Raw genomic sequence first — 140,439 nt, forward strand, 5'->3', positions numbered from 1 at the left:
AAATAAATAAACAGACTTACACGCAAATCTCCATTAACAGCACAACACAGAGAAGGGGGGATTCAAGAGAAATACAGGAGAGATATAATTGTTAAGAGATATAAAAATATCAATTTAACTTTAGATTTATTTCCACGACGCAGCCAGCCAGGTAACATGTGCAAAACTAATCCAGAAATGTCATTTTAAAGAAGGATAAACCTCTGCTGCACTACACTGGGTGTGTTTAGCAGCAGAGAGGAGGAGGAGGAGGAGGAGGAGGAGGAGGAATTCACACAGATGTGAATAACGATGCAGACATTTGATGCCTAATTTGGTTCGCTGGGCGGGGAGCTGCTCCCCTGAGCTGCTAGTAAATTCAGTCAGGGAGCTGAGGAGGTGCAAACTACGACTCCCTTCTCTCTCTGGACCGACCTGGAGAACAGAGAACAGCAGCAGAAGAGCTCACGAGGTAATAACCAACTTTCAGATTAAACCGATGTGATGCGGTGATTTCACGGTAAGGGAAAGTGTCCTACTGCAAGCTTGGGCAGAGGAAAGGGTTTCTTCAGCTGCAACTTGTTGCCCCTTTTTTTTGCCTTTTGGGAAAAGTATGATAACCTTCTGTCAGCAGCTATAGAGTGCTTTTATTTGATTTGATTTGATTTGATTTGATTTCTGTACAGTTCTTCACAGATTAAAGAAAGAGCCTTTCCTCTGACATCGTTGAGTTCACACTTGGAAAGGTGCCTATTTAAAAAAAAAAACCCAGTTGAGAGTTTAGTTGAGAACTAAATTAAGTTTTAAAGGACTTTAATTTGCTTTTTATTGAGTTTATAGCAACTTTATTTTATAAAATTTTTAGGAATTTCTATTGTAATATTTTTAGGGTGTGTAACTTTGTTTTCACAAGTTGATTTTCTTGACAGTATCTTTGACAAAATGTATTGCCCAGTCATATGTCTGTTTGTTTTTGTGTCAGTTTGTGTTTTGGGCTGTAGTGTAGTGTGGTGGGAGCAGGGTGCGGCAGGCGGCACACCCACCCTGACTGTCAATGAATGAACCTTTGCATTAACCTAAAACACAACTAGTAGTTTATGGAGGACTTTTACTCTCCTTTTTGGGCCTTGTGGCTATTGTGATTCACTTGCCTGAATTATCAAGATACTGATTGTACTTCATTTAAATGAGCAACTGTTGCCAAGTTCCCCTCTCCCTCGAGAAGATGTGGTGAGTCAATCTGCCTTGCAAAAAGGGCGATGACCCTTTAAGAAATGATCAGTGTGTGTTTCATCATAGACATTTAGTATCTCATGGTGGTGTCAAAGTTGTTTCACATTGTTCTCTGGGCCGACAAGAATGGTATTCTGTGGGAAAATCCTGAATATTTGAGATTTTTTCGGTTTGAAAAGGTTAAAAAAATGGGTGATAATGGTGTCTTTTTCCTCACCCTCCGAAAACCCACAATGGTTGCACCTTAATAAACTAATATACTTCTATTAAGCTGTTACTTACACATACATACATACACAAACGTTGGGATGGTTTGCCAACAGAGCTCGTCTTGTTGTCTTGTGCTGTGACCCACGGATTCCCTGTAAGTGGATTATGGCTGAAATTGAGTTTGTGATGTTGTGTCATGACAACCAAACAAGCAGCGCTCATGACCTCTCAGCCTGAGACAAACACTTGTTTCCTGAACGTCTGTCCTTATGATGCATACGTGTGTGTGTGTGTGTGTGTGTGTGTGTGTGTGTTTGTGTGTGTGTGCGCGTGTGTGTGTAGAAACACACTCCCCTGCTGTTTGAGTGACTGTGTGGAGGAGCGTAATGGTATCACATCCTGTTTGCTGTCCTGTTGCAAGCCTGATGGGTGAACCTATTTTCAGCACCTCTTCCATTTGGGGAAGTGCCCCTGTTTGCATGATCCTGTCGTGTTTTCCATGCTGTGCTGCGTAAAGACACTTTTTTCCACACGGAGCTCTTGTTTCTTTTTCTTTTCTTTTTTTTTCTCTCATTTGCCATTTTCCTCTCCCATTTCTTTCCTGACTTGATTCCATAAGCAGCAAAGTTATGGCGGCAGGAGTGGCCCGATTGATTTTTCCATTACGACCCTCTGTATACGTTTATTTTGAGTGGTTTACACGAGGTATAATTGGTACCTTGACTTTAAAGCTGGAGTGGGGGTATTGAGCTGAGAGGGACAACTGATGGAAAAAAGAGGGCGTAGCCACCGAATGAGACTATGAGGAGCGAAGGAAGGAAAGGAAAAGAGAGGAGAGGAAAGGAAAGGACCTGGCAAATATGACAAAGTTACCAGTTGTTCAGCAGCAGCCAGACTGTAGCACATCTGGAACACATCAGTAAGTTGGAAAATCTTACAAGAAGGGGGGGGGGGGGGGGGGGGGGGGGTGAAAGAGAGGGGCCCGGCGGTGACTCATTCTTTTGCTATTCCACTCCATCACTGTGTTTAAACTATGTGTTCTTCTGTGGCCGAGGCACAGGGCTTCCCCCGTGTCCCTCCCTCTTTTCACCCCCACCCCACCCCTCCCACTCACCAACTTTCACCTACCCTCCCTCTTGGCTTCAAGTGAGTCATCCTGCAGGATTTCTTTTTCCATTTCTGTCTCTTTTTGCCTCTTTCTTTTACATTCATAACTCGCCACTGTTCAGCTTTTCCCTCTGCCCAGCCCCAACTGTTTCATAGGTGTTTAATGGGACTAATGTAAACATGCCTTTTCTCCTTGTTTATAATTGCCTCTCTGTGTAAACTGGGAACATGCAGTGCAGCACTTGTGAAACCAAGTGCCAAGTGGGCGATGGGTGTCAGAGGGGACAGAAGGGAGGACGACCAATGGGGTCAGAGTGTTTCTTCACTGTAAAAACTTCTCTCTTGACTCGTTGCTTTGCTGAGAGACTCCACAACATATCAGCTGGCTTCAAGACAGGAGTAGTAGTCTATATAAGAGTATACTTATGTAGACGCCATTATACTCCAACATACAAAACAAATCCTTCATAGAGGAGCAAGAGTAAATGTTGTACTGTGTTAATGAAAGAAGCATCATTACATCACAGAGTTGTCAGTGCAGCTGCGGAAAGGGTTGCGGTTTGAGTATCTTTTTTTCTAAACTGGAAATACCCTTCACTGCCTTGCTTTGGGCAGCTGAGTGTAACCATTCACACCTGATTGCTCACCTCCGGGGCTTGTTGAAAACATGACGTTATCTATAATTTTCAGAAAGGGTGTTATGTGGTCTGAAGTTGAGTTAGGCACCATTTTGTCAGATTTTTAGCAGCCACAAAAAAAAAAAACCCAACTTTGAGAGAGGAGTGAATTAAATCGAGCAACTAACAACAAAGTGTTTCATCCTGATCGACATTTGTCAGTCAAGCAAAGACAGAGCCAACCAAAGCTAGCGGTAAAATATAATATAATATTTTGATAATGCACTAATCATTTAAGTAATTTAGGTGTTTGGTTTCATCTTCACAAGTGTGAGGATTTGATGTCGAGGCCTAGCTAAAACATGTCCCCACGTGAGCTTTAAACTGAGACTGTGTGACTGTTGGAAGAAGAAATTGCTCATTCATTCGCTTGCAAAATGAAAAGTTGTATTCATGGGTAATAAAACAAACCATTGCTCTATGCAATATATTCAAGGGTTTTATTGCTACACCCTTGTGACCAGTAGCTTATCTGACTATTGTTGGCAAACTTAAGTTAATTTAATTTAAAATACTGCTGTATAACTCTATAACACTTCTATACTTGTGCTATTGTTACACCATGTCTAAGCGTTTACCATTGTCCTGAAATTGTCAATTGTGGCTATTGTGGTCACTTTTTATACTGAAACAACCATTTTCAAAATTGTAAGTAAGTCTACTCCAATAAATCAATGTACAATCTAAATGTAAAAAAAAAATTGCAAAAGAATACATCACATATACATTAATACATAATTTTGTTGTAAGTGCAAACCCTAACCCAGACCTAATGGCACCGTAGAAGTATTCTTTCTTTAAAGTCAATGAAAATGTGGTTTCAAACCTTAAGTATTTCTCTATAACCTTAAATATTCATGACTAAATAAGCAATAATTGAACCACTGGAATAAGACATTCAAAGTATTGAGTAGTAATTCATTGATTGGTGTTATGAAGTACATACCATCACTTTCCTCTTATGTGAAATAAAAAAAAAAAACTGCTTTAACTTTGGTAGAAAAAATTCTGTTCTCATAGAATCGCATCACTTACAGGAAGAAGCCGAATGAGAAAACACGTTGTCAGGGCCTTTAAGACGCAGTTTCCATTAGCAAAGTCCAGAATTCACATTCAGAGGCCTTTTTAAGATTTCAGATCTTCTCGCAGTGTAGATGAGTTGGAACAAGTGAGGAGGGTCATGTTTGGAGCGCGATGACAGACACGATGTGGGGTCGGTGGAGGTTGCGGCGCCACGCCCGTCACCGAGGACATGGCCATGTAGGAATGTCAGGGTGAAACAGGCTGCACTAAGCGCAGGAATGCTGTTGAGAAAGCAGTCTGGAGTTTGATGGGACCCGAAAGGACCAGAGAAAAAAGACAGAGTGTTTACCAGATGATTTGACCAGATGTAAATGTGCTGTGACGCGTGTGACCACAGTGCAGTCATTATTTGTGGTTTGAAATTGTGTTTTCATGGTTTCGCTTGTATCAACCATTCATAAAACTACAATAACAGCATTGTGTGTCTAAGCAAGTGGTATGTAGGAGTGTACTGCCTGTTTAAGGAGAATTGAAAGCTGTTGCCCTCATGTGGTCGTATCTCGTACTTCATCTAAAGGTCAGAAAAGATTACATAAAACCCTGCTAATACTTTTTATTGTCTTTTCTTCTTGCAGTTCTGTCTGTCTGAGCGGCTGATGGTAAAAATCTGAGGAAGTGACTCCCAAAAGAAAATAAAGAAAAGAGCCATCACCCTTCTCTCATCGCCCACTACATCTCCCACCATGGCTATAGTCCTCCACTCCAGCCCTCTCCTATGGACACGGTTGGCAGCCCTGGTCTTCTCCTGTGTGGCCTTCTCCGTGGCCGTGCATGGTGGCAGATTGTACCATGGCACCGGAGACTGGTGCATCTTCTGCTGGGCCTTCAGCTTCGCCGGAACTGTGCTCATCCTCCTGGTGGAGCTGTTCGGCCTTCAGACCAGAGCCCCCGTCTCGTGGAAGAACTTCCCTATCACGTTCGCCTGCTATGCTGCCCTGCTCTGCCTGTCCGCCTCCATCATCTTCCCCCTCTACTTCCTCAAGGGGTCCACAGGCCCGAGTGAGGTCCGTAACTACCGCATCGTGTCAACTGTCTTCTCCTGCCTGGCCACCATCGCCTACATAAGCGAGGTGAGCATCAGTAAGGCGCGTCCAGGCGAGGTGGCCGGCTACATGGCCACAGCCCCAGGCCTGCTGAAAGTCTGCGAGACCTTTGTGGCCTGCATCATCTTTGTCTTCATCAGCGACCCCGTGCTCTACGACCGTCACGATGCACTCAAGTACTGCATGTCCGTCTACTGCATCTGCTTCATCCTGTCAGCGGCCATCATCCTGCTCTGCATAGGCGAGTGCACCGGCTGCCTCCCTTTCCCGTTTGCCCGCTTCCTGTCTGCCTATGCCCTGCTGGCTGTGGTCCTCTATCTGTCGGCGACCATCATCTGGCCCATCTTCAACTTTGACCCCAAGCACGGCGGAACAAAACAAAGGCCGTCCGGTTGCAGCAGCACCCAGGGGCTGTGTGTGTGGGATAAGCTCATGGCGGTGGCCGTGCTCACCGCTCTGAACTTCCTCCTCTACCTGGCCGACCTGATCTACTCCACACGCCTGGTGTTTGTCAGTGCTTGAGGGAAGAGGACGGATGTTAGGCCAGCAGTATGCTCCAAATAAAATTCAATATGGCATGTTTTTAAAGGCTGTCAAACTGGTGCCAAATACGTTGTTGTGAGCAGATGCGGGTGTACTCACTGTGTCTGTTTGTGTAATGGTTTCCACACCGGTTCGAGGAGCTTGTCTGTCGTGATCACGGTCACTCTGTTTGAAATTTCCTCTGAAAATAAGATTGTAATTTTTTTTTATTTTTGTTTTAATTTTGCTATAGTTCTGGTAGAACAAAATAGTAAGAATACAATAAGAGGCCATTTTCAGGCCTTTTCAAAGTCCATCCAGCCAACCTGAATCATCAAATCCAACTTATGCTTTTTTTGGTCCCAAACCTGCCAGATTTGATTTTGTGTGAAGTATACTGCCAGCCTTAGGACCTTAGAGAGAGAGAATGGGGAGAGAAGAGGAAGAGGTTGAGGTCAATGGCTATGTTTACACGTACAACAATATTCCCCTTTAATTAGTGAGGCCCCACGTGTTGGAGCATGTAAATGTCAAACATTGCTTCCAGTGACCTGTATAGACTCTTATCTTGATTATGAGAGACCTGAATGTGATTGCTGGAACATGCTGATATAAGCCAAAAATGTCAAAGTCCTGTGCCCATCATAAGACTTAAAATACGCAATTATTTCATGTATACAGGGATGTTTGGGATGTCTGGATATGAGTAAGCTTTTAACAGAATCTCCCGAACATGACTCTGACAAAGATACAAGCTAACAGCCAGAATACAGTGTGCATGTAAACATAGTCCGTGATGACACATGATGAAAAACCAAAGTAAATGGCGGCTTATTATAATGTTTTTGTATGATTTTTTTTTTTGCATAATGTATATGTCAATGCTCTGCCTTAAGTTTGTTTTAAATTTGAGTCCACTTATAAAAAAAACTGCCGAGCAGCATTTCTCATCTAAACTGCTAATGGATGAAATATAGAAAAAAAGAAAAATTCAATACTAGCAAGCCAAGAAAATATTTAGACAATTGGAAATCCAAGAGTTCAAAGAAAGGTGTTTTTTTTGATGGTTTCATTTTCCCGGAACCGGTTCGCAATGCAGCTGTTTGGGTTGTGTCCTTCATCTGCTCCAGTGTTTTGAGACTTGAAGTAGTGCAAAAATTGTTTATGTGATATTAAGATGAATGCTATAGGCTAGCTTTCTGCTCCTGTTATGAGATATTTGTATCTGTATCTGCAAGCTACAATCATATAGCAAGAATATATATGTGGAAAGAACATAAGCAAGATGGTGGATGTAAAAAACAAGTATGGTTAAAGTGCACTTAATATTAGTATTTCCTGTGTGTTTAAAGTCTTGGTGTCCCTGGATATCAAAGCATCCATTAACACAAAACTCACACCACTAAATTTACACACTTTGTTGATTGGGTCTATTGGTTTTGTACTGCTGTAAAAAAAGGAAAAAAAAAGAAAAAAAAAGAAAAGAAAGATCTGAGAAAGAGACCAAAGAAGATGGGTCTCTCTCTCTCTAGATGTTGTTATATTCTCTAACTTTTTTATATTTCACTGTTCATGTTTTAAGTGTGCTTACCACATCAGTGTTTTAGGAAAGGATAACCCAGGGTTTCAATAAAACCACATGGTAAACAGATGTGTGTATGTGTGTCATTGCATTATTTTAAATGTGTCACATGATCAACTTTAATAAACTTTCTTTTTAGTTTTTAACCACAGTTGGGGTGTGGCTGGAGGTATGCTGGTCCGTCCACCACTTTGGTATGGACTCAAATACCTCAACAACTATTGAATGGATTTTAATTTGTCAAATACTTTAGTTCATGACCAAATATGGACATTGACTTTCCCATCACGAATATTAGCATGCTACCAAGCTAAACTAAGACAGTGATCATGCTAAAGATTACCTGCTGAACATTAGCATGTTAGCATTATCATTGTTGGCATGCTGGACACCTTGAGAGCTGAAAATGAATATAAAACATCATTGATTTAAAAAAAACAAAAACACACACACTATAGTCTGAGTCACTGACACTGTGGAGGCAGTTAGTCTCGAACACCTGCTGCCCATGAGCCTGCTTTGTGGCTCTCAGCTCATTGGCTAATGCCCCTGCATGGTCCTAGAGTCCCGCTTTCCGCAAAATGATGCAAAGATGCTGTATTTTAAATATATATACTGAAGTAAACTATTGATGGTTATATAAAAAAAAGCTTGTGGTTGCTGATACCTCTGAGGATCAACACCATTTGGCAGCTTTGTGGAGCTTTCAGCCACTTTAACTCGCTGTTTTGGTTCTCAAGAGACGCAAAACTGAAACAGAACCTCTTTGTCAAAACCACCAGCTGCCAACACAACGCTAACTGTACACTACTACCTGCTCAGCACCACTGAGCCTATCTGACAATAGAGATTTGAAAACTGTCAAACAAAATAGAGCAAGCTGATTGTTTGAAAGTAACCTGACTGTAAATCAGCATCTCCTCAGTGCATCCCTATTTATACTCCACCGATTACTTTATCTCTCGTCACATTTTTTACTTTCCTCACCTCCTCCTCCCTGCCCATTTCAGTCACTTATAAATCTATGGCCAGGAAAAACGACGCCCAGTTCTGACACAATGACATGTCATGAAGTTTATTTTGTTTAAGGAAGGGTTGTCCCTTTCAGGCTTGGGAATGTGGCCACTACAATAGCTGCTGGCAAGTTAGGAGTTAGTGTCCCTGGAAAACATGGCAGGAACATCATAACTCAACTTCATAAGTATCCATGTGCAAAGAGTGGCGGAGGAAGTATTCAGGTCTGTTACTTCAGTAAAAGCAATAATACCACACAAATTAATATAAGCACGCAAATATATTCAGGAATATTTATTGATACTTAAAGTGTCAAAAGTACTAGTTGGTTGAGACTGAGATCATTTGAACTGTTTTCTATGAGATTGCAACTAATGATCATTTGTAATATGGATTAACCTGCTGATAATTTTTCAATTAACTGATTGTTTGTTTGGTTTGTAAAAATTCAGAAAATAGTCAGAAGTGCCCAGATCCCAAAGTGACCCCTTCATAATGCCTGTTTTGTTTCCAAACCTCAAAATTACAAAAAAAAAAAAAAAAAACCTAAATTATTGAAACAATTAAAAAGAAAAGCAACAAATCCTCTCATTTGAAAGATGATTTCAGATCTACTTGTATTCACTGTTTGGTATCATTTAGTGTCATATTTTATAATCTAACCCACTTTTTGAATGTAAAAATCTTAATCTGATAATGAGAAAATTGTGCTCAAGTAGTTCCACAGTGGGATTTGAGGTTGAGAATTAAAGTTATTTATACTCTGGCATAGATCTTTTCATTATCTTCAATTTTCTTTTTTTTCCAAAATGTGTGTTGGAAATCCATCTTTTTGATCTGACAGGTGCATGTAGATTATACATAGAAAGTGACTTTAATTAAAAGTTTATCATAAACGTATGTCTGTAGGTTTGTCAGTTTTTAATCACGCTATGCTGGGGTGCTGCAGGCTCAGCCTCAAGACTTTTATTGTGAAAGCAGTACGGCCCAAATGATTCTTAATTGTCCCGATCACTTCATAAGGAGTTCGACGTCCTTTCTTCAGCAAAATGTTATTTAAATGTCTATGGTGGCTCATCTGTGTGCATTTTAACTTATGCATTACTTAAAACATGTGATATAATATAATATAAAGCCCTGGATCTAAAATGCTACAGCTGATTTAAGATCGACTCCCAGCTTTTTCCCTTAACCATCCTCCTTCTTTCTTATCTCCTTGGCCACTTAAACTTTGGCGAGATTCAATCTCTGCTGGCATGAGGTTCGCCTGACTGTTTTTGTTTTTTTTACACCATCTCCCATAAGCGTCGCTGCTGTCATGTTCATGCAGTGAAAAGTGCTGTGGGGAGAGGTCTTCCTACTCTCCTTAAGTAACTAAATTAATTCTTGGCCTTCCCACTCTGACCCATAAAAAGAACAAAGAGTTTAAGTCATCAGCACTACAATAGCTTGATACAATCTCAAATGAAAGAGGCCACAGAAAGAGCTCTGTCTCGAACACAGTATCGTGTTTCCACTCTTAAAGCGGATGTGTTGTTCTCAACGCAGCCAAGAGTAAAATCTGGAACAACAAGCCCTTGAATGACAATACAAAACATACAACTAATGAAAATAGACACACAGATGTGCCGAGCGCCTGACAAGGTCAAACAGTCATGTCTCCGCCAGGCTCATGTGTCCTCACCTTCCTACGGAAACAGCCTGAAGCTGTCTGCTTGGCCTGAGTCTGATTTCTAACCTCATCTCTTTCCAAACCGTGAGTCTCAATGGCAAACAGCTGTGCAAGCTGTTTGTGAGTAACAAGTGAAGTAGTTTCGTTGGGGTGTTCCCTAATATTCTCATCTTATTTCAACACATTTGTGTCCTTTCAACCTCACATTCACCCTTGACTGTGTTGCAAATTTGCTGCTTCCAGTAGAATATACCAATGCATACGTGTTTTAAAGAGGAACTCCGCCACTTCTACACGTAAAGGCCAGTTTATTCATCATGGGGAGAACTGATGAGTTTGTAAGGTATCAAGTTGTGGTTTTGCTGGAGGGTCATGTGCTGGACTATTTCTTGTCTGGGTTCAGTGACATTCAGGAGTTTCTGCTTGTTGTCTGCCCACCCCACCCCACCACGATGACTACTCCCGGCTAAGAAATAGTCCCACACATGACCCCTGATAAAACCATAACTCACATTTTGGTTTTTACATATTAAACAAACAAGATATAATGTGGTATCTAGGGAGTTTGAGAGGTACTGGAAAATGGATTTTGCTTCCTTTAGTCAGAGCCAGGCTAGTTATTTCCCTCTGTTTTCAGTGTTTATATTAAGCATGGGAGTGCTATCAATCATCTCTAGCTACTGATTTAACGCTCAGCAAGAGAAAATGTTGTACTGTTGCTTTAAACCTGTCTCTAGTGAAATAATCAGGTAGGCGTGAATATAAAATTGGCTGTTTAATGTCCATAAACACTTAAGATTGTCTCTACGGCCGTCCTACACTATAACCATGCTTTAAACTGCTCTAATGTGTGCTCAGCTAGCACAAGCAGTGACTATGAGAATAAAATTAATTTTAGCATATTATGATGTTAAAAGTATATTAGTAATTCAAGTGGGAATATTAGGCGCATTATTATTAACTAGGTCATTAATAGCACTTGTGTTTGACAGTATCACTATGTTAGCTCAAGAAAATTAGCATAATATGCAACATGATATTTTCATAAAGTGTTTTATATAATGTTAAATGTAACATTAAGGTTAAGATTAAAATTCTTATACGAACAGATGTAAACTTTTAAAAGTCTTTTATCACAGATAATAATTTGAATAGGCCGATAGGACAAACTTGCAATGTGTGTGAAATGACCCTCGAATAATTGGTGTTATACTAAAAATGTGTAGTGTTATTACACAATTGATATTCCTGCTGGTAATAGAATTAGTGTTTACATCATTTATTAGCATTTTTGGTATGGGTTAGCATATCAGTGTCAATATTAGAGTTAGTGCCAATTCCAAATTGGGCAGCAGTAGTAGCAGTAACATATTATCAGTATTCAGTAACAGTCTGTGCACTGTATTAAGTGTCCTGCTTCCACATAGCTCAGTGATCCTATAGTTAGCTTGTCTTTTGGGACTGAGGCTGGGTTTAGATGTAGTGGTCTTTAAGCTCTTTATCTAATGAAGGCTTTTCCATTAAGGGTCTGTTTGTCAGCTGTTGTATGAACCTGTACGTGTCAGTCAGGATGACTCAGGGAACTCCCTGTCTGATCTTTGAGATTATACCTCCCCCTGGTGAAAGTCTGAGTGATTTCATGTTACAAGACGTTCCCAAATACTAGTGTAAGAAATTATGATGTAAGAAACAATACGACATCTTCAGGCAGGATAAAGCCTCTGTTTCATTACGGTATCAGATTCTCGAATCTACGTGTGAAAAAACATTTTAAGCAGTATTTCCTTGTGCAGTAATTGAAGTCTAACAGGTCACGTATCACAGTTTCAAGTCAGGGTGACCTTGCTTTTTTTTTTCTATTCATAAGCTGGGAAACTATGCCATACGGAAAATCAAATGACAAATAAAAGCTCTAAAGTCTAAGAGAGTCACTCAATTCTTTCCAAACATTAATAAGTAGCATATGAGAGAAGATCATGGCTCCAAACGACACTACAGTAAATGACCAAAAGTATGTGGACACGTCTGTCCACATACTTTCATGTACTACTAGTTGTTTGGGGCTATTTATTTCTCTACATAATGTTACACGAATGGGCAACACTTTCACTACTAGCCAGTGTATGGTCAGAGAAAATAGAAACCAGGAAGAGCCAAGATGGAAAGAAACTATGATTAGATTACACTATACTATTGAAAAGACTGAACATGAAGCAAGATTATGAGTTCCAGCGTGTCATACATAAGGAGACCAAAAGAGAAAAAAAAAAGACTTTAAATAAATTTATGCAATGATAATGATCATATCTGAGTTTTATAATCAATTTATCACCATAATATTTAACATTTTTATTTATTTATTTATTTATCAAGTGAACCACACATCTGGGATTCATTATCACAAGGGCCCTTAGTTTCAATTAGGGGAAAACTTTACAACATACACTAATATTTTTGAAAACAGCGGTTTCCAACTTTGAAGCAACAATGTGTGGGACATCTTTTCCTGTTGGACAGGGCCCATGCACTCAGAGACAGGTTCCATACAGCCCCCGAACTTGACCCAACCCAACACCTTTGGGATGAACTGAAATGCAGAATGTGTAAGACCTTCCCAGAGGAGTAGACGCTGGTAGAGCAGTAGATAAATGACCCCAGTTTTGGAAAGACACGTGCAACACAAGACACACAGATGTGATGTTCTGGTGTCCACATACATTCGGCCGTGTGCTCCAAATATGATCATATTAATTAAACTGTTATTTTACAGTGGTGTGGGGGTATTTTGGTCTGTATTTTGTAAAGGAGCGTTTCCATTGCATTATTTTCACGCCACATTCACCTCTCATGAACTTTCCACGTGTAACCACCTTTCCTGAGCCGCAGCCAGAGACAAAAAGTAGGAGCTGGAACTGGAAAAGTCGGTGTCATGAAGGAGTTACGGCTTCAGATTCCAACGTTAAGTTCATCTTAAAAAGATGTTCAGAGCTTTACACCAACTTTATCTATCTCTTACCATTAAGGCTTTTTTTTGGTCTCAAGCTCCGAACATGTCCATTTATGGTTGTGCTGAACCATATAGACCCATAAAACTGTCAAGAAAACATATAATGCTATTCTAGCGTCTTTTTGTTAGGTCGGTGCATTTTTATTGCCCTCTCTGTTTTTGTAACAATGAAAAACTTTTGTCTATCTTTCTTGCAGCTACACACTTTTGAGTGGAGAAAGTACAAACAGAAGAAAATCAGACCTGTGAAGTTTTACAACAGAATGAGTAATATCTCCAACAACCGCTGATTTAGGACAGTTCAGGCGTTCTGGTCCTGACTCCCCCCAGGTGGCACTATTCCTCAAGGCAAACCTGCTCTGCTTAGAGAGGATCTAACAAACTATTCCTCATGCAAACCTGTCAAACAGCTTCGACAGTCACAGCCCGGTCACATCATCCTTCCATGGGGTCAGATTTACAGAATTGTCCTTTGGTCTCAACACCTAAACTTTACATCAGTCACGGTACATCTACCGATACAAGATAGGCTTGGGGGCAACATCGGGTCTTTCTTAACAGCAGCCATTTGTGGTTGTTTTTTTGACATTCAGAAATTCTGAAATAATTGCCACTGTTTGGAAACACAGGATCTTAAATCCTGTCGCCTTTACTTAGAAAGTTTCCATCACATTCAGGAACTGCGTAGAGAAACGTCTACTTACTGCAGGATGGATGACGTTTCTGCTTCTTAAAATAAAGACACTTTCAGGAAAAAGAAATAATTGTGTCGCCTTAAACAAAAAAAAAAAACATTTGTATAGTTACATGGGATTGAAGAAAATACCGTACATTATTAAACCATTTAGTTTTCCATTGGGTTTAAGCCTTTTTCCCTCAGTCCCGAGATTCATTTTGTATGAATGTTAATTATGTTTTTTTCCCCACAAAAGAAAAAACACATGATCCAAGCAGCTTCTTGTATAATTTATATTGAAAACATGTTAAAAACATTAGTTTCCCTTTATAAAACCATAACAATTACCTGTGATCATAATTACAACAGTGTCCTGGCAATCAAATTCCCCCAGTCAATATCACATGTAACTGAAGCGACGCATCTTTATACAAAGTGCACAAGGGATTTAAAATGATGCTGAATATCAAACTGGGGGGGGGGGGGGTTAATCAGCTGCTCTGAGCTCAGTTTGGCTGGTTGTCCATCTGTGAGCCTGACTGGTAAGACTGGATGTCCTCTCCAATGAACTCTGACACTGTGGTGGAGAAGAGAAGAGAGAAAATCACTGTTTCATCCATCTATCCACATCATACATGTCAAGGTGCAGTTTAAGCTTATGCATTGCTCTTCAACCAGGAAGTGCTGACCCAGGTAAGAACACTGTAATTCTAACATCTGAATGACGTGTGTCCTTCGACAGAAATCTCTCAGCTATTATGTCCCCATACAAATAATAAAGCCACATTTTTGTATTTGTAAATGTGACAAGGAAAAAGTTCAGTGATGCTAAACACACTTTTTAAAAAAATTTTGCAGCTGAAATGTTTTGCATTGTCGGCTGGCTCATGTCACAATTCTTCATGGCTGAGCAGCACAAAACGCTTGGGAAATAACGAAGCCAGCAGGGGTGAAAGTTTTAGAGAATGCCTGAGGAATTCATGGTTTTATCAGCATATATATTGGCTGATATTAGCTCATCATCAAATATCCACATCACTGTAAATGTCTGCCGAAAAGAAACAAGAAATTGCACTCTAGAGATGTCAAAGGTACGTTCGAGGTAGCTTCAATAATGGTGTCTCCATTACATAGTTTGCTTATCAAAAATATTTGTTATGCTATGTGTTAATAAAACATTTTTTTTTAAAAGAACTTAGGCAGACTAAACTCTCAAAAATCAATATTGGTATTCACTTAAACATAAAATTAAAATTGAAGTTAAGATTGTCAAATGTCTTTGCTTGTAGTCACTGAGCGACAGCCACATCCATTAAGAACCTTTAAGAGGAGTCTGTTTTGGGGCATATTTGATTGACACTTGACTTCTCAGACTCTCATCACTTTCAGTCACAGTGTTTGCCACGTACTCGCCCCACTTCTGCTCCACTCAGGCTTCACAACATTATCCAAATTTGTATTTTCTGATTCCTGTAACTGGCAAAGATGGTGGAGAGTGTTGCCCAATTTACAGGATTAAAATGTGCCATCTGGTAAATTTCTGCACATTCAAGCTTTAACAGACTTTAAACTTTTACTGAAGTTGTTTCTTATCATGCGGTTAAACTGTAACTGACCGTGTAGGTAACATGAACCTCATCATTTCCGATGTGATAAAGTTTGATGGAGCTGGTTTCACCACAGTGACAAGTATAACATGGCCTAACATTTCTCAACAGAAGAGTAAGGAGAGTGTCTCTACATGGTTAACCCACCAATGAATGGAAAAATGATAATTCAATATCCACAAAAAAAACAACAAAACAAAACAAAATCATAAAGTATATCCTAGTTTTAAAATGTGGCTTCACATATATAAAGACACTTAACTCTGATATTACTGTACTCAACTATTCAAAAGCTCTGCAGACAGGGCATCCAGGCTGGTTACCAGGTAACTGCAATGTCTACGGTTTGATTCCCAGCTCCACCTTTTCTAGATTATAAAAATACTATAACATAAAGGTGAAATACTGAAAAGCTCTGCACATACAGTAACTATTTATTCAGCCATTTTCCATTCACTATCTATTTACAATCTCACCCATGTACTTCATTTGTCTGCAAAGCAGCCACCTAATTCAACGTTTCCACATATTTACCCTCCTCAACATGAGGATCAATACATGTAACTCACCTTCTTCAAAGGTAATTTGGTGCATAGACACTGAGTTGTTAAACTCCAGGGGGCACTCCTGGATCTTGGCATCCCTCTCTCCCCCATGTCCCATCCCCAGCACCCTTCCCTGGGGGTCCCAGCCCTCATAATGGGAGTAGGGTGCAGGGCAGATGTCCTGATAGTGGCTGGGGTTGGAGGGAGGGGAGGGACACGCCTCCTGAGGATAAGCAGAGTACTGGGGGTAAGGGGAGGTGGGGATGGGAGGCAGAGGGGAGGTCGAGATAGGACTGCCAGCGGGGAACGGGCTGAGAGAGGAGGAGTGAGAGGGAGAGGGTGAGGAGGAGAGGTAGGGTGAGTCCAGCCACGGAGAAGGGGAAGGGGAGGGAGGCTGCGGGCCGCGGGGGTACAGAGGGGGAAGGAGCTCGGTGAAGCCCAGTTCCAGGTTCTCGAAGCTGGGGTGACGCTCGGACAGGGCTGCTCTGGACCCGCCGGGCTCCTCCACCGCTGCATCGGGTTTAGAGCAGTACTCCTCGTGGTAGCTCATGGTGGCGCAGGGAGGAGAATAGGTGGAGGGGTAAGGGGGCAGCTGGAAGCCCAGGCCTCGATCATCAGCCACTGGATCACCTCTCACATGGAACCCCCTGTCCATCCTGGGTTGACCCCCCACAGGACACACGGTCCCCCTGTCCAGGGGCAGCACAGAGGGCCGGGACAGCAGAGGGTCCTCTTCTTTAAACATAACTTCAGGGAGAAACGTTGCACATGCAAAATACATTTCTGTTAATATTAACACACTATCCTCCTAATATGATTTTGAATACCCATTGAATATCGCTTATATTGTGGCTCAGAAAGGTGACACCACATGACGTGAATGCTGGTTTTAGGAAGATGAGATATACATCCACAGATGCAATCAAGATGTCATTTTTTAAAAATAACTGTCAATGCATTTCCTTAGTTTTGATAATTACATGAAAAACTTACTGTTTTGTCGATACCTTTGATTTGGGAATATGAACGTACATTTTTTTTTTTTTTCAGTTTTACAAAATATGCTATAGATCTGTAAATTTAGATCAGGAAATATCTGATCAAAGAAATATCATACACAATGATCACATGTGACAGAGCGGGACTTGATTAGTTTGTTCAGGAAGTACATTTATGTGAAATAAACTTATATGTATAGACAACGTTTACTTAAATTTATGGAGAGAAATAAATATCTATGTGATCATGCATATATCTATATACTGATATGTATTTGATTTATGAAGGGAATATTAAAAAAATAAATGTAGTTTCAATTGTTCGCATATATATTCTGTACACACCCACTGCAGCGATGTAGAAAATGTAAATCTAAAAAGCAGGGATGGTTTTAACACGTCTGACCTCCAATTCGAAACACACAAACTGAACAAAATCAACCATGAATCATAGAGTCAGAGGGGAATAAGGTGGGAATGGACACTCACTGGGCAGATACTTGAAGCAGTGAGTGCTGCTTCTTTTCCTCTTCCCGTTGGAGACATAAAGACTGACCGACACCGGCCGACTGACGGACAGGTCGCTGTAGGCGGGAACTCTCACACACAACAAACACTACCAGGAGAGAGAGAGAGGTGTGGACATAACATATCACAGACATGGAAGAGATTCATCGGATCATATGATTGTATCTGCTGATTTAAATTACAGCTTGATCAGTGATGAAAAGTTCATCCGTTCAGAATCAGTTACGTTTTTTCAGACTGACATCACACGTGCTAAATTACCTCATTGCTGTTGTCACGGTCGACATGAGCCTCCTCCTCCCACTGTAATTTACCATCTGATAGATAAGAACATAAGGCAGAATTAAGGACAAGTGTGACGCACGCATACACACACACGCACGCACGCACACACAGAAAGTACAGAAAAACTAACAGGAGGTTAGCATGTGATTCTATAAGAAGCTGCTGATTTTTAACCCCAGAAATAAGTATGAAGCTCATTACGTCTCCTATTATTCACCAGAATAAATAATGATGGGTTTGTCTGTTCCTGACTAATTCAATGTATTTAACCATCTTATTTCATAAAAATCTACCAACATTTGATCTAAAAATCATGGTGCTGTGTATCCAGCATCCTGAAATGCCTTTACTATCCTCCTGAGGAACATTAATCCTGTTTCACAACTTTAAAAAAAAATCTGACACCAATAAATAAAAACTATTTATTCATGACTGTGACTGAGGGAAAGCTCCCTGATTTACTTCAAGGGCAGTGTGATTTCCATCTGTACAACATCTGAATCACTGACTGTTGTTAAACAGCCTTTATAGAAAGATCAAAACCAGCACACACTGTACTGAGTTGTATTGATTAATATTGAGCTACTATATATGTATATATATATACCCTCAAAGATTGAATTTGTGGAACACTGTTCTGCGATTGTCTGAACTACTTTCTTATTACTCTAACTGTTAAAGAAATTAATTCAAATATACGTTCAGACTCAGTGATCATATCTGAACTTTTATCTCCAATTGTAAAGCAAATCCTTACTCACCCTTACACTCCTGTTTTCTGTTAACTAGCTCACATTTCTGATCAGAAATCACATTATTAGCATTTGGCCTCCTCTGTGAACACTCACCTGTCCCTCTCTCCATGAAAACGACTCTGGAGATAGGCAGGAAGTTGGTGCCGCTCAGCAGAAGTTCCTCTCCGCCCTCCACAGAGCAGGACGTGAGACTGACGGACTCGATGACAGGCAGCTCCTGGGCCGAACGCTGGGCTGAGGTAGGGCGGAAAGAGGCAAATGAAACAAGACCAGTAAATACGCTCCCCTCACATGTCTTTAAACTGGGATAACTGATAATCACTTAACCTGTGACCAGACACCCATAACCCTGCTCTCCCTTTGAAAGGTAACTATTTCAAATTTACAACTAAAAAAGTCAGAATGAGAATAAACATGAACATAAAAACAAAACAAAAATGTAACAAATTTTTTGGTCTGCTTATTTTTTTTTGAATCTTCTGCAGACCAACACACACCTGAAGTAGTTCTACCGAGGCCAGCGCACCCCCACTCACATCTACAGTCATTTCCTTAAAACTACACGTGACCGGCAACTCACAGCATTCGATGGGCATGGAGGCAACCTGCAGAGCCAGGACCCGGCCGGGCGGGGCCACAGGGGGCGCTAGAGGGAGGTGGGTACGAAACACCAGACGAACACGCGTGTTCTTCCTGCCAACGTCCGTTTCTCCTTTTCTCAGCTCGATGTCCGAGTTCCTCAGCTTCAGGATCCCTGCGCAGTCAATGCTGCAGCACAAAAGATTTTTTTTCAAACTGTAAATTTAGGTGCACAGACTGTCGGCAAGTGAAATGCTGAACTGGTTGGTAGGGGCTCAGCACTTTTCTTACTGGCACTAAGCGGACTCAGATCTTAAGTATGGCATAATTATCAGGAAATGTACTTACAGTTTCCCTTTAATATATTATCATATAAAAATAATACTTATACATCAGTGTGTGAGCAGCATTTTACTGTTGCAGCTGCTTGAAGTGGAACTAATTTTAACTATCGGGTCCCTCCAAAGAGTCGGAGGTTATAAATCTGAGACAATTAAAGTAGCTTAAATGGAAATACTCAATTAAAGGACAAGTACCTTAAACTTCTTGTTGTTGTTTAGTCACATTGTTCAACAGTGGTCCAGTAAAAGGAATCTAAATGATTTGCCTCCCTCTCAAGTTTACAGTGTAAACTTATAAATGAGCTTGACACTGGAGCATAAGGCTGAATGACATGCAAAAACAACAACGACTTGTTCTGTCCGGACGTCTCTCTTCTACTCACAGTGCAGTCATGTTGTTCTCGGGGTTGAGGGGGATGTCCAGCAGTTTGGTCCCCGCCTGAACGCTCTCATGACTGGCAGTACCCACCATCTTCCCTGTCACCCTGAAGAGGGACAAACAACGACATTTAACAGTCCTCCAGTTACAGTGTTTAGGCTGAATCCCAGCCCTGAGGTAGATCTGGTAAACCCTGTGTGCACGCTCCAGCTCCTGTCAACTCTGCACGGTATAACAGGGGCTCCATTATAAACAATTCTGATAACTGATTAACCACTGAAGGGATTTATTAAGCAAAAAATATATTGGCTCAACATTTTTATAATATTTTCTTCATTAAATCATTCTTTTTTTCTTGAAAAATATATCTGATACATTAATCGATAATGAAAATAATCAACAGTTGCAGCCCTAAACTTGGCTATGTGTATCTTACATTAATTATTTTTATCTACTTTTATTTACTATGTCACATTTGCTGTGATGGTTACGCTCGCTTGCATATAGTCTGTATCCTGAAAAGCACATCCGTCTATCTATCCATGAAAGGAACAACTACATGCAGTTTGGTAAGGAAACTGTCAAATCAGTTAAATATTTTCAAATAAAGACAAATCATAAACTGTTGATGTCCCAGAATATCCCACAGATGCCCCAAGATACAAGGAGTTGAGAAAAATAATAGCAAAGTCAGACATACAGCGTCTTTCCTCTTGATGCACCTTTTCCTCTCTGGACTTTTATTTTGCAAGAACATTTGTTCACTCATTTACTGATTTAAAACCTCGGACGCACTGTTTGTGAATCCTCCTTTTAAATGGGGCAGAGGTTCAGAAACACACGACTAAAATCAAATAGCAGTAAAAAAGAAGAATACGTTGCTACGTCAATTATAACGACATAGTGAAAAGTAACGATGATAAAAGTGAAAGTGTAGGCTTGACTTGACAATGAGACAAATAAATAAATTAAACAAGAATAAAAACAATTAAAAATTAAAAGCAATGACAATTAGAATCAATAAAATTAACAATTAAACCTTTGTCTCAGCTGCATTAATGAGGTCAACTTTAAGTTTTGTTGAAGCATTTTCAAAGTGTGTGGGACACCGTAAAAAGAAAGCAGGTCTTCCTCACAGGCAGGCCAGTTTTATTTGGTATATGAAGTAATGTTGTGTCCCGTAACCATCTCCAGTGATGAATCTTAATGCAGAGTGATACGCTGCATCTGAAGGTTTGAGTTTGAGAACTGGCCGCCAACCAAAAAACAACATCCCTGTAAGCCATGTTCAAATAATATTCCTACATTTTCTACTTTAAGCTGATGCTCTCATCATAGAACAAGCCACACTGACGATGACCAGCGCAAAAAACATCTCCTAGACCAACACAACAAGCAGCTGGTGGCAGATTACGCAATGACTAAAGCCACAGTGATCGCACGACGAGCCCTGTGAATACACAGTATGTCGTGTCCCTCAAATATCTATGTGCTCGGCAATAAGTTTGATTTGAAATGGAAAGTTCAGTCCAGTTCAGTACCTGTGTATCTGATAGAAAGGATGTGGCCTGATGGATCTGTCGTCAGCTGTTCCAACGAAAACCTGAAGAGACAGCGGTTTCCTCTCTGTGTATCCACACAGCTGTGAAGAGAGACCCAGTGTGAGGGATGACATCAAACTGTGATGAGGCCAGCAGCAGTGAGCCACGACATGGGTCCTCAGACTTTGTTCCACTATTACAAACACAAAACTTTTCACACTAATTTTCTACCTCAGCTGGATTAGAAATTACATTAAATGTAACATCAGTCAGAGTTTATTCTGACAAATCTGTATCGGCACTAAAAATGTAAATACATCTTTCAGAAGCTGTATGTATGTAAATCTGCAGGTCTGTGCTTCACCTTGACGACGGGATGTCCTGTCGGCGCAGCCTTGACGGCTCCCCTGCTGCCCTCCGTCTCGTAGTGGGCTCTGTGGTGCGGACGGGGCTGCACCTCGATACGCAGCTCGTACTGGTCAAACTGGGACGGCAGCGGCCAGTCGAGTGGCGGCAGAGCATTAGACCTAGCATTGGATCAGAAAATCATTATGGTTTTACTCGGGAACAGAGAACACAGTCGGGGCGGAGACGCGCCACAGGTGCAGATGAACTATTTAGTGGAGCAACTAATGAGATTTACATATAATTTACACATGCAAACATGACAGGTGCAAAACAGCCAACACAGTAAGCACCAAACCTTAGTGATTATTAATACTGTTAAAATTGTACTTTCAATTAATGTAAATGAATTTAGGTTTTGTTGAAAGTGATGATCACGTCTCATCCACATCTACTCTAATTGTATTGCAATAAAAACTTCGTTAGCTCTTTATCTTGGTAACTGATAACTCTGATAATTGTGTGTGAGTGTGTGTCCGTGCCTGAACAGAGGGCTGTGGGCGCTGGCTCGGGCCCTGCCCCAGGCCAGAGCAGGGGGCACAGAGAGGTAGTCCATGCCCAGAGAGGGGGGCTCTCTCCTGGTCTGCTGGGTCTCTGGCAGCGGGCAGGGGGAGATGTGGCCTGGAGCCTGCTCCTGATCCACCTCCCTGGGAGACAACTGGAGGACAGAAAGTGAGGGTCACCACTGCGGGGCAATCTAAATTCTATAAAATGTCATATTTTACCACAAAACCAAAACCAGCCTCTTCACCTGCTCCAATGACGTCTTCCTGGTTTTCTGTGGGATGCTGAGCTCACAGCTGCTGGGTGGAGCTTGCGACTGAGGGGTGGAGTCTCCACCGTCTAGGTTGCACCCGTGCAGCTCCTCTGAGTAACTGCTCCTGCGTGAGGTACAGGGGGAAGCCAGGGGGGAGTTCCTGCGTTTTTTGCCCCCGGGGGAGGTGGGCCTCGATGACGGCGAGAGCCCAAAATTGATGGTGGCCTCGTTGAGCTCCTCTTCCTCCACCAGCAGGGAGTCGCAGCTGGAGGCGGGGCTCAGCCAGCCGCGGGAGGAGGGGCTGGAAGCCGGGCTGGGGCTGAGGGAGCCGGGGCATCTATCACGGTAGGTAAAGGGGTCCAGCAGGGGGAGGTAGAGGCGCTCTCGGTCCCACCCACCTCCGCCGCCCATGTCCCAGTAGCTGGAAATGGTGGGCGCTGGGTCGTCTTCAGGGGAGATGGTGGTTATCTGGATGCTGGGACACTCGACCACACGAGACTCTGAAACCTGGACAGAAGATGATTCATCGTCTTAATTCTATCTCTCAGTGCATAGACAGAAAATGATGAATTTTTAATGATCAACTAATTGTCCAAGTTATTTAATGAGCAAAACCGCCAAATATTTTTCCACGATTTTTTGTTTTTCTCTGTTTTTCATCACTGGAAACTTTTAGACTTGGACTGTTGGTTGGACAAAACATATAACGTGAAGTCACGTTAAAGGGATATTCTGAATTTTTGGATTGATTACCTACATTCGAGACAGTAATCAATTTCAAATGATTTACAAAATCTATCACAGTCACCATTTAGCTTCCTTAACAGTTAGTTACATTGTGACCATGAAGTAATGCAGCTGAGAGCAGGAACTGTTTCCAAACTACTATCACTTCTGCTGAAGAAAGCCACTGAACAGCTACTTTGTGATGCAAAAATTAATTCACTTAACCAACATCCATGTTTGCTTATCGTGTTTGTCTGCAAAATTTCACACCACATAACCTCAGATGGTGAAGGAGATAAATGCAACAAGAAAGAATAGATCTCCCTGCTTGTAAATAATGTGACATTGACTAAACTGAAATAAATCAGCAAAATGTTCAGATTAATGGAAGCTTAAATTAATGCTGCTTGGACCACATGAGAACATTGGCTGTCTGCCTTTGATATGGTTTTGAAAGAGGTCGTTACTGATAAAGTGTCCCTGGATTTCGCATCAACAAAAATGGGAAGAGCCAGACATTGCTGTTTTTGGATTGAGACTTCGACAGCTCCCTCAGTTTGAGAAGTGATGTCTGTTCTAAGCCTCAGTTTACCTTCACAGAAATGTGCAGTAGATTTAGCTTAGCTCTAAATTAGGCAATTTCCAGTTGTGAGTTATGACCACTACATGAATGCAGGGTAGCTGTAGTAATTTATACGTGATGACAGAGATAAAGTTTGTGATTGTATTGAGAAAGACCACATGTCATGGTGAGTGCGGGACCCACAGCTCAGCTCACCTTATTAATGGGGGAAAATATGCAAAAGGTGCAGAATGACTCATAAACCTTTTTGAGGTTCAAACTGTCTGAGGATACAGAGGTTGTCTCACCTGTACAGAACGCGCTGGCAGGCTCTCATAGGTCCCGCTGAACTCTCTGACCGGGGCCCTTCGCGGAGGCGGGGAATGCATCCCAGCCCGCTGACTGGCTGAGGGCGGCGGACTGGGGATGCTGATTGAGTGTCCTGCATGAGTGGCAGCCAAGTGGTTGTCCGTAACTGAAAAAGTGAATAATCTTCGGTTTGAGAGTGAGGAAACACGGCAAACACAGGCAACAGAGCACACACTGAAAAAACACTTGAGAGCATCCTCTGGACAAAAGTGCTGATAACCAACTGCTGCTAATGAAGAGTTTGAAGCGTTTTCTTTCCCCAAATATTCACCTTTACTTCCACATGGCAACAATTTATAAAACAATTTATTTTCTGGCTTGCTTTTTTTTTCTCCACACACTTTCTTTTCATATCACATGTTGTGGGTTTTTCGGGGTCATGTGACCTCGAATCGATCCTTCTTCAGAACCGCATGATGACAGTTAACTCTGGAGACCTGCTGTTCTTTTACATCTGGCACGAGAAAGACTCATTAGATGTCAATCAAAATATTGTAAACACAATTTGTGGTAAGTAAAGATTCTTTTTTTTATATCATCAACATGCCTGCATCATTCATTACACATCAGTTTTCCTTGATTTACTGCACTGTAATTGTTGCCATATGGACGATGCGTGCAACTGGAACGTTTTCTCAGGAAGTGCACAGTTAGCGTCTTTCACAAAAGTGCTGCATTTTTGTCACTTTTAATATAAAGGAATAGTTTGACCTTTTTGGGAAATATATATAATAATTTACTGCTTTCTTGCTGAGCGTTAGATACGACGATTTATACTGCTCTCATGTCTGTACTGTAAATATGAAGCTGGAGCCAGGAGACAGTTAGCTTAGCTTAGCACAAAGGCTGGAAACGGGGGAAAACAGTTAGTCTGGCCCTGGGCAAAGGTAATAATTATAATTAATTTATAACACTGAAAAGGTTCACCATTCACACATGATTTCTTTCTTTTATATATATATATATTTTTTTTTTCTGACAGGACATTTTATTGAATTATTACAAATGATAGAATATGCTCAGAAATGATCATCAGAGGAATAAAACTAAAGGCATCTGCAGGAACCAAGTGACAACGTAGCTTCATGTCATACATCTCAAGGAGTTCATCCTTATATATATATATGTAGTAAACTTGATTAATATTAGAGTGGAGTTTAGTCTTATATTCCATAATCTCCCAGTCATATGGCAACAATTTACTAAATGCCCCCCCCCAGCACTTTTTTTTAAACTCTACTTTGCGTGAGAAGAACTATTTTTGATTCTAACCAAATCATGAAGTTTAGTTTTTGTCTCACTGATCCAAATCTTACACTTTTTAAGAATCACAAACCCGACTCTGCTGCTAATCCTGACAGTTATGAAGATGATTTGGAGCTTTCTCAGAAAACATGCTCAACAGAACTGTGCCAAACAACCGTCCTCATGAGGACACGACCCCTCAAAACCACAGTCCTCACCACAACATTTCCCCAGCGTGGTGCGGTCGGCCTCCACACGGAGCCAAACAGTAGTTACTCTGTAATTAGCGAGACTCCAATTGATCACTGGTGCACTGCAGTGGCGGCAGGCCATACCGGCAATTTTTGGGCATCGGGGACGCACAACAGCAACTGCCAGCAAATTAAGACTCGGGGTGAAAAATCTCCTCAAATGTTTCCTGGCAACAAAAATATTTCCAAGTGATTAAAGCTGCAGTGCTGAGGCAACTCTTCTGCTGGAGGATTTTTCACATGAAATAAAGATTTAGATGTTTGTGTATGGACCAGCGGAGGAGTTTATGAGCCAAGAAAACTTACCCAACACTTATTGAGCACAATAAAGCTAATCTAAAGTCTAACAGATCAAGTATACGGTAATATTTTACGATGTATCCTGAGTTGAACCTCAAAAAAGTGATCAGGGGCACAATCTGATAATCTATACCCCTACCCAATCCCCATATGGCACAACTGGGCACTATAATGAAATTAAGAAGTGTATACATGTCCCTAACACTGGTGGTGGCTGAGGGCACCTGAGTATTAATCCTGCTACTGGCTATGACTAATTCACCATCCAGTCTCCAGAGTGACACATCTACGGTTGTCAAATGAAGCTGTGGTCAGACCTGGAACAGCAAATAAATACATTTACCTCTTGAGATTCTCTTCTCTTAAAACTATTGATGACACAGTCATTTATATGTTGTTGGAGAGAGCGGCAGGATTTAGTCACATAATATTGGGAAGCCTCATCTTACATGATTAAGATAATGTAATACTTCATCCTACGGTAATTAGATCTTCTTATGAATGATAAATCAGAGGAGTTGTGAGATGATAAACAGGTAAGAAAAATTATGAACAAAATGATGCTTATTTTTCAGGCTCTTCTCTAATGCATGTTTTTCTTTTCTTTTCTTTTCTTTTCTTTTCTTTTCTGACTTCTTAGATAATTGCACCTCTTCATCTCCTCTTCAACCTGCCCTCGCATTACAATCTCTGAAATGATCGTGTAGATGTTCAGGTGCAGACCAGCAGAGGAGTCGACGCTTTGCGAAAACACATCACGTCACTTCCTCCTCACTTTCTCTCCAGTCAAACGTACTGTTATACAGTACATACATTAAGTGGAAGACAAAGGGGGCTTCACCACTGCAGGACATGCAAAATTACTATCAAAGAGTTACTGAACACAGTGTGCTACTTTCGCTAAAGTCTAACCATCTAACTTTTTTGATGAGTGGTTCAGCAACCGGACAAGGGGCCACAAGATAAATCTGAGGGAACATAAGATTATGCATTTCTGCGACACAAAATAATCTTTATTTGCTGGGATCCTCCTGTTATCTGCCTCTTTTTTTGTGAATTTATGCTTCATTTTTCCATGTGAAATACATATTTTTGTCAATGTTGTTTTAAAATTCGGCGTTTCTGTTATAAATTATGTTCATTAAGTGATGGCCCGCTGCCAACTGGGATTTTAGAGCCACAACAATCTCTGGCCTCATCGTCTTACTTTAGATAAAAATGATTCCAACGATGCAGCGAGATGAACAGACTTCAAACCAGGCAGAAATAGAGCACTGGTTTCGGATCAATGATCAGTATTGGCAGATACACTGATTTCAGATTTAGGTATCATGAAACAAAGTAGGGGCGGCACATTACATTATAGTCTACCTCTACCTCATCTAAAAGTTATTCAAATAAGTAGTAATTAAATCACGGTTTGGTTTAACTGGGCACACATGCTGCCAGCGACCAGGGTTGGTAAGTCAACATTGATTTGTTTTATGTGTCACGAGCCACAAGAAGTTGTGTCCCACTGCTTTGTATATTGCTGGGGACATAAGATCGGAATATCAGGAGAGACAGGAGAGCTGAAACAAGACTCGAACCAACTTGTGTGAAGGTTTTTACTCTGAAAAGTAAAAAACTAATCACCTAAAGTGAAGATTTGCCCTCTTGTTTCTCCTGCAGTTCACTTTCATGCCTTGGGTGTGGTAAAACAACTGTATGCCAGTGTGGGAGGGAAACAAGTGAGAGAGTGGATGTGAGGATATGAGGTGTGTGTGCTCCTGAGTGTGTGTGTGTGCGTGTGTGTGTGTGAGTGTGTGTGTGTAGTGAAAAATGGGGGGAGGTGGAAGTGAACGAGGGAGGGAGGGAGGTGTGTATGTGGTGCTCGTTCAGTACACAGAGGTTGAGGTTCCTTCCCAGATGGCAGCTGTTAACTCTACTCACACGCACAGCTGATTGGAAACACATTGAGTCTGGGGCTGCACGCACACAAACACACAAATGAGCACACGCAAATGCACTGTGCAGGAATACAGAATATGCAACACACTCAGATGCATACCGCACACAAAACAAACACACAATAAAAATATACTCGTGCTCACATGCTTACAGAAGCGGGCACGCACACATCACACGCAAGCTCAAACACACGTACACACGAACTTCGCATGCAGATGAAGGCCCGTGTTAGAACACGTTCACACGCGCGCACGCACGCACGTACGCACACACACACACACACACACACACACACACACACACGCACACACACACACACACACACAAGTTCCCATGCATTAGAAGCCCGCCTGGCCACTCAGACCATCTCTATCCAGTGTGCGCCTTTTACTTCAACACATTCAACAACCCCAGAAAAGACTCTGACCCTGGTTGCTGCTGCTGCTGCTGGAGGACTCCAGGTGCAGCAGGGTGCCCTCACTTCCCTCCCCGAGACCGGAGCTCTCCGGCTCGGCCGTGCGCACCGGGGACGGTCCCTGGCTCTGCCGCGGCGGCGGGTCCTCCTCAAACACCAGCTTGAACTCGAACTCGCCCTCCTCCCAGCCCGAGCCCGGCGCGGCCCCCATCGCCCTCCGGCAGCAAGGACAGGATACAGATACAGCGATACAGTCTTATCTCCTTGGGTCAAACACAGCGACTTTGACGCCTTCGGCGCGCCTCGAAAATAGGATATTCCCAAAACCTTCTCCTATGTGCGTGTCATTGCGCCAATGTCCCTGCTCTTGGAAAAGTTTTGGTGTAACTTGAGCAACTTTTCCACGCTGTTTCCACACGATGAGAGCTGCTTCTTTTGCTCGGATCGTTGCAGCTTTTTGCGGTCCAAATCAAATCCTCCTCGCTCGGGATATCTCACAGTCTTTTCCGGAACATATTTCCCAGATAGAGTCGGGTCTTTCATTCTAGCTCCATCGCCATCCCCGGAGCTTCTCCCTCTTCTTCCCCGTTCAAGACAGAGAGAGAGAGAGAGAGAGCGAGAGAGAGCGAGAGGGAAAAAAAGTTTATCAAATATTTTTGTCGTCCTTTACCCTTAATTGCCTTTGGGAGGGTTTCCCAGCTCCAGTTGGTCCGTTACTCATTCCCCATAGGATCTCATGCCTGTCAGTCATGAATCCCCCCGGCTCAACCTCCAGCCCCCCCCCCCTTCCTCCCTCGCTCACTCACTCACTCAGGAGGTTTCTCTTTTAGTCAAACTCACTTAACATTTACACCAGTATCCTGCAAAAGTATCTCTACAATTTATACATCTAATTTTGCATCATCCAAACATAATTTTTCCCGGCGTTTCCCCTCTAGATTTAGGTTTGTCTTCACATCATAACCCAGTGTCATTAACAGTGTTTCACACATTTAAGCTCTTAACAATATGATTATTATTCCAATCATGAGCAGGACTCATGGCAAGCAGCTCACTGTCTCCAAAACTTGCCATTGAAGGCCGGCTGCACGGCCACCAGGGCTGTGATGTTAACTGTCAGTTACTGCACATAAGAGGGCCTATTTCCTGTGGCGACGAACACGACAGCCCCCCTTTTTGGCTGTCACTCTTCCCCTCTCCTCCCCCTTGCTTCTTCTTCTTTCTTTTCTTTTTTCTTTTTCTTTCTTACCCCACTCCTCGTTCCTCTCTTCTCCCCACCAACCCCTCCTCGTCCCTCCTTCTCTTGCGTCTCCCCTCCCTCCTTCCTCTCCACCACAGATCTGTTTCTCATTATCCTCTGTAGTCTGCTCTCTGTCTGAGTCAGGAGACGAAAAACTTAAATAAACACACTCTCTCAGGCTCTCTCCGCCTCGGTCCAGCTCCTTACCCCCCCCCTCCTCTCAGTCTCTCCCCTCTGTCCTCTTTCCTCGCCCTCCTCTGGTTCTCACAATCATCAGGCGTATGTTATACTGGAGTGTAACTGGGGGCTTGTTTCACTCTCCCTGTCATCCTCTTGGGGTTGTGTGGGCAGGCCTTGGATCCTGGACTGATCTCAAGATGTTACAGTCTGGTTGGGGAGAGGAAAAAGTGCTACCAGCAGGGCTGACGCAAGACTTTCTGAGGCCCTAAACAAGACTTTGACAAACCCTTCACCACCACCATCACTAAATCCCAAAATGGCACCAGGCCATCGGACTACAACATAATCCCGGAGTGAATGTTTGAATTATTAGTGGTAAAAAAAAAAGAAGAATTTTCAGATTTTTGGGGCCGGCTCCCTCTTGGCTAAATGTTCCTACCCAGCCATTTAGTTTGCTATTGACCATGACTGTTAGTTTTGATATAAATTTATAGGCCAGAATGTCCAAACTGAAGGGATCAGAAAGCTTCAAACAAAGTTTCAGGTCATCAAACTCCCCCAACAAACTTTCCAATCACAGAACCGGGGTTACTGCATCCGACAAACTGTGCGAGTTTTCTGAGACCAACAACCTGACAGCAGGTGTGTAGAGGTGAGAAAGTGTGCAGGGTTTGACCTTTATGAAACTTCCACTGTCACCTCTTGTGTGCAAACAGTTGCAACACTATGAACACTACTTTCAGTAGAATAAACAGTTTACACTTATTTGATTGATTCTCGCCCCCTTCATGATTTAATTTATTTCAGGGATGCTGCATTCACAGAGGGGGGGTGTGACATGAAATAGGATCCAGGAAGGCTGGTTCCAGTGGCAGATGGATAAGTATCAAGGCTTCTCAGACACTAAAACGAGACAAAAAGTTTATAATACCATGAGATCGTACAACTCTGGAAAAATTATCGTGACTTTTTCATGCATCTTTTCAACTGCAAGGAAAACCGTACAAGTGCAACATTGATGCTACAAAGTAATCTACAGGCAATATGCTCTTGCATGTGTTTGATTGGCGACGCCGGTAAATACGGCTGGATTACATCGCATTGTGTTGCATAACTTACAGCTTCCGTTCAGCATGTTCAAGTAATTTTGTGGGAAAAAAAATCTGTCCAGACCAAAGCACAAAACAATGGGGAAACTAAATCTAAAAGCAAAATTGTTTTCTCCTTCTTTTTTTGATTGGCAATTAACAAAAATGTACAGTCTCAGCTGGCTCAGCTCATCTTTGCTTTGTCCCTTCCTGCCCTTTATCATCACCTAGGTTAAATTGTGTTTCAGGAGAGCTGACCTCACAATTTATTATCACTGACGTATTGTTCTGTTTCTGTTGTCAGACAACTAATTACAAATTGTGTTTTTAAATGCTACCTGTTAACCGGGTGAACAGTAATTTTTCAAGTCACAAAAGCCGTTTGACAAGTAACATCTGTTCATCACAACATCTGTGTTATGCGTCAAAATGAGTGATCGAATGAGAGTTGAAGCACATGCTGGTACTGTATTCACATTCTCAGTGGTTGTTCAAATACAGAGCGTTTCTAGAAACGGAAAGTTTTGGGGTGGGCGGGGGGTTGTGAAACTGTAGCGTTGAATGGCTAGTAAATTGTTTAAAGGACTGCTGCAATGTGATGGATGAGTGCAACACACAGGAGGAACTGCTGAGTGTCAAGTTTATGAGAGAAGGAGAAAACGAAAGGTATTGTTCTCGTGGATGTGTTGCCCTCATGTGGTGAAAGAGAGGAAAGTTTTACTGGAACTTTCCTCAAAAGTCAGTTCTGCCTTCATAGCCCGAGGACACGGATTATTGTTATCAGTGGAAAATCTTTTGTAACTTGATCCCTGACAGACTGATGTTCTCAGTCAGAGAGAATTATTTAACTCAAGTACATTTTGTGGTGGTATGATTCAACAGACACATAAAAAAAACCTACATTCTCCATAAAAAGTCATGCAAGTACTGACATGAATATATAAATTCACACTATTCCAAAACACATAATGCTTGGAAAAATTATTAAATATATAAGTATTTGATACAAAGTAAACAAAATCATGGAAAATAATAATAATATTTTTTTCCATATATGTTTCGTATTAAGTAAAACTTATTTGCTATTTATAAGTGTGAATTCTAAAAGAGAGGGTTGTTTGCTGTTAAATAGTTTACATACAGGCCAAGCTACTAAGTAACTAATTCATATTTACTCACTTGTAGAATGTGAGACTAAAACTATTTCTCTTTGCAACTAATAATAGATTATACCTGCTATTTTTGGTGGAAAATAGTCTGTCAGGAACTAAAGCCAGGGCTGATGGGAATATCATTAGTTTTGAATGTATTTGTATTTGACAAGTTCATATTTGGTCAAATGATGGCGCTATTGAGGCACATCATGAAAACCACAAATGTGAACCTCCTGGTGGTGCTGAAGAAAAAGGCAGAAACATTAGGATTCATCATCTGGGGACTGTGGACATCATGAATGTGTAGTAGATTTGGGGATATTTGACAGGATACGTGATAGTTTTGATCTGTTGGAGGTGATACAGGAAAAAAAAAAAAAAATCAAAGATTACCAAAGTCACTAGGGCTCACCTTCTGAGCACCATGAATGTGCGCAGCAAATTTCATGCCAACCCATACAACACTCGCTGGTATATCTCGGTAAACGCAAAAAGTGTGAACCTGCTACACGAAAAAAGTCAGGAGATCACCAAAGTCTGTATGATTCACTCTCTGGAGACCATGAATGCCTTTGAAAAAAATTTCATCTGAATCTGTCCAAAAGCTGTTGGTATAGATATTTCAATCTGGACCAAAGTGGTTTGGGGGGATTGATGCCAGGAAAGTAAACCGCACCCTTCCTTTTCTCCCACTAGACAATGTGGCAAGAAGTGATAAAGTCTTGGATAAGTACAGAGCGTTTTCTATAAACTACCTCAAAGAGTAATATTACTAACAGTACCGGGTGTATGTCTCTGGAAAACAAGCTACGTTAGTAATGCCCCAAAGGTAGTAGCCAAAGTCTGTGACTAAATATAATATTCATGTCACTATATCAATCTATATCTATATCTTGTCCTTTGCTTTTTTTTTTTTTAAATCACTTGGAAGATGTTGACTTCCACTGCTAGTTCTGATGTCTTCATGTAGCACAACCAAACATACACAACACAACGGTTGGATTATTATATTTTTAACCACTTTGTCCACTAAATAATCTTTGTAACTGTATAACATAGTTGTATTAATTTACCAACTTACAACATGTCCGGGACTGAGATGTCCGGGATTTATATTTTTAGCCACACTACTTCTGAGGCACTATGTAGGTCAATGTCGGCCTGTCAGTCAGTCCACCGCTTTGGTCCAGACTGAAATATGCCTAAAACCATAGGACAGACTGACACAAAATTGTTTACAGACATTCGTGGTCTCCTGAAGATGAATCCCAATAACTTTGATGAACCATTTTAGTGTCATATTATTTGTAGTATGTGTTGAAAGTAGAAACTATTCCCTGGTATTTGATCAAACCGCAATAATGTGAGCAAGAAACCAAGAAGACATCAGACTAAAAAGAGGCATATTTGGGAATTACCCTCAAGTGTAATCTTAAACATTTCCTCAGAAGGTACAAATTCAAGTTCCATTTAAGCTTCTCTATGGCCAGATAAAGTTGTTTGCCCCTTTCCTGTGTGTAAGCGTGAAGCTACAATAATGTGAATGATGTCACTGAACAAGGGTGTGCATGTTTAGCAAACTTTAATTGGAAGGATGGAAGTCCTGGAGCTTCTTCTTGTGGAAACCAACATTCCTGTAAGTGTTAGACTTGTATGAACTAGTGAGCGTGAGTTTTTATGTGTGTGTGTGTGTGTGCGCGCTCTGTGTATGTGTGTCCACATGCATGACACAGCTTTGAATCAACTTACTGTTCCTTCACATTATGCAAGAATTATTGACTCACAGAAAATGAAAAGTGCCTCTGGACACAGAAGATATAGATTTTAATACGTGACGCTGGGACATGTTTTCAAGAAGAATGCATTTTTGTTTACAAAAAAGTCCATTATGTATACAGTGATATAGCACAGATTCTTTCCACAAGATGCTCATATATAGAGAAGAATACCGAGCACTGAAGTCAGTGAGCGTTTTAAGGAAGGACACACCTCTGTGCCTCCTTGTCTTGAACCACAGCATGTTGCAGCCTGTGAGGGAGGATGTGATTCAGTTTATAATGGGCTGAGCTAACAGAGACAAGGGAGAAGAGAAACACTGTAAGAGCCGGACAGAGCAGAGAGCGGCAGTGGGATATTTGAATCTGACACACATCACAGAGAGAGACATCAAGTCCGGGAAAGGTCAGTCACTCTTGAACTTCTCAATACCTTGATTTTCAACTTCTTACTGACGTTTTGCTTCAGTCGCTCAGATTTTTCTCCATTTCCATTTTCTATCTTAAAATTATGATTTACTTTTCTTGACCTGATTATTTACACATAGCAGAGTTATTACAAATCTGTGACTCATTATTTTAATACTTGTGGACTAAAGGCTAATCCATCATTCTTACTTCACTGGCAAACAGAGTTTTGGGCAGGAACAAGTGGTTTTGCGGAGTCGTGTTAATTTTCAGTCTTTTTTAAAAAATGTCTCGAGTTTTGTTTTGTTGACTTTGCTGTACTTTACAGTAAAAGTACCATGACTTTATCCCATTTATCAGTTTCTCTTGCACATACTTTTACAGTCCTTTTTCCAACTTTTTTTTGTTCTTCCTGCACTTTGTCCATTACAACAGTATGTTTATCTGGTATATCCATTGAAATATTAGGTCATAAATTGCAGATTCTTGTGTATTTTCCTGATCTGACAGTTAGCACGGTCGCCTCTGGGTTGGAAAAGATTTAGGACACCTGGTTTTATGAAAAACTTCAGTTTTCTTGTAAAGCTGTAATTCCTGAGACACAGTGCTTTCACCTGACAGCATCATTGTGTTGCTTAGACTGGGCTTTCTGTTGCATTTCTCTCCAGTGATGTAAGCCTGGCATTGATTCACGATGTTTACTCGTTCACTCTCATATAAAGCTATAAGGGGAAAATAAACAGTTGGCTTTAGCAGAACCAGAGCAAAAGGAATTATGACTTAAACAGGAAATAAAAACTTGATGTTGTTGTTTTCACATGGGTTAAACACGGTTTTGGGTTTATCATACTGTGATATGACCACTTTCTGAACCAATGACTGTCTCTCTGTATCAATCACGTCTAATATTTCTATTATGATCGGCATATACAAGTCAAGGATACATACAGGGATGTGTTTTTCATTAAAGGTCCCCTTCTGTGACCCCTGCACTCTGTGGGACAAGTTTCCATGTGAAAGGACAGTGAGAAAGACTCCAAAGAAGAGAGAGAAATTAGGACAAGAAACAACAACAACAAAAAAAATAAATAAATAAAAAACGGAAGTGAATCAAAGATGCTATGGTTTGACGCAGTACTGCAAATGTTTGGCATGTCATAGCATGCTGCCTCTACATTCGAGCTACACTGTCGGCTGCATGGTCTGTTGTGAATACTTTAGAGGCTGCGTCAGGGTGGCAGCTAAAATTAGTGGGTAAATGTTTCTTCAGTTACTGTCTCACTCTATTTCCTAGAATATAGCAATCTTTGACAAGTAAGCATGCTCAGACATCTGACAATTAAGATTCGATCAGATTAAATTACAAAGTCTATATTGTCCTCGAGGGGCAATTTGGTTTTCAACAGTAGTCTGTTTTTTTTTAATATCTCTTTTACCACATCTTTACATCATTCACAGTTAGAAATCATTTCCTTCAAGAGGAAATAGATTTTGTACTGAATGTTCCTGTTAACTTTAAAGAAGGGTGATGCAATGTCAATCCTCATCACACACACACACACACACACACGTATCAGAGATATGTGAGGACAGTGAGAACAAAAGAGCTGAGAGGTCAGATTATCAGTCTCAACCTGCCTTTCTTTTTTTTTTTAAAAAACACTTTTTTTTTATATTGGTTGTGTGGTTTGTGTCTATACTTCATCATAGATATGATCAGTGTTGAAATCAGGTCCGTGCATCTGTTTGCATACACAGCAAAATCACTAGTGAATGTGAGGTTAGATAGTTATGTTTGCGAGACAAGAAAGTGTGGGTGATATACTATCATGCCTACCAGCATCTGTCTGTTTATCTCTGCCCCAGTAATACAGTGATAAACAGGTTATTAACAGAGGGAAGTAAAACTGGTTCCATGCAGAAGCCCATTTCTTCCACTTGTAAAAATAATCCACCATGTTTGTGTGTTTTTTTTTACCTATTACCTAATTAGATAGTAAATCATAATTATAAGACAGTATGTCATAATTTTGCAAAGAATCTTTGGTATTTCAAGATTACAAGAACTCATAATTCTGAAATACAGATCTTATGATTCTGAGATAAAGTAAGAAATAAATATTAGAGCTTCCTTCTGTTAGCCTTCATGCCAGGCTAAGCTAATCACCTCCTCACTAAAACTCTGTACTTCACACACAGATATTGGAGTGATATGAATCTTCTCATCTCACTCTATTTAAGAAAGCAGATAAATGTATTTTCTGCAAAGCTGACCAACTCTTACAGGACAGAAAGTGGTAAATTTGAGGGTGATGCTCAGCTCAGCTAAACTCACGACTAAATGCACTTAAAAACTGCACTTGGACTAGTCATGAGAGGGGCAACCACGAGTTTGTCAAATTCTGGATATTGAGAGAATATAGAAGAGTGCAATTGAAACCGAATTTTAATGCAAGACATAGTTGCAAGCTTTTGTGGTTATAAATAGTAGTAAACCATTAATAAAGGGTCAATTACTAATAGGTAAATGGATTCTGGTCCAGATGTCCTGCAGAACATTTCCAGGGGGCAGGCAGTCAAACAGTCCATTGGAGAGCTCAGGATTTTCCACAACCTGGCAACCCAAAAGTTGTTTTATTAATTACTTATCATTGATCTATAAAAGCATGAGTAAATAATTAATAAAGCCATTAATTACAGCTCATGAATCTTTTATAAATGGTGCCTTATCAGAAAGTGATATTAATGTAATGTAAAACGATTATGGTCTAATACAACAGTAGCCTACTGCAATAAATCCTATCCTCATATCACCTTCAGTTTTTGATGAAAAGTGTGAGAGGTGTTGATTCGACTGTATCAACACCTCTCACAGACTGTGTAGATTAGCATCCTGTGTTAGGTTCTAACTTTGTCTCTCGTCCTCAAAGTGATCATTCCCCCATTATGACACCATCCACTTTTATCAACGTGACTAACGGAACAACTACCAAAGAACCTGAGGACGACAGTGTTGTGAGCAATGACTTCTCCACGAGCATGGGTGCCCTCATCCTCGGCTTGGTCTTCCTCCTGGGCGTCCCTGGCAACTTCTTCATCGTCTGGAGCATCCTGGCACGCATCCGACGACGCTCAGTCACCACCATCCTCATCCTCAACCTGGCGTGCGCTGATGGCTTCCTCATGATCCTCACCATCTTCTTCATTATATACTTGGCCATGCAGACATGGGTCTTTGGTAACGAAATGTGTAAAGGCATGTTCTACCTGTGCAACGCCAACATGTACGCGTCCATCTTTCTGATCACACTGATGAGTGTGCACAGGCTGGTGGCTGTGGTGTTTCCAAGGAGACTGTCCTCCTTAGCCAGCAAGAAGATTGTGAGGAGGGTGATTGTAGCCATGTGGATACTGGTCGGGGTCATTGCTATTCCGTCACTGGTGTTTCGGGACGTGAGAAACGACATCGACGAGCGGGGTAAAATAAGACTGGTGTGTGCGCCCAATCACACCCTTCCTACACATGTAAGTAGACGATAGAGCTAACAACTATCATGTTATTAACCTAATTGTTTTCTTGACTAATCAATTAAATGCATGTGCAAAACTAGAACGTCTGAAGCTCTTTTATGCCAGCATGGACAAGGAGTTCAGTTAAGAACTTCTTAAATCCTGATTTGAACTGTTACAATTCAATGACAAGTCCATCTGCTGATGATGATCATGAGATGTAATCAAAAGCTCCAGAAGGGGTAGTAAATTGACCTTGTGTTGAGACTGTTGGCCACTGCTGGCCACATCAAAGCAGCAGAAACAAGTTGTGAACACACTGACAAATCATCACCCTTAAGTTGATATTTTGCACATCTATTTACTTAGACATCCCGGAAGTTACAGAGCAACATTAGCCTTTTTTCCACATTGTCATTTTCCACAATTAATTTGTATCATTACAACATTATCATATAGGGCTGAAAGATATGAAAAAAAGAGTCTCAGCTCACTGTTAAACTGTCTGGTCCGTAAGAGAAAAAGCTAAAAACCCAGTGTACCTTACCTGCTCAGCACCAAACAGCAGACAGACACACTTAACAACTAGCTGCTGAACATAGTGGAGCTAGACATTTCCCTCAGGATGGTAGAGACCAAACCAGAGCTGAAACATACAGGTGTAATTAATCATTTTAATAAAGGCTGCATTTCAGTTATGTGTTCCAGTTCGAGGCTCCTGGTATTGTGCAGGCAGGGCCACTGGCATCACTTACACTTACTAATCCAATTATTAATGCTATCTGTTACACCTGTGCTTTTCTGCCATGAGGTGTCAAAATGTTTGCAGAAAAAAAATATCTGTTGGACTTAAAGGTTCTGGAAACGATCACTAGGTGTCGCACTAGATCACCAGCATTTCAGACCAAAAACAAATGCTCCGTCGACTACTTCGGCCCAACCCCCCCCAGCCCTAGCATTGCCGTGATATACTCCATCCGTGGCAATGCTGACAGTTAGCCACCTACCGATAGCAACATTCACCGAACACATTCATAATATCAGTAACAGCAAGTTAGCTAACTTTATCATGGCTACTGTAGCCGGACACGAATGAAAACACACATAACAGTATGTAGCCAACAAGTTACTTACATACTGCAAAGAAAATCCAGTTCTGAGTGAAGTTGGAGCCCGTTAGCAGCTTGTGAGATTCAGCCACAGGAATTGACTGTTGTGACGGTCCACCGACCTACAGGGATTAGTCCCCATGGTCAGGCCATCAGTTCCTTGCCAGAGGACTTTTTGGACACAAATGTGGTTTCTTCAGTGAAGGAAGCTTTTACCTGAGGGCTGTGGACTGCACTGGTTATCGTGCTTGGGGGTGGTCCCTGTGTGTTTATAAATGAGGGGAGGGCCAACAGTTGGAATAGGAGCCAGTCACATGCACTTACATGAACGCGCCGCCGTCCTGGGGACTAAAACAAAAAGAACAAAGAACTTCTCTGCTCAAGACAACAAACTCCATATTTTTGCATAGAAAATAGTTGTTTATTGATATTTAACCTTTGCCATCAGAATAACTGAAAAAAAAATACTACTGTAGAACAATGCTACATATATTAACTTTGTTTCTTTGCTTGTGCTACTTTGTTTAATCTTTGTTTCATGAATGAACACATAAAGATGTGTTAAAGTGTGCTTTTCATGCTTCTGTATGGGTGGAACAAACAAGTATTTCCATTGTTCAGTCATCCACTGATTTAAAAAAAATAATAATAATGTAAGCAATTTTTCACTTGGTTTTATGAAATGACCAAAAAATAGTGGAAAAAAATGGAAATCACAATTTTTTTGTTGTTTAAGGTGAAATCTTCAAATGTCTTGTTCGGTCTGACCAACAGTTCAATGGTTTTCAGCTTGCTATGATATACGACAAGGAGAAGCAGCCGATTTTAAACTAACTACAACTACTCATTTCAACTCTTCTGACGTCTTGTTCTCTCTTGTTTTGACAGATCCATTCATGTCTACTGAAACACACGTTATCATTTTTGTGAGCACATCTGTTTTTTTATCCTCCCGTGTGCAGGTACGTTTTCAGTATGCCTTTGAGACAGTGACAGGATTCATCCTTCCTTACGCAATCATCATAACCAGCTACGTCCTCATCCTGAGACGCCTGAGGCAGACCAAGTTCCAGCGAAGGGTCCGCAGCGAGAAACTCATCCTGGCTATTGTGGTGATGTTTGGCGCTTTCTGGCTGCCGTACCACGTTGTCAACATGATACAGGTGTGTGAGGGCATGTTCCCGGTATCGTTTATCACATGAAATCTCTTCACATTTCTGCATTTCTCAACAGTGTGACCCTTCGAATGAACACCATGTTTTTGTTTTGTGTAAGGTTGCGGCCGAGTGGTACGAAATTGGTTCGAGCACAAGAGAAGTGTGAGTAACAAAAGATTTTCGCTGACAGTTGGTATTTTTAATTTACTAGAGATTCACAAAACCAAGACTCTAAAATGTTATACATTATGTTTTGCCCAATGTCACACGTTTAGCTTTTGCACAATTATTCTTTGCAACATTCTTACAAGCACAAATGCAAACAACTCATCCTGTTTGGTTATGTATCTCTTAAACTAAATGCCTGTTGATCATTTTTTCATGGTTGATATGAAGATCAGTTGTTTTACTGAGAGAATTTCATGACTTTTAATATATTAAAAACTGTCTGGATATTCTTATGAGGAATAAATTTTACTTTGTTGCCAACATTGTGAAAACTAAAGCTTTTTATATTTGGCAAATTCAACAGTATTTGTAGTCATTTTGTGTTTCTTTGTAGTTTGTGCTTATTTCATGTCCCTTGTTTTAGTTTTGTGTCTCTCTGTAGCCTTTTCGCTTCTGATTGTACTTGTTTTGTGTGTTTATAGTCGTGAGGTTAGTTTGTGCCTCTTTGTGATCATTTTGTGTCTTTTTGGCCCCTTTGCAACTGTTTAGTGTTTCATTCAGTGATATTTTTTTAGGTGAAAGCCCTTTAACGAGCCTGTTCAGTAATCAATCCGTGGATATACTGTATTTACACAGTATTTATTCATAATTTGAGAGGAAGATGTTTAAAGTTAAGCTCCCAACAACACAGCCAAACTTCAACATCATTTTTCTCAATCCCTAAATATAGCTTTTGTTTTAGTTGATGCTGTGGTCTGAAACGTCTCTGTTTATCTGCAGATTGGAACATATCTCGAAGTCCAGTCGTGCGGTGACCTCAGCTTTGGCCTTCATCAGCAGCTGCGCCAATCCCGTCCTCTACACCTTCGCTGGGAAGTCCTATATAAAGCAGAATGGCTTCGCCTTCATGGCTAAGCTCTTTGAGGGCATATCGGAACAAACAGGAACCAAAAAGAGTCGGTCCATGGGTAAAGACACTGTGGGAACCAGTATTCTTGATTCCAGCACAGGGTGTAACTCTGTACAAAATGGGAGATGAGGTTTGAATGAAAGATGCCAAACTGCATGTGGAGTGTGCAGATTTAGGTTAAAGCAAGATTTGAGCCTGATTTTGCTGTGCTTAAATACAGACAAACCCAAAGCACCAGCTCAGAGCTGAACATTCAAATTTTGTTTTGCGGATAGTTTGACTGGAAATCGGTGCTCCAGCCACAAGAAATGATACTGTATGTACCTGACCTGTATATCAGAACTGTCTTTTTTTTTTTTTTACATTTGTATTTTATTCCATTTTGTGGCAGTTACAGAGAATAACACTTGGAAAATGAAAACAATTTAAAATAACTAATAACTACAACATACAGTACCTTGGGAAGCAATTGCAAACTTTACTTTAAATCCTGCTATTCAGCATTTATATTCAGTATGTAAATGTTTCATAAATGGTTTACAACACAGAATAATGTCATTTTACACAGCTATAAATGACATTTTCAGGTATTTAGAATTAGCCTACAGTATTTGCCCACAATTATAACTATGGGCACATACATGTACTATATTGTAAGTTTGTACAGCAGCCTCCACTCTTGTGTGTCCACAGGAGTTAGTTGACAAATGAATGATTATATCTGCTTACTACATTATAGTGTCACACACTATTACGTGTTTTTTTTTTTGTTGTTTTTTTACTGCCTAAAAATGCTAGCTAGGGGAACTTTTGTTCTGTTGTTTCCGGACCTTCAGATAAATGACATGCATTTGCAACTTATCTATACAGTCTTGTTTTAGGCCAAAGAGATTCCTCAACCACTTATTTTCTTTTAGCCAATCAGTACTACGAATTTCATCACAACACGAATGACACATTCACTCTTGAAATACTTGTCTTGGAGGGTAGATCACTTTTTCCTCTTTGAAATGTCAATACCTGAACTAGGACATGTTGCAAAAGCTCTGAACCAACTTTTTGGGCAAACTGCCACCCAGTTTTCCACTAGATTGGGCAATAAGATCGTAAATGAAATCTTGGAGCCACAAACTCTGTCTCCATTTGAATTTATTTACTGTATGTCAGTTTGTCAATGAGAATTTAAGTTTTATCATTTCATATTTTGATTCAATTTCATAATGCAGTAATGACAATTGTTACCAGTTGTCCACTGATGTATTGCTTTTAAAAAAAAAAAAAAAAAAAAAAAAAAAAATCACTGTACTACACTTTTTTTTAATGCTTTAAGATTTTCTTTTTATGCCTGATTTAGTGTTTTATTGCGCAAGTCAGACCTTTAAATGGTACCTCTGATTATGATTTTACTATTCTATACACAAGCAGAAGTTGCATTAATCGCATCTAAAAAATAATCAGCCAGCCTCACGATCCTTGAATGTAGATTGCACTAGATACCCAGCTTTGCACATAAAAGGTTAAAAATGTTAACTGCTTAAAGATTTGATACGTTTGCTCAGCTATGTTTTCATTGATGCCTAAAGCAGCTAGATTTTTTTTCTACCATGACTGTCAATAAAATGTTACTGTGCCACTTTTCAGACTTAGTTACCAATATCCAACCAAACACCACACCCACACATTTCTCCACTTTACCAGCTCTGATTTTCAAATGAATTCAATACACAGTTTAACACTTTCAGCTTTATTTAGCAATGAATTTCACAGTCCATACATTGTCACAAGATTACACTCAGTGGCCACTTTACTTCATTGTAGAGTCTAATTCAATTCATACAATATCTGCCATATTTTTTAACATTTATGAAATTCCTAAATGGACAGATTGATATCCCTGAAGTTTAACTGACCTGGTGTTACACTGTGATGATTAAGTGTTACCTTAATGTTTTGAGCAGTGTATATCCAGGACCGGCTCTGAAATCCAAAAAGAAAACACAACAGGTTAGTCTCAACTTGCAATATGATGAGCACCATACTACTATCTGTACTGTCAAACCCATCAGTGCAGTGAAAGAATAATCATGAGGTTCAGGTGAAACACGGACTCACATGCAACTCATCATCAAGGTTTGACTGTATAAAAGTGGCTTTGAGGTGCAGATCAGAAGTCCCCACAATACCCCCCCCCCCCCCAGTGTAAATGATGCCTGGCAATATTACTCTCAAGTCCTGCACAGCAGAACCAATTATCCCAAATTCGATCATTTCTGATTATTGACTAATGAATTAATTCTGAAACAGGCCACATTCTGCATAATGAGTACTACTCCCCTAAATATAAAAGGAAAACATTGTACTATTTACACATTAGTCTGCAGATTCAAATACAATGTACTGTTAAAGATTAAACAAGTGGTTTCCATCCCGTTTGCCTTGCAACCCCCTTTTGAACAAACAGTATGGAGTTGGGGCCCTTTGTCACATGCTTCAGATTTGATTGATCATTTCCGCTATAGATACATTTCCTGCAGATTCTCAGCAAAGAGAATCATCTAAATGATTGTTTAAGGCCCAAAGTGGAGCTAAAACTAGCTCACATTTCACAATAAGTTTAACAGAGTACCTTTAAAATTGTACTTAAGTACAACACATGAGAAAATGTTCGTATTTTCTAACCGTGAAAGTAATTCATAAAATAGGCATTTAAACCCAGCACACCTGATGGTTCATTAAGATACTAATTTAGTCATTTTAACCCAAAGGCACCGTTTACTCGGATTCATCCTTCTATCTCCAGCTGTAAATTTCAGCTAATTAGTAACAGAAAAAAACCCCACGAGGTCGGAGGAAGCAGCAAGCTAACAATGATAATCTGTGCGGAAAACAACCGCAACAAACAGCCACCGGCGGACACATAAATTCACCAGCTGCAATGCTATCAAAGTAATTAGATACAAATCGCCAACAAGTACCGTGGATGAAGCTTAACACGTGCTGGTTTCCATCTCTCCGTCGACACACGACCGACCTCCACCACCGCAACAAGGAAGAGAGGCCGCTAATGAGGCTGAGGCTCAATTTATCTCTTTATCAAAACCACGTGTTTGCTGTCCTTCGTCACAAAACAGCTTCCAGAAAACTTCCGGGTCTGCTGCAGAATAAAATAATTAAACTAATACTTATAATCTTTTGATCAAAAATGCATTATAATTACTGCATTTCATTCTCAGAGCAGTTTTATTCTAGTGACTGTGTCGGTATTAGTGAATTATAAAACTTATATCAACAAACATACGGATATCATTCAGCAGCTGGAGGGTCACTGCTATGCACACAAACGTTTCTAAACTAATAAAATATATACATAATTGATCAAATATACAAATAATGGTTAGAAATGTATCAAATAAAACATACACGATTGTTCTTCATAATATTGTGAGACATTAGCTTTTGTGTTGTTGTACCTTATATTCCCCCCCTTTTGATTTATTGTGTATTTTGTTTGTAGCGTTTTGTTTGGTCTGTGATTATACTGGCAACTGAATTTCATTTATGTTATAGCTGTTTTTATCATGCTGTGAACCATTAACCAAACTGGACAAAAATATATCAATTAAAATGATTTACAATAAAACAGATAAATAATAAAGATTTATTTATACTTATTAAATATATACACAATGAAGTAAAAATTCAACTTAATTAAGTAGATTACAGTTGTCGTTAGTTTTACATCTCTGCTCCCTGAGTTCAAGGATGAATCACTGAATGGGCCGATCGAGCACAGGCCCAGGCCCCCCGAGGAGACTGGGGGCCCTTGGATCAGAGCTTCATATGAAGTGACATTAACATTTCTTGTTGGAAAGTCATTTAAGAATAAGAGACACAAAAATTAGTTTTAAAAAATCATGCAAAACAACTACAAAGAGATGTAAAATAGGCACAATGAGCACAAAATGAGTATGCCTTGACAAAAAATTATGATATAGAAATGCAAAATAACCCCATAAAGAGACAGAAAGAGAGTTTAATAGATGCAAAATGACCACACAGAGACAGTTAACGACCAAAAAGGTACACAAAAAGAGTATCAACAGACACAAAACAACTAAAAGTATTTACAAAAGAACCACAAGGGAAAACAAAACGACATAGATTCCCTAAATGAATACACATGACTTCAGTAAGTAAATATTAAGAGACAACTGACTGCTGTTTAAATAAACCCGTGATTGAATGTCATCTGTTATTTTAAAGCACATTCCCATATAAAGCTCCTTTTAAACTACAAAGTGACGTAACTGGTAGCAGAAGTTACGGAACTCCTCTTGGTCCAAAAGGGCTAAAACGCAACTCACTGATATAACAGAGCGGTGCAGCCATAAAGATACGGTGTAACGTGCAACGACGTTGTTATTTAATTACGATTGGACTGTAATTCGGTGACCATGAGAGTCTTAATAGGTATGTACGATTTCTAAAGAATTACATCTTTTTTATTTTTTATAAAGTGGTTCGGAAAGGTCAATGTGACATAACGCTACCTGCTAGCTTTTAGCATTGCAATCGTAAAGGCATAAAGTGAGACTTGTGCATCTAAGTTCCGTGTGCATTTTGTTTACCCAGAAGATAACAGTAAAAATATGCCAGCTATGTGATTAAACCTAGAAAACTGCCACCTCGTGGGTTAACTGTTACACAAAGCTAAGATTGATAAAGTAATGCACAAGTCCTGTTTTGTAAGCATGTATAGTGCGCATGCGCACTGCTCTGGCTATCAGGCGCTTTCAATGTGACAATAGAAAGGATATTTACATTTAAAAATATACTGACAAGTGTTTCTATTATTTTCTGCGTCTCATTTATCAGTGGGAGTAGACTTAGCACCACAAACCACATCCTCTAAATCTGACCATTACTTTCATGAAGGTAGCATTTATCACAGGAGTGTGTGTTGTATTAGACGGCATTAGTTTTAGCTAGGTATACCTAAAGATTGATTTCAAGGTCCTCATATACAAAGGCCTTAATGGGCAAGGACCAAGCTACATTGCTAACGCCCTGATTAACTATGTACCCTTGAGAACACTGAGGTCATCCACTGCTGATTCATTGAAGGTTCCCAGCAACAGCCATAGGAAAATTGGGGATGCAGACTTTGGCAGTTACAGCTGTTCATTATTTTATCTCATTTTACATCAATGTTTTCGATGTTTTTCATTTTAGATTAATGCTTTTAACAATGTTCAGTTCTTTTTATGTCTTTTCTTTTCATGTGAAGCACTTGGTGCATGTCGTTTCTTTATTATAAAGTACTTTGTGCTACATTTCTTGCATGAAAGGTGCTAAACAAATAAAGTTTAATATTATCATTATTATTATTATTATTATTAATAATGGAAACTGGTGTGTATAATATTTACTAATATTAGTAAGAAATATAACTTAATTTTCTCTCAGATATATTGTAACTGATAACTATTGGATTCTATGTGCATCTTGTCTTCCTTGCAGGAGGGGGATCTGGCTTTGTGGGCCGTGAGCTGACTCGTCTGCTCAGAGATAAAGGTCACGAGGTCACAGTGATATCTCGCCAGCCTGGTCCAGGGAAAATAACATGGGTGTGATCTTTGTTTAATTCAGAGTAATGGTAAAACAGCAGGGAATGGGGTTGGTTTATGAGCTCCTGACTCACCTCTGCGACTAATGAGATACCATTAACTGTACTCATCTGTGCTCCTGCAGGGCGAATTGGAGTCCAGCGGCCTCCCACCTTGTGAAGGCGCCGTCAACTTGGCTGGAGAGAATCTCATGAACCCGCTGCGATGGTGAACAAATACAGATTTTCATTTCTCAGATCCTAAGCTGACCCATTCAAGTTGGTTGGTTTCATGTGACTAACAGTTAAAAACCCCATACATATAGTTACTATCAAAATGCATATGATGAGGAAAAGTATAAATTCCTGAAATCTGAAAAGCTGGAACCAGCAAATGTACAGCACTTCAAAAAATTGACTAAAACATTAGTAGACTATCAACATAGTTGGCGATCAGTTTTTTTTGTTAATGCACGTATCAATTAATCAACTAATTGTTAAGCTCTAAAAATAAGCAGAGCCTGAGTGACAACCACATACAGCTGCACTGTTTAACATGTAGTGTTAATCACAGCTTGGATTTTCTCAGTAACTAACACAAATAGATGTTTATTGTAGCTGGATCTCAATCTGCTGATCTGTTGTTACTTTTGCCTCCAGGTGGAACGAAAGCTATAAAAAAGATTTGTTCTCCAGTCGCATTGATACTACAAAAGCTCTGGCTCAAGCCATTGCTGCCTCCCCCAGCCCCCCTCACTCCTGGGTGCTGGTATCAGGTGTAGGTGAGTGTTTGCCTAATGACAAAAACTCAAAAGTTCTCATATGCTGCTCGGAGCAAAGCTGTTGTATATTTCCCTCTTTGCTTTTTATGTCCACAGCTTGTTACCAACCCAGTCTGACAGCTAAGTACACAGAAGACAGTCAGTGGACACCATTTGACCTCCTCTCCAAACTCGTCAAAGAGTGGGAGGCCTCAGCACTTCTGCCTGAGACTGTGGCACAAAACACCAAGCAAGTCGTCATCAGACCTGGTAAGTAGAAACTGCATTTTTACAGACTAAAAATTCTGAAAGTGAACATTAATGCCCATAAAGGGTTGTTGCAGCTTCAGAAAGTTTTACATTGTTTTCATGTTTTATCAAAAACAGGCTGGTTTGTGACATGAGATTGGAAGGAAAAGGTGTATTCGGTGATTTCACCTTCTCTGGAAGGAGTTCTTGCTCACTGTTGTTTGAGAGTAGTTGATATATTGGTTCTTATATTTAAAAGTCTAATTTCTTTTATGTCCACAATTTTGATTTGGTGTACCTGCAGGGTCTTGAGTGATTACACTCTCCTGTTTGATATCATGGGTTTGACATTACAATAATCTACACAACCACATATTGGATGATTTCTGTTCTGATCTAATGTGCCACAGTTGTCTAGAATGAGAAAAACTAAACACAAAACATCAAAATAATGATCCAAAAACCTACAACCCTCCCTTGTGCTCTATCATCCTATCTACCACCACCCCTCCTCCTTTCTTTGCAATTTCCCCCAAGGTTACCCATCAGATGACAAACACAATAACATTACATGTAGTTTAATATTTTAATTAATTTAATTATTTCAGTCAACATAACTTTCAATTAAAGTAATTAAAAACCATACTGAGTATCTACATCCAAAAACTGTTATTAATATTTCCTGTAAGATGATAACTGTACATCAGAAATATCAATAACTTCGGTGTATCTTAGAAAAACAAGGAATCAAAAATTAAAAGTACTAAAAGGCGGTTTTGTATCGCTAATTTAAATACATTGCCTTGTTGTTCTTCCTCCCTCCCTCCACCAGGGGCAGTGCTGGGTCGCGATGGTGGCGCTATGAAGCAAATGCTGCTGCCCTTCTGGCTCGGCCTCGGGGGCACTCTGGGGTCAGGGAGCCAGCCGTTCCCATGGATCCACGTCTCTGACCTGGCAGGAATCATCGCCCACGCCCTGGAGCCCCCCACCGACACTCCCTCCCCTTCACAGCAGGTGTTTAATGGAGTCGCACCCGCGCTGAACACCAACTACGAGTTCACTAAAGAACTGGGCCGGGTTCTGAGGCGGCCCACCATTTTTCCCGTGCCAGGCTTCGTCATGAACGCCCTGATGGGCTCCGAGAGGGCGGTCGTCCTCACGCAGGGACAGAAAGTCGTACCACAGAGGACTTTAGAGGCTGGGTTTCAGTACAAGTACCCGGACTTGAGCTCAGCCCTGAAGGAGATTGTTGGGAGTTAACAGATTTTGGAGGAACGTGTGCTGACTTAATAAATTCTGTAAAGATGCCTTCATACTTACTGTATCATATATAAACAAAAGAAACAAGGATCACAAATGGGTAGACGACACATTTCTGTAAATCTCACATTCTTCAGATCTAAGGACTGCTCGGAAGATGTTTATGTGAGGATGCAATTGTTCAAGCTAAAATCTGTCTGACAGAGCAGGACGTCTTCGGCAAACCACTGAAACACACCTTCATTGATCAATGCCCAAACCTCAGTGTAATCATTTAAGCAATAGAAAGTAATGAAGATCAGTGGCTCTTGGCTTTTGGGATTCTTTCAATAAAGTGATGATATTTATCCAGATGGAGGAGAATACAGGTGAATGTCATGATGTCCTTTTTCTCCATTTTGAGACATTTTACACTTCAAATTGAGGTCCAAGATGATGGTCTGTTAAAGGTGGCGCACAATAAGCTGGGTAAAGTACAGCAAGACAAAACATTGACTTTTTATTGAAATAATCTTGATTACCACACAATATCTGTTCAGTGAGTCAGTATTTTAGCAGTTCCTGTAAGGAGGTGCAGTTGTTATGTTTAACTATCAGCTGATGATTCATTGGAGGTCAGTCTTATCTCAGTTTTACGGTGTATTCCATTATTTCAGCAGTGTAAAAAAAAAAATCACTTCCTCCCTGAATCATTACTCTGAATCACTCTGGACGTCTTCCTGGAAGTTCTGAGTGACTGGCAGCCGATCTCCCCAGTCACTGCTGCGGGCACAGCGGTACATATCTCTGATCAAAGAAAATGAAAATGCAATTTTCAGGCAAATCTAGAGAACCCATAATCAGAACAAAAAAGCAAGACAACGAATGTGATCGTAGCACAGGGCACTGCAAACTACCAAAAAGCAAACGCTGGCACTGAGTGTCAGGATAGATCCTAGTTAATCAAAATGTTAGACTGTTTAATTCAGGAAAACCTCTTGCATGTCTGCTTGTTTTTAAACAAGATTTAACATCTGAGTAGCTTGGCTTTAACTGGCATGTTTGTATCTGTGAACTCGGGTATTGTATTGGCACTACTATTGAGGAAAAAAAATGATAATAGGTTTGACAGTATGTGTGATGCAGGACCTTTACCTGCTGTGTTTTCGAGCCGTCACCACCGTGTGTTGTAGTTGTCCGTCGGTGCAGCACATCTGACAGTGGACGTGTCTCGTTCTGCGCAGCACCGGTGCGATCAGCCGGGCCCAGTCCACGCCCTCTGTTTCTGCCTCCGCTGCTCCACAGCGACTCAGAATCAGGTAACTGAACTTCTCTATCTGACGGTCATTGTGCTGGAAAAAGGAAATAACTTTATGATAGCTGTATTACATACCTAGCCAAAAAAAAAAAAAAAAAAAATTATAATAATTAAAATAAAATGGGTAAATTTAGGAAAACAAATAAGTTAATAAAAATAAAAGAGGAAGTAATTTATATATATATATTACTTTCTGGATCCTCTTTCATCTCATATCAAATAGTTTTGCTAGATTCCTCAGCATTTTATTTATTATCTCCATTTTGTAGATTTCATTTTTTTTATTTTCATAGAATTAATTTATATTTTCTGCCTTCTGTGAGTAACTGATACACTTGTGTTTTAACCTGTAATTGAAATAAAACACACTTGTGCAAAGTAAATAGGGTAGAGACATTAGCATGAGCGTGATGATACCCTGACTGAGCAAAGAAAACAGCTCCACCTACAGATGCTTTACACTTATTGACAGATTATTTGACAAATATGCAAAAGTACGAGGAATCCTATATTAAGTTTTTTAAAAATTGCACCAAAACTTAACACCTTGAGTTAGGATTTATTTTTTCAAACTTTTTATTTTCTGAGGTCAAGAATGAATGAAGTTTCATGCTTGACGAACTGATGTTTGCTTTTTTATAAAAGGAATACATGGAGTTTAGTCTCACCCCGGGCAGAGGCAGAGGTTGGTACAGCTGCTGGAAGTTGCAGGGGACGGTCAGCTTTCCGGCCAGTTTAGGACACATCAGTTCATGAGGACACTAGAAAACCCAAACAATAGAGAGAAGGTCCCATAAAGCCGCGACGCTCCTGACTGAAAGTATGGCAAGACATTTTTGAAAAGCAGCCGGGACTTAAACGTACTGGAGCAAACACTGAGGCTGGTCTGGAGTCGTGGACCGTCTTCTCTTGTTTCTGGAGTTAAAAGAACTGTAAGTAAACAGTCTGATTCCCATATTATCAGCGTTAAGTCATCTCCACAACAGCACTTACCAAACACCCCTATCAGGATTTTAAAAGTGTCATCTTATCTACTGCATTTGAATACCTTTAATAAAGTGTCTCTGGCTTCCATAAGAATCTGATGGCCATCTTTGGTCCCATTTTCCACCAGCACCTGTAAAAGAAAAAAACAAAAACAAAACACACATATAAATATCATTAAATAAGAGAGGTACCAGAAAAGTTTTCAAGACAAATTGTAATGTATAAACAAAATGTCTCCAACTTAGTACATGTTTCACTTACTCTGCAATGATAGAAAAACTGACAGTAAAGTACACATCATCTAAACGACGAGTTTTGTCACTACTTCAACCAACCAGATACGAGCTCGTCTTTCTCCACAGAGTGAACACCGCCTCTTCTCGCTCCTTCACATTGGGAATCTCTGACAGGGTAAAAGCCGCGACCACCAAATCAAACTGCACCTGAAAGGAGGAACGCAGCACTATCACGGCTCCTTATCCTCAAGCTGTGGAAACTAGCACTGCTCTGACTAACAACCTGGTTTGTTGTTTATTTATTCAAATAAATTCAAATAAATGAATACAAATGGGTTTGGAAGCACAAAAACCAAATTATGTGTTTGAGGGATTTTTGTTGAGAAAGATCACCACTGCACCATCAGAGATAGCAACAGATTCTTAGTCACTCCAGCTGCTATTATCATACATATTAGATGCATCTGGGTAATAATGACTGTAGACGAACGATTCATGTGTCTTGGTGTGATCATTCAGAAAGAAAGAAAAAAGTGTCTATTTTGTCACATATACAGCAAGAATCTGAGTCTGAATACATTGAAAGCTAGAATATGTGTTCTGAAGAAACTCGCTGAAAACAGAATGTGTTTTTTCTGCTGCTGAAATAAAAACAGAGGGCGTACTTGCCTTAGGCGAGACAGGGAGGAACTGTCTGAAATAGACGTGTTTGATGAGAGGTTGAGCTCTTTCATCATCACCTGCTCAGCAAAACACACACACAAAAAAATGCCCCGATTGTCAAATTCAATATTTCACAAAAATGTAACAAATCTCAATTAAAATGACGTATTTGTGTGTCCACCTTTGAGAAGTCGTTCTGCCAGAATGTTCATTGGCCCAGAGCTGTCCACACACACCATCTCCTTCAAAGAGCCGGCCCAACACGAATGTGACGCCCTGCGGGAGAAAGAGAGAGAGAGAGAGAGAGGCTGAATTTATGGTCTTGCAAAACATGAAAACTCTCTTAATGTGTTGTACACTAACCAGACAACTGTCCCTAGCCCCGAACCGAAATCCAGGAGGGACTGAGGGGCAAAAGAGAGATCCCTCTTCTTTATCTGGAATGATAGAAAAACATCATCATCTAGGACATAAAATGGCAGAAATTTGACCTAGCAACACATTCATTTGTTATATCCACCTTTATTTTGTCACTTTTCGAAGTTTTACCACTTTATGTGTAAAAAAACTGTTTTAGTGCGACGTGGGTGAACTGACTCTTAAAGAGAAGCCCTGGCATCATCATGTGGGTTAACCTTATATCCTCAACACCTCAACGCTCGTACCTCATTCAGAGCTCTCCTCACAGCCGCGTAGCCCCCGGCCAGCCGAGCCGCCATGTACACCACGCCTGACTCTTCATCATACCTGAAACACAGACAGTGAGCTGTATATACACGCATCTACAACTCATGGCTCAAACAATAGAAATCACCAGTTACTAGTTCCATGTAATGTACCCATAAACCTGTCGCTCCATCTCTGGCTTTGTTCGAAGCCGGATTCACTGGCATCACATTGTTATGCTTGGAAAGTCAATTTCAAGACTTTAGAGTCAACACGATAACAAAAACAAAATCAGTTTTGGTTCACCTTAAGGCTATAAAATGTTTTAAGTTTTAAATATTTTATATAGAATATATAATATTATAGAACTTGCACATATCAGATCTATATCTTGTGTACATAAGTTGTATAAAAGGATGCTCTTCCTCCACTTGGAAATTTGTGGATCGAGCAGAGAGCATTTGTGAGCACACCAATAATTTAAAAAAGCCAATAAATTAATTGATGGTCTCCATTTATCAAAGAAAGTGTAGATAAAAGCAACTGTTACTTCATGGGGGTCCAGTGATACGTTGTTCTTCTGAGCTCTGAAAACACTTTCCTCCTGATTCGGTCTTCCAGCGCTTCCTCATCTATATCTGCAATGTAAAGCACGTTTCCTTTTCCTCCAGCTGCTGCATCATACAATCTCTTTACAGTTGATACAATCCTCTTTCAGCTTTGGATTTATACAGCATGTCACACCCACCTCCTCTCTTCTCCATCGCTTTCTCCCAAAGCTCTTTCTCCAGGCTCACAGCTTTCTTACGCAGAGTCACATCCTCAACTGCTCGTTTTCTGCTCCACAGTAAGTTTGTGAGCTTGTGAGTGCGTTCGGTCAGCCGAAGCACCTGAGCACCTACAGGCGGACGGATTCAAGAGTCGCACAGCATTTTGACCATATTCATTTAAGGACCAGTGACGCTGCAGAAATATTTGGCATATTAACTGATCAAAATCACAAGTAAACTTACTGTGAATAATGGACCGTGCAGCCGTCTGGAGTTCCTCAGGTAGGCGCAGAGTTTTCAGGTTGGTCACACCTGGGTGCTTCTTGTGCGGTTCTCCTTTTAGGAAATCTACCTGAGACTGTGGTTGGGCAGCAGTGCTCATTCGCTAAGGATAAATAAAGAAACTCTTTTAATTGTAGTGAGTTGATAGTATCCAACCTCCTTCAGGTCTAAGATTAAAGCAGACTAATATACAAGAGAGACCATTTGATTTGGTATTCGATTTAAAATCTGTACTCCATTTAAACCCATTTTATTTCTGATTTCTTCACTTATTAACTAGGATTTGTGGCCACTTTATCCATACACATTTTTGGGTGTATACTCATATTCTTTTCAATACATATACTGTATTAAATGAAGTTATCTGTGTTACTCACACATACACCTGCATATGAAGACTAGTAGATTACTAAAATCAACAGCACAATTCAAACACCAAAAAACTCACCAACAAAATGATGTCATTGTGTTTCTGAAGATTGTTTTTTTTTATCGATTATATCTTTAGTTAGTTGTTCAGTGACTGGATTCAGCAGATGCACATCGTTTTAACAAATAACTGATTGAGACTGTGAAGTTTTTTTTTGCACTCAAATGTACATAAATAAATACGCAGACTAGGAGCTGAACGGGTAAAAGATGTTTCTCGACGCCAGCCTTTCAAATGGTGTCACATTAAACAGAGAAAACATAAATGTATTTTAAAAAGACAGTTGATAGGTTAATGAATAAGAATATTATGTTAAATACCCTGAACGTGACAAATTGTTAATTTAATCCGTCCTGTTAGAGAGTTTACGTGTTTGACCTACATGGTAAAGATGCTGGGTTCCTTGACACTCACCCTGCACATCATCTTCAGGACTCCCGCTCTCTGGCAGAGGACACTGGCACTGTAGCTCCGTGATGCCATGTCCTTGGTGTCTGAACTCTATTTAAAAAGCTGTATTTTTAAATTTAACTTTCATCCACACCACGACGAGCACGGGAGCACCACATTAGCCTCTCACCAATCCTTCAACAAAATAACTCCGACCATGGCTTAAAGCGGAACCTTTGGCACCGAAGGTCTGTTCCCTGTTAAGAGGACATACAAGAGCGCTCACTCTGCGCTTATTCGGTGTGTGTCTCACATTTCATAGATTTCACATGAAAATTACATAGACTAAAATAAGCGAAAGCCAAACCTAACTTTAGGATATTTGTAATTAACGTTAAACTGTCACGCTCAGCTTTGTGCTAAAACTGTTGCCTGGGTAACAACCCTTTGCGAGGGTGTAGAGCGCATGCGCGACAAAAGTCTATTTTTTTTGTTTTTAAACCACTGAGTGATTCATCTTCATACAAAACGATCTTTAGCTGCACCGGCGAGGAAACGACAGAGGGGAAGTTTAAAGTTTGCCGCCGTGTCCGTCTGTTGTCACTGTGTTCCCTTTATTATTGTAACTAGCTAATTATTTTTTCCATAAACTACAATGAGGCGAACAAGAGGGTCGAGAAATAAAAGTCAGGGTGCAGCAGAGAATGAAGAAGTCCGGTCTAAAGCAGGTTTGTTTGCCGCTGGAAGCATGAGTTAGCTAGCTGTTGTGACTGTGCCACTTCTGCTCCCGGGACATGTCTGAACAGAACAGGAAAATTGATATTATGTAAGGTTTTTTAGTGACCTCGCAGTGCTGTTGTTGCAAAGCTTCTTCCGTATAACTTGCGTTCTCCTGAGGGTGATATCTTGAAACCCAGGGATGCAAGTGGTAATATTATAACACTGAATATCCCATAAGCACCCAGTGCATGTTTATTAGGTAACTAAAACTAGTATCTATGTACATTTACTCAAGTGCTGTACAATTTTGAAGTACATAAGTATTTTCATTTTATGCTACTATATAATTCAAATCGCTACATTTATTTAATATCTGTAGTTCATTTTCAGTTTACGTAAAGAAACATGATATGATAAGCTCATTATATACCACACATTATTTAAGACTAAATTTTTAATTATGTCCTCTTTCTAAAAAGCTGGGGCCCTTTGTCACATGTCTCAGATGTTTTCTACAGAGGAGAGATCTCCCATTTAACTTCTCAGACGGTTTAATTGAAATTACTTTTTCAGGCCCAAAGATGTCAAAATTAAATAATAATAATAATAATGATAATAATAACTCTATTTATACAGCACTTTTCAAAACAAAGTTATAAAGTGCTTTACATGGTTTTCAGCAGGATTACAACATTGAGAACTAGAAATTAGGTGGTAAAATTAGAGAGTTAAATGATATAAAACAAAAAAAAAATGGACTAAAATACCCCAAATGTACGATAAAACAATAAATCAGATGGTAAAACAGCAGCAGCAAAATCATAATTTCATGACTCCACAGTTTTATCGTGTGTCTGTACATACTAAAGTAGCAATGCTTGATGACTTTTGTTACTGATTAATAGTTATAGGTAATTTTGATTAATACATCAATCATTTACTCTTTAAAGTGCAAAATAAAGACAAATGGCAGGTACAAGTTACCAAAGGCCAAAATACTGTCTTGAAATTTAAGTATTCAGCTTGTTTTAGCACAAAGTTTTACACAACCCCCTTTCCCCTCTCTGTCTGTGATCAGTGTGGCAGTGGAAGGGAGATGAAGGACAGTGGGAACCGTACTCGCCTTCAGACTGCGCCTTGTTGGACTCCGCTGTCTCTTCAGGGAAAACCTCCGTCACTCTGACTCTGGGCTCTGGGGCGGCCTACGAAGTCGACCTGAAGAAGATGGTCCAGATTAATCCTGTCACAAAATACAAGAGGAAGATTCGCTCTCAGACAGTAAAACCAGGTGTGTGTGTGTGTGTGTGTGTGTGTGTGTGTGTGTGTGTGTTGTGTGTGTTGTGTTGTTGTGTTAGGGCATATCTGACTGCCATTTTCTATCACAGCACCATTTTATTTTATTATTTTAGATTGTTGTCACTACATTTTTTGGATGTGTATTTTTTGCACGCAGTAACTTAGCACAGTGGCAAAGAGCAGCAAAAATTATTACAATAACAAAATAATTGCCAGCATTTTGCATGTTACTAAATACAGTATCCACACTACACATGTTATATAAGCATGACTCATGGTGGTCAAAAAATCGTTGTAAAAAAAGTTTTCTGCCAGTTTTCCCCGCTGATGTTTTATAAGATTATCTCTCCTTTGTAACTTTTTTAACAAAGATTTTATGTAGTAGTAGTCACAGTAGTATTATATGAAGTATGTATTGTTTTTATTCAGTTTTTAATAATATAGTTTAAATAAAAAATATGTATTTAAAGTGTTTCTCCTGTTCTCCTTTTGTCCAGAAAGTTTGAATGAAGCCGGTGAATCGACTGCTCACAATGGGAGGCCAGTTCAAGTTAAAGAGGAAGAGGAAGAGGAGGAGACAGAGGAGCAACCTGCAACTAAGAGGAGGAGAGGGCAGAGCAAGCGTCAGACTAAAACTAAAGAAATGCCCAAAGAAGAAATAAAAGGTAACGTGCCTCTAATTTTCATATATGTTGTATATGTCATACAATTATAAAGTGAAAAACGATTTGGCGGTTGTTGAGGGAGTGGTGACAAACATACCTCAGCAACTTTGGCAACGTCATCTAGGGGTTTCTTTATTTGCTGTTTCTAAACACATCAGTTTAAATAGGATAACAGGAAATGTTGTTACCCGTGTTTAATATTAGATGTTACTTGACCTAATTAATGTTTTCTTTCTGATCTTTGGATGTTGCACAGAGGTTGTGAGGACGGTGGTCATGAAGGGCAAAGCTCCAGTGGACTCTGAATGCAAAGCCAAACTCGGACAGGTACAAATGTCCACACAAGATAAAGAGAGAAACTCATGGTTGGCATTGTTTCTGTTTGTGGTTTAACACCTGTTGGACACCACCTGTTTTCTGCAAAGCATTACTTCAATCACAGTTCCCCTTCTTAGCACGGCACTGTTTGTGGTTTATTATACACAAGCGTGTCACTATTCTTTTTAACGTAGGGTGTTAAGTCAGTCAAAAATTGAACATGATAGCAGTTTAAATCTTTTAAATTCTTGTTCTACCAAGAGCTTCTCAGAAATGTACATTTCTTTGAAAAGGTCAAGTTAACACTCCATAGATAGGCAGTATAAAAAATACCACTGTGGTTATTGATATTTACTAAAAGCAGCAGTGTACATTGGAGGTTACTCAGGCTGAGTTTTCATTCTCTCAGTCGTTGTTGTTGCTGCTCTGGGGATTTGATTAGCAATCATTATTATTTTTTAATAAAACAGCCATACCAACACAAACAGCTGGGGCTGAAACAATTGGTTGAATAATCAAATAATCAATTGAAACAAAAGTAATTTGCAACTATTGTGATAATTGATTAATCATTTTACTGAAAATGTCAAACATGTGACCAACTGCAGCTTGTCATATATTAGGATTTACTGCTTTCCTTTGTTATATATGATGGTAAGTAAAATTTATTTTGTTTGCCCAACAAACAGTTTCAGGATGTCACTTTGGATTCTGGGAAGTTGTGATGGGTGTTTTTCATTGTTGTTTTGTTTTTTACATTTTATAGAAAACTGTTCACTGAAAAAACAATTCTATTTAGAGCATTTCCCACCTTTAATCCTGTAATGTCCTTGTGTCTTTACCTATGAAAATGCACTTTGTTTCAAACACATAAAACAACACATGCGACATAAAGCGTTAATACAACTGATTCTCTCTCTTTCAGGCTCATGTTTACAGTGAAGGAAATGATGTTTACGACGTGATGTTAAACCAGGTAACCAGCTAAAATGTTTTGTTACACTCAAAGCTGCAGAGCTACATTGAGTAGTGCTGACTGACTAAAACAGTAATTGTGAATAATTTCAGAGACATTATGATCACAGCTTATCACCATGGTTTCAGATACTGATGATTTTAGACTAAAATTTATTCTAAGCTTCATGCATCTTATAACCATGCATGCCATACATACGTTCATGTATGTATGGCATGAGATTGTTTATCGTTAACAATGCTGCTCCTGTGCTGGTTTTAAATGATATCTGAAAAACAGGAATTAAGTAAAGGCCTTAAAATTATCACATGAATTCTATTTGTGTTTTACATTTTGCTCTGTGGGAAAATGAAATGATTTTTAGGCTTGTGGCAAATACTTTCTTTCTTATTTTGCAGACAAATCTTCAGTTTAACAACAACAAATATTACCTGATCCAGCTGCTGGAAGATGACAACTCCAAGGTTTACAGTGTGTGGATGAGGTGGGGCAGAGGTGAGTTCACTATGTACTGATGATTCTTTGCACATTTGATAAATGTAAATGTGTGTACTTATGCAGGAAATGAACACAAGTAAGCTCTTTTCTAAAACCTAAACTGACTGATGAACCGGCTCAATTTAATGTATTTGGGTGGTGTCTCCCTTCTTTCATCAGTGGGCAAAGTGGGTCAAAACAGCCTCACAGCCTTTGGTGGAGATCTGCTGAAAGCAAAAGATGTCTTCAAGAAAAAGTGAGCTTGTGTCTCTGAAAAAATAGTTCCAGATGTCTCTCATAGACGTGGGCTCAGTGAAATTCTTGTCTGTTTTGCCACAGGTTCTTGGACAAGACCAAGAACGAGTGGGAACAGCGGGCGAGTTTTGAGAAGGTGGCTGGAAAATATGACATGGTTTTCATGGACTACAGCACAAATGAAAAGGTACGTTTAAAAATAAAGAACCAACAACTTCTTTGTAATTAGGACTTGACAATTCAGTGACAGGAATTTCCATCGAATCGAAGATAGGGTCTCTAGCTATGTACATAGATGTTATTTCACTGTTCCAGGAAGAGGAAAAGACCACAGTGGACACTGTACCCAAAAAGAAAATCTCCAAGCTGGATGTGAAGATCCAGTCTCTCCTAGAGCTCATCTGTGACCTTAAAGCCATGGAGGAGTGTGTGCTGGAGATGAAGTTTGACACCCGCAAAGCTCCTCTCGGTGAGTCTGACAGAACCAATCACAACAAAAATTTACTGTTATACTCTTTTAATTTCTACTAATAATAACATTCCCACATTTTGCTTTTAAGCTCAAGTTGTGCCATCTGACCACATGAGTAGATTCAGCTGGTAACAAACAAGTGATCAGTGTTTTCAAACCTCTTTCACTGCTGTGCTTCATATTTCAAATTCACAATTTTTTTTTCTACCTGCAGGCAAACTGACCTCAGAGCAGATCCGTGCAGGCTACAGTGCACTGAAGAGAATCGAGGAGTGTCTGAAGAGGAAGGGCAGCAATCGTGAGCTGCTGGAGGCTTGCAACCAGTTCTACACCCGCATCCCTCATGACTTTGGGTAAAGAATACGTGGCTGCACAGTTAGAGGGATGCACTAATGCTGCAGGGAAACTGATATCAGAGGGGTCACAGGTTTTCAAAATGTTTCACAAAGGTCTCTGTCTTGCTATGATTAAAATATGTAATTCTCCAGGTTGAAAACTCCCCCAGTCATCCACACAGAGGATGAGCTGAAGAAAAAAATTGCACTGCTGGAGGTAAAGGGGTTCTCCATTAATGTAAAGATTTTTAGCAATTTCAATTTGGTCTACACTTATTTTTTTATGTCTTCACTTAAATCTGTGGTCCACACTATGATATCTATTTATATTTTATCTGTATTATTTATTTTTCAGGCACTGAGTGACATCCAGATAGCAGTAAAAATGGTTCAGTCCAGTGAGGACGGTGACGAACATCCTCTGGACAGACAGTACCGCTCCCTCCAGTGCAAACTGAACCCTCTGGACTCCAGCACTCATGAGTACCAGGTCTGTTTTTTTCCTAAATAAGTATCTAACCAGTTTAGTGAAATTTCGGCCATCGGACAGGGAGAGGAATCCGTTGTAGAAGAGGCAAAGAGACACATTTCTCCACTGGCAGCTGCCTCAGTACACAAGAATATGTGTCATATTTAAAACAATTTGTGTGACTGTAAATGTTCATGAACCACTGAGCTATGTTTACATGCCTTCAAGCAACACGTTTAGGGAAAACTCTCCCCTCATCTCCATGTTTTGAAGGTGATAGAAAAGTATCTGCAGTCCACTCACGCCTCCACCCATTGTGACTACTCCATGACCGTCCTTGACATCTTCTCAGTGGACAGAGACGGGGAGAGCAACAGCTTCCTCTCACAGTTACACAACAGGTAATACAGGATCGCTGCCATTATCGGTTTATTTTGCCACAGATGTTGTGTGTTCTGTTAAAACACTTAATTTTAAATCTGCTTCGTTAGGTTCCAAACTTGCCCGTATAAAATGTGAAAATGATGCCAATACATTTAGTTTTTCATGAGAATGAACTCCTCTTCTTTGTCTGTCCTACCAGGACTCTGCTGTGGCATGGTTCCCGTCTGTCTAACTGGGTCGGCATCCTCAGTAAAGGGCTCAGAGTGGCTCCACCTGAAGCTCCTGTCACTGGTTACATGGTAGGATGGATGGGTGGATAGAAAAATACATGCATGATGCCTGTACTGTTTTTATGTTTAGAGTTCAAGTCAAAAATAAATAGAATAAATACATAACATTAAATTAATTTTGATAGTTATGTAATGGATGATAATGAACAAGTCATACATTCTATGATTACAGTGACAGTTTAGGCGCTAAGACCCAGCGACTGCAATTTCTAGAAGAGAAAGTTCTATATTTTTCAACTGAAGAAGATTGTACTTTGCACTTTGGAATAAGACACACATACTTCACTATCTATAAACTCTATGGACTGTATCATTACAGCAATATTTTTTTTTTTTTATTACATTGACAATAATTTCCCTGTTTTTCTTCCATCCAGTTTGGTAAAGGAATCTACTTCGCTGACATGTCGTCAAAGAGCGCCAACTACTGCTTTGCCAATCAGCACAATCATGTTGGACTGTTGCTGCTGTGCGAGGTGAGTTGACCGACTGTTTCCCGTGTCTCAGCTGCCAGGGGCTCTTAAATAGCTGGTAAAGAAAATGTAGGTCGTTGTCTGCACATTACATCCCATCACATATTTAGAGGAGGCGCAGGACAACAGATTCAGTGGCTGAAAAAAGTATAGTGTCAGCACACTGGATTTTAATTTAATTAAATTTTGCTGTGATGTGGCTGGTTAGTCTTCATATGAAGTCTATTTAAACACTGCATATTCAATTTGCTATAGCTTTCATATTCCTCTTTCATAAATATATATGTATTTTATAACAAAAAAGACATTAATACATTTTTTGATACATTTTGTGGGATTTGTCTTCTTGTGATTCTTTCTTGATTTCTTAATTACACATCAGGTCACATCATGAGGTACAGATATACAGACATTTGGTCTTTATATATATAATGTACCTGGCTCTTTGTCAGGATGGCCATTTGCCTAATGAAGAACAAGTAGGGTCGATACATTTTTTGGAGTTAAAATCCAGTGCGACATGATACTTCTTTCCTGCCAGAGGAAATTTCACAAATCTTGCAAATGTGTAAATGCTCTGTGTGATTAAAAAATTGATCACAGATTAATGATGCACTTTAGCACTTTTGCCCATATTTACCTCTGTCATTTTCCAATTATTTTCTCTTCTTTTGATTGTTGGATATTTTATAGAAGAAACCTCCCCTCTTCATGCAATTCACTGGGTGGCAGTGTTTCTGGGTGTTCAAGGTGTTTTACTCACCAATTGAACTCATTTCTGTGGTCATCTGATTGCATTTATCCAGCATCTATATATTTGTTTCTGTACATCTATCTATACTGTTGTGGTGCTTAGACCTCATGAAGTATGAGCAGACTGAAACCTCAAAAATAGAGAGAGTTTTATTATTGCTAAAGAAAATTTTACTGCTAAGCAAACAATGTTGCCATCCAGTATAACTTGTAAACTGTAATTACATTGGGCATGATCAATCTAAAGTTGTGTGTAAATCAGTGAACAAAGTGGCAACAAACAGCGTCTTTTTCCTCCAAAACTTGCCCGACTCAATTGTAAAGTAGATTTTCTTTTTGCAGGTCTCACACCTGCTCCTCATCACCTGTTTCTAGTAACATTTTGTCTCTTAAAGTTACTGTGGAAGGTAGACAGAGAAGCTTCCTGACTTATCCTCACAAGACAAACAGTGGTGCTCAGAGGCTGTTTATTTCAGACCCTGTAGACCTGCCAATACAAGCCCACCTCTCATTAACAATAAAACCAACATGATTTGAATTGAATAGCACATTATGTGCTTGGCCCAGATGTGATGCAGCGCTGTTTCAGTGTCCCTGCTTTGTGTGTCTGTGCGTGGTTGCAGGTCGCTCTGGGAGACAGTAACGAGCTGGTCGATGCTGACTACGAGGCCAGCAGCCTGCCTGCTGGAAAACACAGCACCAAAGGCCTGGGACAGACCGGACCTGACTCCAAAAACTCTGTCACACTGTTAGTCTGTCTCATTACACGGATACATGTCATACAGGCCAAACATGGATTTAATTGTGCTCAGCTGTTACACAACAAAAATCAGTCAGTTATCTGAGGGAGAGAGTTTGCAAAGAAAAAAATGCAGGTTGACGAGCATAGAGAAAAGTGAACTAAAAGACAAGAATAAAAATATAACATTTGTAATGTTTTTGTTAGATATAACAAACATGAGTAGCCCAATTATATGAAGCTGTGACAAATCTTTACTTATAGTTATCTGTTAAAACATTGACATAACAACTATCATCACTGGTGTAGTGTGATGTCATGTGATGTGTACTATAAAGGTACATTAATTAAATTTCTAGTTTGCTATGTGGTCATGTTTGTAAAGGGTAGAAAAGTTTGATAAATCTGGGATGTTTCCAGCTATAATATCTATAATAATTTTATTAACTTCACAAAATAATGCATATACTTTGGTTCTATTCCCTGTATCCATCAGTGTTTCATTAGAGACCCTTCTGCTCTTACTTTTCTTTTATCTAAGTAGACGTGTTAGCTCAGGGACATTTCAAGCACGCCATGGTTGGTTTTATTTCAGAAAGAGGCAGTTTGGAGTAAAACCACTTAAATGAAAATCAGAATATTAAATGCTTAACTCCATTTGCTCTGCGGTGACTCACAAACTAAAGGAGTGTGCTGCTTCTCCTCTGTGGATTTCACAGTCTGAGAAAACACAGTTTTATAGCATAGAACAGTATTTTATTTATTATTTAGCAACCTTAATAGACAATGGTAGTTATTTGTTTAGGTTTTAGCTGGAGCCACTACAATTTTTTGATTAGTTGATCAAAACCAAATTTGATTTTTTTTTAAAATTGAACTATTTTGATATGAGATATGTAATTGATTCAATCATATTGAAGCAACAATGACAAACATTTGATAATTTCAGGTTTTCAAATGTGAGAATTTGCTGCTTTTTATGGTCTTGTGTTGGAGTAAACTTTATATTTGTGGGAATTGCCTTGTGGTATGTTTTACAGTTAGAAGTAATGTGAGGGCGTCATTTGTACCTAATGTGCTATAACCATTAGAGTGTGAATATATCCACCTCTCTCTTTCTCTCAGGGATGGTGTCACAGTGCCAATGGGGCCCGGTGTGAAGACGGGGGTGGGTAAGAACAGCAGTTACTCCCTTCTCTACAACGAGTTTATCGTTTACAACCCTGCCCAAACGCGCATGAGGTACCTGCTGCGGATCCAGTTCAACTACTCTTCACTGTGGTGAGCGGTACATAAACTGCTATTTATCGAGGGATTTGCTCATCAAGGAGCAGGGGTGATATATCACTTAGTCAGTTAGATACTGTATAGCTCTTGTTTGTGGGGATAGGATGCTGTAAGTGAACACATTGCTAGTACTAGATGGATAACAGAAATGGTTGCTTTCTCAGTGTTGTAGCTACAATGATAAGTCAATTCATCAATTAGGCAATTGACAGAAAATTGTCACTTTTCAAGAAAATTGCCAAAAATTATTCAAATGATCCAAATGTGAGTACTTGCCAGTTTTCATATCTTTTTCACATTGATTTTGATACATCACCTTAGGCTGGTTCAAAAATATATATAGCTGACATTTTTTACTATTTTCTGACATTTATAAACAGAGAGATCAATGGATTAATTGAGAAAACAATTGACAGATTAATTGATAATGAAAATTACAGTTAGTTGCAGCCCTCCAAGTATGTTCACAGTCTTGGTTTGACAGACATAAAGTCTATACAACATACTCAATATGTAAAAGGTGTGTGTGAGTGGATAATTCAAGTAATAAAAACACCAACAAAACTGCTTCTACTTTTTCTAAAAGGTGAGGATGGATCTATGTGATATGAAGAAAAAAATGCATAACGGTCAGAACTGCTTTTTTTCTATGTTGTGAATGTTCTCATATCAATTTAAATTGTATTGTATGTTGCATATTGTGACACTTATTGCATTTTGGTTTTCTGGGTTAGGGTTGGGGCTTTGGTGCTGTATGTAACACAGACATAATGATCTGGAACTCCCTCAGGCAGGTTTGACATGAGCATTTACACTGAGTAACTGCCACAGTTTTTATGAATGTGTCTTTTTAATGTCAGAAAACTAGAAATTGAAGGTTCTTGTTCATCAATAATTGCTGGGTCAAATGGGTCAACATGCAGACCCAAACAACAAATTCAGTACAAAAATGTCTTATATTATTTTTTATTTATGTAAAACGGAGACAAAAACAAGAGTCTATATAAACACTGATAATCATTCATTCATTGTTTGTCAATTAAATCAGGATGCATCTACATTATATACATGATGATAATAATAATAATAATAATAATAATAAAGGACATTTTCATTATGAGTACAGTTTGGTCTGTTTGTGTCTACATGTGTGTACAGTTTCACCTCCTCCCCAGTAGGTAGAGGAAGATGAGGACTATGTCGAGGTAGATCATGAGAGCAGCGTTGATGTATTCCTCAGGATCCAGACGGTAGCTCATCATCCCCATCATCAGCTGACAGTCGACCATCAGAAACTGAGATGGACAGACAGACAGGGAGGGAGAGGAGGAGACGATGATTTAGGACAGGGTGAGAACTAGTTAACTCTTTTATTTTAATGATAGGCCCTTTTCACATTGGACATTTTTAACATGTCACAGCGGGAAAAGCACAGGTATAAATGATAAAGTTAATGACAGATGAATTTCATGTTGCTACCTCAGCTTCAGGGTCTGGTACTGTGATGCTGGCTCACAGAGGTAGGAGTAGACAGATCCTAAACCACAGTTAACTAGTACTCCATTACAACTTAAAGGTCTTCTTTTAAAACCTTACTTAGACACAAAGGTTGTAACAGCAAAATGTACTTTTGAGTATTAAGAGTAATGGTAAGGTCCCTTTAAGAATTATATTTTATGTATAATATTTTACTGCACTATTATCATTAATGTATTAATGTGTAAAACCAATATTAATAGTGGCTAACTTTAACAACTTATTATACTGCTGAGTAGATGTTTTCTATGTAAAATCTAACTAATAACTACAACTGTAAAATAAATATAGTGGAGTCAAATGTATAACCTAATTCCCTCTGAAATGTAGTATTTTACTTCTCCTTCTAAGGTAACGTGTCCGCTGGAAAAAAGAGGAGTTTCTATACTATATTGTGCAACTCTGTACATGACAGTGATGACACAGAAAATGAAGTGAAACTGCACTATGTTGCACAGTGAACCTCACGCTGGACTTCCTTTTTCTCACAGAAGCTTTAGCAGCTGTTAGACCACCTCGATTTCAGTTTGAGGAGAGTATCTGCAAAACTTGAAATCAGTTCCTTCCAGAAAACCGGCCTTAGAAGGTAGTGCTTCTCGCCTTCCATTGACAGTAGCATTAGTTGTAACTTTTTCTCTAGCTGCAGAAGCTATAAACCAACCTATGAACCGGCCAAGTGTCAGTTGTAGCAAAACCTTTGATTAATTTAAACAATTATTGACCATGAAAAAGTATGAAATTGCTTTCTATGTGCTATTTAAAAAGGAGCTGTGTCTTATATAAATTTGTTCCTTCTGTTTTATAATAATGGAAGTCCTGTGTAAGTCTAGTTAATGTGTCATCCTTTTAGAGAGTAGTATTATTATCACGGTATATGTTTTTCTTTTTTCCCCGTACCAGTGAATACAGCAGAGCTCCCAGACATCCGTAGAGGATATCAGTGATGTATGAGTAGTAGAAGGTGCAGAAGAATCCAAACATGATCAGGTCCACAGCCAGGATCAGCAATAACCAATAACAAATGGTGAAATCATAACGAGTCTGCAAATAACACAGAAACACATTAGTAATATATTTCATTGATACATTCTCTGTCCATTTATTGCAAATGCGGCTGCTTTTATTTTTATCTTCAAATCACTGCATCAAAGTTTTTTAAAAATAAGAAAAAAATTCTCCGTTATATTTCATTTTCTTTTGTAAAAATGTTCACATTTATTCTAACTACAGTTCACTAGTCCTATAGCAGAGACTCGAGTGACAGTCAACTAGTTATTAACTAATAGTTTCATCTCTACATTCACACTCTGCCTCTTCTGATAACATTTTCCAGTTGCTGCAACATGCATCAGTTTAATGTCAGATATGGACTTTCTTTAAAATAAAGAGGTGAGTACAGAAACCTACTAAACTGAAAAGGAGACATATTGAAATGGAGCTCCTTGGCTGAGCCTGGTTGACTAACCTGTGCTGAGAAAGCGATGATTGCCAGAGAAATCGCCAGCGTTGCTCCCATAGTGATGACCACAGCAGTGGTGTTGTGGAAGGAGGCGATGGCTCCCACCATGTACGACAAGCTCAGAGTGACCACAACCTGTAGGTAAAAAAATTCAGTGTATTTTTTTTCTTTTACCTCACTGGGTTATTATCATCCATGTCATCTATGTTGTTTTTTAAAAGAATTATTGTCTTTACTGAAAACCACATTCAAGTGCAGACCATTGGCAGTGTATATTACAAAAACAGGAAGAGCCTCCTCAATGGCTTTGTGTGAATCTTATTAACACAGCTAAGGAGGAAACTGAGGTTTTCAGCTTTTCTCAAAAAGCATCCAAATGTCTAAGAGAGGTCTGCATTTAAATATATTTGTTCTTTGTTAAACATATTATTTCAGTTTATTTGTTGTGTAATGCCAATATCGATATAAAATTTAAGATTTCTTTTTGCTCCTGTATTTTCAACACACCAGTCCCACAATGTTCCACGGGTGACGGCGACTGAAGGACTTGCAGCAGCTGAGGGTGATGGCCACCACAGCAAAGATGAAGAAGGAGCTGAGGTAGGCCCACAGGTTGATCTGCACCGCGTCTTTGACCACGCTGGAGAAGGTGAACACACACACCACACTGAAGGTGAACAGCAGCTGGAGAGTCAGGATGCAGAACACCTGCACAGGGAGAGAAAAGAAGAATAGTGTTTATAAAAATGTATCACTAAATAAGGAAAAAAGGGATCTAATATGTGTATACAAATGCTTTCGTCAAAATCAACTCACAGTTTGATGTTATCAAGTAATGTATAATGTTTTCAGTTTTTTACTGAAATAGAAACCATTGATTTAAAAATGACACGTGTGATTATTAATGTACTTGTCAGCATGCACGACACTTGTGTTAACGCTCCACAAACTCTTGTTGACTGAGTTGTTTTATCCTCACACTAAAGTCAAACACTGAACCACAGGCTGCTTGTTTAATTGATGGTTTCTGAATCGAGGTGATTTAGAGTTTTGGCTCGAATTTGTGTGGGACAGTGGTTTTTGGCTTCTGACCCTTGAAAACAAAGTAGTGTGTATTCACAGCTTGTTTTCACAGGTTGCATGTGTCTATGAGTATTTTCTCCTATTGAGATTGATTCATTTTAATAGTTTTTAGAGGCCTGAGGAGGGAAAAGTATTCATTCATTTACAGTAAAAAGCAAAGATTAAGTAATAGTCTAGAAAAAACAATTTTGTGTTGCAGAAATATTTATTTTTTCTGCTTTCTTATCCTGTTAATCATCTTACAATCTCTGGAATTTTTCCTGCAACGCTGAGGAGGAATCCCCAAGTGAGGATGGGAAATTCCAGTGTAGAATAACGTTTCATGAAATAGCCCTCATGATAAGATGAACACACCACTACTGTTTACCAGTAAAACATATTTCAGAAAGATTATTTGTCACCAGTCATAATATGCTTTTTAAATACATGCCGATATTCCTGAAGTCAGTAGACAAAAAACTCACAACACAAACCTTTCTAACAAACGCTCTCCTCACTGTCTTGTCATCAAAAGCAGACGAGGCTATAAGGGGAGTCGTGTCTGACGGAGCGTCTGGCCTAATGTCGCTAAACGACTCATACGCAGTGCCGGGCTGAGAGATGCAAGTCGTCTCCGCTTTTGGTGGAGAGTACATATCTGGGGCTGCAGAGTAGGGTGGAGGTTGCTGCCCTTGGTAGGAGTATGACGGTGGTGGTGAGGACACATCAGAGTCAGGAACGTACTGCATCTCTTTGCGTGCGATGGGGTCGGCTGTGTCCGACATTGTGGAAGAAACTTGGGGCCAAAGACAATGTTCAATCAATTACACATGTTGCTCAGTCAACTAACGGTTGCAGCTCTAATTACAGTAAATGTATGATTTGCTCATTAACTTTGGTATCTGAACTACTGAGAAGGATGTTTCCACTGGTCCATTTCAGTCACTCTTCTGTTTTTATACATTATAAAGATGGAGATTGCTGTAGTTGATATTCTCAACAAGGTGTCATACTGTGCAGTAAGTCCATGTTGTGGATTCATTCAGTCACTGATGATAAAAGAATGTAGATGGAGAACAAAACTCCACATTCTCCACATTTCCTGTCTTTTATTTTCAGTTCAACTTTTCAATCACTGCCTGCCAGTGTGTACAAGCTTACATCTGAATTTTTTTAACATAACCATATCCTTTGATTCACACACAAAAGAATCTGATGTACCCATAATTGTATCAAGATTTTACTGTAAGTGTGTGTGTGTTTTTTGGCAGATGTTTTACGCTCTCCATCACTGAGACGTTTGCTGCCAGAGATCTCAGAACCAAAAATACATTATCTGCATGAGAACATAGTAGTGGGGGAATATCGTTAAACATATTTAACAGGCACTTTAAAGAATTATCATTAACTAAATAATTTTTGCTGTCTTGTTGAAAGTCTACCAGTAAACAATATAAGCAAATGAAAATGTAGTAGGGTAAACAGTAGGGTATTTGTTTTTATATACAGTAGCTTAGTTCTGTCATAGAGAATAAAGAGAATGATCTTACCTTTTCTGCTGGATTACACTTGTGTCAGAGAACAACAGCTGTCCAACACAGGGCTGTGTGAGGCGGAGACACAAAATGTATGTCTGGTGTGGTGGTGGGTGTCATTTCCTACTACTGACCTGTGGTGTAGTGTTTCACTTCCTTCAAGGTGATCCTGCCTGGCAGTGGTGAAGTCAGACTGTTTCTTAAGACCAGATCAAAGCATGTCAAAGGGCAGACTGGGAACTTCCAAAAAAAAGTTTAGTAGGCCTACACTGTGGGCAGCATTTAAACTGAAATACCTCAGGTTAGTACATTTTGCTAAAGCATAAATATTCTTTTTTTTTTTTTTTTTTTTTTTTAAATCTGGGGCTATTTATGACACATTCTTATCTAATCTGAGTACCACTTTACAATAGACTCCTCTTATAAAGGATTTAGGAATGGTTTATTACTAGTTACTAAGCTTGTTAAAACTTTATGAATCATTTATAAGCTGCTATAACACATTAGATAAAAAGGGAAACAGTGACCTATTGCTTTCCAAATAGTGAGCCCACATTAATCTGTACTGTTAAGCCTCATATCTCAATAGTTACTGCATCATCCAGCATTTGTAACTGCTGCTTCATCTCAAATCTGTTAAATTTCTAGCAATGGACCACATTACATTAGGTTCATTTATAATTAGCAAAAGGGAGTCTTATTGTAAAGTGTAAAACCCGTCATCATTTATTAATGCCTTAACAGTTATAAATAATAATAACTTGTAGTAAGCATTAACTTGATCTTGCCAAATAGTGAGCCCGCATCAATGTATGCAAACTGCGTTATTACTTATTTATAATTGTTTGTTTATGATTTGTAAAGTGTTAACAACCAAATGAACAACTTAATTATAAATTAGTTATGAATCCTTGATAAGGTAAGTGGTGCCCTAATTTGTGTCTGTGAGTACTTGAACATTTTTAGGAACCATATTTGTGTCAGCTGTTGCCTAACAGGAATTGTTTGCATATAAGTGTGCAACCTGTGTCCGCACAATGTCAGAGATACTGAGATTAACGAGGGAAACCAAATTAAATGCTAGTCCTGCCTCCTTTGAGTCTGATCAACAGTGGTGGCTCTGAATGCTCAGATACTTTAGTCCTCAGGTCATTGATCACCACGGAAGAATAAAGACAGTGTGAAGTATGCAGGGTCGACTTCGCCACAAGACCGGGCTCAAGGAAAACCACGAAAAGGAGCAAGAGAGAAATTTGTATTGAGTTGGGCAAGATATAAAAGTTTGGCCCCCTCAGAAGAACCCGGTGAGTTGTTTCCCTTTTACCATCAACACGTCATGTGAAACAAACCGAGTTGTGAGCGCGAGGAAAGGCAGATAATTTCCTGCTCTCCATTTTTGCACGTCCATACCGTGATTGTAGCCCACACATTGCTTTTTTTGCATTCGTACATTTATTCAATTACTGTGTTTATTATTATAACTATGTATAGAACTATTTTATGGTCATTTTTACTTTTACTTTATTTTTACTTTTCTTACTTACTTGATTCCTCTTTACCAACTCCCTTGACCAACTCGGCGTTGCGCAACTATCCTGTATAGGGAAGAAACAAAGCAACGTCCCCGGAGGAGATCAGTGACGTTTTTCTGATTCTGAAGCCAAACAGTTATAAAATGAGATAACATAATCAGTAATAGTGTTCATAACAACAGTAAAAATTGCCAAAGGTATTCTTATTGAATCATAAACCAATCAAACTATTACTTTAAATTATTTACAAATATTAGTTAATTACAAATATAAGTTGTTTATTGATATTATTTCATATAATAATATTTAAAGTTGTTCATGCCTCCTTCATTTGTTACACTGGATATTACACCACCCCTAATAATGGTTATTGTGTGTCTGTCTCCAATGTCAGAGGTGTACTTCTGAGACTGACTGAAGATGAGTGATCCTGGCTTCAATAATGAACCTGGACCCTCAAACACAAAGTAAGACACTATGTATGCAGAACAGATTGCATATGAGTAGGGTTGGGGTTTGATGGCTCTTTATCCAGTCTACTTACTGAATCTGAATCTTATAGTCTAATCCTTTGTCAAATCTAAATTGTTTTTGCTGTCAGTTACAACTCAAAGGCTAAACAGAGACCTTTTGTTGGCTATGAAGTCAGAAAAAGTTAAGTGTTGTCTTTCAGGTTGGCAGCTTGCAGCTCCAACCTGAAAATGAGCTGAGAAGCAGAAGATGAGAAATGACAACAGTTTTCTATTTAAAAATAGATGTGTTCATCTCCACAGGGAGAGGAAGAGGAGCGGTGTTTCTGTGGAGGAGCAGTTGTCCTGCTGTGCTTTGTGTCAGGACATCCTGACGGATCCACTCCCTACCAGCTGTGGACACTGGTTCTGCAGACAGTGCATCACCTCACACTGGAACCAGTCTGGTTCACCAGGAGACTCCTCTTGTCCCCAGTGTGGACAAAGATCCAGAACAAGACCTGGACTGCAAACAGCCAGTCAGACCAGCACTGTACAAAGTAAGACTGTACATCCGTCTGCTGATGTCATCATTTCTGAAAACAGGACTTGTTGTGTTGCAGTAATCACTTACCATGCTTATTTTTTTTCTCTATTACCTCTCTCTCAGCGGATAGTGGTCTGCAGGAGGTTTTAGATGAACATAAGGTTATTCTACGCAGGAGCTGTGAACATGTGACTGAAGGAAGTGATGAAGCAGGAAGTGGAACCCTCCTCAACAGGATCTACACAGAGCTCTACATCACAGAGGGACAGAGTGAAGAGGTTAATACCCAACATGAGGTGAGGCAGCTTGAGACAACTTCCAAGATGGAGACTGTACATGACACTCCAATCAAGTGCCACGACATCTTTAACGCCTTACCTGAACAACAGAGACCCATCAGAGTGGTTCTGACAAAAGGTGTCGCTGGTGTTGGCAAAACTGTCTCAGTGCAGAAATTCAGTCTGGACTGGGCAGAGGGCTTGGAAAACCAAGACATCAGTCTGCTGATTCTGCTTTCGTTCAGGGAGCTGAACTTAATCAGAGATGAGCAGCACAGTCTTCTCAAGCTGCTCCAGGTTTTCCATCCAACATTACAGGAGGTCACAGCAGAGCAGCTCGCTGTCTGTAAAGTTCTGTTCATCTTTGACGGCCTGGATGAAAGCAGACTGTCACTGGATTTCACCAACAGGCAGGTTGTGTCTGATGTCACACAGGAGTCATCAGTCAACGTGCTGCTGACAAACCTCATCCAGGGGAATCTGCTTCCCTTGGCTCTCATCTGGATAACTTCCCGACCTGCGGCAGCCGGCCAGATCCCTCCTACGTGTGTTGACAGGGTGACAGAAGTACGAGGCTTCACTGATGCTCAGAAGGAGGAGTACTTCAGGAGGAGATTCAATGATGAAGAGCAGTCCAGCAGAATCATCTCGCACATCAGGACATCCAGGAGCCTCCATATCATGTCTCAAGTCCCAGTCTTCTGCTGGATCATTGCTACAGTTCTGGAGCACATGTTGACTGCAGACCAAATAGGAGAGCTGCCCAAGACCCTGACTGACCTGTACTCACACTTCCTGCTGGTTCAGACAAAGAGGAAGAAGTTCAAATATGATGAGGGACATGAGACGAGTCCACAGGAGCTGATGGAGGCTGACAGGGAAGTTCTTCTGAAGCTGGGGAGGCTGGCCTTTGAACATCTGGAGAAAGGAAACATCATGTTCTACCAAGAAGACCTGGAGCAGTGTGGTCTTGATGTCACAGAGGCCTCGGTGTACTCAGGAGTCTGTACAGAGATCTTCAAGAGAGAGAGTGTGATCTTCCAGAAAACAGTCTACTGCTTTGTTCATCTGAGCATTCAGGAGTTCCTGGCTGCGGTCTACATGTTCCACTGTTACACCAACAGAAACACAGAGGTACTGAAGGCTTTCCTGGGAAAAGACTATAAACACAGTGACTCCAACCCAAAGTCTTCTCTCTGGAAGATTTCTAAGATTTTTGGAAACAAAGATAGCCGTCACCCATCTCTGGATGTCTTCCTGAGGAGAGCCATGGAGAAATCCCTTGAAAGTAACAATGGCCGCCTGGACCTGTTTGTTCGCTTCCTTCATGGCCTCTCTCTGGAGTCCAACCAGAGAATCTTAGGAGGCCTGCTGGGTCAGACAAAGAACAGTCCAGAAATCACCCAGAGAGCCATCACCAACCTGAAGACGATGAACAGAGATGATATCTCTCCTGACAGAAGCATCAACATCTTCCACTGTCTGATGGAGATGAACGACCACTCAATACAACAGGAGATACAAGAGTTCCTGAGGTCAGAGAACAGGTCAGAGAAGGAACTCTCTGAGATCCACTGCTCAGCTCTGGCCTACATGCTGCAGATGTCAGAGGAGGTTCTTGATGAGTTGGACCCGAAGAAGTACAACACATCACTGGAGGGACAGCGGAGACTGATCCCAGCTGTGAGGAACTGCAGGAAGGCTCAGTGAGTCCTGAGTATTAGGATTACTGATTAGTAGATTAGATTAGTGCTTTAGTCACATTCAGATATACACAGTATTCAATTACTCTCATGTTCCTTAGTTTTATGTCGCAGAAATTACAAGGTCATTTTCTATTTCTTTATTTGTACTGTTTGATGCTACATTCACAATGGCAAGAAAACGTACGTAAAACCCTTTTGGAATTTCCTAGTACTCTCCATTATTTGGTCATAAAGAGGGATCTGATCCTCATCCACATCAGTCATGTCACTTGAGTCAGTGTCAGTTGGGTCTGAATACGGGTCTGAAGTTTGAAAATTAAAAACAAACTGGCAGTGTGGTGTTACAAAGAAGTGAATTTACCTGACCTCCGTACTCCCCCCGCATCTCTGCTGTAGGTTACAGGCTGGTGGTGCCAAGGAAGAAGAATTTGTGAAATAAAACGAAGATGATATCTCTGGTTCTTCTGCATAAATTTGAAGAGTCTAATGATAAATCTGTGGAATACTTTATTACAGACTTAGGAGGTTGTGATGAGGAGAATTTTATAACACAGTAGTATTTTACAGTGACCAGTGAATGCGGTGAAGTTAGACTAAGTAGTTTCTACAAGGTGTTTTGTAAAGTTTATATAAGATCTGTGTCAATTTCCAAAGGTTACTGAAGTCACAATGAGCATGGAGGACGTTAGGGGACGTCTCAACCCCTTTTAAAACAAATGAAACAAAACATGGTCCACTCAAAGTAAAGGTGACACTTATGGGATAATGGTAATGCTAAAACATAGTGTAACAGTTTCACAGAAAGGTCATATTTAGTGAACTGGCTCAGTAATTTGTACAATATTATGTCCTTACAGTTAAAAAAACATTAATATTAGCCAACATAAACTACTGGTCATTCCAAACCAAGAGTGTAGATGTAAAACCTCCAAATGTATTGACATTATCAGGGGTGTTCTTAATTGTTTATTAAACTTTTAATTTTGAAGAGTGGAGGTAAGTCTTTCCATACGCTCTTAAATAAGACATTTCTCTCTTGTTCTTGTAGAGGAGAGTAGTATCAGGAAATGCACAGTGTTAGCCAAGAACAGAGGTCTGAATGTATAAGAGTCTTCTCACACACACCAAAGGTCAGTGTCTGATGACATTAATTAAACAATGCAGCAAAGAGCTTTCAAGGAGAGATTATATTTTTAGTGTAAGATATAAGAAAAAATGAATGTTTTGGAGTCAATTAAAAAATAATATCAGATTACATTATGGAAGCTTAAATGTAACTTCATTTCCCCTCCCGTCTTCTGCAAGATTGAAATAAAACCAAGATTCACATTAAAGGTATGCAGGTGTGAGAGAGTGATGACAATTATTGTTTCATGTCAAGGACAATAAGATACGATTAGCTGAACCACGAATGTGAAGACCAGACGTTGATCAATTATGACCTGTTTTGAGTTTATTTTTATTCCAATATGTCTGATTTTATTGTAACCAATTTTATATATTCTCCACTCACAGACTCACTGATTGTGGACTTTCAGAGACTCACTGTGAAATCGTGGCCTCAGCTCTGAAGTCCAGCCCCTCCCTTCTGAGAGAGCTGGACCTGAGGAGAAACAGCCCGAGCGATTCGGGAATTAAACGGCTGTCTGCTGGATTGGAGAGTCCAAACTGTAGACTGGAGATTCTAAGGTCGGTTTGCTGACTTTTCATTTCAAATCTTTTCAGTGTCAGTTTTTCATTGGTCAATACCCTGTGTGTGATTTACAGCAGTAGAGAATGTACATAGTTTTTTCACATAAGTGATGATTATGCATGACACCATCAAATTTGATTTGTAATTTATTTCCAAGTTATTGTTGAAAACAGTAACCGTTGTTCTGTTTTCATGTCAGCATTGCTGGATAATTTGAAGCCACAGACCTTCAGATTGCAACAATAAAGAAACGACAAAAACTTAGCTGGAGGAAGGTTTTGCGACATGGAAGCAGGTAGGATTAGATTCATGCTAGGAGCAACCTATGATGTGCTTGCATCTCCCCAAAATCGTAGTCGAATGACTAGGTGAGGACCCGACACGTCCTTTATGTTCAGGTGTAGCTTTATTTCGGCACGTCATATCAGGGTGACACATCTGGAGACATCACTTTCCTAATTTTAGAGGAACGTTAATTGATTAAGAAACATCTGACTGGATTTTGAATGATTTTATTAATATGAATGGTTTATTCTTTGTTCAGATTGAGTGGCTGCAATATGTCAGCGATCAGCCGTTCTTCTGTGATCGCTGCTCTGAAGTCCAACCCCTCCCATCTGAGAGAACTGGAGCTGAGAGGAAACTGGGACCTGCAGGATTCAGGAGTGAAGGAGCTGTGTGGTTTTCTGGGGAGTCCAGACTGTAGACTGGAGACTCTGAGTCAGGGCATTAACTGACAGTTAGTAGACTATAACTCATATGTTTCATTTTCCATTTAACCCAATTTACATACAGTACGTACAAAACTTACATTCATAAAGTTGCAAGTTTGTTCTGTCCACATTTTCTTTTTCATATTTTACTGAATGTAGCCTGCTATTGCAAAATGTTTCTTAGATTAATTGCAGAAAATATCAACTGCTAGTTTTTCCAAAAAAATGTATTTATTTATTTAGTTTATTTCATTTTTCAAATCTGTGTAGATGATATAATATTTGTTTTAAATTTGTAAAGTTTGCTGCCTGAAGCAGAAATAGTTTGTTTCTGTTCATTTCAATATTTTGTCTTTAGTAATGACACACGCACACACACACGCTATCACTGCTCCATGCTGGAAAATCTATAACTCTGCTGGGGTCGTCCAATAGGAATAATACTGCACATATAAAACCTGAAAAATCCGCTTTGTCTGAGTTGTGAGTGACCATGAAAAAAGCATAAAGAAAAGATATAGGACAAACACACACAGGAATATAAAAGCCAAATGTTTCCTTCTAATGTCCATCCAGCCAATCTGGGATGAAATTCAGTTTTTATGGTTAATTGGACTGAATGAGTTTTTCACCAAGTTCAAAGCCTAGTTCTGAGTAGTTTACACTCTGTAGATTCTCTGAGGTCAGTAGCATGTTATGAATCTGTGTTGACATGAATAGATTTATGAATGTTGTGGTCACATTTGGATGGTGTCTGTAAGTAGGATGACTTTATGATGATCCACAATAACAGAATGACAAAATCACTCTACTCTCTACTAGAGAACATCTCTGATTAAGACAAATCTGATTGAATTGTAAATGATTTTTATCTACATGTTTTATTCTTTATACAGATTGAGGTGTTGCTTTTTGTCAGCGATCAGCTGTGCTTCTCTCGTCTCTGCTCTGAAGTCCAACCCCTACCATCTGAGAGAACTGGAGCTGAGTAGAAACAACCTGCAGGATTCAGGAGTGAAGGAGCTGTGTGGTTGTCTGAAGAATCCAGACCGCAGACTGGAGACTCTGAGGTCAGGTCACTGACTGACTGTTTTCTTTTATTAGACTAAGAATTATTCCCTCATTTTCAGTCAAATTCATGAATGATCTGAACTCACACACTCCCGGGAAACGCTTAAAGGAAATGCTTAAAGGAACACACTGTTGGTTTTCTAAGTTTCATTCCAATAACTGCAATTATTTTTACTATATTATTATTATTATTGTTGTTGTTGTTAATGTGTATGAATGTTGTGGTCACATTTGGGCGTTGTCTATAGCAGGCTGACATTACGATGATCCGCAATAATAGCATGACAAAGTCTCTCTACTCATTTTAAAGAACAACTCAGAGCAACGATGCAAGAACAACGACATATCTGATTGGATAATAAATCATTTTTATCTAGATGTTTTATACTTTATTCAGATTGAGTGACTGCAATCTGTCAGCGATCAGCTGTGCTTCTCTCGTCTCTGCTCTGAAGTCCAACCCCTCCCATCTGAGAGAACTGGAGCTGAGTGGAAACAACCTGCAGGATTCAGGAGTGAAGGAGCTGTGTGGTTGTCTGAAGAATCCAGACTGTAAACTGGAGACTCTGAGGTCAGGTCACTGACTGACTGTTTTCTTTTATTACACTAAGAATCATTCCCTCATTTTCAGTTAATTTCATGAATGATTTCTGTTCACTTAAATTAAACCTTCAGAACTCACACACTCCCAAACATATATTCTGACAGCCAGGGGACTAATTATTTGTAAATAAATTGTAGAAAATGTCCAGTGTTAGTTATGAAAAATATATACATTTTTATCACAACAATTTACAGAAGATCCTCAGAGTCAATATTTGGACAAAGAAAGTCAAATTCACATGCTAAAGAAAACATTTATTTTTTCATTGCATTTCAGTGAACTGTTAGGACCAATGTGTGTTTACTAAAATTGTGTGTGTGTGTGTGTGTGTGTGTGTGTGTGTGTGTGTGTGTGTGTGTGTGTGTGTGTAAGAGAGAGAGAGAGATTATAAAAATGATTTTTTTTCTTGGGTTTGAATGTACCTGTTAAATGTGTTAAGGAGGAAATGCTTAAAGGAACACACTGTTGGTTTTCTAAGTTTCATTCCAATAACTGCAATTATTTTACTATAACTATTATTATTATTGTTGTTGTTGTTAATATGTATGAATGTTGTGGTCACATTTGGGCGGTTTCTGTAGCAGGCTGACATTACGATGATCCGCAATAATAGAACGACAAAGTCTCTCTACTCATTTTAAAGAACAACTCAGAGCAACGACGCAAGAACAACGACATATCTGATTGGATAATAAATCATTTTTATCTACATGTTTTATACTTTATTCAGATTGAGTGACTGCAATTTATCAGCGATCAGCTGTGCTTCTCTCGTCTCTGCTCTGAAGTCCAACCCCTCCCATCTGAGAGAACTGGAGCTGAGTGGAAACAACCTGCAGGATTCAGAGCTGAAGGAGCTGTGTGATCTTGTTGAGAGTCCACACTGTAGACTGGAGACTCTGAGGTCAGTGGAGGGTTGGAGTCAGCCCATGTTTCCTTTAAGTCTGGAACCCACTCAGTGGCTGCTTTCCTCAGTGAAGCAGTGAGAGGAGTGCATGGCTAACCTGCTCTGAAGCACGATCAATTCAGAGCGTCAAACTTTATGAACAGCCAATCAGCTCTCTGGAAACCCATTGTCACCATTCAGTATATATTTATAATATGAATATTTATGAATATAAATGTAAACTGTATCCAACCTATATCAAATATTCTTCCTTTTTTAATTTAATGGATTTTCCTTTTTCCTTCATTTTTTTTCTCTTTAGCTGTTTTGTTTTCAGTCATTTAAAACTGTTATTATACATTTTCTTAACCATGAATTGTAAATTTGGAAGCAGTAATGCTTCTTATGCGAAAATAATTCTGAAAAAATAAAGTATAGAAAAATAGAGAGATAATAGAAGGTTTGATGACTCCTTGTAGTGTTGCCTTCAGATCTGATTGGTTGAGAGACAGGTTGCTTATACATTTTCATCTGATCCTTTAAAGCTAATTTTTATCAGTTAATATTCAGATGGGTGAGACAGATCTGGACTGATCACTGTCAGGTTTAATAAAGCTAACTCAAACAAAATCTGATTATTTTCCACTGACTTTTTAACTGTTGTGGTTGTGTTTGTCCCTACAGGGTCAACAACAGGGTGTTTAAAGCTTCCATAGACAAAACATGTGAGTACCGAAACAATGTACTCGTATTCATCAATGTGTCTTCAATGAAATCTGACTGTTAAATGAGCGTGTGCTCCTTTCATAAATGACATTTTGGTCTGACCTCTGGAGAACATCTGTGCTCACCTTGCAGTGAGCATAGTCAGCATCAACTGATTTGAGTTTGAGTTCATCAAAGAAAGATTGTGCAGTAGATATTCTGTGTTTTCTTAATGTAAAGATACTCATGCTGATTATTCTCCTCTCTGCAGTTGAGAAAATGTAACACCCAGTATTTGTTATGGATTTCTGTCTAAATTTAATATCAGAGACTGGAGGATCAGCAGCTGCGTTCAATGTAAGTGTGAGAAAGTTGTGCTTGCCAGCAGGCAGCAACATGAGTCTTCATCAAACAATTTTCATGCTTTCTAAATATTTTCAGTGAGTGTGCAGCCTGCTGCTGAAGAGGAAGATTTGTGCTCACAGAATTCATCATCGTCAAATAAAGGTAAGAAAAACTGTTGACAGATCGTTCTGATCAAGACGACCGTGCTGAATGATAGCCTGTGTGTTCAAGGGGAAGGTATGTGTTGTTTTCAAAAAAAAAATGACTTTAAGCTAAAGTGTCGCCGCAGGTCCGTGATCCACAAGCATTAATTAGGCCTGATTGCATCCTTGTGTCTGACACCAGAACAAGTCACTGATTCCTAAAACAAATGAACTGCTGACATGAAGGAAAAGCTCATTAGCATTCTCTCCAGATTTGACTTTCTACAAGTGCAGCCGCTGTGTATCAGAGCATACGCACAAAAACAACATGCGGCTGCAGCTGGTGAGTGTCACTGATTAAAGGCAGCTAGCATATCCATACTCAGTAGCAGACGTGCTAGACATGTCCGCTCAAGGTTGATGCACAGCCAGTAGAAAAGAAAGTGATGACAGGAGGCTTTGAGCTGCTGCTGTGGGGAATCTTCTCACATTCTCTGTCTGATTTTTGACATCTTCTCTTTGTCTTCTCCTCCAATCAGATGACTCTGATGTCAAACTGGACCCAAACACAGCAGACACAAAGCTGGATGTGTCTGAGGATGACTCAAAGCTGATAAGGGTGAGAGAAAAATCATGTATATCCTGATATTCCAGACAAATGTAAGGGCTCAACTCACCGCCGGCAATGGAAAAACAAATATTCAAAGAATTCAACAAATATCTCCCGTAGTGCTTCTTTGGAGCAGAAAAATAAGGAGAGGAGTTTCTGTATGATTTTACAATTTAAAAAAATAACATTTCATTTCCTTAAGACACTGTACAGATTTATCCCAATTTAATTTCTCATTTCAAGTACTTTTTAGAATCTGGACAACTTTCTGTGAGATTGGTTGTTGTTCGAGGTCACGATGCCTGATCAGTCACCTTAATGAGGTTGTTTTAAAATTACTGCGATGGTGTCTCAAAGTTACCGTGTTAGTATGAAAATACCTCTTTGTGCTACTCCCTGGAAGAGCGCGTACCATGAAGGCTTAGTCCTAACCGCAGCAGCCCTGGGTTCGAATCGGACCCGTGGCCCTCTGCTCCATGTCATCCCCTCTTTCTCTCACTCTCTCTCACTATTGCTATCAGAATATAGGCAAAAATGCCCTAAAAATAACTTCAAAAGAAAGCAAGGAAACTCTTTCCAGGGAAACACAAAATGAGAATTTGGTTCAAAACAGTTTGTAACTTCTTTTTTTTTGTTTGTTTGTTTTTGGATTTGTGGATCTCTTCTTACTGCTGAGCAAGTTTGTGACATGTTCTTGACCTCAACAAACACATTTCTAACTATTACCATTCCCCTTTATGCTATGTGGCACCAACTACCCTCACACAGTTTCTCTCTGACGTGTACGTTGTGCTTCAGTTAAGGATGGACTGCGTAAGAATATATGTTTGCTTCAACTGAACATGAGTTCTAATAAAACATCTGATGTTGTTTCTTTTTGAATCCCAGCCTCCGACAGACTTCACGCCTGAACTGCAAACTGAATCTGCACAAGTCTTATACAGGTGATCATATGATAAAATCGCTTAAGACTGTTTTAGGCAAAGAACCTGCTTCCCCAGCAGCTTTCCTCTTCTGAGTCACAGCAATGTCCTGATGTGTTTGCTGCAGTTTTGGTCATATGGTGATATTGTGTTTGTGTATTTGTATGTGCTTTAAACCCCTCCTTCTTATTTCATCTATGATTCCCTCACCTGTGTGTGTTCCTTGCATCCTGGTGCTAGCTGTCTAAAACCCATGTTGCACATTTGGAAGCTTTAATCAGATTGGGCACCTGTTGGTTTAGCTGCTACTGCTGCTGCTGCTGCTGTGTTTCCAGTTTTCACCGTGCTTTTCATGGTCTTCAGTCTGTCTTCTCTGATCATCACTGAACAGCTTTGAATATGGAGCTCAGTGATGTTCAAATTAAAGGATGCTCCAAGTCAGTGTATGGTTTCAAATTCGTAGCCCTGACAGACTCAGAAATGTGAGATTTTTCCTGCTGGAATTTGCAATGACTTGTTCATAAAGATCATTCAAATGTTCCTATGAACTGGCTTCAGCAGTAGTTGTGTCGTTTTAATTGCCAGCACTAGACACCTGACCGTAAACTGAATATAATGCATGCCGGTTGCTGTAAATCCCTCAGAAACACAGTTCTTCTTCTGATGTTTTTCGAGGTTGGCAAACAGCTTTTTTGGTGCATTACCTTCACGTTCATTCGTTTTTTCCTCTGGTCGCTCGGGGCTCATTAAGTGGAGTCTGCCCTTCTGTGTCCTACAGGTTCAGGTGTCCTGGTCCAGGTGGGTTCCAGTGTACTTCTACTGGACTGGTGTTTGTTATGGCTCAGGAGGCGGAGTTGCTCTACAGGACTGTCCAATGGGACGAGAGCCTCCTCCAATCAGCTGGCAAGGCGGCTGCAGGGCCGCTGTTCAGTATCAAGTGTTCTGAGGATGCTGTGTGTCAGCTCCACCTCCCACACTGTGAAACAAAGGATGGTGAGAAAATCCTTGTGCTTTGTCAGAGCAATGATGAACCTCTATAAAGTTTATTACAGCCACAATCTCAACAAACATCTGTCCCAACACCCTCACTGTGGCGTATGTCCGGTAACTGTCACCATGCTCATTAAAAACTCAAGCAATCAGAGGTTTATCATTACTATCATTGTAATGAGGCTGTAGTGGGTAACAGATGTTGAATCCCTCTGTGTTTTCACAGCTCTGCTCTCTGAAGGCCTGCTGTCTGTCGTCCACATCTCTGATGATGGAATGAGCATCCTCGAACCGCTGGAGATCACAGACACCCATGTGATTGTCAAAGTCCCTCATCTCTCTTCCTTTGGCCTAGCCTGGGCTTTGGAGATTTTAGGGAGGTTATGGAACAACATGAAAACAGTTAGCGGCCAGGTTTTGCTGTTCCTCCGACCACCAAACCCAAAAACACGGAAGCAAAACCTCAACGTGTTTCTCCTGCCAAACAACATCCCTCTGGAAGAGGTAAAGATTTAAGAAATTTTGCAGCTTCACTTTCAGTCCAAACTATATATGAAAGAGAAAATCTGTGATGATATAAAACTCTAATTTACATGTTCTCATGTCTCTGAAGGTGAGCGCAAGACAGCGAAATTCGAAGTACATCCAGGCGCCTCCCAAATGCATACTCACCAAAGATCAAAGTTACTCTGTTCACTGTCTGAAGGCCTTTAAAATACAGCCTGAGGTGAGTAGTTCAAATAAAATGTTTTTTTTTTTAACGTGCTGACACAATTCGTAAAAACTGCTGTTGGTTACCTTAAGTTTACTTTGGATGCTATCAAGATACTGAAACCGGTGCTACTGGTTTTCAGACAGAAGATCTTGATCTGGATTTTGGACCAAATTACCACCCCATGTTTGAGATCCGCCTGCCTGCAAACACAGAAGAGGCGACTATAACGGTCCGAGACCAAACAAATGCACATGTCTGGGAGCGTGAAGTTGACCTGACGGGTAAAGTCTTCATCCACCTGCAGCATCCCTCCACCTGATAGTAGAATAGATAAGATAGACATTTTAAATTCAATATTTAATCAATAGTCAGTGTTAATCCATTGCTTCCAACATCAAACTTGGATGTCAGCAGGTTGACGTTGGTCTTCATGTCAACCGGCAACAGTGAACGCAACAGCTGTGTGCAGCTCAGGAGTGTGTGTCAAAGCCATGAGCACATCTCACATATGCACAAGTACATCACTGAGGTGACTGGTTACCTCCAGAAAGCCAGAGCCGCCCGACCGCCCGTCTGTCCCATTCTTGTGGACACGATATCTCAGAAACGCCTTGACAGAAGGTCAAATGTCAAGGTCACGGTGACCTCACAAAACATGACGTTGGCCTTGTGAACCTAGTATCTCCAGAGCTCTTCAAGGGAATCCCTTCAAATTTTGCACATATGTCCACTTGTACTCAAGGACAAACTGATAAGACTTTGGTGGTCAAAGGTTTTAGCTTTTTAGCTATTACTCAAGACTTCACACAGAAATTATGACCAAATTTCACACAAGTGGTTAATATTTCATATGCCGCAAGGCGGTAATTTTAGTTTTAATTTACTTATACTATAGCGATATGGTTCTTGAACACAACTGCTTTTCTTGTTCATCTTCCAGGTCCGGGTCTAGCAGGGAGTCCAGCCATCCCAGCGGACAGGGGAGTCCCAGTATGGACTCAGAATGTCCCAGCAGAAGAGATGCTGATGTCTGTTCGGACACAGTTTATCAGCAGAGTGTCTGAACCTGTTCTACGTAAGCTTCTGGATAAACTCCTGGAGCGCGGGGTGATAACAGATGATGAAATGGAGTCTGCTGCAACACTGAACCGGCCAGACAAAGCTCGAGTGGTGATCGACATGGTGCGAAGAAAAGGATCACAGGCCAGTTCAGCTCTGATCGCTGCTCTCTATGAGGAGGATTCATGCCTCTCAGCAGAGCTGCACCTGATGTGAAGCAGAAATATTGTGCGTCAGGGTGTTTCTGTTTTACACCAACACGTTAAACTTTTCCTTTATTGTTTAAGAACAATTGGTAAAAACCTGAACTATATCGGCCGATGAGATATATGAAGATAATAAAGGTGAGAGTGAAGAGGACACGTGTTTTTAATGTGTGTGTGTGTGTAGCAGCAGCAGCTCGTGTGGAGAGAGGCTCTGACTGGGTCGTGTAACTCGGAGGTAGGGTGGAGAGGTGAGCTTCATCCAGCAGTGACTGACAGAGGAACCAGAGGAAGTGGAGATGACTGTCAGCTCCGCTGGCAGACACAATGTCAGGGCCACCATCATCCCTGTGTGCTCATCAGTGTATTGGACTGCTCTGCTGCTCTGTCCTTCTACACAGTTTCTACAGACACACTGAGACTCCTGCACTCCTTCTGCTCCACCCTCCACCTGGAATTTTTCTTCTTTCCTGATTCAGGAAAAAAAAAAAAGAAAAAAGTTTTTGTTCTTATTTCATATGTATTACTGATTGTATTTTGTAGCAGATTGTGCTATTTGTCTTTTTGATATGAGGATGCAGCCGCCTGTCTGCAGGTGCAAAGTTATAAAAGTAAGTTTAGGTATCATTCATCTTAGTGTGGAGTTAAATGTTAAGCATTGTTTGATTGTTTCTATATATTTGGATTTTCATTTTTGGATTCTCATGTGAAATGTGTGTATGGCTATTCTGTAACAGATATGCTGCACAGGAAGAGATGTTTTTTTTATTTTTGTACAGAACAGAAATAATGAAGCACAATGTAGTGAATGATCTCACTTTTCTCAACCGAGTGTGGTCCAAGCAGCACATTTACTTCATTTTTACACCAGAAGTGTGAAGTGTGACCTTCAGTCCAGGGTGTTGATGTTATGTAAAGTTATTACATGCTTTGCTTTCTCGTGCTTGAATTGTTGTCTGAAATTAAATAATTTAGACTGAAAAATAATGTTTTTGAGAATGTTCCCAAATTTGACAGATGTCAGTAAAGAGAGACAGAAAGCGAGGAGGATGCGACAGAGACTCCCAGCTGTTCTGTGGTCAGTATCTTACCACTAGACCACAGGGATGACACTACAGTCTGAGGTCAGTCTTCACTAACAGAGAATACATGGGAAACAGTTTTTGCTTTGCTGAAATGATTCGTGTTACCAGCCAAGACTCTCCCTGAACAAACCTGACAGATATGAGACATGTCTCCTCGAACATGAGTGTTATCCGTCCTCTGCACACATGTTCGTTCAGCTAAAGGTAAGTAGATGATCTATAACATATAATTATTTAGATGGAAAATGTGCGCATATAAATTCATGTTGTAAATACAGTCACAGACACATTATGCACAGGCAAAGTCCACAGTGATTTATTGACCAATTGTAAAGAAAACAAACACACAGAATGAAATCTTCAGCTGCCTCTGTTGATCTGTCAAAGACCCGTCAGGTGCATGCTGGTCCTTCACATACGCACCTGCAGTATACAAACCTGAGGAGCTCTGTAGTTCCTCACTAATGAAGATACAGTCAAATCAAACAAAATTAAATACTCAGCAATGAAATAATAAAGAGCTGCTACACTCTGGCCCCCAAGATCCACAATGACATATTCACATTAACATTACACTGTGAATCAAGACTGCATGATTCCTGTACATGACAAACATTAATCCTCAAGCTTGCACTGTAGCTACAACAAAAAAAAAAGAAAGAGCGACAAGAGCGTACAGCTGAATCTGAGCAATAGTTGGTTTGTTGAATCACAGATTTGTTTCATCAATTCAAACAAAAACTAAATGGGATTACCGCACTAAGGCTGACATGATGTGTGTTGTTTCTTATTTAAGAATAGGGCTTGTACTCCTATACTGGTCAGACCAATACAAGAGCCCTGCAATACACCCTCCCTTCAAGAAGGTTAATATGTGCAGTTTTTGTTGAAAGTGTTCTGGAGAAGTGTTGATTTAAAATGTGTTTCTAATACTGTGTCTACTCTCATTGATATAAATGCAAAGTGCAGCCTGCGAAAGGATCATACAAAAACTTAACATTATAAGCTTCATAAAGGGAGGAATTATATGTCAGATTAAAAATCCATTCTTGACCATGGAAACAGCAGTTGACAAAACAAAACAAACACACCACATGGTCCTTTCAGTAGCTCTACCGGAGCTTTCAGTGGTATCACACTATCTTTGCAGTTGTCATGGAATTTAAATGTAAAATAACACCATTTTTTTTCCTTTTTTTTCTGAGCACTGTCTTTGTAAAGTATGTTGTAGATTGTTTTTGAATAGTGCAATATAAATTAAGTTATTATCATTATCAGCGGGTTGTGAGTTCACTTACAGGCTGAGATTGAAAGTTCATTTTTAACAGCAGGGAACAAGGCTGATGAAGATCGTGTGATACCTCAAAAGCACTCATGCAACTATTTATGGGCCTTGTGATAATGTGTTTATTTATTAATATTATTCATCTACCACATACATACTTTTTATGTATCTAAAAATGTTGTTCCGAGCACTGACCAACCACGTTTTTTAGATGTGTTTGAATGGAACTATGATTTACTGATATTTCAACATTAAAGTGCATTCAAACCATTCAAAACCTGTCACTTTGGTACATGTATGATAGCTTAGCTGAAATTATTAGTCAAGTAATCAATTGACTAAAAACTAATTTTTTTAATTGATTGTTTCAGGCGCAAATTCCCTAATTTTCCCTAAATTCAGCTTCTCGCTGAAGATGTCCTCACTCATGATAAATCACTGGAAACTGAATATCTCCTGGACTCTTGGAGACGCCGCCTTGGGTTCAGTGAAATTATAATGGGAATTGATTTTCACAATTTTGTGACATATTACAGATAAAACAATTTGAGGAAATAAGAGATTAATCAGTACTGAGTTGTAATTAGATGAAGCCCTTACAGAATTAAAGCTCAGGTTTATAACTATATCTTTACACTTTCATTTAAAAGACTTCAGTTTTAATACAGTTAGAGGGAGGAAAATCCTTAACTTTACTTTTAAGCACCTAAAATATAGATGGACAATAGTTGTGTTCGTCAATTGCTAAATAAAATAAAGTACTTAATAACATTTGTGCTAGTCGTTAATGTTAAGTGTAATGCTCATTAAAATAAAACTAGGTCTGACTGAACGGCACAAACACATCATTGACACTTAAAGACACAAAACAGACATTCACAAAACATCTCTCACACATATTTATTGTAAAAAATACATATAAAAACAATTTCTGAGACATACAAAAGATTGGAGCTTAGAAACATTATATTGAACAGACAAAGACCAAGCCATTTTCTTAAATTGCATTACATATTTACAATTTAATAAATAAAATTCAATTTGTTTTTATACCAGAGTAAAGGCAGATTGTCCATATCTTGGGGATGCAGATACTGCTGTGGTGACTCTTTGAAAAACATTCTCGTCTAATACATCGGCCTCAAAGCACAGGGGATCAGTGCCCTGTGATTCAAAACCAAGGACTTAGGGACATTTATACAAAATACCATTCTTGGTTGGAGAGGAGCTAGTTTACACAGAGCGTTTAGTTAGCATTGGTAAAAATTGAGGTATTGCACCACACAGCTTAGAGGGGGTAAGAAAGTCAATGAGAGTAATGTGGGGTTTTAGATTGTCTATTATTTTCATCGACAACCCAACCACCACCACCCCTCCCCTACCCCAAAAAACACACACAAACACCCCCACCCCTCCCAGCCAAAGTATACAACATCATAACTTATCACCACAACAAATGTAACATCTAATGATCAATGCACCTCGTCTTCCGCACGCTCTCACACAATGCCCCCAATGCACAGCCAGACTTTTGGCATTATTTTTCTAGTCTCAATACAAAAATATGAGAAACATGCACAGGGCTGCCCTCTAGTGGCGGGACAAGTTGTAGCACCTCGGACTGCAATACACCAGGGATCAGAAAAGGGAAGAAGAAAAAAAAAAAAAAAAAAAAAAAACGAAGGCTGGGGTGAACGAACTGGCCAGTAGCAAACCTGTGCACCGGCCTGACCTCTAAACTGATTCATACCACTGTAGGAAAGACACTGGAACACATGGTACACACTCGCCTTTTGAGCAGGCAGCAACAGCAATCAATTTATGTTTTGTTCTTTCCCAGTTTCCCCCTGGCCTGTGCACAACCTGTATCAGACAGCATCTGTTGAGCAGCCTTACTGGTGGGCCTCCACCTCAGTTCAGCCCTAAAAACACTACATTATCTACTTGCACAAAACCCCGTCACCAGGCAAAGGCAATCAACACACACAAAACAAGGCAAAGGAAAGCCATTTAACACATTTAGCAATAATCATGACCTTAATGTGATGATATAATATCTAAAACCCCCCCCCCCCAAAAAAAAGAAAAAAAAAGGAGAGGGGCTACTTATGTAATAATTAACCATCAGCTGTCCATAGCCTCCAGTGTTGGGGAGAGAGGCAGATGCCACATGGTGTAAACATGCCCCAAAAATACATCCCTCAATCCCTCCACCCCTTTTATCCCTCACCGATCTGGCATTAATGTAACCAGATGGCGAAAACTGTCGCTTGGGGTCTGGTCCAAAAATCCGGACTACACCCCAGAGAGTATGTGAGAATGAGGAGGGAGGAGGAGGACAAAACCCCTGAACCGCATTCAAAGTTGAACGGTCGCCATGTTTCGTACCAATGCCACATTTAACATGATGTTTGCCAGCGTGACTGTAGTTAAAAACTAGCATGAAAAACTAAAAAGGTTAACCCGCTTAACCAAGCAGACTTCTGGGCAATTTACAGTAAGCACACACACACACACACACACACACACACACACAAGCCTCATTCTCAGGACATTTCCTGTCCCTGGTCATCATCTCAAGACATATACATACACACTTGCACACACACACAACCTTATCCAAGATCTTATGTGGGGTTAAAAAAAAAAAAAAAAAAAAAAAGCCTTGAGGGACAAAAGTGCTCAAATTGGTGCCAACACCAGCGCTACTATGGCCCTATGAAATACCTACAACCTTCCAAAACACCCACCAAGTAGCAGCACATTAAACTCAGCGCTAACTAACCACCAACAAGAAACTGACCTACTGAGAAAAACACTTATCTACCTAAACCTCCCCTGAAATGTTTACAGGTAATAGAAAACAGAAAACACCAAGTAACGGCAGCCCCCATTCACCAACAACAAGCCCTCAACCTCCAGCTAGTTCAAAATAAAGCAATGTTTATGTGGTAACAGTTCACGCTTTCAGTGTGAGGTCGGTTCATTTGGGGTGAGCCGAGGAAAGAAAACATTCATCCGATGTATAACATGGAACAATACTGTTTTTGCAAAATACTTGATAAAATGACCGATCCCGTTCGGAGGGAGAAAAATACACAGGAGAGGATCCAGAGTCACAGTTGAGACCTTTTTTTTTTTTTTTGCATTCCTCCCCAAGTTCAAGATCTTCCTGGGGCGAGTTCCATCGTTCTGGGATGATAATATTTGTTTGACTTTTTTTTTTTTAAATGTTCCGTGGATTAAAGCCAAGTCCGTGAGATAGAAAGTGAAATCCACTTCTGTTCCAATGAGGGTCTCGACCGAAGATTAGACAGAGCAGCTGGTTTATTTTTTTGTTGTTGGGAGTTTGGCTTGAAATGGTCAAGACTAAGTTCAAATGGACTGATCCAAATGGAGAGGCAGTGGGTGTCACTAACTGCAGCTTCTTCTTAGGATCGTCTGCTTTCCACTCAAATATAGGTTTGCGTCTGAGAGGGACAGGGGGGGCTTTTATTTGTTCAATAACACATCTTTATTGGGATTTTGTTAGGATTCAGTGTAGTCTCCTGTAAAGATGGAAAAAGACAAAAGTAACCATTAGACAAAGAACTGCGTATTGTAATAAATGTATTTAAATAGAATCTACAACAGGAATTGGCAAATAGCAATCTATAATAATCACATGAATAATAATATTTTATACTAAATTAAATCATGATATGAAAATACATGCAAAAATCACATCAAATAAAATGGGTAGCGGATCATTTGTGAGAAGATAATTCAATATAGTCACAATACAATTCCAGTATAGCCCAAAACAGGTCTACATAGATTAATATGCAGCAATGCTCACATGGATAACCAGGTGAATATCTATGTGAATGTATGTGCAACACTCTCCAAATGTACAACTAACACAATAACACATGTAAATGTGTTTTGGTCAAATAATGACTGAGTGATCACACCCGCTGTAACAGTTAGGCTACTTTAATTAGGTCAAGATGCATAATAACCGCGAGACTGCAGACCCCCCTCCCCAACACATTCAAGTCCAGCAGTGGGGGAACATTTAGTGTAATAATACCTGTTGCTATGGATACAGGTGTTTACATTGGATGTATAATAAACTGGGCTAGGTTTTGAGCCTCAATACTTAAATAAAAAATAAATTTGTGCTCTTGTCACCGTTCACAATTTCAATCAAAATTGGGCCAATTTTGTATCATTTTATTTGGACAAAGGTTGTGTACAGGTTCTTGTGTTCAGACATTTTACATTCCACACCCTGTTTTCTCAAAGTAACTCATCTAAAGAGACGGAGCATTTAGTATGGAAACTAAAGTAACTAAAAATGCAAATATCATAGTAGTACTACTGCTGTAAAATGTCCAAGAATGCCCAGATGATTAAAATGATGACCCACCAGTTGGTGATTAGCTAATTCTGGATACTGATCATGTCCATTTTCTTAAATTATGCTGTAGCTTGCCAATCCCACATTGATCAAATGAATCACAATTATGCTTGTTGTTTGATTAATTACTCTCCTGTGTTTGTTGTGGAAAATCAGGGCATTAGCCATAATCTACTCCAATGACACAACAACTACTACAACAGCATTGTTGTGCGTTTCCTGGTCATTCAGTAAGTCTGACACACACATACCTGAGTCGGGTTGGTCACTGTGTGGAAAACTTGTGACCCATGAGTCAATCGAAGGGATGTTCAGGGCAGCAGGGCTTCACCTTGGACCAGGAGTCAATGCAGCTACAGGGAGAACGAGCAGAGATAGGGGTGGAGACACCAAGACATTACATTTTTGATTAACTCATGTTTAGAGGGCGAAACCTCTGTAGTGGGTTTTTGGCTTAATGCACTTACTGACAATGTGAGACAAGACTAAATGTAATCACTGAAGTGGGTTGTGAATAAGTTTAAAGGCTCACTGGCCTGTTAAATACAATGGAACCAGGGTGGACCAGGGCCAGTCTTTATTTTGAGTTGCCTTAATGCAAATTGAAGAGGTCACAGTCAGTTTCTGTAAATTGTGATACACATTTCTCACTTTGACCAAATGAATGAATAATTGGATTATAAATAATGGGAATACATGTTTGTTGTAGCCCTACATTAAAATATGAACCTCAGTGTTAAAAAAATGTTTGTTGTGTCAAGTGTGTGACGATGTAGTGTGTAATTATTTTCAACTCTGTCACTATTTTGTCTCTGAAATTCCAGGTTTTTTTTCTCCAAATCTTTGTTGCTCTACTTTGTGGCTCCGAATGTCAGTTACAGTCAAACAGACACAAACTGTGCTACAAAACTGACAGCCTGCACCCTTGGGGCCAAAACAAATGACATGTTGTTTTATCTGAAATGAACTTCATGTGGCAACTTAATTTGTATCCTAAGTTTTGACTTTCTCTCTGCTGGTCATCCATCTCAGTTAAACATCATATGTTTTTTTTTTTTTTTTTTTTTTTTTTTTAAATTGTTACTCAAATCAGTCTGCACTTACAACTGCTTGGACACACAATGATAACATAACTTTGACGAATTAACTAATCTTGGTAAATTTCAGACCTCAGCAGGTCTGTTGTGACACTTTACCATAATTACAGGAAAACAATGGCTGCTTGAAAGCTGGGAAAAGTGTTGAACATTACAGCATGCTTTGGAAATGAGAATGACTTACACGTGATATGTAGTAAATGGGCTGAAACGTGCATAAACACTGGTGGGACTTTAACAACTTCACGGTCATTTCTTTTTCCTAGCTGAAGTTTCAAAACTCTTTGTGACTATACCCAACTAAAATGTAACAAACATGCAGCTGTTTTCACAGTTGCGAAAGCTCAATTGGTAAATGTTCACAACCTTTACTTGTAAAATAAGCTGGTACAAGGACAGAAAGACAAACAAACTGTTAGTCTTTTCCTTTGCTACATAAAGTGAACAGAACTTTTCTCTTATACTGCACTTATCTGTTTTATCTCATGTTGAAAATAGTGATTGTTGATGACAGTAGTGGCTGTCACGATAACTTTAGAGAACATGTAAAGGACAACAGGTCTCTTTTCTGATATGTGAACTAGTGCAAAACAACTTTTACTTCCTTATTTTCTAAAACCTTATTCCAGTTACCACGCTTTTTTCAGATCTGGAAATAACAAGAAACATTTCCCCACCCCATGCAGAGGGCCTGTTTTTAATCTCACCTGCACTCATTTGTATTTTTCACTCTCCTCTTTTCAGTTTTACCTGTCTGTTTTATGGTAATGCAAATACAGTATGAGCTTTGTTACCTCTTATGGTAGACACAGAGGCAAGCCAGCCTGGCAATGGTCTCCCCCTGTACCAGATCCTCCAAACAGATGGAGCACTCTCCACTGTCTTTACTAAGCACATCCGCTGTGAACACAAACAAAACAACTTTAGTGTTTCCAGCCTTTTAAAGACACAGTTGTTGGTGCATTTCTGCGATATGACACTTACTATTGTAAGGTAGAGGAGGAGACGTGAGGCAGCTCAACAGGTGATCCTCAATCCGACCCCCCGGGAAAGGCTTGGAGCAGAAAGGGCAGCGGATATCTGCACAAAGCAGCGACACAGCAGAGCTGAGTATAATGTGTTGTGTCAGAGCAAGATATAAATGATGGATGATGTGCACATCACATTGAACACAAGTGCTGTGTTTGGACATCTAGGTTACACAGGCTGAAACGTGGTGTAAAAGCTGTACTCTCGCGGTGTGAATGATGTTACCACAAGTGTTAGTGACCCAGAATAGTTTGAAGCTTTATTTGACTGTATGCACCATGCAAAACAGTCATTCTGGCCTGAGCCATCTGTGGTTGGGACAGACAGGCAGAAACAGTGCCTTGCTGCCCTACATTCTCCTCCATCTCTGAGCTGCTGCCAGCAGTGAGCGAGCATGTGAAGTTGTGACCCATTTCCCTACACTTGCTAGAGGGCTCTGCCTGGGAAACCCACCACACTGTTGTGTTCTGGCTCAAAATGTCACGTCTCTGTGTATTTGATTATCTAATGCGGACCGAGTACGGGCTTTCACTTCCCGACATCCACTGTCAACAGGCTTTCAGACATGAAAGAGGTTGTATGTCACCACTTCAGGTTTTACGCCATAGCTCTGCTTCATACAATAGGGTCTCTGATGATTTTAGTCAGCATGTAAGCACGGGAAAAGAGATCATCTGCTAAGGAATGTAAATTCCTCAAATAATCCATTTTAATTTCAGACTGGATAGATTGAGGGTTGCACTGGGAGATATTTTGAATTCATTGTCTGATATGAGACCAAATGTTTTTGTGTTTACATAAGTTCAAGTATATTTTCTTTGCCTTAAAAGCTGTTCTGGAGACTTTATGTTATTGTTTTAGGGTCGACGATGTATACTCTTACCCCCTACATGGACATGAGATTTATAGTACGGTAATTTTCTCTAAAAACAAGTCACTCACTCTTGTATTCAGTTAAATATCAGCTGTCTTAAAAAAGAATCAACAGTCATACCCCAAATTTCGTAACATTTTGGTGCTGATGAAATTGAGCAATTTCATATTACTCATATTTCCAGGCTCTAACACATCTGTGTATTCCATGAAACTGCTAGTGAACCCGTCATGTCCCTGTAAGTGAGCTGTCCTGACACGTAAAGCAAACCACAACTCATCAACTACTGATGGAAACCAGCCAATTAATATGGCAAGTGTTATTTATGCGGCACAAAATAATCACAATTTGGTGTATAGAAAGTACTACTGCACTGCGTTGATATGTTAACTTACTGCCATGGCGGTTGTTAACACGGTACAGGCCGATCCAAGCCTCTGACACCGGCCGCTGGTGTGTGCCCCGGACCCGGGCGGATCTTGCGCCAACACTGCGGGCGGAAGAGTGCCGATTCCCGGGCAGCCGCTCGGAAAAAGTGCGGTGGGGCGTGCGGCCTGTCTCCTCTCCGGGCTGATGTTCCGCGTCGACGGGAGCCTCCGGGCTTGTGTTCCCGTCTTCCTCGGGTTTTCCTTCGCTGTTGTTGTCGTCCGCAGGTGACGGTTGGCTAATGCTAGAGGGGATGCCGTGGTGGTCAGCGGGGCTACCGTCGGCGCTCGCCCCATGCTGCCCTAGGTCCGAATCGCTGCCCTCCTCTGATCGACTCCGGTTGGCCTCCGTGTCCTCGAAGCTCCCAGAGAAGTCCACCATGAGACTAGTGGGTCTGGTGAGGCGGGGTCGCCGGTAGGAATCCCGCTTTGTGCCATCTTTTTCGAAAGCAGAGGGAACCGGGTCTTCCTGTAGGCGACTGGCTCTCGTCCCCATCTCTGGTAGGCTAGCTAATTCAGCTGGCTAGCCGAGCTGCTGCTTCCTCAAAGCGAACCACCACTGAACAAGACGACGAGTTAACCTAGAAACGACCCTTAAACTGTCAAATATTCGGTTGTGAACTTTAAATAACAACTACTGCCTGGCAACAGAGCTCTACGAAGACGATTTATGTAGTTCGACGGTCCTTCTCCGGCCTCAGTTTGTCCTTACAGTCCACATTTTCTTTTTTGACGTGCCCGTTGTCGCTGCTGCAGCGGAAATACAGCATTTTCGTTTCCTCCTTTGAGCAGAACATGAACAGTTACGGTAACGTCACCAACACTGTCACCAGTGGTATAGTGATAATATTTTATTGGTTACAGAACTTTTTTAACCAAGATGGTCAGTTGTACAATTATGTTAATTTTATTCTTATTACTCACTGAGTGTTTTATTAGGAACACCTTCATTGTGCAATACCTTGTATACTGCACTTGTTACTGTCACTTGTCACTGTTACTGTTTATCTGCTTCATCCAAGTGCCTTTTATTTAATTTACTCATTTATTTATTAGTGGTTTATTAGTTTAGTTATTGGTGACATAGTGCATTATCATGCTGGAGGTAGCCATTAGAGGATGGTAAATTGTGGCTGTAAAGGGATGTACATGGTCAACAACAACACTCAGGGAGGATGTGGCATGATGTGCCAAGAAAACATCCTCACACCATTACACCACCACCAGCAGCCTGGAGTGTTGAGACAAGGCAGGTTGGGTCCATGGATTGACGCTGTTTATGCAAAAATCTGACCCTGCCATCTGCGTGCCTCAGCAGAAATCTAGATTAATCAGACCAGGCTATGCTCTTCAAATCTTGGTGAGCCTGGTGAGCCTGTGTCCACTGCAGCCTCAGATTTCTGTTCTTGGCTGACAGGAGTGAAACCTGACATGGTCTCCTGCTTTTGTAGTTCATCCACCTCAAGGTTTGAGTTGTTATTCATTCTGAGATACCTTTCTGTTCACCACAGTTGTAATGAGTGGTTTGAGTTTGAGTTGAGTCTGTCAGCTCCAACAAATCTGACCATTCTTCTCTGACCTCCCTCATCAACAAGATGTTTCAATCCACAGAACTGCTACTCATGGATGCCTGACTAAACTATAAAGACTGAGAAAATCCCAGGAGAGCAGCAGTTTTAGAAATAGTCAAACAAGGCCGTCTGACACCAACAATCATGTCAAGGTCAACGTCACTGAGTCGCATCTTTTTCATCTTTCTGATGTTTGATGTGATCATTACCTGCAGTTCCTTTCCTGATTTTATGCACTGCACTGCTGCCATGTGACTGACCGATTGGATAATTGCATAACTGTATGAATAACCAGGCGAACAGGTGTTTCTGAACTGTCCAGAAATGAAAATAGTTAGAATTACACTGCTCACTCCTGATTGAATAACGTTGACTAAAAACTACAGTATCCAGCTGTATAGTAAATATTTAGTCTTTTTTTAAAAAAACGGAAGTATATTTTTGACCCTTTATAAGAAGTTATATCTTTGGCAGGGACCATGAACTTGGTGCTGAGCGGAGTGCCACTCACAGAGTGGACAAATAGATTGTTCATTTTGATATATGATGTACTGGCAGTAAGTGAAATAAAGAATAATGTCAGCCTTATCCTTTATTGTTCGATTATATTGAGGGTTGGTGCCTATATGTGTGCAATTACGGTAAAAAAGTACACAAAATACTGACCAATAAGAGCTCTGCAGTGGACGGGCTGAGGCGCTACTGCTGCTGCTGCATGAGGAAATGCACTGAGAGTGCGAGGGCGCAGTTAGCTTCAGAAAGAGATGCCAACCGTGTATTAAACGACGACATTGTACATGTTAGACAGACACATTTGTTTAGATTCAGCGCTCTGCCTGCGGAGTTAACTTTGTGGGTTTTACGGTGAGTTTTCTGCGTCTAATCTACGTGGCTCATAGCTAACCACCACCACACCCACGGAAAGCCTTGAGTCAAAGGGCAGGAGGTTACTGGGAAACACCGTGACTAATTTTAAATGTTGACTAAGTCATGTATGGCAGTTAGCCCCGTCTGTCTCGACACTATGGATGTGACTTTCTGTCTGATAGTTAAATGTCTGACTTTACTCCACACTGTCTGGTTGTTTACATTTGTGCACAAGAAAACTCAGTACTGGGCCAACTTAAAAAATAAGGCTACAACTCACAATTATTATCATCATCTTCCAGTTACTTGGGGAATTAGTCGATTAAGCATGTTGCCTTCAAAATGTTACACAATATTACGAAAAAAAAGAGCCACGTTAGGTGTTTTTGCTTGAAAAAGTGCACTCATGATTAATTGATTGTCAAAAACGACTAATTATTACATTTCTAGTAGTTATTTAAACATTTTCTGGCAGTGAAAGAGTTTTAATTTGGTCTAGAGATGAGTTTATGTTGCGCAGCAGGCCCTTTCTTCTTATTTGAATCTTTGCATTTGATCAGCACTTAAACTGATTTATACAGCTTAATGGAGAATTTCTAATTTTTACAGTATTATTTACAAATGTTGGCATATTCTCTATTCATTATTGTTCTCCTGGTGTTTAGTGAAACTCTGTGAAGTCTTTTGGGCTGTGTGCTATTTCCAGACTTTGAACACTTTTTATGGATGCTTTCAACAGGGCAACACACCCTGAACTACAGTAGTACAATGCTTGGTGAAACAGTTGAAGGAATGCTGCTGAACTCCTTATCTCAAAACTTCATGCTGTTTTGCATTGTGAAGGTTTGTGATTGAGAGGAGACCTTTTACCTTCTAATTGATGTGTTTCTCCACAGAGATGAGGGCCCTGACTTTGCAGCAGGCAACTATGGCTCAAGGAGAGCAGCAGCAGGCCACATGTGGGAGAAGTTTGTCTTCCAACTATGCTCCTCCGAGTCTGGAGAATAAGTTCTTAACTCAGACCTCCATGGTGATGCCCCAGCGCTCTTCTCCGCTCATAGACTTTGCAGCACAACCTTCTTCCTGCTCCTCTCTCCAACCCTCCAGCCTGTCTTCCACATCATCCTTCCTTCTCTCCACCTGTTCCTTCGCGCCTTCCCTCACCTCTCCCCTCCTCAGCACCCAGAACAAGCTCCTAACTAGTGATTCACCTCGCCTCTCATTTTCCTTAACTTCCTCTGTCCCTGATGACTCTCTGTTTTCCACATCCATGGCCAGCACTGCTCTGCTCAATCGCTTTGCCCATCCTCCTTCCTTCCTGCATAATGGTCAGGGCGGAGAACAGCAGACGGATGTTGCAGGAGACGAAGGCAGAGAGGAAATATGTGTGATGGAGTCCTGTGCTGAAGAAACAAGTGTGGTACATGAAATCTTCATTTGTTTTTTTTTTAGTTTTTAAAAAGATATATTTTGTTGTCTTAACTTAGCTGCAAATACATTCTTTAAAATATCGGACAAACATCATTTTTTAAGCATCCCGTTTGCCAGTATTACTGTTTTAATGTGACTTCTGCATCAGCAGCACTCTGAGGGAGATGATGCTCTGTCTGATGAAGGGGAGGAGATGGAGCTTAATGCTGGCTCAACCATGGAATTACCTGTTCTGGAAACAGAGCTGGTCAACCAGGAACTGGAACAGACTGTGGTCATTGGACAGGAGGAATTTGCAGAGTTTCATGGAGGAAATGAAACAATTGAGGAGGAACTGAAGGATAAAAAGGTAGAAAAAACTATTTTACACAATGTATGTACAGTATGTCAAAGAAATATTCTCTTTTTTTGCAAGTTTAGCATTACTCTTTACCACTGCTGCCAAATTATATTCCTGTGTTTATGTGTTGATGGAAGTGACTATGACTCCCCCTCTCAGTTGTGAACACACACGTTTCTGTCTTTCTGTCCGCCCCCCAGTATCTCCTGCTGAATGTGGTGTGCTGCTCTCTGGTCAATAAGAGCACAGCTCCAGGCCAGAAGGAGTGGGACTCAGAGAACAGTGTTTGGACCAGGATCATAAACCTGGCAAAGGACATTTCTGTCCATGACCCACAGTTTCTTCTCAAGGTTTGTGCAGCTTACGTGTCTGTGTGGTGGGTGGGTGGACTGTAGCTCCTGAATTCTAATTTTAACAAAAAACAACCAAGAAAAGTCTTCAAGACACACACATACATATATATACATATATATATATATATATATAATATATATATATATATAATATATATATATATATATATAATATATATATATATATATATATAATATATATATATATATATATATATATATATATATATATATATATATATAATATATATATATATATATATATATATACGTATATATATATATATATAATATATATATATATATATATATTTTTTTTTTTTTTTTTTTTTTTTTTTTTTTTTTTTTTTCCAGTTATTCCACATTTACTCTCAATTTTCCATTGAATAAATTTCATGAATAATAAATTATTGTTGCTCTTTTCCTGGAGGATCAACTTACTTCAATTTCTTTTTGTACTAGAGTTTTGTTTTTGTTTGTTTTTTGCTTGCTGCAAGTGAAACCTTTGTCACTATCTCCTTGTATGTTTTTCAACACTGCTAATTACTACATTAGCATCATTTTCATTTTTCAATCAAGTATTCAGACAAAAACAGTTTAAGTTGGTGCATGAAAATAAGTAAAACAGGCGAACACGAAGCGCAAAAGTGATGGATGAAGGGGTTCTAATCATTTACTCCAGTCATGTACAGTGTGTCTGATCTTCCTCTCCCATCCAGTTGGCAGTTTACACTCGACAGGAGTTGAACATCCGCATCACAGCAAACTTCTTACTGGCTGTGGCTGCCAATCAGCCCTGCACCAAGCCTCATGTCCGCAGATACTTCTGTGCTGCTGTACAGCTGCCCTCCGACTGGCTGGAAGTAGTCAGAATCTACAGCACAGTAAGTCTCTGTGAGCGTCTACTGCACGTTGGAGTTCTCCATGTTTCTCAGTTCCTTATAAACACTGTGACTATGTCTGTTTCCAGTGCTTCAGCCACTCCCTGCCCATGTGCCTGAAGAAGGCAATGGCTGACAAGTTCAAGCAGTTCAGCGAGTATCAACTGGCCAAATACAACACACGCAAACAACGCTGTAAACACAACCGCAACAGGAGCAAAGGCAAGGTACAGAAGTGTTCAGTGTTAACTCTGACACCATGCTTTGTTCACCAAATGTTTTTGCCTTAATCATGGTGGTGTCTGAGGCTCTTTCCTTATATATACATTGATCTGTCAAGTGATCGATATGTCACCATAGATACCATATATACTAAACATTACAATCAAAAATACTATTCACAAAATGCTTTTTCCATTAGTCAGTATAAAAGTTGCAAATTCTAAATATTACAATCCAAGTAAAATAACAATTAAAACAATAAAATAAAAAGCAGGACACAAAGTATAAATAAAATAACACATAATTGAAACATAAATGGGATTGCACCCACACCCCACCCCCACCCCCTGACTGTCTGAATGTTTCTTACTTTTATTGATTTCACTGTGGTTTAAGAAAAAGAAACTGAAAACATTGAAACCCACACACACTATTATTCGCCTCCAATGAAAGTGGATTGAAACTTTGTGTGTGTGGTTTCTATTTTAGTACAACAGAGTAATTTCTGTAAATGAACTCAGTGAATATGCGCCTCAAACATCCTCTCCCCATCACTCTATGGTTTGTTCCACTGTTTGTACATTATCTTTGATTTCCAGAAACCAAGTGGTCAGCAGCTGAAACAGTGGGCGCAAACGCTCAGATCAGATGCGTCTATTCTGACGAAGTTTGTAAGTCAATATACTTTCCTATTGTGTTGTGAGATCAGGTGTCTGACTGTTTTTAAGTTGTGAGCTACTTGTGTAGGTGGTGATGTGTTTGAACTCATGGGAAACAGCTGGTTTGTGAAGGTTTTGTGGTGTGTTTGCAGCTGCAGCTCGAGGGCAACAAAGTGGTGGATAAAAAACAGAGCGAGTTCAGTATGAAGAAGATGATCAAGAGGCTTCACATTAAAGAACCGGCCGAACACGTCATGGCCATTCTGGGACGAAAGTAAGATGCACAAACACACACACGCAGGCAGAAATTCACACACGTATCCTCGCACTGATGTCCTCCATGGACGGCTGCCACATGGTTTTAGTATCACTTAATCAGATGATTGAATTTAGTTGATGTTGAGACTTTTCACACACTTTACTTGAACCCTTCCATTTATGATTTATAAGCAGATAATACCTATAATACATTGTTTATAATGTGTTATAATGTAGCTATAAGCAGATATGAGGACATTTTAAGTGTTAATTAAAGTGCAGTATCTTAAACATTTATAATTCCTCTCCTATTAAGACATGTTTTCTATCATTACAACTGTCTTATATTGTCATCATTATCTTTGCATAGACCATCGTCCATGGTGGATGTATCACAGAGCGAGTGAAGATTTTTTCTTTACATGTGCTTACAACTACATCATGGTGTGTTATAAACCATTTTGTTCAATATTGATATACTAATACTAAATGCTAAAGGAAGGGTTTAAACAAAGTGTTACTGGAAATTCAAATTTGTATCACGTAGGAAATGGAACTAGCATGTTATCCTGGGTTTACATCACACAAATGCAAATTTTAGGGAAATGAAAACGTGTACAATAGAACTATGAAGTCTTTATTACAGACCCTCTTAGGGGAAACTGAGCATTTACTTACAGGATTTTATTCATTTATTCTTTAAATAGTAGGAATGTAGAAAAGCAGAAGAGCAGAGGGATGAAGATGCAGGAGAAAAGGGTTTTGCTTGGAGCAGTGGTTATTTACCTGTCATCCTAGAGGCGAGTAACTTTACCCCTGGGCTATCTCTGGGTTCGTCCTACTTCTATTTTTAAAATGCAATGTGGTCGTGTTTGTTCCAGGTATCCTGCTGACCTGAAGGCGTTCACCCACAGCGGGATGCAGGGTGTGTGGGACAGGGAGCGAGCCGGGCAGCGAATGAAGCTCAAGCAGCCACAGACGTGGGAACGGCTGCTCAGTCTGCAGGGCAACAAGGCCGCCAGCTGGGAGAAACTCATAGGTCTGAAAAAGAAACAAACAGCTCCAGCTGGCCGGTTTAACTGTCGTGTTTCCGCCATCAAGTGCATGACGATGGCAAAATCAGTCATCACAAATGAGACGCGTATCATCTTCCAGCTGATGTTGTTGTGAAGTGCTGTTCCACTTTGCTGACCTAAAGCCAATGAATACATATTTTCCAACACAGATGAATATGAATTTTAAACTGGTTATGCACATCCAGTACAACACTACATGAGACACAAGTCCATAGATGCGTGCATACGTTCGAAAACACACATGCGCGTAACACACCTACAACTGTTCAAGCACAAACCTGCCTGTGATCACACACGTTGATGGATAATGTCTCTCCTGTGCAGACAACAAGTCTCTTCCCTTCATGGCCATGCTGAGGAACCTGAGGAACATGATCACTCAGGGCATCAGTGAGAATCATCACAAGATGATCCTCAGCAGACTGACCAACAAGGTGACACACTCTATAGTGAAGGATTAAAAATCACAACACACACACACACACACACACACTCAGAAAAAGATTAGTTAGAAGCTGTTGTCCAAATTAATTACCTGCTACTTTTTGTGACAAAAAAAAAAAAAATCAAAGGAATAGTCATAGTTGTGTGTTTGTCAGTTGGTTGTTATCTCTGTTTTGGTATTAAACTGTAACAGAAGCTTAATGACGTTGCCGTAACCGCGTGTTTTCGATGTACTTACAGAAAGCAGTGACTCAGAGCCGACAGTTTCCCTTCAGATTCCTTGCTGCCTACAAGGTCATCATGGAGCTTCAGAGTTTGGGTGAGATACATCAACATCAAGTGGCACTAAAACTCTTGTCATATACTCAATGTCATAGTAATAATAAAACGGTGGATGAAGTTTTCAGATCCTTTACTTAAGTAAAAGTCCTGCATTGAAAAAGTGTGTATATGTTTGTGCGTATGTGTATGTGTGTATATATATAAATGCAGTGGACTAAAAGTACGAAGGGAAAACAGCCTCCAGGTGAAGCCAGTACAAACACTTACCTTTAGACGTGGTCAGATGAAAACATATGAAAACTACTTTGTTTCAGGAATACACTGGCCTTAACTCATCACATGTCTTTTAAATGAATGGGAAAAAAACAAGTGAACAGAACATAAATTTGTAATAATTAATGCTGTATGAAGAAAGTAGAGCTGCTTAGTGGTATCACACACTTTTGTTTTTTGTAGGTATGATTCTTAATATCATTAGTGTAAGATATGATTGGTTAATTTGAAATATTATACCAGTTGTTAGTCAAAATATGTCAGCGAACTAACACATAAGTCTGACCCTGTTTATATTTGTACATGCACTGTACAACAAAGAGCACGTACGTAACCTCCTCTTTACCTCTTCGTCCTTTAGCCTCCATACCGGCGATTCCCTCTGTAACAGAAATCCTGAAGGGCATCCTGAAGAAGATTCCCAAGAGCCGGCGCTTCAAGAGTTTGGACTGGGAGACGACCAAAAGGAACAGGATAAGGGTGACGCGTGGAGTCCCGTTTATCAATCGACTATACCAATTAAGGAAGACCCAGCTCATCAAGGCCAAGTATGACAATAGTATTTTTGAGTAGTGGATATTTGTTTTTTCCCTTCCTTTTTTTCTTAATTTTTACCTGACTTATAGTTATTAGGTGACTTTTTAATGTCTGTTTTTTAATATCACAATTCAACACCTGTTTCACAGTCATACGTGTCAAAGAAAACGAAAATGAAAATGAGGCCTATATTATTTATTAAGTGCATGAATTAACTGACATGTATATGACATTTTGAACTATAATTCCTAGTAATATAATTAATCAGTTTAGTGTTGATATTAATATAACAGTTAGAAACAGAGAATGGAACGACTTGCTGCTTTAATTTGCTTGAGCAGTGATGGCCGCCATGACTGAAGAGAAAAGAGCAACACTTCTAGAAACTGAAACTTGAGTAGTAAAAGATGTCACTGAACTGCAGATAATATCAGACAGGTGAACAACAAACTGCTTCACACCAAAGATGCTGCAGAGAAAAACCTTTGAAGAATGGTCCTCAGATGAAATATATATTTGGTCGGATCATTTAAAGACACAAACGACATCTGCATGAATCATAAGAAAGGTTACTCAGTCATATAATGTAACTGTTACTGTGTCTGTGTGTGTGCGCAGTCAGAGGCTGTACTCTGTTGCTCTGTTGGACCGTTACCGTAAAGCTCTGGAGACGGCGGTTCAGATCTCCTGCCGTTACAATGTGCCCCCGCTGCCCGGACGGACCGTTATACTCCTCAACAGTAACATGCGTGATGATAACAGCTGGAGCAAGAAGCAGGACTTCTGTCTCCCACCTGACCCCCAGCAAAAAAGGGAGGAGGAGGAGGAGGAAGAAGAAGAAGAGGAAAAGGAGGAAAAGGAAGAAAAGGAAGAGGAGGTCAGGAGGACAAAGAAGAAGAAAAAGGAGGAGGATGACAACAAGCTCACACCTTCTGTAAGTGCCTGTTTTATTTCTGATGAGCAATAACACAAAGGAGGACTGCCATGTGAAATGTTTGACTCTGTTCAAATAAACAAACCTCTTTCTCCATTTTATATCGTCTCAGATAATGGAGGTGGGGGTTCTGCTTTCTCTGATGATCAGCAGCAGTGCCGAGGACAGCCATTTTTACTTAACCGGCTGGAGAAGCTTTGGAGAAGTCAAGCTGAAGTCTGACGTCCTTTTGGAAAATGTCAGAAGTGTCAAGGAGCGAATAAAGGTCAGGAATGTTTTTTCTGCAGTATTCGTCTTCATACCAACATTAATGTTAGCTTTCATGTAGAGTGACGAACCATAAATAAACCACTTTAACATCTAAGGAAGGAACATAGAAAAGTCACTACCAAGACTGATTTATATTTTTACATTGGTAGAATAACGGGTGAGCTGTATGTTTCGAAGGAAGTTTTTGTTAATTGAATTTTGCCTTTTATTAATGAATCTTTCTCTTTCACAGGAAGATGAAAATATGTCAAATGACAGTGATGACAGTTACCTCCACAAACTATTTTCCAAGTCAAACAAGGTTAGTTTAATTCTACTAATGTTGTTTAATTTGATATGTTTGGCATAATTTCCACTGGGGGTGGACGGGATATGTCTTTAAAAACTTTAAGTCTACAGTTTTAGGTTGATTTTCCAACAAAAGTCTCTCTGAACTTGATCTTTTTATGGTTTTAGTTGTTGGGGTCTATGCAGCAAGAAAGGAGTACCAAGGTTGGAAAAACCCATCATACTCCCAACTGCGTTTTTGGGTTTAAAAAATCTCTATTTTTAAATAGATATTTTCCAAATAGATAAATTAAATATCGGATAAAGATGAGGAAGTAGTTGCTGTAAAGATGGAGCTACAATGTTATCTATCAGAAAGTATCTGGTATCTCTAAAGGAAACTACAAATGAACGCACATAGTGCATTTACATCAGTTCTCATTTTTTAATGATAAAACCGTTAATAATCATAATTTGTCATTTCTGACACCATGTTCTGCTGCCTACATGTACACTGTAAGCGTATCTGGAGGCTCAGCACAAGCACCCAACAGACAGCTGCATGTTGCCTCCCAGACTTTTATTATGTGTTCCCTGTGCAACGCAGTACAACATGGTGAAGGTTCCTACCTGTGTTTTTTTAACCTAGGAACCTGAAACTGTGCATGTTTGTTAACAAGGATTTAGAACTGCTGCTTTGTGATCGTAGAAGCTCATATACTTTTGTATCTCAGTTCGACAACATCATCGTGCTCACTGACACATGGGTCGATCAAACAGTCGAGTTCATCATCGAGAGATACAGGAAGGAAATAAACAACAAAGTCCTCATGGTGCAAGTCTTCTTGTCAGACCAGTAAGGCATTTTTTTTCTGACTGTCCTCTGTTTTCCAACAAGATTTTTTTTTTTTTTTTTTTTTTTTTTTTTTTTAGCATAGACAAGTTCTTCTTAATGTAAAAAAGTACAGTAAAGTCGACATAGTTAGCATTTAGCTTTTGTCTGATTTCCGTTTCCTTTCCTGTTTCTCATCTTGAATGCATCTACTGTTGTGTTGACTTGTTACAGCGACTCACAATACCCCTCGGACAGGAACCTTGTGAAGCTGATGGGCTTCAGTGAGCAAATGTTGAGGTAAAATGTCGGGTTGCTCATTTTTATCCAAAAGCTTATTTAGATAATTTGTATAAATGTAAGAAATGTTAAATGCAATGGCTATAGTATGGATTTCTTCAATTTGTATACACGTATTTGCTATGAAAGTTAGATGGGAAGATCAATACCACTCTCATGACTCTTGGTGAGCTTCAGAGTTGCTGGGAGGTGGATTTTGTGACCTTTGAACACAGCCAGACTAGCTGTTTTCCTCCCGTTTCTAGTCTTTATGCAAAGCTAAGCTAATTGGCCGTTTGCTCCAGTTTCATTTTAATCCCACGGACACGAGAATGTTGTTGATCTTCTCATCTAACACAAGCGAATAATCGTATTTTTCCAAAAATGTTTCACCATTTCTTTAATTTTGTGATCAGGTTCGTGGCGGAACGAGGATCTTCCAGGCTGCTGGACCACGTGGATCATTTGGACAAACTGTACAACGTCCCACCACCAGAGGGAGCTAAAGGTCCTCAGGCCTCAAACAATGTCGTCCCAATACCAGCTAGCCCCAAGTTAAGGTAATGTAATAAAGCCCCTGAAAACATGCTTTGTCTTCAAATCCTCAGTATTCTTTGTAACATTGAATATTCATGAGAAAAACAATCAAATTAAAAAAAAAAAAAAAGAAACAGCCAAGGCCAAAGGAAAATGATAAAAAATTCCATGTTTGATGCAAAATGGATCTGTGCTTTTTGTGTTATATGTGTGAAAAACATAACTTCCCTGGAGGAAGTAAAAAACATCTGTAGGTATTATTTATTTAAGATTTTAACACTTGAGAATTCAGCTAATCTGCTTCTTTATGACTGTGTGGGTTTGTATTCACCATTTGTCAAAATGTTGTTCAGAATTAAAAGGAAAAAAAGCTGAAATCTGACAAGTAGAATAACTAAAACGTCACTCACGGTAAAAGGTTTTTTTAGGGCCTTGAACAGCTAAAAGGTGACAGAAGAGCATAAACCCTGGGAGGCAAACCTCTAATTTGATATATGTATAATATGATGAACTTTTTTTATTGTGTTGAAGACCTTCTGTATGAGACATATGTTCCTTCCTTTTCCTCACAACCTTAACACCACCTGTTTCCTCTGTCCTCAGGTGGCGAGGCGTGCGAGTGTTTATCTCCTCCACCTTCAGGGACATGCACGCCGAGCGCGACATCTTGGTGCGGAGCGTCTTCCCGGAGCTCCGGCGTCGCGCTGCGCAACACTGCCTCTACCTGCAGGAGGTGGAGCTGCGTTGGGGTGTGACGGAGGAGGAGTCGGGTCGAGCCACCGAGCTGTGCCTGTCAGAGGTGTGTCGCAGCCAGATGATGGTAGGAATCCTGGGGGAGAGATACGGCCTGGTGCCGTCCAAACCTGTCCTCCCTGACCTGCCGCAGTACAGCTGGGTAAGACTTGACATTATGACATTAAATTATACAAGAATTAATAAGTAGTGCTGCGTAAACAATGTCTGCATGCCACTTGTGCGCCTCTTTTTAAATTAATTTTTAATTAATATTAGTTCACTTGAATTCTCCAAAAAAGGATATAAAGAGAAAATAATTCAAACACAATTCTGCATTCCTCTCATATTGCTTATGGATTCATTCTAACATCTTGATAATGGAAAAACAGCCTTTCTCAAATTAGATTCTTCAGATCCTTAGATTAAATGAAATCAGGGATCTGTGGGTCTTAAGAAAGACGGATTTAGGTCTCGTCAAACAGGCCTTAGAGGGTAATAAAAAGTTTGACATTTCATTCACAAAGGTTTTAAATATGTATATCCTCCAGCCTAGATTTTGTGATACAGTGCACCAAAAAAATCAAACAGCCATTAATCATTTAAAGCGCAAGAGAAAAGAGAGTGATTTTGAGATATTGAAAGAATCATGATGTTCTTCTGTGTGCAGCTGGCGTCGGCCCCAGGAGGTCTGTCCATCACAGAGATGGAGATCCGTCAGTTTCAGGCTCTTTTTCCCGACACAGCACACCAGCGGATGTTCTGCTACTTCAGAGATCCAAATATCACCAAGTACGCTCTCTGCAGCTAAGTTTAAAAGAATTAGTCTTTTTATTGTAAGCCAATGCCTTGTATTTCATTTGAAAAATACTCACATACACAAATGTTTTAATATTGAATTTTCAATTGTCAAGTAGTTTGCTTGAAATCCATGTGAATATCTAATGTTTTAATTTCATTTCTCTGTGTTGTTTCTCAGGTCAGTTCCGGTGGCTTGGAAATCAGACTTTGCTCCCGAATCGAAGGAGGCCGAGTCTAAAATGGACACCTTGAAAAGTAGGATCCGGGCCAGTGATGTCAAGGTCACTGAAAAGTGAGTCCTGTCAGTCGTAATAACAGTGACGCTGTGCTTGTTTTTCACTATTTTCCGATTACAGATAATCTTCAAACCAAAGACCATTTTTAGGCCTGTTTAATTGTTGCTGTATTGATTGCAGTGTGGGCTTGTGAAGTGATATGTTTGGAAAGTTTGACACACCTATATGAAGGAATAAATGAAAAAAATATTCAAATACTCTGCCACAGTAAAATATCACTTCAGGTGCCTTAGCTGAGCCTGTAAGTCTGTGTTTCTGTCCTAGTTACCCATGTGAGTGGGGAGGTGTTGTGGAAGGGAAACCGTACCTGAAAAACCTGGAGGACTTTGGGAAGGCTGTGCTGGAAGACCTTTGGATCGCAGTTGTGAAGCAGTTTGTGGAAGTTAGTTACTCTGACAAATTTCAGTCCAAAACCTTCATTAAAAACCAAACTTATCTTTATGAAACCAGTGAAATGAAATTATATTTTCTGTCTAGCCCTCAGTGTTTGAGGTAATACTGGGCCTTAAATGATTTATTATTAGTGTTCAAACTGAAGGGGTACATCCTGTGCAAACATAGCTAACATAACAGTAGATTACAATCACCTCATTATTATTGTGTATCTGACAGGAGGGTGAGGAGGCCGAGGCTGCGTCAGACGTGACTGAGCAGGAGGTGCACCAGGGGGCGCTGCAGAGGCAGTTCTTCGGGAGGGCGAAGCTGCTGTCTGGAGCTGTGGAGATGGTGGAGCAGGTCCAGACCAAAGGAGGGATGATGGTGGTGGAGGGAGGACCTGGAGAGGGCAAAACTGTCTTCATGGTAATTTTGGAAAGTTTTGGCTCTAATTCTGCTTAAGTGCTTGATTTTTTTTTTTTTTTTTTTTGTGTGAATTATTTGTGTTTGACTGCAATGAAATGTTTTAGTTACTTTGAACAACAAATCAAAGTCGGTCTTCAATCTTTCAACCTCATTTCAACATAAACTAACCGTCAAAAGTTTTAAAACACCCCACTTTTTCGAGTTGTCATTGAACTTTATACAGTTCAAGTCCAGTGAATAACCTTAAATTATGGAAAGGTAAGCAGAAACTGCCCCAAAAAAAAATATCATATAAACTGGCCTTTTCCAGGGTTAACGTAAATCTTTTCTGCACCAATGGAAGTAAATGAAAGTTGAGGCAAGCATTTCCTACAGGTGCCTCAAATTTTGTCGATTAATTCAAACTAAACAGACTGTTACTTCACGCTCTGAAGCATTATTATACAATGTTGCACTACAGGAAGTGCTGCTGTATATCACAAAGGAAGTCAGACTAGTTGGTTCATCCTACAGCAAGATAATGACCTGAAACACACTCCGAGGTTATGCCAGAACTAAATTAGAAGAAATGAACTAGATGGTGTCTTCACATGCATCAGTGTTGATTTCCATTGTTGAAATGAAGTCATGAGTGGTAAACATTTAGATTCAATTTAGTTCAACAAAAAGATTCTCCATCTGTTTATCTGTTCACTGCTTTAGTTTCAGAAACACTGAGACATGAAACTACGTGAATTTCAATAAAAACTGGATAAACTGAGGTATTCTAAAACTTTTGACCAGCAGTACAGACTTTTGAAAGAATTACATTAAACAAAAATCTTACTTGAGGAAAAATGTGAGCGAGCTATCCACATAATTTCTGTAGACGGGAACAATGCTACCCATGTTTATCTCCCTCCACACAGGCTGCTCTAGCAGACGCCCTCAGGACTGGAGTCAAGTCCAGGAGAAACCTGGTCTGCGATGTCATCTTCTACTCTACAGCTGCCAGCCAATCAGCACGCTCTGTGGAGAACCTTGTTCGCTGCCTGGTTCAGTGGTTCAGGAAAATGAAAGATACTGAGAAGGAATCACCTCTTCCCCACTCTTACAAGTGATTACCTTTTGGATCGTCCTGCAAATAGTTAAGATGTACAGGCTCATCATGTTGTCTATGCGTTATCAATGTTTTTCACCTGTTTTGATTGTACACGTTTTTATTTTTTTATCTCAGAGATTTGCTGTCAGAATTTCACTCCACGCTGAGTGACATGAAGCAGAACAAACCTCTGGTGCTGATAGTTGATGGCGTGGATGTTGTTCAAGATGGCGGAGGTCAAGTCAACTCTGACTGGATACCACAGCAGCTTCCGCAGGTCAGTCAAATCAATAAGTTTTATTTTGTCATAAGCCAACCCGTGCATAACACACTTCCCAACAACAACATGAAAGATAAGCACAAGAAGTACAATAGAGACGATACAAGACAAACCATAAACAGCATACAGAGCGAACTAAGTGTAATACATTGATAAAAACTCTAAAAGTGAAAATAACACATTTCCATCACGGGCCTGGCCTGGTCTGAATCAGTGCAACAACAAAGACTGCTGTGATGTTACACTACTGTCCTGAAGTTGTAACTTGAAGATAAAATACTAAATACATTCAACCACATCTCCTCTTTCCATGTCTTTTAGATTTTTTTTAGTTTTTACACAGATTTTTAAAAACTAACTAAGTTTCCCAGGATCTTATGTCACCTGGTTATCTGTTGCAGACTTCAGCTTCCTGACATTGAGAAATTTAGATCCAGAGGTTCCATATCTTTTTGACTCTGCCTAGTATTGTGCCTGTGTTGGTCTTTTGTGTATTTGAACAAGCTTAAGCAGTCTGTCGCAGCTGTAAATACTGAACCATGCTTGTTATGTTTAATCATTTCAGTGGTTTAAAATGTCCTGTACTTAAATGTGTTGTTTAATCATAATAAAAGACGCAAAAAAACATCTTATTTTGTACAATCTGGTAATAGAAATTTACATGCATGGTCAATTCTTGATCAAATACAAACACACAGCTATTCTGGTAAGGTGCTGGCTTGCAGACATTACAATAAAGAATGGGAAAGCTACACACTCATAACTCATTAATGTTCATTTATTTCATGTCATTAAGATCAGGTTTAGGCAAACCCCCTTCTTCAAACTGCAAAAATGTTGATCTTCATAATTTGAAATACTGGAGTCTGGCTTTCTCAGTCACATGGGTCGTATCTGACGTGTCCACGTTCCCAGACAAACAAAGTCTAACGTTTTCATGTCAGCAATGTCCCAAGCAGCTCATCTACATTTGTCTGTTACAGTGAAACACATATTTCGCTCTCTCTTATCAGGGTGTGTGTTTGGTCGTAAGCATCACATCTAAAGCGACTCTGTTACAAACCCTGGCCAAGAAGAGAAGCACTGTCCTGTTTACCCTGGGACAGCTCACCGTGCCGGACCGGAAGGAGATAGTTCAGAAGGGACTGGACACCTTTGGGAAGAAGCTCAGTGACTCTGCATTCAACAACCAGGTTTTGCCTTATATCCCCTTATATACTCTTTCATGTTCTCTCAATTTGTCTTTTTTTAGTTTTCCCTAAAACTGCTGTGTTTGTCCAGCTCCAGATGCTGATAATGAAGAAAGGAGCAGCGAGTCCTCTCTACCTGCACCTGGCCTGTGAAGACCTGAGGAACTTTGCCTCCTTTGATCAGGTCTGATCTCACTTTATTCACATGAGGCATTTCTTGACCCCTTACTCTAACCTCAACCACCACAAGTGAATGTCTAATCACAACTCTTATCCTAACATAAACCTTAACCGAATACTAACCTTTAACCCAAAACCAAGTCTTAACCCCCAGGGTGTGAGGACCAAAGTGTCCTGAAAACAAGGTGTTTCCAACTAAAATTTGTCCATATAACCATAGAAAGACATACACACACACACACACACACACACACACACACACACACACACACACACACACACACACACACACACACACGAGAAAATGTAAAGAAATAAAAAGCATAAGAAAAGGGAAAAAAAAGAAAACAAAATAAAAGACAAAGTCTTTAAGCAATAGATAAGTGAGTCATGAGGTGGTAGCACCAAATGAAGGCAATAAAAATAAAAACAAATATATGTTAGAGCAGAAACAATTCATTGATTAATAGATTAATAGATTAAAAAAGTATCTGCAGTAAAATGGAATCAAATAATCAAATAAATTATTCATATAAAGCTGCCAAATGTTCTCGGCTTTCAGCCTCCCAATTGCTAATATATGCCACTTTTATTCACCTTATGACAGTCAAGTGAATATCTTTGGGCCTTTTAATCGAGAAAATAAAAAATCTATCATAAAAAGAAGTCTTGGCTGCAGCCTCACTTTATATACATACATGTTAGTTTTGTGCACGTTGCAGCTCAGCTTGTGGATAGCAACAGTGGTTTGAGTGAGTCCTGTGTCTTTGTGTCTCAGCTGAAGGAGAGCCTGCAGAGCCTGCCCCAGTCTCTGAGCCTGTTGGTGCAGCACAGCCTGGACAGACTCTGCTCCCAGTACAGAGGCATGCTGGGACTCCGCTGGACCCTGGCAGTACTCACCGTCAGCCCTACAGGTACGATGAGTCCGAGGAGAAATTTTAACATGATTTTATTTAGCATTCATTTTAACTTTTTAACTTTCTGGAGAAACACATTTGAGGAATTGTTTAGGAGCATGTTGTGTTATGGTAGAGGAATATGATGCCAGAATATTTCTACAGATATTAATTTATTCATTTATCACTGGCTTTGGTGTGTCTGGCTAAAAGTGTGTGGCACTCACAACATTGTGATATCTCTTGTCCATTGTCTTCCCAACGCTTTTTCCTCTTGATCCACAGGCCTGAGGGAGAGAGACTTGTACTCTGTGCTGAACACGTGCAATGACCTGTCCTCACGGGACGGCCAGGTGTCATGGCAGGAAGTGCTGCAGCTGTCCAGGAAGCCCAAAGGACGCATTCCCATGGCAACTTTCACTCGTATAGCCCAGAGTTTACAAAGGTATGAATTCTGTATGAGTTAAAAGCAGAATGAATCCAAGAGAGAAAATGAATGTCTGAGATTTTGTCATTGTTTAATCTTATCAAAGTATCAACAGAAAGTGTCGCTACAGCCTGTTTTTATCTAAACTCTCCCCCCGTAATATGCAGTAATGTGGGCTCCCTCCTTATTTCAGGATGTCAGGGATCACTTTTCATGCTTTGATATTTGAATAAAATAATTACCCTTCTCTGCTTTTTCTTGTTTGTTTGTGTTCTTAACGACATCTCTAAGACAAAACTAGGGTTTGATAGTGATTAGATTATAGAGGCATGCTACAGGTATAATATACATTTAGGCCAGTCTGTGTAGATACAGTATACTGAGGTCTGAGTAAAATTACAGATAACAACCCAAGTGAAGATTAAACCTGTTTGGATCCCTTTCCTGCAGTCTGATTGGTCCGTCTCATTGCCACGACACCGACGACCTGCTGGCTCTAACAAACCCGGAGGTGAGGCTGGCCTTTGAGGACTTTCTCCTCCCAGCAGAAAGCGACAGGACCAGAGCTCACCTGGCACTGGCAGGTAAAGTAACACCACATCACATCGTTTGTCTCTAACGCTCAAAGATTAACTCACTGTGGCCTGTTCTGTACTATGTCTCTTTCCACAGCTCATCTGTGGGCACTAGCTGACCCCCAGGGAACAGACACCTTCCTCCACTGTGAGGCCAACTCTGTTATGCACCTGCCCTCCAACCTGGTCAGTCACCTTCTATCACCACTCATTACATAAATACTACACATGAACAATAATGCTTTGGCATTAATTAACAAACTGTAAAAGTATAAATCTCCGGTGATACAGCAAACAGGAATCATATACTGTACGTATTCACCAATAAACTCTCATCAATGAGTATTTGAAAATGCTGTTGGTCAGTTGTACTTTAATGTTTCAGCCACTAGATCTTGATACAAGATTCAAACCATCTTTAAGCTGGTTCCTTTTCTAATTTATACGTCATAAAAAATCCTCCATGGAACTACAGTTACTGCTGATATTTACTTTAGTTGTTAACATCCTCGGTGTTTCTCTTTGGCTTTGGTCAGATTCAAAGTGGCCAACTGGAGGAGCTCCATTCCCTGCTCTCCAGCTACTATTTCCTGTATGCTAATGTTCGCCACAGCCTCCTGCACCACCTCCTGGAGACCTACAGCTTGTACGGTGAGTGTGAATGGTGATACCGCACGATAAATGTGGTATTTCCCTTTGGTAGTTTGGATGGTTTTTTGATGCTTTTCCCTCCACGTTCTCTTGTGTGCAACTACATGTTTAAATTTGTTGCATGGGCAGGTTGACCAAAAATCCTAATGATTGTATCCTGTGAAATTTTCCCTTCCCTGCAGATAAGAAGTGTACCTCTGCACCCTCGTGTAAGTGAATAAAAATACATTTTACCCCAATAATTCCTGCCAGATGTGTTTCAGTCCTCATACAAGTTTCTATGTTGTCTTCTCAGTTGGTTTCCAAGACTGCCGGAGTTTCCTGCGGCGTCATGCCGCCCTGCTCTCCTCCTGGCCGCCTCTTTTCATTCAGCAGGCCCTCAACGAGCCTCCAGAGACGTCTGCTCACACCTGGGCGCAGGGCCTGGTGGGAAAAGGAGGGGTCCGGGTGGTTGAGTGGTTAAACAACAAAGATCAGATTGTTCAAGAGACCAGGTAAGCAGGTTGGTCTGCAAGGTGGTTAAAAGAAGTGTGCTACAAGTGTTCCCTAAATCCACTGTTTGTGTCACTAAAAATTAATTCGGCAATTTCACCACCACCACCAGAGAGACATCAAACTTCTTTTGGTTTTCGTTCAGATGTAACATAACTAAACTTTGTTTCGTTGTTTTGTTTGTCTTTAGTGTTTGATTAAATACTGATATACATTTATAGAAATGAGTCGGTGGTCCTGTGTGTTTCACCGCAGTGAGCTGGTGTCCACCTTCTCCTCTGAGCCGACCTGTTTGGTTGCGAGTCCGGAGGGAGAGCTGATGGCGGTCGGTACTGGGCAGGGAATGCTGCATTTCATCGACGCACAGACGGGACAGGTATGAACACACTTCAACTCCAGGATGTGGGGTTTTATGGGTCATTATTTTCCACTAGTAATGCATGTTTTTGCCTCTCCTCCGTGTGCTTTTCATCCTGTCACATATGTCACACATTCAGTGGACTTATAGACTATGATTGGGTGAATTGTATTCATGGCTGTATTTAGCAGTCCTGACCACTTGTTCACATGTTTACGCATTACTCATATTCACGATTACTTACAAGAAAATCATAATCAGCTCTGTTTATACACTGCAGTAACTCGGTTACTGTAAAATCTGTGTGTAAATGCAGAATGTCATTAATCAGGTTTCTGCCCCAACTCCTGCTCTGCTGAACTTGTGTGAAGTCTTTTTTGTGCACATGTAAAAACCAGAGTAGAGATTCAGTTTACATTAATGGCCCAGAAATCATCTGTGTCCAGGGGAAATCTAGCTGCGAAGAATGGGTTTCTCTAAAGCCCTGCCCTAATTACAGAAACCAGGTTTCATATATACATGACAGTTAAAAATTCTCATTACCAGAGAAATGAATTGTAGAGCCTTTACACACTAAACTGTTAAATTGCTGTTAAAATGTCACAGTGAGGAAAAAAAGAAACTGCAAAAATGTCTAATATCAACTTTTGTCATGGCTGGGAACAGAAGGTGAAGTCACTGGTGAGCAGCTGTGACGGCATCTCGAGCTGTGTCTTTCGGAAGGACGGACATCTTGTTACGACCTCCTTCGATGGACGAATAGAGATGTGGGACATTGTGACTGGCTGCAGGTGAGAGGAAGGACAATAAGCAACATACCTCAGACTGTACAAATCCCACAATCCTGTTGGATTCAGGTTTTTCTTCAGAAACAGAAACAGGTTAATGATGTTTGAATAAACTGACCTGTGTTTCCTCTGCTTGTAGGACTGCTCTCATTGATGGCCACACTAATATGATAACAGCAAGTGATATCAGTGCAGACCATAAGCACCTTGCCACCGTGTCTCTGGACTTCATGCTGAAAGTTAGTGTCAAACAAATCACATTCAACTTTATTTGTTGTTGTTTTGTGCTGTTTGTTTTTTTGTTGTCATTGTTTATATTTTATTGTTTGTCCTTTCCTTTGCAAAATCACCAGTTTTCCTCTGTTTGTGAATTTTGGTCTTTTGGGAGGATTTTAAAAAGCTGTTTATTATATATATATATATATATATATATTATTAATTTGTTTATTGTAATTCTTAATTTTATTTATACCCCAGAAAGACTAGTAACCATTCTGATGAATCTAATGCACATCTAAATATTTCTAATATAATTTAATGCTATTAAATTTCACTACTGTGAAATTGTCTACTATTATTAAATTCTACCTGCAACTGAAACAGTCAAAGTTGTCCATCCTTGATTATATTGTCCGGTTGTTTTTCTGCTCTTCAGGTGTGGTCCTCTACTAAAGGTCATGAGGTAGCAGCCCTGCTCAGCTCCAGCCCTTTGAACTGTGTGACCTTTGACCCCGAGGGTCACCTGCTGGCTGCTGGTTGCTGGAATGGGAAAGTGATCGTGTGGAACTGGCTCCAGAATAAAACTCAAACGGTGAGTTAGAGTGAGGAGACACTAAAGAAATGCTGCATGTTACTTGAACAGGGAGCTCAGGTCAGCTTTTAAATATAAGCACTGTTTCTCTCCTGTGTGTTTCCTCCAGCCTCTGTGTGGTCACCAGCGCTCAGTACGCAGTCTCTCCTTCTCCTCCTCCTCCTCCTCCATGCTCTGCTCTGGCTCTATATCTGGAGAGGTCAGGGTGTGGTCGGTGCCCACCTCCACCTGTCTCGGATGTTTCCAGGCTCACCGCGGAGCAGCAGAGGTCCTCGCCTTCCTGGACGAAGGAGCCATGCTGCTCACTGGCGGCTCAGATCACATGGTGAGATATACATACTGAACCTGGAGCACAAAAGATAAACTTAAAATCTGCAGGTCACAATGGCAGGATCATGATAATATAATGACTTCAAGACTACAAATAAGAGAACTGACGCTCTGATGAAGACTCAGATCAAAACATGCCGGCCGTTTTGTCAGTGCATTAGCTGCAAATAAAATGTGTAAGATTCTGCTTTTTCTAATGGCAGGAAACGTGCACCTGTTTCCTATTCAGAGCACATCCTCACTTATTCTGAAATTAATAGTCTCTTTATTTCTTTCTTGTTTTCCTGTAACAGCTCCAGCTCTGGTCAGGTGGACTTGGACGCTCAGTCACTGCATTAAAATACGATAAAGTAAGCTCTGATTTCTCTTTTATTCATAATTCATGTCACCTAGCTCATCTTAATCCTGTCTTTTATGTCATAGTGTTTGTGTGTAAGTGAGCGGTTAGGGTTAGGTGTAAGTCATATTGAAGAAAAGATTTTCTATCCGATGTTTTGTTTTATTTCAATCCAACAAGAGGAATGAAAAAGTTCTCTTCTTATCCCTCTAATTGTTTGTGTTTTTCAGTGTGAAGAGGAGCCTCCTCAGAAGAAGCTGAAGTCAGTAAAGTCAGTCTGTGCTGCTCTGTGTGTGGCTGTAAATGGAGACTACGCTGCTGTTGGATACCACAGTGAAGGAATCAAAAACTTCAGTCTTGATACAGGTGTGTGTTTACATCAGTGTTTCTTAAACTTTTTTTAGACCAAGGACTTAACCACTAAAATAAAAGTCACAGATCACCTAACTGAATTAAATTGACCCAGTCTTAACCCACCGGTCCGCGACCTTGTCCGTTGTCTATGTTTGATCGTTAATAGGCTGCTGATAACGGGTGAAATTTAGCACCATACCAGGGCAGGCTGTCTGTAAGCTTCACCCATATTTCCTTTTTCAAATGTCACGCTGATGATCTCTGATGTAAATCGTAAACTGGTGAAGCTGCATGAGTGTCGCCAAACCGTTGTTTACAGTGAAGTCCAACAACACTGCATAACAGCCAATTCAAATGATAAAGTTTGAATTTACATATGATCTGATTTAATATTGAAAACATCATATATACATCATATACAATACTCGTTAGTAGGCTTTGTGGTCACTTACAGACGGTCTGAGAAACGCTAAATTTGAAACATATTTTAACAAATTTACTCCGCTCTTTGAGAAAGGTTGGTTAACTCTAAGAGCCTGGAAAAATCACACTTATAAAATTTCATCCCTGGAAAAAACACAAACAAGTACAGATATGCAAATGAGGGCCAAACGAGAATGAGAAGGAATGACTTCGCATTATTAAATTTAACCATTTACAGGATCTTTTGTCTATATACAGCAGCTCCAGTCACATGAATATTCTTTTCTGCAACATAAAAAATGTACTGAAAAAACTAAAGAAAATAAGCCTTGATTTAAGACACTGTTTTCCAGTGTTTTCTGTTTTTCTTTTTAAAATGTGTTTACTCTTATATTGTGTCTGTATTTTCTGTCTCGCTTGTGTCTTTTATTGCCAAAAGAGGAAATTATAGTTCGGCAAAATCGGGTTTTCCAAGGTTTATATCAAAATAAACCAAGGATATAGGATTGATGTAAAGATGAATAGATAAATGCACAGGTATTATCAAGGTTATAAAGCAGATACAATCGTAACAAAGCTATAAAATATTATTATTACACTGAATAAGAGACATTAAACATGGATGTACTGTACCTGTCTGACTTTAATTCAAGTCACCTGCTCTATTTCTTTCCTAGCTCTCCTATCTTCCTCCACTCTGTATTAAGATTGCACAAAATGAAGATAATGTACCTTTAAAAAGATCCCAAAATAGATGTTGTAAACAAAGAAACTATGAACAATTTTTTATCGTGATCTTACATAGGTGAGATGACCTGGGCCTCCAGCGAATACGACATGTCCATCCTGTGCCTGCTGTGGGTCGTTTTGGACGCAGAGCAGACCGAACCTGAGCTGCTGGTGTCTGGAGGAAGCGACAAACGTCTGAGGGTCTGGAGGAGAGAAGAGGGAGAGGAGGGAATGAACGGGCGCCTGAAAGCATCTGGAATGTTTGCTATGCAACGAGGCGCCATCCTGGCACTGGCTCAAAACTCCACTTACTTGGCTTCTGCTTCAGGTAAATGTCGGTGAAGTAAAGAAAATGATCTGGTGTTTTAAAGAATGTCCTAAGAACTTCCAGTTTCCAGGTGATATAATGGTAGACGATGTTTTTCCTAAAACATCACTAGTAAATGTTTTATTATTTGCTCTTCTGTATTTCCCTTTGAATTAGACGACTTCACCATTGTTTTGTGGTTGTTGAGCGATCTGGCCGTTGACACTGATCTGGAGCCTCATGCGCTGCTGAGGGGCCACAGTGGAGGAGTCACCTGTCTGGCTTTCAGCCCTGATGGTGGACAGCTACTGTCCGGTGGAAAAGATCAGGTAGAATTATTTAGAAATTTGTGAATTTTTAATCTTATCCAAGTGTTTATGTGCAGGGATGTGATGCTGGCGGTATTTTACCTGCTACATTGGACAAATTATTTTACGTGTCATTTATCTAACCATCACTCTAGAACTTAAACATTGTCAGTGTACAAATATATAAAACTGAGAACCAGTGAGTGTTTATATTAATATTCTGAAATTAAGGTTCACTTTCCAGCTTTTTCCAGAGCTTTTGATTACATCTCATGGCCTTCTTCAGTGAATGAACCACATACAACCACCTTTTCATCATCATGTGGCTGAAGTTCTTCACACAAGTTTAACAAGTGCATTAGTGTCATTTTCTGAAGAAGGCTGTGGGATCTGGTTGAAAGAGTTAGAAAAGGCGAGGAAGTGAACCTTGAGTTTAGAATAGCTGAATGAATCCAAAATTTATATTCTCAACATTGCTTTATTCATGATATGAATGAATAAATAAATATAAATAAATAAACACATAGGCCAAATTGTTCAATTGGCAATACAATTTTCTGTACAGTCAATAATCACTTAATTGACTAATTATATTCCTTTAACTTGAAATATGAATATAAATATCTTTGACATTGTAAGTTTTAATGGTGCATGTCCAGTCGTGCTGGACATGCACCATTAAAACCACTGTGTCAGACTTGGTGCGCGCTGTGTTGTAATCACAAGAGAGTCTTTGTTTCAGGCCCTGATGGTGTGGGATGTGAACTCGTCTCCTGCTGCTCTCTCTAAGTCGCTCCCTCACTCTCACAGAGACTGGATCACCGGCTGTGTTTGGACTCCAGACTGCGTGGTGAGCCGTCATTATTTTACCTTCACGAGTGTCATGAAGAATTGTAACTAACCTGAGTCACAGGTAAAGATCACACATATAGATCAGCCTCCGTCTGTCTCTTCCAGATTAGCTCCTCAAACGATGGGAGGCTTTGTTTATGGGATCTGCAGGCAGGCCAGTGTGTCAGAGAAATCTCCTGGAGGAGTCCTCTTACCTCTGTCTGCTGTCTGGTGAGAGAGTTATACAGCTGTCCATCAGACAAAATAAATATATCTTGTTTTCTAGCAGCTAACGGATGTATGGGTAGAGTTCAATCGTTTGTGTACAGAGCAGTAATTTAACTGTGTTGTGACAAAGGAAGCATTTGGCTTCATAAAGGAACTTCTGTGTTGACTTGGTGCTTGTTATTTACTGTGTGTAGGGACAGTATGTGATGGCCGGCTGTGCAGAGGGAGCGCTGCACGTGTGGAACTGGGAAAACAACATAGAAATCTGCCACATCACTGCCCACAGGCAGCGGATACACCACTGCTCTCTCCTCACAAATACAAGTAAACTGCACTTTCTATTTCTCTCTCCCTCGTTCTTTCACATTGTACAATTTAATGAGTCACTAAGCTTTATTTTTATATTAATATTTATTCTTGCTTTGGTTTTAAGACAAGAATATTGAAGTCAACCCAGAGGAAATTACTGTATTTACTGCATCTGATGACAGCACAGTGCAGCTCTGGAAACCACTACAGGTCTGTCGCTCAAAATAAAATCCTTCCAATTTATTGAAATATTTCCGTCATTTTTGTCCTTTTCATTGAGGCCCATGCAAGATTAGTCCTCAGGCTTCTTGACCGTGATTTAAAAAAAAAAAAAAGAGTGAACACTGCCACTCATTTTCCAGTTTTTGTCTCCTCCCTCACATCCTGTATTTTGACGTGCAGATGGAGCACTTCAGCACCTTCAACGGTCACAGCGGTGCGATTCGTGGAGTTGTTCGCAAGCAAGGAGCCGCAGAATTCCTCACCGTTTCTGAAGACTGCTCAGTGCAATGCTGGACATGGACGACAAGTAATACTGTAGATTCGGCCTCTGTGTAATATCATTAAGAAAGAAAATAGTTCACGCTGGATAGTTGATCAGTTTAAGACCACTCTAGTCTTCTCTGTGTCCAGTCACAGTCAGTAAAGGAGCTCCTGGTCACCTGTATCATGAAAAATTATTCTGATATGATTTATTTTACAGCTGTTTTGAAGAGTCTGACGTTTGTTCATTTCATTCTGTCTTCTATGCTCAGAGAGTCCTCTCAGCCTCTCTGGCCCTGTCACAGCCGTGTGCTTCTCTCAGAAAGGCGACTGCTGTCTTGTTGGTTATACGTCCGGTTTGCTGGAGCTGTGGCAGCACAACACAGTGGTCGGCCACAAGCAGGTGAAGAATTGCACAAGAATAAGGATTTATACTGTGTTTGTTTTTGTGTTTGTGTAGTGACGCGGTGTGTCTGTTTGTGTGTGTGTGTATGTGTGTGTGTGTCAGGCTTCAGGCAGCACCATCACAGCGATCTGCCCCATGCCTCACGGCCAGTTTGCTGTCAGCTACATGGAATGTTTTGTTGACGTGTGGAAACTGATGTGGAATGAACAACACAGCACTGCAAGGTAAACGACAACAAAAAAACACGCACCAAAAGCCACCATACAGGACGAACTACGGACTCCATTCTTGTTATTTTATATTTTTTAACCTTTAAACAATCAGACGTTATGAACCAATTCTCATTTACAATAAAGATCTGGTGAAGTAAGACAAGAAAACAATAAACACACTTTTATTAATACCAGCATTCATTTACATGTGACAAATGTGATGAGGAATAGTGCAAACACAAACTTAAAGTTGTCAGTCTTGAAGTAAAACATTTTTTTTCATGAGGAAGTTTTGTTCTGGTTTGGTTTCATATCTTAAATTTGAAGATATTTAAAAACAGCAACAAGCTTTGCAATGAGAATTATACATTATTTGATTAATATGTCAAAATCAATACATTACTCTCAGAGCAACCCATGACCTAAATTTAACATGTAATCAGTCTTGATATGGATTAATACCTGTATGGATGAGAAGCATCCGTTAACATTAGCAGAATGCTGAATACAACCTCACTGTAACCGGCCACAGTCTGTTTTTCCCTCCTCTGGGAAAGGCAGCGAACTCTCTGGAGCTGCTTCAGAGACGGTGTAAGATCTACAGTGGTATAAAATCAGCATCCCGTCAAAAGTAATAAAAAAAATAAAAAAAAAAGAAAGAAAAAGTGAGAATACATTTGCATGACATACTTTGCTGTAACTTGTGTCTGTGTAGTGTTTGGGTTTTAAAAGTTTTTAAAAACAACAAATGGGTTTCAGAACATCAGCAGTGGAAGACAGCTGAGGATTTCTAGTGAGACTTGAAAAATGGAGACATGAAATGAGGTGTGATGAGTTCTGCACTCTAACCATCTTTATCCTGTGTTTGTGTGGTCGCTCCCAGCCTGGTGAAGGTAACCACGCACACAGTGTCTAAGCCAGTGGTCCAGCTCTGCTACTGCTCTACCCTGATCGGTGTGTCCGAGTCCGGGATCATATTCGACATCAGCTGCCCTGATGAAGACGACTGGAGGCGCAAAGTATCAAAGTAACGCTGCACACTGTACAACAGCATGTACCTGAATCTTTGTCCAGGTTTTTCTGCAGTGGACCAGGGTTTGAATGAATCTTTTTCCAAGTTGATGAAGGCTGATTATTAGGTTTTGAATTTTAGAGAAAACTCGCTTCTTCCTGAAATGCCTTATGTTTTTTATCATTTTGAGAGTTTTAGTTTTGACTTTTCCTTGTTGAATTGCAGCAGAGGAGTGTTAATGAAGGCAAAACCATTTATGGTGGAGGTGATCAGAAAGTTTTGGAAACTGTCTAGAATACTGATGATGAAGTTCTTGTTAGCCTTTTGAATTATTTTAAATCAAACGCAGCCCTAAATTGTCAATCGAGTTACCTCAAGTTAGCTGAAACTGATATTCATTGTTAATGTAAGGGCAGAGTTTAAATTTAATATTTTAAATTTAATTTACACAACTTCACAGTCCTGCTCAGTTGGGTTAAAAGCTCCTCTTGTATTTGTCTTTTTTGCAGCTGGGAGCAACAAGTCAGAATTTTGAGTCTGACCCGTAACGATGAGAAAAGCCTGTGGCTGTTCGGCGAAGCAAACGGAAACATTCACATTGGCTTCCTTGTGAGTTTTACCAAGCCTGCAAATCATATCCTCAGTATCAATGCTTTACATTAAAGATAACATTTCACTGTCGTCACTATTTTGATGGTGAAAAGGAAAAGAACAGTAACGATTAAGATTAAGAATTTAGGAAGACTAAAAAACGTCAGTATGTTTGCCCTAACTCTCAGGTCATGCTTGGAAATAAAATATTGTGTATTAGCTTGGACACAGAATGATTATAGAGCTAAGCAGACTTTTACCTTCCTAGATAAAAACAAAAATACCAGTTTACTTTCTTTTCCTTTTGTCCATCTTAGCGGGCACGTCGTCATCATTACAAATTAAGTCAAAACTCAAGTCCAGCGCACCACAAACTTTGTTTTTGGTAAAAATAAATGCTGTTTGATGATGGTGTCCTCTCTTTCTTCAGTTTACCATAGGCTCCAAAAGTTGTCTATATTCAGCTTTCAGTTCGGTGGAACTGGAGTGGGAGGAGGCGGAGGAGGAGAAGGATAAGAACAGAAGCCCCATAACAGCTGTAACTGTGGACAGAGGTACAAACTAGGAACGTTTGGTATTTTTGCTTTAAAAATGGCTTAAATGATGAATTGATCGTTGAATCGTTGAAACACAAACATCAATACTGTTTTCAGTGCGGCTGTTGCAATTACACTTCAAGCAAAACCATAGCTACTAGAACTACTGCTGCCTCTGTACATGCCAGCTTTTTATTTTATTGTTTTAATATGTGATCATCTAATGTGTTGAATGTTCTTTCAGATTTCATGGTGTGTGGAGACATGAAGGGAAACATGTGGTTCAACCAGCCTGCAGAGGTTTCATCATGGAGCAGCAGAAAACCTGTAAGAGACTCTTGACTCTGACACACGATTGCTGCATATTTTCATATCGCAGTGGTGGAAAGTAACTAAGTACATCTACCCAACTACTGTAATGGATTACAATTAATATTGGCAATATTGAACTGTTCTTTTTCTGGGAAGGAATGAGTCTACAACAAGCATCTTAAATAACTGAAAGTCCAATGTTACCATGACTTTCATGTCTATGATGAGTGTTTGTAAACATCTGATGATAACTGAATTCTTCTCCAGCACATGACTGAGAAAAATACTGTACTTTTAACTCCAATACTTTTATCTCACAGCTATGTTTACTAATTACGTCACAGATTAATATTTTACATCATATCGTCACCTTCCTAAAATAATGGCCTAAGTCATGTTTTGACAAAAATGTTTTTTTTGCCTAAATCACCCCCTCATGATGCTGGCCACCTCTGGTAAAATCGCCTGAATCCTCAGTTGAGGGGAACATGCAATTCTACCCCCGGTTGTATAATGGCCTATGTCAAAAGTGTGACTCTTTTGTTGAGTTTTTTGTGTTTCCTGAAAAACCTGAAAAAATGACTTAGGCCATTATTTTAAGAGGGTGTCGATATGGAAAACAGATGAGTTTATAAAATATGCAGTGTTACAGAATCAATTACCCAACAATGTATAAAAAAGTTAAAACCAGCTCCACCTCAACCAACTACACCACCAACAGTAACATGCTGCCTACACACTGATGCATCAGTGATAATAATCCAATGATATAATGCAGTATATAAAAGGCAGACACGCACAGGGGCCATTTCTGCAGAACCACTACTTTGACTTTGATATTCATATTTTTTGTACATTTTGCTAATATTTAATATTTCTGTACTTTTACTTAAGGATCTCGATTCAAATCTTGCTCCACCACTGTTACATTGTAACACTGTGAATGAAATCAAAAAAAAAAAGAAAAGTTACTGTCTGTTAACTTTCCAACATACAGTTTTTAATGAGGTACAGAAATTTTCATTGTTAATTTAACTAATAAAAGGTCATAGAATAGTGAAAAGGGCACATCACATCTTCCCAGGTGACGTCTTTAAAAAGCAAACCATGCTTTGTCTGAACTGCAATTTAAAAACCCCAAAACATTAAAATTTCAGTGATGAAAAGAAGCAAATCCTCACATAAGAGAAGGTGGAACCACCAAAGTTTGGTATTTTTGCGCAATAAATCATTAATGGATTATCTATAAGAATCAATTGTCTTCATTTTCTCTTGATTGAATAATCATTTTAGTGCTACTTTTAAATCACAATTTCAGATTTGAAATTTCCCTTAAAAAACACCCGACCTGCAAGTAATCAGCTGCTGTACTTTGTCATTTTTATTTTTACCCTCAGGCTCACAGTGACAGGATCAGTGTGCTGAAACTCACCAACAGCACCATCGTCTCAGCCTCCTACGACAGGACAGTGAAGCTGTGGGACAGAATCACCAAGAAACAGGTACGTTATAGTCTTAAACGATAAGTCTGGTGATGTTCTGCGGTTTTTGTTTTGTCACTGAAACCCATGAAAAGACCAAAACCAACAAAGAATGGATCCTGCTCAGTATTATTGAATGTGTATCCAAACGACCTATTTGGTCTGGATTTCAGACCAGAATATGATGAATGTGCTGGGCCTGGGAACCAGAGACACAGTAGGGAACTCAAAAAGTACTGAGAGTTGGGATTTGTATAGTATAGTGCAATAAAGATAGACTTTTAGATTTATTGGCTCAGACTTGAACTTTTAGATATTATTTTAAAGTTGGACTTTCTTCTTATGCAGCGTTTTGACAAATGTATCCATTCCCCTGAAATAATGTTTATTTTTTCAAATATTTGAACCAATATTTGAATAACTTTTCTACACTCTCTTTCTCTTCCCTCCTGCAGGTGGGTATCTTTGTGTGTGGAGGTCCTGTCCTGGTTTTGGAGGTGAATCCAGAAAAACCCACTGAACTAGTTTGTGGTGATGGACAGGGAAAGATCTACTTTCTCTCCTGGAGGGAATAATCCTCTCGATCTTACACACAAAATTCAGGATTTAGGAAAAACTCTATCATTACAATAACCAAAGATTATAGAAATGTTGTGCTTCTTTTTTGTTTCAATGAAAGTAAATGTGCAATAAAATGTATAACTAAAACAAGTTGAAATATTAACATCTCATACACAGGGTTGACTGTTTTACAGTTGTAATTATGTTATGTCTACATGTGCCTCTAATTAAAATGATTAGAAACTTGCAAATATAACAAGCAAGTATAAAAACAAGCTATAAAAATGTTATGTTATAGTTTCATGCAAGCTTAATTTATGAATGGGTTTTTTATTTGAAAATTATAATGGAATGAAAATAGGAAGGTGTGATGAGAAACATTTGAATTGGAATGAGTTCATTAACCCTAATGGATATTTTCTTTGACAATATGACAATAAATCATGTGCAGTTGACACTTTGTTGTTTGGTTTAATAGAGAAACATGAGTTTACCTATAAAAATATTCTATAAAATACTTTATTCATGTTTAACTAATTTGTCAGTGATAGATCTAGAGCTACTAGCATTTCTTTTGATAAACGAAGGGGTAGCGACTGTCATGTTATTGTCAGATTTTGGCGAGACCCTCTGAAATGGTGAGAGATGAATGTCAGACATGTAAACAGCTTATCATCTGCGTGTATGCAAGCTCATTTTATCATCTGTTTTACAACTCTGTTATCTGTTGATAATGAGCCACAGTAAAACATGTTAAGTAAATAAAACTAGACATTGAATTGATATGATTTCACCATTAAATAAATTTAAAGATGGAACCATAAAAATCACTATTTAATCTTAATTATGCTTCAACGTGTTTTTTCATAGACCGTCTTATCTTAAGGGACAAATTACAAATTATGAGTTTACATTTAGCAACCCAGTAGTATATAAAGTTATTACAATCCCCAAACATCCCCACCTTTACCGGCTACAGCATTAAAGTTTCAGATTATATTGCAATGCATTCTTCACTGGTTTACCAAATAAGACCATTAGCCAGCTACAGCTTATTCCGAATGCTGCTGTTAGGTTCTGACTAAAGCTAAGAGAATATTACTCCAGTTCTCAGGTCTTTGCATTGGCTTCCAGTCAGATACAGAATTGAATTCAAAGTTTTACTTATTATCTAAAAGTCACTAAATGGTCTGGGCCCTAATGTATTTCTGAGAAATTCAATGTATATAAGCCTAAAAGGTTAGATATCACCTACTGCATTATCTGTGTTGTTATACTTTTTTTTTTACAATGTTATCTTATGATGCTTTTTACTTTTACTTACTTACCTTTTTCTTTAACTTTTTTATGATTCTTCTATTTCTGTTATGCACATTGAATGACTTCTGTGTATGATAATGCGCTATACAAATAAATTTCCCTTGCTTTGCCTTGCCTAAAGACACACACACATTAAGGTCTAAATAAATTTAATCAGTAATATACATCATTCTATATATTTAAAATAGAATTGATAAATGAATAAATATGTACAAAATGTGTATTTGTGCTTTTGCCATATGTGATACAAAAAAAACATACACGCAGACTTAATTTGCATCATATGTTTTGATTCAGTCAAAAGGGCATAAACACCTCAATAAAAAATAAATAAATAAAAGTATTTCGTCTTTCATTGGCCGAAATGTTTTAGCGCGGGCAGTCGAAAAAGTACGAGCAGCACTTGAAAGCAGCATCAGGCTGATCAACAGTCCTCAGGTGAGACAGACACACCCTCTCCTGGAGGACAAAACACAGCAAAACACAGGTAGAAGAACAAAAACTGGATCCGCCGGTCTCTGTGCGCTTTATGAAAACCCACACGGAAGTCACAAGGATCAGTGGGAAGTCTCTGATCTCCAGCTTTTTTTTCACTGAGCAGGGAGGCTCTTTACCTCCACATCACAGCGAGTGGAAACAACCGACAGTATCGACACGGGAACCATGTCTAGGACCTAAACTCTGCCGAGGACTGAAACACTAATATTAATCCACTGCCGTCGGTTAACCAGCGGAGTAAACAAGGACAGACGAAGAGTCGCCAATGGTGAGTTGAAGGTTGAACTTAAACGTTTGCCTGTCGCTTCTTCTCGACACAAACTGCATGATAATGATTGAAAATGCGGGTTAATGTTTTCATAAATAACCGTTAATGACAGGACGTTATTGTTTGACAGGATCGGTACCACGACCTGGACTTGGAGTGTGATGGAGGAGGCGTTGCAGTGAGTAGATTTTCAATGTTTTTAATGTCACTTTAGCAACTTTAGCTGCTACTTAAGCTGCTTTCAGGTTTACAGAGTTAGGTTTTTATTCTCAAAGTCAGTTATTTACGTGTTTTGTGCAGGTTACCGACCTGACATCAGTCTGTGTGACTGAAAATGTCCGTATACAAAACAAATGCACGGTGCGGTTCACTAATATGGACACTGACTCATTTTCTTGACAATAAACAATGACTGTGAAGATAAAGCGCTGACTGTCATCTTTAGTTTGAGTGTCATGGCCGGATCAACTTCCTAGAGGGTCATGGGGCAAAAATCTGTGTTCGGGCACCTACTGACCCCCACTAGACATTATTTCTTTAAGTACCCATAAACAAACCTGTGCTCTAGAGCTGAAATAATTAGTTGATTAACTGGCATAATTTTTTGATAAATGATAACTTGTCATTTTTAAAGGAAAGTGTTAAAGGTTAATTGACTCTAGCTGCTCAAATGTGAATATTTGCTAGATTGAGTTCAGTTCTGTTTTTGGCAGCTGGTCAGACAAAACAAGGAAATTGTTAACATTGTAGACATGTTAACTTGGGCTTCAGGGAATAATGACAGGCATTTCGGACTGTTTTATGATATGTTTTATTTTACATACTAAATCAATGTGTAATCAATGGATTATGAAAGAAAATAATTGTCAGATTTATTGATGATGAAGATAATTGTTGGTTGTAGCCTGATAATACTGTGTAGAAATAATATTATTCTAATTAATATATATATATATATATATATATATAAAATATTCTAATAGAGTTAATTACTTGAAAAATTAAAGCAAATAATAAAACACAAAATTGCAACAAATTAGCATGATATAAAGTATGTCAATGATGGTATTGTAACTCGATTTTGACACAGGGTGCCTCTGCAACACTAAGGTACAAGATGGAGGGTGGAGGACCCAACAGAGTTTATATTGTACTTCAGTAGTGCACATGACAATCATCAGGTTTTCAAGCCCAGGCATGAAACCAGCTTCAAGTCCAGACTTGAAGCTTCAAGTCCAGACTTGAAGCTGGACATGAAGCTGGACTCTGAGATGTGAATAAAAAAACACATCCTATATCCATAAAATCTTCAGTGAACTGTCACTCAGCTCAGTCCCCATATAAAGCTGGTGATCAGTGGGACAGATTTATGCTGCTGACTCACAGGTCATGACAGTGTATATTTACACCTCCGTTACCCACTCATACTGAAAGTGGCTTCAATGTCAGTACTGACACCTGCTTGACAGACAACAACAGTGGAGATGGTTCTTGTTTTTATGATTTCATCCGTAACATTTTTGAGGTACATTTTTAGTTCAAATACATTTTTAATATATTTTTTTCTCTTCTTTTACTTCTTCTCCCCTCATTCAGCAAAAAGCAGCGTTATTCGGTGGGATGTTAAAGAGATCCTCTAAGTCTGCAGAACCATCTGCTCAAGCACAGGTGTTGTTGTAGTTTTAACGTTTACTTTATTTAATTTAAAGCTAGAGATGAGCTACTACGCTGTAGAGCTGAGCAATATGACAGTTTATACAGTGGTTTGATAGAAACTTGTCAGCTCTTTAGTATCATTAGTTGTACTGTACGTAGTCATTGTCCTCAGTGTTGTAAGTCACTAACTAGTACTTAATGGCAATACTGCATTTACAGGATTTTTTTGTGTGTTTTTTTTTTTTTTTTGTGTTCACAAGATTAAGACTAGATTAGAATAAAACAACAGTAACTATTATTTTGTTTAGGCATAATAGTCACAATATAATGTAATCTTAGGTTTACAATATTTGATTCTACATAAACTCACACAAATACTTTATGCTGACATTACAGGACAATTTATCGGCCAATGGTGAACTTTCAAAGAGCAACGACAGTCTGGCATCCAACAACGACTCCAAGGTGTGTAAACTCTTTGTGTTGTGCTTTGTTTCAGTTTTCTGTTCAAACCTTTTTTCAGTTTTCTGATCACCACTGACTACTGTAACCTGAGGAAATATTGTGTCACATTATTTTTCAGTGACAGTGACTGACATATGAATTCATGTTTCAGGACAAAGGAGGCGTGTTTAAAGGAATGTTTAAGAAGGCGACCAGATCCGCCAAAGACGATCAACCACAGGTTTGTAGTGGCCTTCTTCAACTTACTGTGCTGTACAGCTTGTTTTTTATATTTAAAAAAAATGTGACTGGTTACTAGAACTGCAATGATTTGTTGATTAATCAATTAGTTAACAGAAACTTTGCTTAACAATCAATTGTAAAACCATTTTTCAAACAAAAATGTCAAACATCTGCTGGTTCCTAAGTCTTAAATGTGAGGATTTGCTGCTTTTCTTTGTTTTAAACAATTTTAAATTGAATATTTTGGGTTAAACACTTAATTTATTAATTGAAAATGTAAACCATTAGGAAATCATCAATGAAAACATTGTCCTACATGAATACCACATGTGCAGCCAGAGGTTACTGTAGGTCACAGAAAAGGAAAGGTGTGTCAGGCTGCCTTTACTTTTAACAAACAAGGCATCAAAATCCAGTAGAAGATTTTCATTCGTTTATTTCAGGGGTCCCCAAACCTTTTCCTGTGAGGGCCACATAACTTTTCCCTTCTCTGATGGGGGGCCGGGTTCAGTTTATAACAGAAAAAGTGTGACGATCGCAGGGGTGCCTAAACGTAAAAATGTATTGTTTTCTAGAAAGCCACACATAACCAAATAACCATTTCCGGGTTCTTCACAGAAAAAAAGGTCAGGAAATAAATAATAACACTATTAATTAAATAAATAATAATAGTTCAGGGGGCCGGGCCGAATGTGGGGGCGGGCCGTATCCGGCCCGCGGGCCTTAGTTTGGGGACCACTGGTTTATTTACATGTTTTATTTATTTATATTAGTTTTGTAATTCTCTAAACCTCTAGTAATTACTGTAAGACTCTGACCTGAGTCCTTGCAATGTGTGATTAAAAATACATCAATAAATATGATACATACAGTATATATTTAAATATGAGTGTTTCCAAAGTTGGTACTCAACTTTTTTGTGTTCACAGGCCACCCTCTCATTACAAAATCCTGAACTCTCTGCCAGTAGCGACAGCTTAACAGACAATAAGAAGTCGTCGAAGGTGAGTTCAGTTTCTGCTCTGTGATACTTTTGCTTCTCCCACACAGGTCAGTCACGTTAGTCTTTGAAACTAAACCTTTCTCTGCCATTTTGTCTCCAGGACAAATCAGGTGTGTTCAGTGGGATACTGAAACGATCTCCCAAACCAGGACATGTCCGGAGTCCTTCACAGGTGAAACACAATCTTCTATTACATGGTCTATTACATGTACGACACACACCGGGGGAAATACAATTATCAGCTTCATTTCTGCCGCGTAACATGTGGTGTAATAAACTGACAGATCGTCTTACGTTTCAGGATCTTTTGGACGATAAGCTCTCGGTCAGTACCGACAGTCTGTCTGAGAACGCCAACACTAAGGTGAGTCTTATCAGCCAAATTATTATTTTTAAAATGTTCATTTAGGAAATATTTTTTTAAGTTATAAGCAATCTTTAAACATCTTTATCAACAAAGCCAGCGTAGATCAATCAGGGATCATAGCCTGAACAAAAGTTGTGATACGATACATAAGATATAACGGATAAGACCAAGATACAACAAAACACTGAAAAAATATAATTAAAACCGAATAATTTTAATAATATAAAATTAAACAGTACATTTAATAAACAAATAAATTTATGTGATATTTGGTCATGTGATTTCCATGTTTTCAGACAGAAGTTGGCATTAGAGGGTAGAAACATTTATTTGTACAAAAACACTGAGATATTTCGCCAGTGACATGCTGGGGATTTCTGATGTGCAGAGCTCGACTCATTGAACAGAGGATTTGGGGCGTGTGTTGTTTTTGTTTTTGTGTGTTCGGAAAGAGCGAGGGAAACCTGCATTCATCAGCAATTTGAAAGAAAGTACTGGCCGATGTGTGAATCCCTGTCTGTCCATCTGAAAGCTGCATCAGTTCAAAAATAAAAAAAATAGACACTATTTGATCTCAAGCAACATATAATAGTGTGAGTAATTACTACGTGACTTTTTTTTCCTTTCTTCAGGAGTCAGGCGGGATGTTCAGTGGGATGTTTAAAAAATCCCCAAAGCCCTTTGGAGCAAGAACACAATCTCAGGTGAGAGTTGTACATTTAGCTCATTCACTTTAACCTGCTTCACATCAGTAGGAGACAATAAGATTAATTGGTTGGAGATGCTTGTTTCTCTCCTTCAGGATGATTTGGCTGCACCAAGTGAGCTCTCGGGCAGCACCGACAATCTTTCTGTAAATGGAAACACTAAGGTGAGCTTTTCTGAACCTTCACTGTATAATGTTACACTACAGGCTGTAATCTGTAACATCTGAGCCGAACTTTAGAGCGATTTTGGAACGTTTATACTAATGCTGCACTGAATATAATGTGCATATAATGTGACTTTTTCCGTCTTCAGGAGTCAGGTGGGATGTTCAGTGGAATATTTAAAAAATCTCCGAAGCCCTTCGGCGTGAGGACACAATCTCAGGTGAGAGTTGTGCATCTCACTTGTCTCACATTTAGTTGTACTACATTACTGGGACATGATAAAGTAGTTGGTTGACATTTGTTTTGTCACTTTCAGGACGACTTGTCTGCACCCAGCGAGCTCTCAGGCAGCAATGACAATCTTTCTGAGAACAATACGAAGGTGAGGTTTGTTAAAAACCGCTTCCTCCATCCTCCACTGAAACAGTAACTTCAACCATCGACATTAATAATGTAACTGTTAATGTTGCCTGTTGTTTTCCCAGGAGAAAGGAGGACTCCTGAGTGGCGTGTTCAGGAAAAAAGGTGCCAAATCTCAGTCTCAGGTAAGTGACCTGCGACTTCACTTGGATTCAAGGATGAACTGATTAGGTTTTAGTGGTCAAAGGTCAAGGTCACTGTGACTTCACAAAACACATTTTTGGCCAATAACTGTAGATTTCATTCGCTAATTAAAACACAATTTAACATAAATGTCTAATAGGATAAAATGATGAAGTGGTGAGATTTTATATCCAAATTGTCCATTTCACTGTGACATCATAATGTTCTGTAAAAACATTTCTGGCCATTATTCAATGCTGTTGCTGTTGGATCCCCTTCACTTTATTAGCCTAGTCTTTTATAGTCTATTGGTAGCCATGCGCACAGACCTGGTGGTTATTTTATTTTGTTTTTACATCATGAGTGTTTTAATGTCTCACTCTTTTTTAGGATGATTTGTCTATGGATGGTGAACTCTCTGCCAGCAGTGACAGTCTCACAGAGAAGTCTTCAAAGGTGAGTGATGAGGCATGCTTGTGTTTAGTTAGTTCAAGACATTTTCACTTGGACCTGCACTGCATTAAACAGCTGACGATGTCACGTTGTAACTGGAACTGCTTTGTGTAATCCGTCAGGGTGGAGTCGCAGCAAAAATCCTCAAGAATCCTTTCACTTCCTCCTCTCAGGTCATTTTCTCTCTCGGTCAATGCTGCATCATATCAAGTACTCTACCAGCCTGATGGTCATGTTTTCTGACTGGTCAAATGCTGTTGTTGTGTCTTGTATTATATCAGGAAAAGGACAAGACTGAACACTCAGGAGACTCAAATGAGAATACCTCTTCCACAGAGAAGCCCAAAGCCAAGCAGGTTGGTTGTTACATAACTGAATTAAGACTGTACCGAGACATGGTGGTGTGAAAACCGGCTTTCTAAAATTAGTAACAGGCTCATAGAAATGATGATGGAATATTCTTTATCTGAATGTTTAGGAATAAGAACTGCCGTGATGTGAAGATGAGAATCAGGGCTAGAAACCTGCTTTGCTTTTTGTTTTTTTTAAGTGGGCAGAAACAGTGTCTTTGTTTTATTTCAGAACGGTCTGAGTGCGATGATGAAGAGCACGTTCTCCACTGACAGACAGGTAAGAGTTTACATTTGCTTCATGTCATCAGTTCATCTCTCCCATCACACTCCCCTGAAACTAAAGTGTCTCTTGCAGAAAGAAGTTTAAATGTGAAGTAATCCACTGATGATGTAAAGCTGGATATAGTTCTACTGGAGCGACTGTTGTTTATCCACTAATTACAATAATTGGCTCCATCAGCAGGAGAAGAATGCAGACACTGATGGTGAGGAGACATCGGACAATGGAGAGGGTCAGCCTGGTCACAAACAGGTGAGTGAAGTTTTTAAATGTTAATTTCTTGTCTTTTTGTTTGGTTTCAGCAGTTTTCATTCATGTATGTGGTCTTCATTTTATGTTTATTTCTTTTCTCGTGTTCAGAATAAACTTGCTGGGGCAATGACGAAGCTGAATCCGTTTCGATCTGCGAACAAAGTGAGGATGGTTTGGATTGTAATCCTTTGATAGTGCTCAAGAAATATTATGTATGATATGTTAAAAGAACTGCTCAGCTTCATTTATGTGTTTTTCATAAAATAATGATTTCTGTGCAGAGTGAGAAGCAGACAGGCTCTAATGACGAAGAACCACCTGCAAGCAGTGACAAGTCATCCGGAAACAAACAGGTGCTTTGTTCCTCTTTCGCTGTTATTTTATCAATTTTATAAACATTTTAACTTTTAACAGATTATTTTTATTTATTATTATCAGAGGACGCTTCATTGTCAATTAGAAAAGCCTCTGTTTTATTTAGCTGTTTTTAATCAGGGAGAGGTTTGCTGCTTTTCTGTTCATGCTACTACACACCACAGGTGGCATCAGGGGTTTAGTGTCTTGCTTTACCACCACTGGTGTGTGTGTTCGTGTGCTTGTGCGTGTGCGTGTGCGTGCGTGCATGTTTGAACGGGTGAATGAAAGGCATTGTGAAGCACTTTGTCCTGCCTACATACAAAAGAGGGAAAAGGTCACAAGTCAGATGCTAAAGTTTTTAACAAACATTTTACCCACAGGCTCTACCTTCAGTCCAGCATAACTTGTCTTGCCTGGTCTTGTTGAGCTCTGCATACCTCAAGTCTTTCAACTACATTTTTCAGAGAACAGCTTCAAATCTCTTCAGCTTCTCTTGTTTTGCACCAAACAGGATCTTTTGGCGGGGCAGTGTTAGGCTTTTTTTACCAAATTCACAGTAAAGAGAGGTCAAGAAAATAAAGGGAGAGGGGGGTGGGGGTGGGGGTGGGGGTGGGGGGGAAGCTATAAAACATGGCAGTCTGACTGGTTTCTGATAGTGTATGAATAAAACTGAAGCCAACTGATTAAAAAGTTCAGCCTTGACTTTTCTCTGCAGACATATTTGTTGAACAGCCTCTTAGCAACCAAGTCTCCTTGTCTGCTCAGGAGGTTAATAGTCTTTTGTTGACATACTTTTGTTTGCAATGTTCATTACAGCTCATTAGTTCTCATAACATTACTGTTGGCCTCTGATCATCTGTCTGTGCCCTCTGGTTTCAACAGAATAGACAAATTAAAGCTTCACTGCAGATGCAAAACAAAAATGTTGAGGCATCCACTGAAACCTTTGAATTATATTTTCTTCCTCTCAGAACGCCATGATTGGAGCCATGTCCAAACTGAATCCATTCCGCTCTGCAAATAAAGTAATTGTGCCGTTAAATGTGTTTGGTGATGGTGGAGGTGGTAGTGAGGTTACCGTGACTATGATAGTGGTGATGGGACAGTGATAAAGGTAATGGTGGTGGTGATGTTTGTAGGGATTCTTTTGTGAATTTCAATGAGTAGCACTGATGTGCTGAACTCATAATGGACCATAACAGTAGTTTTCCATGTTGACTCCAGACTTTACATAGACTTTTAATCACAGCTAACCATTGTGCGAATAGATTTTTATGTTTATTTTTTCTATCCTCTGAGAAAACCATTGGTTTCCATTCATTTCAGTACAATATGAAGAAATGGGCGGCAAAGTGATTTGCTGTTGTGGTGCTAAAGTACTTTAAAAACCACAGATATGAAAGGTGATTGTGGTTGATACAGTTTAATATCTAATATTTGATTTCCTCTGTTCAGAAAGACACTGAAGACACAGAGACGCTCAAGGAGAACGAGAAACAAGTGGAAGGGAAGCCGAAACCGGTCAGTCTATTTATTGCATCACTCATGAGTCATCAGTGACCACACACACACAGACACACACACACACACACACACACACACACACACACACACACACGCACGGCTGATCAACTTCTCTCTAAAATACCCCAGCTCCTCACACTCCTCGTCTTCCGTACCTCCACCACATCCTCCTCATCCCCTTACCTCCCTTTAAATCCTGCCTGCTCGCTGTTAGTCCTCCTGTTGTCCTCCTGCTCCAGTGTGTGTGTGTGTGTGTGTGTGTGTGTGTGTGTGTGTGTGTGTGTGTGTGTGTGTGTGTGTGTGTGTGTGTGTGTGTGTGTGTCCTTGTCAGGTCAAAAGCAACATGATCCAGCAAGAAAGGAAGGAAAGGAGTGAAACACCACTGGTCCCACCCAGACCAACTGAAGAGGTTCGCATGCAGACGGACACAACTGCCTCTCAGTGACATGTGGTCTGTGTGAGGCTACTCTGACTTCTCTGTCTGTCTCTGTTTTGTGTTGCAGGAGATGAAGAGGACGTCCACATATGACAAAGTGAAACCAAGAGGGACGGAGGATAATCAGGTACAGTTTGCACCTTTCAGATCTACAAAATGATGTGTGGGTTGTGTGTATATTTCTGTTGTTCAGAGTCTTATTACAGTTAAAGATATCTGGATCTATAAGATATCGATAAGGTGTCACTTTTTTGGGGGGTTTCTGTTTTCGGAACAAATGTCTTTATTTGTCCTCGACAGGATAAAAAGGACGTGATCTCCAGACAGAAAAAAGAAAAGCCTGCAGAGACTCCTGTAGTTCCTGCCAGACCATTAGAAGAGGTACACTAAGACTTGTCAAGCTGATGTGTATCAGTGTGTATCGATGCTGGACTGCTAGGAAACTGTTCTGGTTTGATTACAGGAGATGAACAGAGCACCGACTCGTGGTCTGCAAAAGCAGAAGAACAACCATCAGGTATTGACGTGTACACACAGTACAAGAGTTAGACTGTGATATAGGGTTTGCTCATACACTGGGCTGTTTGATAATGTAGAATATCAGTTATTGGCAATGCTGGAGGTCATTCCCTGACCATGGATTCATTTTATCTAAAAGAGATGCTAATGCTAAAATACATTTAAAGGTGCCATATAACATTTATGTTGTCAACAAGGAAACGATTGTGTGTCTTTGATGTCTAACAAAAGGACTGAGTGCATTTCCTTCTACATGAAACATTTTCTAATCTGATTTTTGAAATATTGTGAAGTCACTATTGTAAACATCCTTATTTTCCAGCGAGCACTCTTCCTCTTTAACTTCTTTTTCTGGTGCATTTTTACATTTTGGCCACAACCAACAGTCAATTTGTGGAATAGCGTGAAACCAACAGCATGATGTCAAATTACCATGCCTGTGTTTATGTGCGTCCTCATGTGGATGAAACAAAGTAGGGAGGCACTCATAAAAGAACTGCTCACAGTGCTACATGTAGTCAAAACTTAACAGGGAACCTTTAAGTTTATTTAAAGGCAAAATGGGTTATTTGATCCAGTATTTTTGGATGAAATATTAGCTGTTAATCACTTACGTACAATATTATCACTGCAGTAAGTGCACTTAAAAGCCGTTATCAGGCAAAACTTCCAGTGCATTTTTGAAGAACGCAATTTCAAATCAATCATTAAAATCGGATTCAGTCAAATCAGTTATTGAATAAGTGATTTACTCTGCTGCAGAAGAAGTCCGATGACGAGGGACTCAAACAAGATGAAGCTGCTGAATCCAAAGAGGGAGACGAGGTGAACCCTCCTGAGAGCAAAACAGTGAGTTTCTTCATCACAGGATTCCCCAGTAACCCTCAGAGTCATCCTCAACCTCAGAGCGTTTCCTTTCACACTGTAACACAGTCACATGAAGGCTGTTTGCATACTGATTTGTGATATTAAGCAACACAATGATTGTTATATAAAGTCTGATAGATGTACTTGCATAGAATGAATTTTTCTTTGTCAGTGTCTGAGTCATCTATGTCTGGTTTGAACTTAAATCTGCTGCAGGTGAAAAACAAACACAGAGTGTATCTGTAGAGCCAGGA

At 39.7% G+C, this 140,439-nt stretch overlaps 11 protein-coding genes and 1 long non-coding RNA gene across 20 annotated transcripts in view; 7 read left to right on the forward strand and 5 right to left on the reverse strand.

The window, feature by feature from the left end:
• The first annotated feature begins 300 nt into the window (after positions 1–300).
• myadmb (myeloid associated differentiation marker b) lies at positions 301–7,505 on the forward strand. Of its 2 annotated transcripts, none has more exons than XM_056392280.1 (2): positions 301–451; positions 4,865–7,505. In XM_056392280.1, the coding sequence occupies exon 2, from the start codon at positions 4,973–4,975 to the stop codon at positions 5,852–5,854; it is 882 nt and encodes a 293-aa protein (XP_056248255.1). In that variant the 5' UTR covers positions 301–451; positions 4,865–4,972; the 3' UTR covers positions 5,855–7,505. The 2 variants fall into 2 exon arrangements, with proteins under 2 accessions (XP_056248255.1, XP_056248256.1); XM_056392281.1 differs by having other exon boundaries at positions 320–499.
• A 4,951-nt stretch (positions 7,506–12,456) lies between these two features.
• nfatc4 (nuclear factor of activated T cells 4) lies at positions 12,457–29,048 on the reverse strand. Its single transcript, XM_056392543.1, has 13 exons — positions 28,356–29,048; positions 24,122–24,288; positions 22,520–23,032; positions 22,251–22,426; positions 21,728–21,890; positions 21,364–21,464; positions 19,827–19,928; positions 19,104–19,291; positions 18,617–18,757; positions 17,745–17,800; positions 17,445–17,571; positions 15,982–16,704; positions 12,457–14,382 (listed from the first exon to the last, which is right to left on the reverse strand). The coding sequence occupies exons 1-13, from the start codon at positions 28,552–28,554 to the stop codon at positions 14,312–14,314; spliced, it is 2,727 nt and encodes a 908-aa protein (XP_056248518.1). The 5' UTR covers positions 28,555–29,048; the 3' UTR covers positions 12,457–14,311.
• A 4,799-nt stretch (positions 29,049–33,847) lies between these two features.
• Positions 33,848–42,682, forward strand: ltb4r2b (leukotriene B4 receptor 2b). The gene is made up of 5 exons (XM_056390311.1): positions 33,848–34,186; positions 37,119–37,713; positions 39,770–39,970; positions 40,083–40,126; positions 40,913–42,682. The coding sequence occupies exons 2-5, from the start codon at positions 37,135–37,137 to the stop codon at positions 41,169–41,171; spliced, it is 1,083 nt and encodes a 360-aa protein (XP_056246286.1). The 5' UTR covers positions 33,848–34,186; positions 37,119–37,134; the 3' UTR covers positions 41,172–42,682.
• An 88-nt stretch (positions 42,683–42,770) lies between these two features.
• On the reverse strand, positions 42,771–44,636 carry LOC130178245 (uncharacterized). The gene is made up of 2 exons (XR_008829135.1): positions 44,018–44,636; positions 42,771–43,019 (listed from the first exon to the last, which is right to left on the reverse strand). It is a non-coding gene; the product is annotated as an uncharacterized LOC130178245 (long non-coding RNA).
• Positions 44,637–45,374: 738 nt separating this feature from the next.
• Positions 45,375–49,284, forward strand: sdr39u1 (short chain dehydrogenase/reductase family 39U, member 1). 2 transcript variants are annotated; one of them, XM_056392403.1, is made up of 6 exons: positions 45,375–45,512; positions 46,563–46,669; positions 46,794–46,876; positions 47,308–47,429; positions 47,526–47,678; positions 48,490–49,284. In XM_056392403.1, the coding sequence occupies exons 1-6, from the start codon at positions 45,497–45,499 to the stop codon at positions 48,915–48,917; spliced, it is 909 nt and encodes a 302-aa protein (XP_056248378.1). In that variant the 5' UTR covers positions 45,375–45,496; the 3' UTR covers positions 48,918–49,284. The 2 variants fall into 2 exon arrangements, with proteins under 2 accessions (XP_056248378.1, XP_056248377.1); XM_056392402.1 differs by having other exon boundaries at positions 47,308–47,678.
• A 107-nt stretch (positions 49,285–49,391) lies between these two features.
• On the reverse strand, positions 49,392–54,859 carry mettl17 (methyltransferase like 17). Its single transcript, XM_056392401.1, has 14 exons — positions 54,663–54,859; positions 53,780–53,921; positions 53,515–53,664; positions 53,317–53,404; positions 52,766–52,847; positions 52,464–52,537; positions 52,282–52,376; positions 52,107–52,177; positions 51,537–51,644; positions 51,263–51,331; positions 51,079–51,129; positions 50,883–50,975; positions 50,052–50,248; positions 49,392–49,703 (listed from the first exon to the last, which is right to left on the reverse strand). Exons 1-14 carry the CDS (start codon positions 54,729–54,731, stop codon positions 49,610–49,612), a joined length of 1,383 nt encoding a protein of 460 aa, XP_056248376.1. The 5' UTR covers positions 54,732–54,859; the 3' UTR covers positions 49,392–49,609.
• A 312-nt stretch (positions 54,860–55,171) lies between these two features.
• parp2 (poly (ADP-ribose) polymerase 2) lies at positions 55,172–65,667 on the forward strand. The gene is made up of 17 exons (XM_056392436.1): positions 55,172–55,366; positions 56,437–56,646; positions 57,152–57,319; positions 57,576–57,646; positions 58,563–58,613; positions 59,012–59,108; positions 59,271–59,346; positions 59,430–59,532; positions 59,661–59,814; positions 60,032–60,170; positions 60,306–60,369; positions 60,508–60,642; positions 60,895–61,022; positions 61,205–61,304; positions 61,673–61,771; positions 63,145–63,269; positions 64,386–65,667. Exons 1-17 carry the CDS (start codon positions 55,294–55,296, stop codon positions 64,543–64,545), a joined length of 1,953 nt encoding a protein of 650 aa, XP_056248411.1. The 5' UTR covers positions 55,172–55,293; the 3' UTR covers positions 64,546–65,667.
• Positions 65,500–70,415, reverse strand: si:ch211-284o19.8 (protein lifeguard 1). 2 transcript variants are annotated; one of them, XM_056392438.1, is made up of 6 exons: positions 70,274–70,415; positions 69,099–69,400; positions 68,050–68,250; positions 67,549–67,677; positions 66,981–67,124; positions 65,500–65,842 (listed from the first exon to the last, which is right to left on the reverse strand). In XM_056392438.1, the coding sequence occupies exons 2-6, from the start codon at positions 69,387–69,389 to the stop codon at positions 65,708–65,710; spliced, it is 900 nt and encodes a 299-aa protein (XP_056248413.1). In that variant the 5' UTR covers positions 69,390–69,400; positions 70,274–70,415; the 3' UTR covers positions 65,500–65,707. The 2 variants fall into 2 exon arrangements, with proteins under 2 accessions (XP_056248413.1, XP_056248412.1); XM_056392437.1 differs by having other exon boundaries at positions 70,155–70,412.
• Positions 70,416–71,207: 792 nt separating this feature from the next.
• LOC130178355 (NACHT, LRR and PYD domains-containing protein 12-like) lies at positions 71,208–86,298 on the forward strand. 2 transcript variants are annotated; one of them, XM_056390477.1, is made up of 18 exons: positions 71,208–71,443; positions 72,066–72,138; positions 72,445–72,680; positions 72,791–74,651; positions 76,167–76,340; positions 76,889–77,062; positions 77,951–78,127; positions 78,526–78,699; positions 79,463–79,636; positions 80,303–80,343; positions 80,765–80,830; positions 81,351–81,430; positions 82,310–82,365; positions 83,123–83,337; positions 83,561–83,838; positions 83,948–84,061; positions 84,189–84,330; positions 84,990–86,298. In XM_056390477.1, the coding sequence occupies exons 2-18, from the start codon at positions 72,092–72,094 to the stop codon at positions 85,322–85,324; spliced, it is 4,344 nt and encodes a 1,447-aa protein (XP_056246452.1). In that variant the 5' UTR covers positions 71,208–71,443; positions 72,066–72,091; the 3' UTR covers positions 85,325–86,298. The 2 variants fall into 2 exon arrangements, with proteins under 2 accessions (XP_056246452.1, XP_056246451.1); XM_056390476.1 differs by lacking the exons at positions 76,889–77,062; positions 77,951–78,127; positions 78,526–78,699; ... (8 more) ...; positions 84,189–84,330; positions 84,990–86,298 and adding an exon at positions 76,544–76,683.
• Positions 86,299–88,567: 2,269 nt separating this feature from the next.
• Positions 88,568–96,277, reverse strand: zgc:66427 (uncharacterized protein LOC406256 homolog). Its single transcript, XM_056390619.1, has 5 exons — positions 95,479–96,277; positions 94,165–94,260; positions 93,975–94,080; positions 92,335–92,436; positions 88,568–91,229 (listed from the first exon to the last, which is right to left on the reverse strand). The coding sequence occupies exons 1-4, from the start codon at positions 96,002–96,004 to the stop codon at positions 92,379–92,381; spliced, it is 786 nt and encodes a 261-aa protein (XP_056246594.1). The 5' UTR covers positions 96,005–96,277; the 3' UTR covers positions 88,568–91,229; positions 92,335–92,378.
• A 1,501-nt stretch (positions 96,278–97,778) lies between these two features.
• On the forward strand, positions 97,779–128,774 carry tep1 (telomerase-associated protein 1). Of its 2 annotated transcripts, none has more exons than XM_056390616.1 (56): positions 97,779–97,943; positions 98,843–99,366; positions 99,526–99,726; positions 99,918–100,067; positions 100,790–100,954; positions 101,041–101,178; positions 101,773–101,844; positions 101,985–102,106; positions 102,972–103,129; positions 103,491–103,600; positions 103,851–103,929; positions 104,527–104,713; positions 105,321–105,636; positions 105,749–105,901; positions 106,139–106,207; positions 106,908–107,029; positions 107,240–107,305; positions 107,701–107,844; positions 108,425–108,716; positions 109,224–109,345; positions 109,533–109,646; positions 109,915–110,032; positions 110,263–110,451; positions 111,360–111,547; positions 111,668–111,809; positions 112,826–113,005; positions 113,094–113,186; positions 113,961–114,096; positions 114,364–114,523; positions 114,956–115,089; positions 115,178–115,266; positions 115,617–115,731; positions 115,914–115,940; positions 116,027–116,225; positions 116,479–116,599; positions 117,248–117,372; positions 117,509–117,608; positions 118,025–118,180; positions 118,290–118,505; positions 118,804–118,860; positions 119,078–119,213; positions 120,430–120,681; positions 120,838–120,989; positions 121,711–121,818; positions 121,926–122,030; positions 122,222–122,351; positions 122,461–122,546; positions 122,739–122,865; positions 123,092–123,222; positions 123,328–123,449; positions 124,321–124,464; positions 124,959–125,058; positions 125,471–125,594; positions 125,821–125,903; positions 127,286–127,390; positions 127,825–128,774. In XM_056390616.1, the coding sequence occupies exons 2-56, from the start codon at positions 98,845–98,847 to the stop codon at positions 127,942–127,944; spliced, it is 7,872 nt and encodes a 2,623-aa protein (XP_056246591.1). In that variant the 5' UTR covers positions 97,779–97,943; positions 98,843–98,844; the 3' UTR covers positions 127,945–128,774. The 2 variants fall into 2 exon arrangements, with proteins under 2 accessions (XP_056246591.1, XP_056246593.1); XM_056390618.1 differs by having other exon boundaries at positions 99,529–99,726.
• A 954-nt stretch (positions 128,775–129,728) lies between these two features.
• LOC130179440 (uncharacterized) overlaps positions 129,729–140,439 on the forward strand; it is a 17,305-nt gene continuing 6,594 nt past the window's right edge. Inside the window, exons 1-27 of one of the 4 annotated variants that reach the window (XM_056392416.1) lie at positions 129,729–130,016; positions 130,147–130,194; positions 131,613–131,684; positions 132,069–132,137; positions 132,289–132,357; positions 133,289–133,363; positions 133,463–133,534; positions 133,664–133,726; positions 134,362–134,433; positions 134,532–134,600; positions 134,750–134,821; positions 134,918–134,983; positions 135,087–135,146; positions 135,535–135,600; positions 135,720–135,770; positions 135,879–135,953; positions 136,180–136,227; positions 136,411–136,482; positions 136,591–136,644; positions 136,764–136,835; positions 137,811–137,864; positions 138,295–138,360; positions 138,695–138,772; positions 138,867–138,926; positions 139,100–139,180; positions 139,263–139,316; positions 140,084–140,167. In XM_056392416.1, coding sequence (XP_056248391.1) covers positions 130,014–130,016; positions 130,147–130,194; positions 131,613–131,684; positions 132,069–132,137; positions 132,289–132,357; positions 133,289–133,363; positions 133,463–133,534; positions 133,664–133,726; positions 134,362–134,433; positions 134,532–134,600; positions 134,750–134,821; positions 134,918–134,983; positions 135,087–135,146; positions 135,535–135,600; positions 135,720–135,770; positions 135,879–135,953; positions 136,180–136,227; positions 136,411–136,482; positions 136,591–136,644; positions 136,764–136,835; positions 137,811–137,864; positions 138,295–138,360; positions 138,695–138,772; positions 138,867–138,926; positions 139,100–139,180; positions 139,263–139,316; positions 140,084–140,167 — 1,725 coding nt within the window. In that variant the 5' untranslated portion in view covers positions 129,729–130,013. Of the gene's footprint in view, positions 130,017–130,146; positions 130,195–131,612; positions 131,685–132,068; positions 132,138–132,288; positions 132,358–133,288; positions 133,364–133,462; positions 133,535–133,663; positions 133,727–134,361; positions 134,434–134,531; positions 134,601–134,749; positions 134,822–134,917; positions 134,984–135,086; positions 135,147–135,534; positions 135,601–135,719; positions 135,771–135,878; positions 135,954–136,179; positions 136,228–136,410; positions 136,483–136,590; positions 136,645–136,763; positions 136,836–137,810; positions 137,865–138,294; positions 138,361–138,694; positions 138,773–138,866; positions 138,927–139,099; positions 139,181–139,262; positions 139,317–140,080; positions 140,168–140,439 lie in introns of all 4 variants that reach the window. The other 3 variants (XM_056392414.1, XM_056392415.1, XM_056392417.1) reach the window with 3 other exon arrangements.

Source organism: Seriola aureovittata, chromosome 12 (genome assembly GCF_021018895.1).
Source record: "Seriola aureovittata isolate HTS-2021-v1 ecotype China chromosome 12, ASM2101889v1, whole genome shotgun sequence".
In the NCBI taxonomy this organism is placed as follows: domain Eukaryota; kingdom Metazoa; phylum Chordata; class Actinopteri; order Carangiformes; family Carangidae; genus Seriola; species Seriola aureovittata.

Coding starts and splice junctions, on each gene's coding strand:
- si:ch211-284o19.8 (XM_056392438.1), bottom strand. CDS start 69,389: ATGTCGGACACAGCCGACCCCATCGCACGCAAAGAGATGCAGTACGTT. Junction 67,125..67,548: donor TCATCGCTTTCTCAGCACAG/GTTAGTCAACCA, acceptor TGTTATTTGCAG/ACTCGTTATGATTTCACCAT. Junction 65,843..66,980: donor GAGCTCTGCTGTATTCACTG/GTACGGGGAAAA, acceptor TGTCCATCTCAG/TTTCTGATGGTCGACTGTCA.
- tep1 (XM_056390616.1), top strand. CDS start 98,845: ATGAGGGCCCTGACTTTGCAGCAGGCAACTATGGCTCAAGGAGAGCAG. Junction 109,647..109,914: donor GATGTCAAGGTCACTGAAAA/GTGAGTCCTGTC, acceptor TTTCTGTCCTAG/TTACCCATGTGAGTGGGGAG. Junction 115,267..115,616: donor TGCACCTGCCCTCCAACCTG/GTCAGTCACCTT, acceptor GGCTTTGGTCAG/ATTCAAAGTGGCCAACTGGA.
- LOC130178355 (XM_056390477.1), top strand. CDS start 72,092: ATGAGTGATCCTGGCTTCAATAATGAACCTGGACCCTCAAACACAAA. Junction 77,063..77,950: donor GACTGTAGACTGGAGACTCT/GAGTCAGGGCAT, acceptor TTATTCTTTATA/CAGATTGAGGTGTTGCTTTT. Junction 80,344..80,764: donor AGCTTCCATAGACAAAACAT/GTGAGTACCGAA, acceptor AAATATTTTCAG/TGAGTGTGCAGCCTGCTGCT.
- mettl17 (XM_056392401.1), bottom strand. CDS start 54,731: ATGGCATCACGGAGCTACAGTGCCAGTGTCCTCTGCCAGAGAGCGGGA. Junction 53,665..53,779: donor TGCACGGTCCATTATTCACA/GTAAGTTTACTT, acceptor GTCCGCCTGTAG/GTGCTCAGGTGCTTCGGCTG. Junction 50,249..50,882: donor AACCTCTGCCTCTGCCCGGG/GTGAGACTAAAC, acceptor TCCTTTTTCCAG/CACAATGACCGTCAGATAGA.
- parp2 (XM_056392436.1), top strand. CDS start 55,294: ATGAGGCGAACAAGAGGGTCGAGAAATAAAAGTCAGGGTGCAGCAGAG. Junction 58,614..59,011: donor ACGACGTGATGTTAAACCAG/GTAACCAGCTAA, acceptor CTTATTTTGCAG/ACAAATCTTCAGTTTAACAA. Junction 60,171..60,305: donor CGCATCCCTCATGACTTTGG/GTAAAGAATACG, acceptor GTAATTCTCCAG/GTTGAAAACTCCCCCAGTCA.
- zgc:66427 (XM_056390619.1), bottom strand. CDS start 96,004: ATGGGGACGAGAGCCAGTCGCCTACAGGAAGACCCGGTTCCCTCTGCT. Junction 94,261..95,478: donor TGTTAACAACCGCCATGGCA/GTAAGTTAACAT, acceptor TGCTTTGTGCAG/ATATCCGCTGCCCTTTCTGC. Junction 92,437..93,974: donor CTCTGTGTCTACCATAAGAG/GTAACAAAGCTC, acceptor TTCTCCCTGTAG/CTGCATTGACTCCTGGTCCA.
- myadmb (XM_056392280.1), top strand. CDS start 4,973: ATGGCTATAGTCCTCCACTCCAGCCCTCTCCTATGGACACGGTTGGCA.
- sdr39u1 (XM_056392402.1), top strand. Junction 46,670..46,793: donor GTCCAGGGAAAATAACATGG/GTGTGATCTTTG, acceptor GTGCTCCTGCAG/GGCGAATTGGAGTCCAGCGG. Junction 46,877..47,307: donor CTCATGAACCCGCTGCGATG/GTGAACAAATAC, acceptor TTTTGCCTCCAG/GTGGAACGAAAGCTATAAAA.
- nfatc4 (XM_056392543.1), bottom strand. CDS start 28,554: ATGGGGGCCGCGCCGGGCTCGGGCTGGGAGGAGGGCGAGTTCGAGTTC. Junction 22,427..22,519: donor GGAAGACGTCATTGGAGCAG/GTGAAGAGGCTG, acceptor TCTGTCCTCCAG/TTGTCTCCCAGGGAGGTGGA. Junction 21,465..21,727: donor CAGGACATCCCGTCGTCAAG/GTGAAGCACAGA, acceptor CTCTCTTCACAG/CTGTGTGGATACACAGAGAG.
- ltb4r2b (XM_056390311.1), top strand. CDS start 37,135: ATGACACCATCCACTTTTATCAACGTGACTAACGGAACAACTACCAAA. Junction 39,971..40,082: donor ACGTTGTCAACATGATACAG/GTGTGTGAGGGC, acceptor GTTTTGTGTAAG/GTTGCGGCCGAGTGGTACGA. Junction 40,127..40,912: donor GGTTCGAGCACAAGAGAAGT/GTGAGTAACAAA, acceptor GTTTATCTGCAG/ATTGGAACATATCTCGAAGT.